We start from the raw sequence: 144,179 nt of genomic DNA on the forward strand, positions 1-144,179 counted from the left end.
TAATGTTAAATAATAAATTAATGGTGTAAAATAATGTTAAATAATTATGGCCCAGAAACCTATTTAAATCAATTAATAGAAAAGATGTATCTGATTACATTCAGGTTAATTATGCCTTGCAAACAAAGAGTGGCATTATCATTATCAAGCATAAACTGAAATGAAGGTAAAATGCTGACAGGGCAATCCATCCTAAGAAAGCTGACCTAGTGATTGTTACTTATCATTGCTGCTGATTGCTGTGGCAGTTTTTATGACTGTGCCTTTTTAAAACACAGAACAACAAACAACTCTCAAACCCAAAGAAACCCCAAACACAAACAAACCCAACCCAAAACATTTACCCAAAACATTTTAGTACTATAGTATGTAATATTATACTATGTTAGCCACTTTTAAAATAATATTTTTAACTGTTAATATAGTCTAATCACACTCTAATACCTTTTCTGTGAAATTCATCAACAGTTTGTGGGGGTTTGTTTTTGGATTTGGCTTGGTTTTTTATTTTAATTTGGGAAAATTAGTGTGTGGGTGTTGAGGTTTTGGTTTGGTTTTTTTAGAGGTGGAATGAACAAATGCCCTCTGCATTGGCTATCATATTTGGGTTGATAGCTGACTGGCCGAATGATTAGGCCAACACATGAGCAGTGATTTTGTGTACTCGTACTTCTTGAAAGGACCTGTGTTCCAGAGGTCATTATATGCAGCTTTTGAAATTCAGTCTTTTTTAAAGTTTTCTGAAGATCTAAATGTACTGATATTTAAAATCTTTGTCTTTTGATTAAAATGAGCTCTAAAAATATTAATATATCTGTGAATAATTTCATAATATTCAAACTATTTTGTTCAATGAACTGAAGAATCTTAGAAGATATTACTTGAAAAAACCCTCAAACTAGTGAAAAATGAACAAAATATTCAAAGTGAAAGAAAGGTGGGCCTTAATTTGCCATGTGAGTTTCAGTTGTGCAATTTTTTTGATATATTGCTGTAGAAAATCTTGGGAAATATATCGCTTGACTTATGTCACTAAGGACTGCAGTACACTATAGTTTTGCGATTATTTTAAAATGGCCATTATGTCCTACTGTTGCTATTTAGTTTTCAGTGTCGTGTTTAGAACTGGGATGGAGTTTGCAGGCACTAGTTTTTCCATACTTTAGGGATGCATCAATGAGAGAGGAAGAACTATTATTGAAAGGGAATTTTATCAGGAGCTGCTTTTTAAACATCCCACTCCCTCAAATCCTTAAATAAACCAATTAGCATTATATTATCCCTCTACTATAATTGCATGGAAGTCCTTTCCATTTGAGCAAGGCTCTGCTATATAAGGTTTGGAGGGGTGCATATTGATAGGGTGAGGAACAATTGATGAGGAATCATTTGGGAAAAGGCATTTTAAGAATATCTTAGAGACTGAAAATGTAAGAGGGGGATGTGAAGAAACTAAACGTAAGCAGAATACACTATAATGCGACCTTTTTTATTATTTTTATTTAATACAAGCAGATGTAAGATGTATCTATTATTCTAAAAGATCTAAATTAGAACTTGGAACACAGGAGGTTTAAATACCTTTTATTTTTTGCAAAATTTGAGAATGGAGGCTTAACGCCGTTGCTGTTAATTATTTTAATTCCTTCATAGTTGTAAAAGCAGAATGAGAATTAACTTTCAGTCAAGAATTAGAATAGGAATATGTTTGTATAGTTGAAATTGTAGATTTGAACAGATTTTCAGATATTTTTAGCCTACCTGACAAGAGCTGATAATAACATTTATGTTAGAATAATGTCTTGTAAAACAATAGTCCTCATGAAGGGTAAGCTATCTATGGAAAAATAATATGAACCACAGAACTAAGTGTGTGTTAAGCATTTAGCCACTACTATTTCTTCAAATAAATTTTCTTGAATGTCTAATTTGCGTTAATATAAAACTGTAATTTATACCTGCTTCAGCTAGTAATAGAGTGGTAAATTTTAAGGTGGTAAAAGGAGTTCCTGAAAGCTTTTGCTCTGCCATTATACAGTTTAGGTGCCATTCACTATGGTATTTTGACCTTTAACATCAGATTTTGAATGCAGCTCAGGAACTTTCTTTGGCCTCTTCATTTTAATGCAACCCAAATGCTTCCTGAGCAAGTCATTAGGCAGCAGCCAAATTTTGTTTTAATCAAATGGACTCATAGATGGGTGGTTTTCTGTGTCTGGCCAGGATTCTGATTTGCAAACATAAAAGGGGACTTAGAACTTCAGGATGCTGTTAGAAAAGTAGTACTGAAACAATTCAAGAAATCATGTAGAGCCACTGTGTTTTAAAAAAAAATAAATAAATTGTGTACATGAGAGTGTTCATACTGTATACTCTCATGTAGCAATCAATACAAAATTAAATTGATGTCTTGCTGGAGTATGTCACTCCACTTCCACTGGTTGATATGCTGTGACACGATCATAGTCCTGCAATAAAGGTCAGTGCAAAAAACTCTGTGCTTTTCAGTATACGATAACATTTGGTATACAGTGATTTGTGTTACAGTTCATAAAATCTGTGTTTAATAGGTGTAGTCTGTGTCGCAGATTTATTGGCCATACAGCAAATGAACATCCATTATTTTTCCTTTGAGTTGAATATGCAAGCAGCACAGCAGAAAGCAGCTACATTGGGAACTCTGTCTCGGCCTGTATAAAAACATGTATCGCACCTAGAAGTTTTCTCTTTATTGAAAGCTGGTGGAAGCATCACTCTGTCTCAAAGGGCTGACTAGCTCAGCTGTAGGAGAGGGACACTATGCTCTGTTCCTTGTTCAAGGCTCTTGTCAAACCCAAGTCTGTGCTGGTAAACTCTTAATAAGCTTAAAGAGACTTGAAGTAGAAATAAACTGGCAATTGAAAAGCCATTTAACACAAGCATCTGAAATGTAATACTTATTACTAACACCGACCTGAAATTAGTTGCATTCATAGCTAACTGCTCCAAACCCTTACTGCTTCTTTTAAAAACAAACCTCAAAAGAAACCCTTTCCTGATTTAAAACCTTTCTTTCTGTTATGTATGTATATTATGGGGGGTGCGTGTGTGTGTGTTTATTATGTATGTAATGTTAGTAAAGAATTGAGGAAACTATCATACTTTCTGGAAAGATAAATGCACTTACAGATACAGACCCATATCTCCTTAGCCTCGGCTACTTTAATCATCCCAGCAGTCAATGTTTAAGATGCATAAATTCCTTTCAAACTGCAAACAACTAATCAAGTGCCATATTCTGGCCCTCTTCAGCAGAAAAGCCCATCTTGGAAATTTATCTCCTGAAAATGTTATCTTTAGGCCCCAAATCTGCAAAGTCTTTAAGAAATTAGTTTCAGGCAATAGATGTTGAATGTACTAAAAGGTTTGTAAATGATGCACTGGTCGAAAATTTCATAGTATTTAGCTGCAGCATGTTCTGTAACCAGTGAAAAGTTGAAAGGTTTTGATTATGGATACCTCTGCAGATCAAATGGTTTTCTTCCTCAGTATGCAATTTTCTACTCTTAAATTATATTTAATCTGAGTAACAGGTGGAAAAGCTGACTGCAAAACACAATGATACTCTCAAAAATTGTACATGTGTGAATACCAGAGCTCATGAAGACCTGTTATTTGTGTATATGTCACTCTGTCACTCATGCTCTTACACTTTAGAACATATTAGTCTGTTTGCCTTGACACCATCAGCAAAAACTTCCTTTTTCAGTGCGACAAGTAGAGAATGTGACATCTAGTAAGGAGACCTTAAGATGCTGGTGACAGTTTTAATTGGTATTCTTCCTGGTTTAGTTAACTAGACACTTGTAGTAATCAGGAAATGATGACTAGAACAATATTCAGAAAAAGTTCGACTTTTAAAAAATTGGGTTTTAAATTGATGCCTAGCATTCCTCAGCATAAGGAATTTTTCCTACAGAAAAAGAAAAATCAGTTTTTATTCTTACAGATATTGGGACAAATTAATTCAGGCCATAGTTTTACTGAAACTAACAGAATTACATTATAGTCCAGAATGAATTACAAACTAGCAAGACATCAGTCCTTTTTGTGTCAGATGAAATTCCATACGTTTAACCTTCTCAATATATATTAAGTATTTAAAATGTCCACTCATTTCCTGATTTTCTTACTCTCAAAGGTTTCCTGGATTTAATAAATCAGAATAATACTTTATTTCATTCTAACATTTACATTGCTCCCTCACTCCAGAAATCAATGAGCCATTATTCTCCATTTCAACAGCACAAAACATTTTCTGCAATGATCTGTTCAACATAGTTTTGAGTGTGTTCGTCACAGTATCACCTACTAGACAATGTCGTGCTAACAACTGTTACTCAAAAGATGTTGGGTGAAGCTTGCATATAGCTTCAGTGAGGATTCAACCCCTTTTATTAGATCAGGATTATATTTGTAATTCGGACACTTTGCTAATAATGATAGGTACTGTCATGCTTTTCTGAGCTTTCAGAGTATAAGAACTGCCATGAATAAAGGTCCCTTTGGCTCCATATTTTCAGTGACAATCAGTTTAGAGAAGAAGTTTAAGTAGTAGGATACTATTTTGGGGATTAGATTCCCCATGTTGTGCCTAAACTAGAGCATAATAGTGGGAGCACAGAATACCAACTGATTATTTCCTTCTGCTGATCAGTTCTACTACCACCTTTCTTATTACAGACTGCAAAGAGAAATGAGCCAAAATTCTCATTCTTCCTCCTGTTCTGAAGCCAGAACAACTACATGCCTCAGAATATGAAATGTCTCCTCTCTGCATGATATGTTGCCTATACCTTGTCTTATAAACACTAGGATGTTGAGGAAGTCAAACACAAGCCTTTGGCAAAAGCTATGCATAAAGTGACCTGCAAAATTTCTTCTCTCACGCATTTGGTTTTCTATAGATTAGGCTCAATGTTTCTGGTAGTATGATTATACCCTGTGCCAGACATTTGGAAAAGAATTTGAATCAAGTGTATTTTAAATTTCTATTTTCAATGTAGTCAAACACTGTAGGATCAGGTTCAGCTTTCCTGTAAATAGGATAGGAATAGAGGATGAGATGGAGTAGGAACTATTAGAAATATTCAGAATCATCTAAATAATACTCTTAACACCTCTGCTTTAGACATCATGTTAAAAATAACACTCTCATGACTTTCTTAAAAGTTTCTGGACTCCTAAGTTTCCCACTCCTAAGAATCCACCCATTTTGCCTTCTGTGCCTGAATTGTAACACCCAAATAGATGCCGTCCATTTCTGAAAGAGCACAGCAGCAATTCGTACACGTATTCCCTTGTCCTCCCTCCATACCCATTACCAGGCTTCTGAAATCTGTACCAGCAAGGTAGGAATCTACCTACTGTTCCTCTAGACACAGAGCTTTGTGCACATAAATGTGATGTATGCCTTCTTGCTGTAAGGTTCTTCCGTCATTGATTTCCTTTGCTCATTTTTAACAAGTCATTGGGGAAAATAATTGTCCAGCAGATATGAAATTATGTATAATCTGATACTCTTGTGTCTTCTCCATTTGCCTTTCCAGTGGATTAGATTAGAGTCTACATTAACAGCTACTCCCTCTTATAGCTGTGAAAGACAAAGAAGTCCATGCACCAGGACTGGGACATAGCTGTACTTTTTAGTAAGTGAATATCATAAAAGTTGAAAGTATTCTATATTTTGTCTCTTAAAACACTGAGATGTTGCTATTGCTGGGCATAGTGGGGTGCGGTTATACAACATTGTTTTTTTCTGGTCTACCAGCTAAGTTCCATTTTGGGCCTATCACAGAATATAAATCTACAGGTGTTGGCTTGATGACGATTAACAGCTGATTTTTCACAGCTGTAAAGAAAGTATTTTAGTAAGAGCAATTTCTGCAGTACTCAAGTACTGCAACATCTTTAGGGAAAAAAAAGCTTAACAAAAGGAATATATTTCTCATTAAAAATACAATGACAAAAAGCAAAGCAGTAAAAAATCTTTAGGTACTTTTCAGCAGTGCACAGAAATGCAACTTGGCTGAAACACTGCAGTATCACATCATCTGCTCTGCTGGAATCTTGTTGAAGGCAATTAATTGTTAATTAGCAATGTGCCAGCAGACAGCTCAAGAAAGGATTGTTTGCTGAGTTAGTCCAAGTTGTCATATGTAATTTATGTGATAGAGCAGAATAGTTGCAGTAGCATGGTCTCTGTATGAATATACTAGCTCTGCTTTAGAGAGCTTAACACATACTACTTTCTCTAAAACTCTAGACATTCTTGTGCTTAAATGCTTACAGTATTAAAATGTAAACAAATACTGAATATGATAGGGTGTGTTTGATAAGACCTGATCAAAATTTTTCAGGCAATTACTTTGTTTTATTAACATGCAGCTTCAGCTGAGAAGAATTCAACAAAGGAAAAGTTCTGGAAATTACACCTTTTTTTTTAATTTTTTCAAGCAATATATTGATGTTGCACTCCATTTTCAAAGATACAAAATACCAAAAATAGAACATGTATTGAGTTGAATAGAATTTTGGGGGTAACTGTCATCTGTATTTCTTATTATTTTGGATCATGGAGAAAAGGAAATTGTCTTCCTTATGGGTTGACCTGTCTTTTGGAGCTTTTCTCCTATTTCAGATCTGAAACTGAACCAAACCACTCCCTCATTCTCATCTTATGACTGCATGTCTTATGGTAACTTGCAGCTGTTCATCCTGATACAGTTTGAAACTACATTTGGCAGACTGTGTGCAGTGTTGCTGCCACCCTTCATTCAGCGTGAGTATTGCACAGGTTACCATGTTTGTAAGGGACAATTAGACACTTCACTGTGTGTTCAAGATTAAGCACTGGTCTTTTGATTCCAAGTAGGTGTTGTGTTTTAACCCCGGTAGGCAGCTAAGCACCACACAGCTGCTCCCTCTCTCCCCCCAAGAGAATTGGAAGGGTAAAAGTTAGAAAACTCCTGGGTTGAGATAGAGACAATTTCATAGGTGAAGCAAAGCTGCATGTGCAAGCGAAGCAAAATGAGGAATTAATTCACTATTTCCCATTAGTAGGTAGATGTTTAGCCATTTCCAGGAAAGCAAGGCTTCACTGTGTGTGACTCTTACTTGGGAAGACATACCATAACTCAAATCATCGCCCTCCCTTCCTACCTCTTCCCCTCAGCTTTTATTGCTGGGCATGACATCATATAGTCTAGCATATCCCTTTGGTTCATTGGGGTCAGCTGGCCTGGCTGTGTCCCCTCCCAACTTCCTGTGCACCACCAGCCCACCCACTGGTGGGGCAATGTGAGAAATAGAAAAGGCCTTGATGCTGTGTAAGCACTGTTCAGTAATAGCTAAAATATCAGTGTCTTATCAACACTGTTGTGGTCACAAATCCAAAACAAAGCTCCATACCAGGTACGCCTGAGTGGCGTTCCTCAGGGGTCAGTACTGGGACTAGCTCTGTTTAACATCTTTGTTGGCGACATGGACAGTGGGATCGAGTGCAACCTCAGCAAGTTTGTTGACAACAAACTGTGTGGTGTGGTCAACACGCTGGAGGGAAGGGATGCCATCAAGAGGGACCACGACAGGCTGGAGAGGTGGGACCGTGCAAACCACATGAAGTTCAGCAAGGCCAAGCACAAGGTCCTGCATGTGGGTTGGCGCAATCCCAAGCGCAACTATAGGCTGGGTGGAGGATGGATTGAAAGCAGCCCTGAGGAGAAGGACTTGGGGCTATTGTTTGATGAGAAGCTCAACATGAGCTGGCAGTGTGCACTTGCAGCCCAGAAAGCCAACCGTGTCCTGGGCCGCATCAAAAGAGGTGTGACCAGCAGGTCGAGGGAGGGGATCCTGCCCCTCTACTCTGCTCTTGTGAGACCCCACCTGGAGTACTGCGTCCAGCTCTGGGGGCCCCAGTACAGGAGAGATGTGGAGCTGTTGGAGCGAGTCCAGAGGAGGCCACGAAGCTGATCAGAGGGCTGGAGCACCTCTCCTGTGAGGACAGGCTGAGAGAGTTGGGATTGTTCAGCCTGGAGAAAAGGCAGCTCCGGGGAGATCTAATTGCAGCTTACCAGTACCTGAAGGGGCCTACAGGAAAGGTGGAGAGGGACTGTTTATCAGGGAGTGTAGTGACAGGACAAGGGGAAATGGGTTTCAGCTGAAGGAGGGTCGATTTAGATTAGATGTTAGAAAGAAATTCTTTACTGTGAGAGTGGTGAGGCCCTGGCACAGGTTGCCCAGAGAGGCTGTGGATGCCCCATCCCTGGAAGTGTTTAAGACCAGGTTGGATGGGGCTTTGGGCAACATGGTCTAGTGGAGGGTGTCCCTGCCCACAGCAGAGGGGTTGGAACTAGATGATCTGTGAGGTCCCTTCCAACCCAAACCATTCTATGATACTGTGAAGAAAATGAACTCTATCTCAGCCCAAACCAGCACAGTAGGGAAGTTATATGGATGAGTATACTAAGGTGTTGAATCAGAACAGGAGAAATTAATTTTCGTCAAGTAATGTTTCTGTTCCTTGACTTTTTTTTTAATTTACATGAAGACATATAATTGCAAGATATTTATATTTCCATGTTTATTTACTTTAACTATTGATGATTAGCTTCACTTATAAACTGGAAAATGTTTTTTGAACTACTGTTCTATAGACTTAGTCTCAAGCCTGAGAGCCAAGTTAAGTTGTGTAAAATTCATAGATTAACACAAAGCCTGGCTAGATGGGCTGTTCGTGCAAAAGTGCAACGGGACCGTGACCTGGGGGCTTGGGGGAGAAGCTTCTTCCTATCAGGTTTGCTCTTTCCCACCTGAGGTGTAGAGTTGTTAAATTCTTTGAACTTTGTAAATCCTAACAGTCTTCCTACATTAACCTGGAGTGTACAGTGCACAAAGCAACTCCTTACCCTACTTTCTTCTACAGCAAGAAAGAATGTCTGGGATGAGATAAAGGACTTCAGATGCTGGCAGAGACCATTTATAATCTGAATTCAATTCTGCCTTTATTTTAACATTCGCTGACTATTTTTAATAATACAAATTCTGAAATCTTCATATAGTTGAAAATATGTCCAGAGGATCTGAGCACTAACTTTCCTGAGAGTTCATTCCTTTTCCAGGTTGTAGCACCTCTCAGTAAGTATGAGTTTGGCATACTGATGATATGCATAGCTGCATGAAGACTGCAAGTTCAGTTTCTGATCTGGAAGAATGATTGACTAATAACTGCTAGTGGTAAGGCAGTTTGTGGTATTATGTCTCTGATTATTTTGAGGTCTCTATTTAGTATTTCTTTTATTTGGTCTCACTTCTAAGTTACATTGAAACATCATTCCATAGGTATCTTCTCTGTTAGTGCTGTCACTCATGTGGATAGGTATTTTCCTCTCTTCACAAAAAACTAGTGCATTTTACTCTTTATCTCTGTCTTGTTGGACAACTTTGGCTGCAAACACTTGCTAAACTACTGGAGGGTGGTTATTTTTTGTCAGTGTGTAGAAATATACTTCACATCATCTTATTCAGAAGTACAGTGCCTCAAGGTTTATAGCCAGAGGCATGAGGATGCTTTTTTCATAAAAATAACTACTACTTGTTTGTTTTCTTGCTGCTTTAAGTGCTAGCAAAAGTAAAAGTGTGCTTTTGTTAGCTGAGTCAGGAGGTAAGACTTTGACAAGCCATAGAAAGGGTCTTCGTTCAATTTGGATAGATGACCTCTAACTCTTGGAAGCTGTGTATAAGCCTCACTGTTGGAGGTTCCCTCCGAGTACCGTCTACCTGTAAAACTCATGTTTAGGGAGCTCAAGATGCTATTAGCGACATTAGCAGAGGAGTGTCTCCATAAAACGGAATGGCACTTATTTGTGTGTGGTAATGTGAGGAACACATGATGTGTACCACCTTTTTCATGAGACATTAGATCACCTTTGTCATACATTAAAATGCAAGCAGTCACCAAATAACTGTCAAAAAGTCTGTTTGACAAAAGGCACTGAGGAACCCTGTAGGGGAACTGAAGTTAACTGTTTCATAGCAAGATGCCTCAGAGGTGATCCAAAGATGAAGACATGTTAGCAGAAGTCTGTAGCAGAAAACCTGTATTATGGAATACATCACCCACTCCTGTTTAGAAGATAAGATAGTCTGGAAGATAAAATGCATGTAACAAAGAAAATATGGATCTCAGGCTGATAGCAAGGGACAAGAGAAGGCCCCCAAAGGGCAACATCAATAGATGAAAAACTGGTTTTCACAGCTCTCTTGAACTCTAAATTCAGCATCTCAACCATTGTGAGGCATGGGCAATAAATTTGAGACAGACAGATCTACAATGATAGTTGTTAAGCCTTTCTAAATAGAAGCCCAACAATCAGTTGTTGCTTAACTTAAAGTTATCTGCAACAAATAAATCTTTTTTCTTCCCATGGCAGAAAACTGATTAGGCACAAATCAGACAGCCTGCTGCTTTGTGACTTAAGTCCAGTCTGTAGTAGCATAGCTGAAGGTGTCTTTTTCATAAATTGCTTCATGATCTTAGGCTTTTGATCCAAAATATTGTGTCAGATCACTATCACTAATGAAATTCTTATTGCATTTCTTTGCTTTGTGTAGCTATTTACCCATGAAGAGTCTAACTTTGAAATCTTTACACAAGGCTTGTGCAGATTTTGCTTATATCAAATCTAAACTAAAGCTTTTAAATCTGGAAAGGATTGTTGTTCCCTCCTCCCTTCACTTATATTGACATAGGGTTCTATATTGTTGAAACAACACAGGAATCAACAGAGTTACAGTGGTTTAATAAGGAGAAGAAATGGAGCCAAGCCTAAGCCTTTTCATTTCCAAAGCTCTATAACGTGACTTTTGCTCACATTAAACACTTGCATAAGGGTTGCATTAATGTTTGCATTAGGAAATTAGCTCTGTTCATGGCAGTTTTAATGCTAATAAGAATTATCTTTTTAAACAGCTATTTATTGCCTCTTTTTTGTTCGTTTTGTTCAGGAAAAATGCAAACATCTAGAGGCACGTACGTGGGCCAAAAGATTACACAGTGTAGCAGAGACTTCACTCTTGTGCAACTGAGGCATCCTAACAAGGATCCAAAGTGCAGGGTAAGCAAAGCATCCTGATTTCCAAGAAAAGTCATGCATTCAAATCATGAGAAGCAAAATGTGCAACTGTATCATGTAGTTTTATTTATGTGCCTTCTGAATTGGGTAGGGGTTGGGCACTAAGGAGGAAAAAAGGCAAAAGAGTTAATTCTCCACATGTGTTGGTATGTCTTAACACTCTGTGTATTTGTGTCTTGAAAATATGGACCAGGTAGAAGTCCCAGAACAGACTAAGTGGGAGAATAGGCTGAATATGAGTTCTGGCAGTAACTAAAGAAGCTTGGGTACACTGCATATTCCTCGGTGCATCTGGGCCATGTATTTCAGCATCCTGGCAGAATCCTGTAGAAATGTGCCTTTTTCTTGGAGGTTCTTTTCTCAAGTTACTCTATATATCAATTCCTCATCTTTATTAATTTTATAAAACTAAAGAAATGTAGTCTTAGAACATTTGGTACTTCACAGCACCTTTCTTTGGCTGGCAGAAACATCTGGTTTCCATTCCCACCACTGTCTACTTTCTACACAGAGTTTTAATGGTTTCTTTGGGAGTGTGGAGAGAAATCTGAATACAGCAGAATTTGAATTGCTTTGTTAGGTCACATCATTTTAATGTGGGACTTGAGAGGAATGGCCGGGAAGCTTACTTCTGGCGAGTGGGTTGGAGGCAACAATTCTAAATGCTTCTGCAGAACTGGTGCTACGTTATCAGGAATGGAGTAGACAACGCAGAAGAAATCTACTTGGACATAACTAGATTACTCGATGTGTGATGCTGTGCTAGCCCTTCTACAGAATATGTACTAATGTTTTAGGTAGTTAACGTTTTAGTAGTAGATATTGGTTTTACTAGTAACAGCTTTCTGATATTGGTAACTGCCAGTCTCTTGTCCTACAGTACAGCCATGTTGCGAGGTTTGCTCTCATCTCAGTCACTGAGTTGAGCTCTGATTGCATGTCACATGCAGATCTCCCAACAGACTGACAGAAGCAGGCATGAATTCATGATGAGGAGTATGAGATACACTAGGTTAGTGCATGAAATGAGATGTAGTTTGTAATCCAAAGAATTTTTTTCATTGCAATAGAGGAGGCTCCATCAGATTAAAAAAACAGGCTTATCAACCTGTAAAATTTGGGAAGTTTTATGTTGCAAACACTGTGCCACATTTCAGTAAAGTATTCACAAAGATTAGCAGCTAGCAATTACTTCCATAAACCCTTCCATTGGTAAGAGATCGAATGGGAATCAGTGCAAGAATACAGCAATGGATAAAATATTTGTCACCAGGAATGAATAGTTTCATGTACTGAACAAATCAGCAATGATTAAACACCTTTTGCATCTTTGGAGCAGGCTCCTTCAATTTGGTATCATTAGTCTATATGAAGATGACTGGTCTCTCCCATGTATTGAATCATCAGTCAAATATTTACTGTCCCTTAGCTTCCCTTCATTTTTTAGAATTACTCTCAGGAATGAAATGAGAATTTACTTTCAGCTTTGATGTTTAAGTGTATCCTGTTGAGCCTGCTCAGCCTGGCTGGAATACAGAAAAACAATGTCTGTTTTGATCCCTGCTGAAAACTAAAGGAAGAAGGGGGGAGAATAAAACAACAAAAAATCCTCAAAGTTGAGTTTGGATTGTACAAAGCCAGGTTAGGAAAAATTGATCTATTCCATCCTCAGTTAATGGATACCAGCTGCATTAAAAATTAAAAAAAGTAAAACACAAAAAGACCACCCAAACCCAAACCCAGCTCTGGTAATGATATCTGTGCAGGATGACTTAAAAAAAAAAATTCCAATCAGAATTCTGCAGTTCTATCATAGTTCTATCGCTGCCAGTTTTTAATTTCACAATATAGGTTTGACTAATGCTATATATGTTGGTATCAATAAGAAAAGGGCCTCATCCTGTACCTGTTAGGTGCCGAGTGCTTATGTGATATATAGTTCACAGAGGATGTAGGGTAAGGCCCCAACACTCACTCTTGTGGCATGCATAATTGAAAAGCAAAATTTTAAAAACTTTAACCACAGTAGGAGCTTCAGTATGTAAACACACTGAGGCTATGGTATAAGCAGGGTATGATCAGGCTCTAGCTTCCAAAGTCAGCTAAAGTGAATATAAAAATCTATCCATGTGCATCTTTCCACTGTCTACAGTAAGCACTGGATAACAGTTTTCCTGGCAGTGTGAAAAGTTCATGGAGCTGGATGGTAAGAGGGAGAGAATTCACATGGAAGGGCACGCTGTCTCTGGGACAGCATCCTCCAGCACACTTCAATGTAATCTAGGATTTAAGAGACCTGTAGTTGCAGAGCAAACCATTGGTGCATAGCTGCAACTGAGAGTTTGGATCTGAGGGAAGATTTGAAGCTAAAACCTGAGTTGGGTTTTGCTGTTTGTGAAGGAGAAGCTGCAGAGATGAATAATGGAAGAGGTATTTAGTTTAGGTTGAGAAACATGGAGCAGAAATAACTGACCTACCAAAAAAAAAAAGGGGGGGGGAAGAAATTAAATGGAAAAAAAAATTTGTCTATTTCAAATATTTCATTCAACCTGAAACAAACCAGTTTGCGTTATTTTTTCGTATTCTTGCTTCTATGTTACACTTATTTCGCTTGAATTTTAAGCAAAACCCCGGTTAGAGATGCCCACGTGGGCTGTCTCTGCATTTTTCCAGTGTAACTAGAGAGCGCCCACATCGTTTCCACACTTTCCAAATGTTCCCCCCCACATTTTTTTATCCCATTCTCCCCCTCGCCCTTCCCAGCTGAAGTTAATGTCATTTGTTTTCGGCGGGTTCCTTTTTTTAACTTGCCAGGCCTAAACTTGAACCAAACCCCCCAAAGAACCAACCCCCGGCCGCCCCGTGAGCAGCAGGCGCGGGGGAGCCGGCGGCCGGGGCGGTGGCGGTGGCGGGGCCGGGCTCTCGCCGCCGCCGCCGCGGCGGGCACTGCAGCAAGGCGGCCGGCAGGTGCGCAGCGAGCCGCCACCGCCGCGGGCCGCATGCAGGTCGCTTCCCCCTCGCATGGTGGAGAGCCGAGGGGATGCAAGGAGCGGGGCTGCGTACCGCCCGGTGCTTGGCCCTGGTCGCTTTGCGCGGGGCGGGGGAGCGAGGGGCTGGAGATGCTCGGGTGGTGATGCTGGGAGGAGGAGGTAGAGGAGGAGGGGGGAGCTGGCGGGACAGCCTGAGGTGGGCGGAGGGGGGAGGCGGGTGTTATACCATCGCTCCGGGAAAGGCTAAGCATTTGCAAATTCCGGCTCCAGAGCGCGGGGAGCATCCTATCCCCGCTGGCTGGCCGGCCGAGCAGCAGCTGCAGAACAGGACGAGGCTTCCCGGTTCTTCGCTATCCTAACGCTGCCCGCGTTATCCCCGCCTCTGCCGCTGGGCGCCGGCGGCTGCCCTGCCCTGTCCCTCCAGTGCAACAGAGCGAAGAGCGGCAGCCCGCAGAGGTCCGCTCGGAGCCGAGCACTGGGCTAGAGACCCTGTTCCTCTCCTAGCCGCGCAGGCATAGGCAGAGCCCTGGGTGAGTAGTCTGGGAGCTCCCTTACTCCTCCGGGCAGGCCAGAACCATTCAGGCCCCCTTCTCAATCATCCTTTTCTTCTTCTGTTCTCAATTGTGTGCCTGGAAGGTGCAGGAGATCTCTCTTCTCTGGTAGGTTAGTCAAGCTGGGATCCTTGCTTGGGGAGGGATTTTTGAAAGGCTTTACTGTCAGTGCCTTAAAATGATGTCGTGCTACTAAGTTGTCTGTCTCAACTTGGAAATCTTTTCCTTCCCTTGTACATAAGCTTCTGTCTTTTTTTTTCTTCTTTTTTTCCTTCTTTACAACTTTTCCAGCCTTATGGAGTTACCTCCTTCACTTTCACCTGTAAATTTATGTAGGTAGTAAGAAGCCAATGATATGCTGAGGAACTTATTTAGTCATTGAAGGTTATTACTAACAAGTGACTTAAAACATCTGTATGCTTTTCTTTTGTTCTCCCCTAGGCTGAACAGTCATGACAGCTGAAAAGACTATTCCTATAATTAACGGCAAGCCAGAAGATGCTTTGGACCCAGAAGCTTCAAGTACCAACCTCGTCCACAGCAATGATAAGAAAGTTCATGAAAGAGGTCACTGGAACAATAAGGTTGAATTTGTGCTTTCTGTGGCAGGGGAGATTATTGGGTTGGGAAATGTATGGAGATTCCCATATCTTTGCTACAAGAATGGAGGAGGTAAGATGGCATCATATGTTGATTTACAGCTCACCATAAGCATGTGGGAAATAAACAGTTAAGAATGCTTTACAGCATTTTCTTGCACTATTAAGAGATAGGTATTCAGGATTTCAGTGTACATGCGGATAGGGAAGTATTAAGCATCTGGCAACTAAGAAAAAAGTCATTGGGTTTCTCTTACCTTCTCCTCCACAAGTATTGTGTGGCTTACTTTCACAATTTTCATTTGTTTTAGTAAATTGACATATTTTTTTCTGTAAGGTTTTTAATGTGGAAGAATCCAGTGTTCTGTTATAGCACTGTGTGTTTTCTTCTGCGTGTGCATACAGACCCAAGCATACTTAAATAAGTTTGTCTGATGTAGAAAGGAATGTAGCAGTTTATTTTTTACAACAGTGTACTGTGGAGAGGATGATTATTGGTTTTGATAATGCTATAAAGATTATGTTTTTTTCTGTGTCATATGAAAATTTCTTCCCAAATCACTACAGTAGGGTAGGGGAAGATGTAAAAGCTGCCTGTTACTCAAAGAAGAGAGTAAACCCTATAAAATTTAGAATAAGAATGTTATTTGAGAGAGAACAGACTTCTACCAAAGTATAACATGTGGCACGTATTGGTTATAGTTAAGTAAAAACTATGTAAGATATGTAAGATATGCGACAGTAAGCACGTCAGCTGTGACTTGCAAAGCAATGAGGAAAGAAAAGTAAATTAAAAATTTAGTTTAGAATTCCGTGGACTGGATTCAACATTCTCCCCACTTAAGGCCTGAATAAGTATTAGTGTAAACTTATAGGCTGGAAGAAAAATAATATGTTCAGTGGCTGATATACAAAGATCTCTTCTTCAGTGGGTTTGTTTGCTAACAATGCTGTGCCAAATTTCTTTCCCTTGCCCCTCCAAAACTAGGCACTCAGGAATGGTTTTGGCCCATTTTGTCTGCTCTTTTTATAAGGCTAATGCTACTGTTGAAGATGTGTTTATGGTTTGCAGCTCCTTTCTTTATCTGTACTTCGGAAAAACTAAGATAACAAGAATTCACCTGTTTTCAGAATGATGCTACCAAGTATTGCTGTTAGTACATAAATAATAATATGCTGGATACGATATGCAGAACAGTTTCTTGTTGGTTGTCAAAGTTTTCCCAGAGAAATTTTGGCAGAGGAAAAGGTAGAAATATTTTTTTCAGTATATAATGAAGATTTCCTTGTTAATACAGTAACCTTTATATGCACATATGCTAGCTTGTCAAAATATGATGTTATAATTTTTAAGGCTATAATATTAGGTAGAAAAATTCTAACCATGTTTTTGGGTGATTTCATGAAAAAGTACTTACTTAAATATCATACATAATCACCACTATTTAAGAAAAGAATTAATGTGTGTGGTGTAATTGGTCGTGTCCTGGCACCACAGGAAATTTGCCATTGACTTCAATTTTATTCAATGAGGACTTGGTCTGTGACCTGTGTTTTTGTAACTCTCTGGAATGCCCTGCTGGAATTAGACCAGAGTTGGACTTGTTTCATGCATCAGATGTAAATACTGAAAACTACTTTGTGAGTGGTGAAGACAATGGTAAGATATATGAGCTAGTTATGAAATAACTTGCTGGATACAGAACGAATCTAGAAGCAGTTGTATGGAACTTCTGAGGTCTGAGCTCTCTCTGGTACTTACTCTGAGTCATAACGGGTAATGTAGGCATAAGCTGCTACAATTTTAATTTGTTCTTATGGATATTTAGTGGGGGTTTTAGGAAAATTAATTTCTTTGCATGTTTAGAATTAGATATTTCTTGAAATATGGGAAACCCGATGTCCTCTAATTTTCATGATGTATACCTGTTGCAGAACAGTGTTAGAAAAATAGAGTCAAAGTTAATACTTTCAACAAGTTCCCAGGTTAACCTTGTTATGATTTGCACATATGAGTAGGCTGAGTTGAATTTGATACTGGCCAGCAGTTTGCCCAGCCTATAAGGATTTTGTTCAAACCATTTGTACAGTACATCATACAGGGAAACCATGATTTATATGTAAGGATTTAGGATTTCATTCTTTGTGAAATCCTCATGTATTGCTTGAGATGCAGCCGAGATTCAACTCTAGGCAGATTGCCTGCTTGAGGGAAGAGACTACTCATGAAGAGATCTCTCTTGATGTGCTGGGGCTGAAGAAATAAACTGTGAGTGAAAGCAGCTATATTTATTTGCCTCAACTTTCTGATCAAAGTGACTAAAGTGTAACAGTTGTTGCAGGTTGTGGGTGTGTTGTGGTGTTTGTGTTTTGGTGTGGTTTGTTTTTTTAAGATCGCGAACAGGATACCTATTTGCCTTGTAGTTGTAGAAATTTTCCTGAAGTATATTGAGAAACATTTTATTCATAGTTAATATTCTGACAGAGATTTAGGCTTAGAGAGGTAGGAATTAAGGTGCTGTTCATTAATGCTCAAACCGATCTTCAGGACTCCCATTGAAGGAAGGAAATGCTGCTATTGCTAGTGCTCTAAAGAACCGATCAATGTCTGCAATGATGGACAGCACTGTAAAACACATCTTCCTAGGAAAAACTGCATCCATGAAACTTTTGTGCGTTTAGCATATCTTGTGTTGATTTGAAATGGAATGAATGGTGGGATGCTTACATCATTTAATGGGACATTTAAATGAAGTAAATTAGTGTCGTGGGACTATTTGTATGGGAGCGAGTAGGTTGAGGCCTGGATACAACACATCATGTATGTTGTACTAACCTTTATTTTCATAACTTAGTTAAAGCTTTGTAATTTTCCTACAACTTTAGATAAATTATTCTGTGCAGTACTTTGCTGTGCTAGCATGTCTGGTTAAACCAGTAAAACTCGGCGTAAGTAAAAATGGCAGAATTGGTTATTTTCTGCTTTCTTCTCTGTGTTTATTTCCTTCTTTCCTTGTTCTAGTCTAAACCAATATAGTCGCTTCTTTCCACCTCATCCTTTGACTCATCAGAAAGTCTGAATACTTGAGGAATAAGGAAAAAAATTCTTTATGCCTTATATGTTAACTGATTCTCCACATAGACAAAAGGCTGTATTTTATTCAGTATTATTTAGGTTCAGTTCTAAATGGAATACCCAAAATCCACATTATTAGCAAGTGACATTATGCCTAACATAAGTATCTTCTCCCGTTTCTTTGCTTTAACATACTTCACAGCCATGTTCTTCGGGTGCCATACCTAACAGCATCATCAATCATTAAATAATACAATACTTCTGCTATGTGTTAATTGCTGAGATGTTGTTGTTCTATACAATGCTTCAGCACTGAATTGTACTATTCATTTTCTCTGCTGGAGTTTACTATCAGCATCTAACAAAAATACTGATGCTTTGTTATTTTCCTGCATTTTCACATTAATATTTCTAGCTGATAAGGCCAAGCCCTGCTTTCCTGTTCTTGTAAGTTGTTCTAAAGTTTATTTCATCATTCCCTTTTCATGATCCTTATTATCAGGCTTATCCAAATAATACATAAAGGACTTCTTGGATTTAATTTCCATAATGCTTCTTCATCCTTGCTTTCCTGAGAAAAGCAAGGAAGAGAAGATAGTGTAGACTGACTTGGTGATGATCAGAGCAGAACTGTTGGGCTGAGCAAGACTGTGGTCCTTTCTGTGTTGGAGGGACACATGAGCAGAATTTAGTCTGTACTGAGGAACTTTGGTCTGGTCTTTTTTAGTCCATGACAGTGGCTTACATGTTAACTTTTGATATTTGAGGCCAGGAGTAAACACTTTCTGCACTTTCAGCATGATGCCTGAGAGGTGGCTAATAGGTGATCCTTCCTTTATTAGGAGAATATATTTCTCACTATGCTGTCAAGGAACTGTGTTTGTTATAGCTAATACCCCCTCAATGTTTCCTGTAGGTGCTTTCCTCATCCCATATGTGGTTTTTTTTATTTGCTGTGGAATACCAGTATTTTTCTTGGAGACGGCCTTGGGACAGTTTACTAGTGAAGGAGGCATTACATGCTGGAGGAAAGTTTGCCCTCTATTTGAAGGTAACAAACAGTTCTGTGTTGTACTGCAAAAGAATGCATTAAAATTGAAGTAAAATAAATTAAATTGTATCAAAATTGAAGTTAAAATATACTTAAAGTAGTAAGCATTTGTTTTTAAATTACCTAAAAAATAAGCATTTTCTATTGTCTCACGTTTTTTTTCCTCTAGGCATTGGATATGCTACCCAAGTTATAGAGGCACATCTAAATGTGTATTACATCATCATTTTAGCATGGGCTATCTTCTATTTGTTTAACTGCTTTACTACAGAGCTTCCTTGGGCTACCTGTGGGCATGAATGGAATACAGGTATGACCTCAGTAGAGGTTATTGCTATACAGATGCTTTTGAGTAATTGATTAATACATTAAAATGTCAGAACAAAATTATTCTGGTAGAAAAGTCTGTGGAAACGGGCCAATCACCTCACACTACACCATGATAAAGGAATCCTGGAGTGAAGACTTATTCATAACTTTTTGGTTTAGGTCGTTGTGTAAGCATATTTTTTTCTGCAGAATATGATGTCAGATAGCAGAAGACGACTGTGGATTTTGTTAATTCTGTAAGACAGTCTGGCTAAATCCCAAGACTCTCATTTGCAATCATGTCTATTCTCCCTGAATACAGTAAGTGAATTCTGCTGAAGAGCTGATGACCTGGTGACAGGTTACAATCTTGTTCTTTCACTCTAATGAAATCAGGAGGACTTTAAATGGAAAGGAAAATACTAAATGTGGATCTTTGGATTCACTCTTTTTAATGCCAGATGTTGAGGAATAACATTCATCAAACTACTTCTGAAAATTTAGTCACATAAATAATCCTTACTGCATGCAAAGTAGCCTCTTACATGAAAGATGAGGTGTGTATTCGTAAGGGTTTGCACCATACGGCTCTGCGTCTGTCCTCTCATTGTTATATTTATTTGTAATGCTCTGCTTACTGTATTTGAAGATCACAAATATCTATGGGGAGGAATACATACCAATGCCCTTATTTCCATGTTCCTGAAGTTTTCACATTTATTCCTTATATTGCTGTCCGATTTCAAATTGTGTACCAATTGTACTGTCTTTCATGGTTTTTATTAATTGGTCATTATCTTGTTCTTTGAGGACACCTAAAGCTATCTGAAATCTTGCCTTTTAGGTTGTGTGAGGGAACTAGTCTTGGGCCCAATAGATGTAGAAGGCTTCAGGATCAATTTTGGCAACCCTGCAAAGGAGCTTAGCTGATGTTGATTGCTGTTCAGATACTAAGTATCAACTCAACAATGCTGAGCTGCTTTGATCTCCTTTCTCTGTATTAGAGATAATAATAATAATAAGCCAGAGTGACTTTTCACTTGCCATAATAAGACAAAGTGGAAACTTGTTGCTGGCAGTGTTTCATATGCCAATTGTTACCATTGGCCATTGAACCAGCAGTTGGAGTACGAGTATGTTGTAATTCTCAATCAACTGCCTCAGTTTCTCAAAGCGTCTTTCTTCCATCTCAGGTGTTTTATTGGCCCTTGCCATTGCAACTGTGCCTTTGGAAAGTGTGTTATAGGAGAACGTAGTATACTGCATGGATATTTTTCTGGGATAGGCCTGTGATCTGGTGATCAAAATGTGGTGTTGCAGAAGTAGCAGCTGTGGCATTAATCCTTTAACCAGATAGAGAAAATGTATTATAGAATGGTGGCTTTACAAGATGCATTAACTTGAAGATGCACAGGAAGAAATGTACTCTTTTTTCTTTTCTAGAAAACTGTGTGGAATTTCAAAAACTTAATATGAGCAACTGCAGTCAAATCTCTTTACAAAATGCCACTTCTCCAGTGATGGAATTCTGGGAGTAAGTACAATAAATTTTATGTTCGATCAGACTATTCGTTAACTTCCAATATTTTGACCATTTGTACATGCAACCCTATATCACTTAGTGATGTGAGTTCAGCTGGAAATTTTTTCTCATACAGCCAAAGAGAGTCAGGAGGAGAGTTTTAACTCTTTTTTTAAGAGGATACAAGGAAAGGAATTCCATATCCTGAAAGAACATAGAACAAAGTGTGCCACTCGCTCAGGAGCTTGGCTCTTGCTGCTAGAGGAAAGAGCCTCCAACCCATACTAATGAGGAGGCAGAGGTGAAAGAATGATTTTAAATATTTCGTGGGTTTTTTTCCAGGATGTTTCTTTTCTTAAGAGTCTCAGAGTTGCATCTTCATCCTTGTTTGAGCTAATACTTTGGCTTCTGTATCTCATTATTTTTGAAAGGACTATCTAAGTGTTAGTTATTCAGCTATAATAACAGGGGAGTTTAACACTCTCGTGTCTCCTTGATTCTGATTTCGAGTTAGAGTAATAGAAGAGAATTATATCTTTACAAAATATGGTTTGCTTTTGTGGTGACACATATTTTTCTCTTAATATAAATATTTAATCAGTGCATGTGTAGTTGCACATTTGTTCCTTGCAGGGTGCAGTGTTTGTTAAGACAGTCCTAGAAATTGAACGCTACTTTGAATTGTGAGATGACTTAGTATTAAAAGTGTGTAACAAATTTCCAGGTTACTAAAATTTCTTGAGGGCCCATTCTAATCTCATTAATTTTATTATTAAGATAAAGCCTTATTCTTAGGCTATGTGTTCAGAGCCCTGTTTTATGTTCAGGACAGCAGTAGCTACACTTTCAAAGGACCATAAATTAAGACTATCCTTCAAGGGAGAAGAGAAGGTAAACGAAATAATTTTATTTATTTGAAACTTCTTTTTTGTTGTGTTGCAGACAAACTTTTTGTTCACTGGCCAAAATAGCTTAATATATTAAACTTGCCTACTTTCTCTGTCCAAGCAAAACTGAAGTTGCATAGCTTTTCACTCTTGGAAAATGAATGTATGCTCTTCCTGCTGAGGGAGGTATTTGTATTGTTAAAATTTAAGTAGGTATGACGTTGCATGGCTTCAAAATTTAAAATAGACATGACAAACTAGTTTAGAAGTGGAATAATGAACTTTAAATATCAGGACTGATTTTGCATTAAAATAACTAATTGGAGTGAACAGAAGATTATAATTAAGTTCTGTCTGATATATTTAAGACGTATAAATGAACAATAGAGGTCTTTGTGTATAGATGTGCAGTGCAGATCACAGAGCAGTTAATATGAAGTAAACATATTACTGGAGTAGTTAATTTGTCCAGCAGTCATCTTACAGTCTGTAGATAAGTGTTACCAGAAACATTATTTCACTTAGCCAGCGGTCTCGTTCACATGATATTGCTTTGCTCCTTTATAAATTCTGGTGTCAGGAACCATAAATTTACTGAAAGACTCTTTTTGAAACTAATAGTAAAAGGAAAGTTGATGGGGTAGACTACACAGAGCAGATGCTCGTTGCTATTTTCAGAACTTGTGTGGATAGTGTGTGAGAATCTTCATTGCTGCAATAACCAATCACAGGACTGAATTCATTTGCATAACGACCAGGTTCCTTACAATTAATTAAGCTGATGCCTGTGAAGGGAAGGGGGATGCTCTAGGTTTCTTCTGAACAACCACACCATTCAAAACCTTTACACTTGCTTTCTGCAATGTTAAGTCTGCAATTGAAATTCCTCTAAGTTGTGGCCATGTACAGCCAATTTATTGTGTAAAGGGTCAGCTGGGGGGGGAAGTTTTGGGGTTTGTGGTTTTTGAGGGGGAGGGAGGTTTGTGTTGGTTTTTTTGGTCTGTTACTATCTACTCTTGAGACAATCTGTGAATTAGAGTGGTAATTATTGTGAACAGTGATCCTATTTGCTTACTGTATGTGATCTCATTCACATGTAGAACTGAATACTGCGTTTGTAAACTGTCAGGCTGTTACATCTTTCCTTTGATAATCATATCACATTACCACAGTCTTCTAGAGTATTCACAATCTCTTCAGATTTTTTTAATTAAACAAATACCACCAAAACCCAACAAAAATGCTTGGGGAAGACTCAATATTTACACAAATGTGTGTTTCTGCAGTTTCTTTTAAGCCCAGTGCTCTCAGTCTAAGAGTTAATAATACCAAGGGATATACAGGTTGCTATGTATCACACAGCAGACTAGACTGGCATTCTGTAAATGCCAGGAGAGGTTAGTAGCAGGGGCACAAGTTGGATTTAGTGTTGTGTGTATGCGTGCGTAAATGAATATGCCAGGCCCAAAAGGATGTCTTTACTTCTGGCTCTGAAAAGGAGTCTCTTTCTTTCTCTGTTTCTCCCCCATTTAACTAGTACTACTAGGTCTTTTCTATCATCTAGGCTAGAAGGCTGAGCCCTTATTTATTTGTGACTGGAAGCAAATCCAACTCCTCAGTTGGTTTGAGGATTGCAAATAAAGACTTCAGCCTCTATGCTGAACTATTTCTAGCTTTTATTGCTTCTGTGGCCTTGGCTACTCCTAAAGCTGTTGCTGAAGTCAAACAGCAACTCACCCAAGTGCAGTGATGACTGAGAGGATACTTTGCGGTAGTATGAAGCTTTACTGACATGCAGACTAGTAGTTACCCTTTCTCAGGTCTGTACAGAGGATACCGTTTCTTTGCTACCCTAGTAGGTATAGACTCACTTCCTCTGATAATTCAACATTCTCTAGCAGCTTTGATGCCTGGGTCCACAAAGTGTGAAGGCCTATTTATTGTCTTGGAAGGGTTGGCATTTGTTGTGGTTTTTTGTTTTGGGGTTTTTTTGTTTTGTTTTAAACAGAAGCAGAGACTTTAGAAAGAAGTACTGCGTAGGTCCTAGATGCTATTTTCCTTTTGGTACACTCAGAAGAATTTCATTGTACATGCAAGGACCTCAAAAGTTAATTTGTGACCCTGTAATTGATAACTACTTATCTGTAGCTATAAAGTGAAAATAGTCTGATCCTGTTGGAGGAGCAGTAAGCAAAGTCTGGGAGTTTGGACTCCCTTCACTTGTTTTCCTGCTTAGAAATGTCTATCCCTGTTAACGTTTTAAGACTTCATTTGAGTTAGTAGACTTGTCACTGACTACAGGTATCAGTGTGGACAACTCTGGGAAAAACTAGGAGATTAAAGGATTTCTTACCTTACTTAAAACAACCTTGCAAAGCCATAGCCTTGAGAAGTTTCACATTCCATTACTGTATACAGTTTTCTAAGATAAGCAGCTGAATCAATCAAAAGTCACTTTTTATTCTTCAAACTCTGATGCTATGTTCCAAAGAAGGACAGGAAAGACTCTGAAACTTCACTTTTCATTTCATAATGGTGCCCAGCATTCAAAGACTGTCTAGTTAGCTGCTACTTAATGGTGTTTCTCTCATCCTAATCATATGGCTTGATTAAGGGTTTTCTAAGAAAAAAATAACCATACTTTCAAGGTATGGCACATGGAATTTTTAGTGTCAAAGCTTTAAACAGTTAATAGTGGCAGCTGCAGTAATAATAGAGGTGTTGATAATTTTGGGTATGTTAAAGCAGTGCTGTGAAAGAGAGCTGTGGCCATGGATGAGTCTATACGTATGGCCTGGGAAATAGGAGAAGATACCCTACTCCATTGTTCTGTATGCTTTCCTGGGAGAGGAAATTGTCTGGCAGGTATAGGGGGCAGCAACCAGTTTGTGTGCTTTTTTGGCTGCTACTACCAGTCTGTCACCATGGTCAGGAATTTGAGGTTTCTAGTGCCTGGGAAGGGAGCTGGACAGACAGAGGACCCATGGTTTTGTGGTTGATTCCACCTCAATAGTTTTTTTTATTGGCTGTATAACAACAACTTGGTCCTCTGTTAAAGAAGGTCTAGTTGTTGGCCTGTCATTCTCTGGAGGGGGTGATACATCCTTAGCATTTCCAAGTAAAGCCTAGTGAGAAAAAAACCATTTTTTTTGTCTAGAGAAAAGAAAAGGGGCTGTTCTCAGCAAAAAGGAAAAGGCACAAACCCTTTCCTTGCAAAGTCAAAAAGAGTTTTTCCTGTTTCATTCAGGCTGCAAATGACTGCAGGAGTCGCATTGTGGTTAATCCCCACTACCCTATGAAAAGTCATTAGCAAGTTGAGCCTGATCCTGCAGTGCTCAGTACCCAGAGACCTTCAGCACCTCTCAGAACTAGTCCCTTTGTGCATGTCTTGTAGAACATTGAGTTGTGCCAGGCTTGCCTGTTTCTGTTCAGTTCATAAGAGGCCGTGTGAAAATTGCTTTTTGTTAGGAGTCATGTGAGCTCTTCATCTGGTTTTGCCTCAAAACCACTGATTTTGCCTGGTTTCAGTTGAAAGGAGTAAATGGGATAGGTGTCAAAATTGAGGGATAAAAGTCACCCTAAACAGGCAGATGAACTTCCATGGTTTTTGATTTTTATCTTGAACATTGTATGTAACGTTTTTACTATGGAGAAAAAATTACCTTAAAAGTTGCGAAGTGAAGTATTTGGGTATTAGGAAACACTAGAAATAAGGCCGTGCAATTTTAAGTTCACATGTTTTATGAGTATGATCATCTTTAGTTGAAGAACTGCCTAATATTTTTTTTAATCGATCTGTTTTGATCTTGCCAGAGGATGGATAGGGAAAAAACACTGTGCAGGTATTCAATATTTTGTCATTCTTTTATTCATTTTGTTATGTTTTATAGTCTCATTATTATTAGGTTCCTGCTCTGCTGACAAAGTTATTAATTTAATCAAAGCTTCCTAGGGTGCTCATGGTGTAAATGGCTTTGCAATCATAGTTTTCTTGATTATTTTCATGTTCGCTTATCTTCACAAAATCTCGATAAGGTCAAATTAGTCCCATTTTACAGAAGGGGATCTGAGCTACAGAGAGAGTAAAAGTTCTAAGTATGAGGCCCAAGACCTTTTGTCATACTATTTAGCATTAAGGTTGCACAAATTTTATTTCAGTTAAGAAACAAAAGTATGTAAGTCAGCTTTGTCCAAAGGTTAAAAAAAAGTTACCTAATTGAAGACACTGTAACATTTGTTTGAAATTGCTATTTCATTCCAAACAAAATATTTTATTTTGTGCACTTGCATGAAAATTTAAGGGAATTTTTTTAAAAAAAAAAAAACCAAACAACTTAACTTTTTGTCATCTTTGCTCTGATGACTCAGTATTTAGAAGGCGCTCTCCATTGTATTTTGCTTGCAAGAAATTGGATACATTTGTTCCACTGTCTTGAATGTGTTTGTATGGGGTGGGAATTTCATCTTCTCTCGAACTTGCTCTCCTTTGTGTAAAAGTTAAATAATCATGGAGTATAGACTGGGATGCTAACATCTTCCTTCTCAGGTGGTTGCCTTGGCCAAAAGTTTACGGGATCATTTTTCCACTGTCTCAGTACTTGTTTAGATCGAAGGGGATACTTGAGGGCAAGAAGGATTGAGGGAGACTATTCTGATACTTTATAGGTTAATAGTTAGACCATCCAGTTCCAGTCTTTATGCCAATAAATATTTAATTGTTTATACACAGTAATAACAGGAGAGTGAAAGCTTTTTCAGAATCTACCTACTGCAGAATAGCATGCAGCTTGATAGCTGGGGAGTTCTCTTGGTAGAAAACTTTATCGTCTTTAGTGAAAAGGAGAGCTATGAATATGAGTTTCCAGCATGATGGGTGAGCTTTTTGATTGTTCGTTCCCTATCCTAGCCTCTTCTCTCTGTTTATGCAAATCAGCTCTTCATTCTCCGTGTTTCTAATCTTAGTTCTGGACACTTTGAAAGGTCTATTCAGAGGCAATCTAAATGTTAGCATGCTTTGTATTGTAATTCATCCTAGTCTCTTGGGCAGTTGAAATTGTCCTCTGACTCGTCAGGTATAGTGCTGCTTCCCGCTTACAGCCACATAGTCCCAGTCATTTTATCCAGCTAGTTGTCCACTCCCCAAACTTGCATCTAGCCTGAAGGTGGCTGTTCACTGGTCTCCAGTTTTAACTCCCTGAAGATTTTTCATCTGCTCCCGAAATTCATCGGTCAGCTAATCACAGTCTGTTCTTCTTTCTGCTCATTGCTTCTCTTCCTCTCCCCATGCCTATCTGCTAGCGTGAGAAAGACTGACCTCCTTGTCCAGACAGCCTCAGTCCAATTTATCAAGTCTCCCTAACTCCCAGTCCTCCAGGTGTTTTTTCCTTCCTGATATTCTGCAAATTGTGCAAAGTTAGTAAGTATGCAGCATTAGAGCATTTTGACGGAAGACTTTAGCTGTATCCTGATGAAGTCTGTTGACAATGTATGTTTGTAGGTTTTTTTCTTCAATGATAAGGCTGTCAGGTTATTGCGATAAGTATTTTTCCCTATGCCTGCATTTTGGGTGCAGCCAAAAATTACCATTAACATTTTTGAAGCTAATTATCATAAAACCCTTTGTTCAAACAGTCGGAGTCTGAATAAATATATTTGTATCTGAAAACAGGATTTTATAATGGAAGGTTTTAAATAATAAAAATTTGGTGTTAGGAGGTGCACCTTTATGTTTTGGAAAGGTAACTTTACAATGTTACAAAATCCTCTTTAGTAGTTATAGGTACTTAAGGTAATAATAAACTTTTCTTTGTGAAGGTACCATGAACAAATTTTGTCTTTTATTTTCCTAGTTATTTGGAATGATACTGTTATTTCAGATATAGTTCATAAAACATTTATTTCACTATCTACTACTTAGAATTTCTTTTGGGAATTTGTAGCATTCGGTTGGTTCCTACAATAAAATATGGGAAAGTTTTGGCCTGCGGTGTTGGCAAAAATAGAAATTACGTTTTTGTAGCAAACATCATACATGAGCTATTTAAAATATCCCTTGATTACGCAATTGTAAAAGTTCTAGCAATAATATTATTATCTGCTTACAGTTGGAACACATGCACAGGGAGCTGAGTGACGTGCTTATAAACCTGTGACCTTTAGAAGCTGCTGGCTCAGATATCCAGTTTTGCTGAAGAATGCTGAATGCTAAATCTTTTTTTAAAGAATCGGTAACATTAGGGGCATTTTCATTATTGTTGTTAATGTAGGAGCATGTGTTTCAAGACACGTATATATGCACTTTTTGATATTGTAGGGAAAGAAATATTTGAGGGAAGCACAGCTTGCCCGCAGGAAAACTTTTTTTTAAGTTTTTTAAGATAAATATGTGAAAGGTCTAAAATAGCAAAAACTTAGTTGTGCCGTGACATGCTTGGCCAAATCAGTCAATTGCAGAACGTGCCAAAATAACCAGGCATGTTTCTTCTGGCTTTTTTAGGGTTTTAATTGGTTTCTTATAGATTTTTTTCTTTTTTTTTTTTTTCCTGTTACTTATGTGAGAGAAGACCTCTACTGAAAGGCCTCCTTTCAGTTATGTCTGGTTTTGTGCAAATACAAAAGTGAGCTGATCTCCTTATTTAAGAGTTGTTATGTATAGCCTCCTACACTTGGATCTAAGGAAACTTTTAAATCTTCTAGAAAACTAAAAGCAAGATATGCTGGTTGGTGGCAGTTGCTGCCTGAAACCACTTAGTCCACTTCAGTAGCTCCCCTAAAGAAGACAGGTGTCTTGTACGGGACAGGCTGAAAAGTTACATTCATGTTTTACGAGGCTGCCCCTTCCAATAAGTATTTTCACCACTGTACCATAGGAATTGGATTTGCAAGACTAGATGTGCAAATACCATGGAACTCTTCCAAGACATATTTTTCAATACCTCTGGAATCCTTTAAATATGCATGTGACTCTGTAAATAATACTGTCATTTTCAACTGTCCAAGTATGTGTCCATTACATTTGCTCACTTCTTGACATTGAGAATCTTAAGGACCTTGGTGCAAGGGATTTTAGAGATGCTCACATAACTCTGAAAACAATGTTCGCCAGCAGTCACCTTCATCTACTTCTTGGCTATCTCAGCATGGGTACTGTGTAAAGCAAATAGTTCCATGCAATTAAGCAAGCCTATCCCTATTTTTGGCTCTTGAAAAAGTTTCATCACAAGAAAAAGAAAAAAAAAAATTTTGACACTTTTAAAGAATATTTCCACGTATTGCTTTGTAGATTCAGAGCATTAACAGGAAGGGTGGTTGCTTGGTTGTTTTAGTCAAATTAAATTAGAGAGATGTTCTTGCTGTGCAAAAAAGTATAGTGAACACAGACTGGAAAAAAAAACCCCACAAAAATCAACCCAATCTTTTTTTTGCTAAATGTTCCACAGTTTTCCAGTATATTCTTTTATGGCAGCAAAGAAATTGATTTGCAGTGTCAGGAGGACTTCCTGAGGAAGACTCAGTAAATATTGCTATGGAATTTCTATAAAGGTTACAGAATATCAGTCATGCAGGCCTGGAAACAATGATGTAGGCGTAGTGGTCCTCTGTGTGAAAAGGAGAGTGACTGATATCTTCCCAAAGTCTCTTCAACAGCTATTTTGTAATTATTTCAACTCTGCTGACTATTGGTTTTAATTTACAAATGAAAAATTGAGCTAGTGGGTTTTATTTGAATTTATTTAACTAAGTATCATACTCTAAGTTGCATGTGCTACAGGAGAGTGGTATTTTATGGAGACCCAGAAGCTGTAAATGTGGACAAAGGACTTGGGACCTCCCCAAATAGCTCCTGTATAATTGCAGTTTTCTTTTTTCTCTTTTAACCTATCAGCTATTCTTTACAGCCTTGTGCCTCTGCTCCTTTGCAGTTTCACTTTTTTTTTTTTTGGTAACTACAATTTAGTACAGAGCCAGTGAGTATGAGAAATATGTTGACAGAGTAATTAAATTTTTTAATTTTATTTTTAACCAGTCAGGTAGTGGTTTTATATTGGCCTGTTCTGTGTGGAAGAGATAAGAGCTTACCGTCATTCATTTGTTACACGAGTTTGTAGCCAAGAACTCACTATGAAGGACTATTTTACAAAATCATAGAACAGTTCTCAGTTTTTTTTGTGGTCTGTAGTTGTCATTTTATGAACATTTAATTGAGTGAACAACAGAGTACAAATCTACAGACTGTCTAAAAGGCTCAACACAAATTTTGAGAGCCATCAGGTTGACTTACGTTTCTTCTAGGTGCTTTCAGTTCACAGCTGCTGCTGTGTGCTGAACTAATTTATGTCACTCTGAAGGAGAATAAAAAGGAGATTTTTGTCACTGCATCATTTCTTCAGAGAGGAATAGGGGGAAAACTGAAAGAAGACTGAAGGAGTCATTGGAAATATTGAGAGAGTACCAAGAAACTATAGAGCAGAGATGAGTGGAACAGTACAAAAATGTTATTTGACAGGATTAAACGCCCAGACTTGTTAAGAGAAGAAGTTGCCATGACTTCAGTGAAAGAGGTTGAAGGAAAATAGGTCAGGAATGGCTAAAGTGGGGAGTTCTGTGTTTATCCATCACTGTCTCTGCCTCTTGCTGTAGTTATACACAAACACATGCCTATACATATACAAATAAAAACAGTATATGGATATACACAGTAGCTGCTAAGTAGTGTCACATTACATTCAGATAAGAAATACATGTCATTATTTGCAAGCATTACTAGAAATTTTAGAGAAAAGACTGCTGAGGACTTAATTTGATAAGTGTAAAAAGATAATGAATGGAGCAACATTCAACCCTGTCAGGACTTTAAGAAAAAAGAACTAGGCTAAAAAGCAGCAAATGTGGCTCACCTAGGAATAGTTCATTCTCATATGTGGAGGTCACAGAAAATACGCTGTAAGAGGCAAGTATTTCAGAGCTATGCATAATGCTCTAGGAAGAATCCCTCAGCTAATGTGACCACTGGGAGTTGTCTGTCTGCTGCTTTTAAAAAAAAAAGCCAAATATGGAATCAAGTGGATTTCCAGACAAGAATTCTTACAGTTTGAGAGAATTTTATTACAGATTCTTTAACCTGTAATCTGTAGATTATCTTCTAGAAGCTGAAATACATCTTTCTAATTGTTGAGGACTGATGGTTGGAGACCACAAGTGGGTATCCAGCAATATCTGTCAAGGATTATTTGCAGCACTTTTAGAAACCTGTGGATATGTTCTCTTTCCTATTTTAGGAAAGGTTTACAGGAAACCTTAAAAAGAGAGGTTTGTACAGTACATAGATTCTGTATCCTTTGTCAGTTCTGGACATATAGCTTTCAGAAAAGTAAAAGTGTCAGCTCACATTGACTTCCAGTGAGAGTTCAGCACCTGTACTTTCTCAGTTCATTTCAAAGAACATATACTTTTAGTCACTAAATCTGCTACAAATTCACTGGAAGATTACCTTTGTTCAACTTTATAGTTGTATCCATGCTTGTTCTGGAGGTGTTTCAGTGATTAAGACCCTGCTGCACTGGAAAAAACCTGACACAACCAACCAATTTTTAATTTCCTAAATGTTAGAATCTAGAGGGGAAAAAAGATAGTCTGAAAAGAATCCCTTCTTTTTAAGGCATTCTCTTTCTCTAAGATATATGCCTACTATATGGTATTAACATCATCAACATGTCATTCTTTCCCATGTCGTCATCATGTAACCAGAGCTCCGCAGGTTAGCAAGCCAAAGGAGGGTTCATGCACTAGCCAATCATGCAGTGCGTCTTCTGAACGCTTGTCTCCTTTACTCTTAAGGTTCAAGATTGTGTAATATGGATACAAGTAAGATCAGAACCAATTTAATATGCACTGAGTCATATGTGTTGCTAAATTTTGACATTCGTTTAGGCAATGCAGTATATGTTATAGGCAGTATAGGAGTAGTATGCAGTATATATTATACACTGGGGCTTACAATTTTAGGGTTATCCCTGTTAAAATATATGTTCCCTTCCTGTAAAAGGAAGAGGTCTCCCACACATTTTTGTCAAAATCCTGCATCAAGTAGGTTCTCTTCTAATGAGAATTTTTCTTCATTCTGTTGATTGTTGGTCACTTGGTGAAGCTCAGAAAGCTCTCCTTTACTTTATTTGGCAGCTACGTTTTAATATATAGTCCTGTGCAGTACAGAACAGGATGTTTGATTTATGTTTTAAAACTGAAAAATGTTTCACAACTTTGATATTGCTAGTACAGAGAATGTTGCTATAACTGCTGCCTAAAACAACGTGTTACTATTTTGTACATTTTCTTGTGTCAAGAGATAACGAACCACTCCAGAGAAGAGAAACCTTGGAAAACAGTATGAGTAATAAATTGACTAGGGAAGTAACAAAAAGGCTCTTTTAAGGCTCATTTTATTGAAGGATAATTTTTCTTTTTACCTTGTCCTATATAAAATATGTATATATTTTTCTAAAAAGTCTTGAGAAGTTTACAAAGTAAACTGCTAGCCTTTTGGTTTCGTAGGTTTATATCCTTTAGCATTCAACATAGATTTTTGGAAGCTTATCATATGAGTACCATTATCAAAAGTTATCATATGAGTATGTAAGGCAGTGGAGAATACTATCTCAAATCTTTAGCATCTTGTATACTCTGTTTTTCTTTTACTCTCTGTGAGACAAAACCATTCTATATTCAAAGAAAGGTGGGAAGCATGTCATTTTGGTGAACTCACCTTCTCTTACTGTTATTCCTTACTTTATAAGAGTTTTAGTGTGTCTAGTCAGTAAACTGGAGACTACTGACTCAAGCAACAGAGCCTTCTCTGAAATATCACTGTTTATATGTTTCTGTATTATTAAAATAGGCATTCTTTCAAAAGTTTTTGCTCCTCCTAAGCTGTACTTTTTCCACCTTTGAGTTATGCAGTCCATGGATCAGCCTCTCTTCCAAATTAGACAACAATTAGTGCAGATTAGACAGCCACAGGGAAACGTCACAACTCCCTGAAAGATATTTCAGTACAGGAAAGCTTATGGGCTGTTCAGCAGAGCTTAGTGTTTTAATAGAATGAAAGGAGCAATTTCAGTACCTGAGAGATCCTCTGGAGCTGCTTGCAATCACAAGAGTTGAGGAAGCACTGACTTGAGCGAGAACTCACAGCACTTCTGCCTAGGAAGGGTGCAGGATCAAGTGAGCCTCAGCTTTCAATTTTTAAGATTCTCTATCAGATAGTGGGAAAGGTCCAGTGATTCAGACAAGAGAGAACAAATGCTGCTGGTGGTGAAACAACTCAGAATAGCTGTTTCTAACCCATTCTTATAGTTGTATGGTTGGCCACACTTATCAATAAGTAAGGTGTCACAAACACATTAGATAAGCAGCTGCTTCTGAGCTGTGACAAAAAGAATGTCACTTTTTACTTCTCTGTATGTCCCTGGCAAACATCTCAGCCTTTCAGTGTGTCTGGAAGTACTGCAATCGTTATGGTCACACAAAGGAGGCTGATTTTTATGACTGCTAACTAGTTGAATAAGCATCTGACAGTGCAACAATCCGCAGTGTGACTGTCTTCGTGCAGATGTTTACCAGAACCTAGTTGCTAGTAGCTCTCTGGCCTAGCAGTTCAAGCATCCACAGAGGGTTCTGGTACATGGACTCTGAATCCCACCATTTTCAGAATTCAGTTAATATCTGCTCAAGTTTCTGCATGTGAGAAACTGTGTACTTGCATGATACTTGAATACATTTGAGTATGAAATACTCAAACCAATAAATTTTCACAAAAATTGAAGAATATTACCTGCATAAAGTGCAATTAGAGAAAGAAAGATGAAAGTTTAGAAAACATGTCTTTGGATAGAAACCTAAAGTCACTTTAACACAGGTATAGAGGATGTCTGAAAGATATTGGTAGTTTTCTGCTAAACTAATCGGAAATCTGCACAGCACTGGCACTCATATGTTATGCTTTTTGTAGAAGGAGCTCAGTAACAAAGTTCACAAGGTCAACATGGATGGGGCCTGAAAAATCTGCAGTGATAAAAGAAGCATAGCAAAACATATAATAAGAAAGGCCACTGTACAGTAGCACTACTGCTGCTTAGTGGCTTCATTTTGTTTTCCTTTCATTCCCCACAGAATGCTCTGAGGATAGAGTCTGGCCCAGAGTAAAAAGGAACATTGCCACCTATGTTCCTGGCCGAATAGATACAGATGGAGAAATGACCTGAAGAGGCTGCTGCCTCTGTTCTGGTGGTTTTTGTTGTATTTTAATTATTTTATTTTTTTAAAAGAAAAATGACTTGGAAACTGCTCCAAATCAGAGAGGGAACATGAAGGTACCTTCCTCAAGTAGATTGAATCTGTTCTTCAGCTTTCCAAATAATGAAATAATGCAGTAAGTACCCCAGTACATTCCGTTCAACAATGTGTTGGCAGCAGTTAATCCTCTTTCTATTCAAGAGCCTGGTACAACTCTGCACATTGGAACACTTTAATAAAGACAGTCTTTCCCAGGAAAATGCAGTGTTCTTCCAGCCAATAACGTAGTGTCATATGCTTTCAAAATGTTAGTTTTCAAATTTGGATGGAAAGGTTACTTTTCAGCTATGAGTAGTCAGAAGTAGCCATTATAATATGCCCCATTACAGCAATTCCAACAACAGAGAGGCCCTTCTTCCTGTCAGATGTACTGCACTACTAAATTGAAAGGTGTTGTAGTACATTCTCAAATTGAAAACACTTTCAGTAAGTATATAATACTTTTTGAAATAATTTCCTCATAGGATTTTATCTTTCTAAATTTTGCTAGGGCATATACGTACAATGATGTTAATGGGAAGAACAGGGATAACCATTTACAACAGTATGTTCCTGATATGTAGGTAGCAAAAGGTTGTTGTATGCTGTCTGGTTTCTTGCTAAGTGTATTATTTTTTGTGTACCTGAAGTATGATGAAATTTTTCTATGGCTCTGTTATCTCTTCCTGACTCTGTCCACGTTTGTTTGTTTTTATCCACACACATTTTGATTCAAGTTAAACTGTAAGCATAAAATAGGCTTACAATATTTGGTACTATAAGCTATAACCAGAATAAATCAACACTGTAGTAATAATATCATGATTTTGTTCAGTCTAGTTGTAAATACCCTTGTGACCAAACATCAGCGTTTCTGACAGCTAACGGGAAACACAGTGCCACCATTCAGGTATATGTCCTGTTATGCCACTTAAATTTATCTTTTATTCATTAGATTCTTGTAATTTTTATCACCTTTTTTTGTGTTATATATAGGAAGAAGAGTAAAAATCTTCAATAACATTTAGTCAAGCTATATATATGTGACTAGAGGCAGTGAAACCTTCAAATGTAGTGTGTCTTGGGTGTGAGACACATTACAAATCCACTCTGGCTTAAATTCAATTTTCTATTTACAAGCAAAATGTCCTATGTAGAATTAATAGTTTGCTACTACTGCATTACAAACCTTACTCTGGTGTGAGTTAACCTTTGCATTCCAAATTAGCCCTAATACCAATGGAGCTTATTTTCCTCAATATTCTGGTCAAGATGCTCAAATGCCACCAGTCCCCTGACTTCTTTCCCAGGCTATTGGTTGGGTCAAAAAACTGAAGTGCTGCATATTTTTAAACAACAAAACAACACACATCCCCAACCAACTACAACAACAAAACCCAAACTCAATGCCTACAATAAATATTTTCAAACTCTCATCAATTTCCATTATCAGCGAGATCCAAAAATAGTTAATGATTTGTATCTTCAGGTCTCTGTGCAAGACAGATCTTTTTTTACAGCAAAGTTTTATGTGGTCTTAAGTTGTTGCCAGCAAACTCAGTGTACTCAAAGTTACTCTGCTCAAAATGGCTTGTACTAACCAGTGATCTTACATTCTGTAGTAATTCAAATGGTTACCTATGGCTACCTTTGGTTCATTGTACTGGCAGCTACAGTGGTCCCCAGGTTCTTGGGCTTTTTTCTCTCACAATTGTTGATTTTTTTTTTTTAAATTTCTTTAAATGTGTGAGGATTTATGGAAATTTTCATTTATCAAGAGAGTATTAGATAACCTTCCTGAACCCGGTATCTTTTCCCCTAAATGCCCTGCAAGGTAGATGAATTTGCAATACTTTTTTGAAGGTAAGTACATTCAGGTCTTATGTCAGTGGCAGCAGTGAATTCTAGCGGTAAAGTTTCAAGACGTTCCAAGGAAATGTTTCTTAGATATTTCTTCTCATTTAATTTTGGGGGATTTTACTTAAAGATCCTCAGCTTTGATGAATCTTTTTATATATATATATATATATATATAAGGAAAAAGATTTATTACTATTTTTTTTTCTTCATGCAAGTATGAACCAAACCAGCTGAAGTGAAAATGAACTCTCCAGATTCTGTCTGGTTTTTTTAATAGTGCTGTAAAGGATAGACGTGTGATTTCTTTGGGAGAGCATATAGAATTCAAGAAGCAAAATCTAGGAGGCCATTACTGGACATGTCTGCTGTTTTATAGTATGTCTGGCATGCAGTGTCACCTTTGCTAAGTCATATGGCCACTGGCATTCTAATCCCTCCTGGGATATTCAGATTTGACGATTGAAAAGTTTTATCACAAAGAAATGTCTTGAACTCATCCCTTAACTTAGGTTTCTGATTCTTGATAATTCAGTTATATAAATTAGCTTTGTCAGTTATCTCCAGTGACTCCCCTGAGACTGTCAGGCTTATGTAGTTATCTAACTAGAGCGCCTCAGAAAATCACTATTTTTCATTTTTACTTTTAATATCACCTGATATTTGGAATATAAAACAACCATGAGTTTCGTAGTTTGTTTCAGAATCCCATTGTCTTATTTTACAAAATCATGCAGTTTATACCAGGGGATGCTTAGGGTGAGACTGAGACCTTCTGTTCAACAATAATTTCACTTACAATGACCATGAGGCACTTACAACCTCTTCCCATTGCAATCTGCATAAATTATGCAATATGCATAAATTACTCCCTTCTGCTCTGCTTTAATATGTGTGGACACAAGTGATGAAACATGGTTGCAAACAACCTTCACAGCTTTGGCTATTCCTGAGCATCTGGCTATAGGACTTCTCTTTTTCAAACGCTTGTTATTTCAAAACAGAGAGTATCACTTTCAATGCTGATTTTACTGCTCTTGTTCTTTCTCTGTCATTCCCTGCATTAAGAGACGAGGAGAACAAGGTAGTGTAGGGGACTTGCAGTGGTCAGAGAAGAAGAGGAAAACATAGTGAAAGATAAACTATCGATTGTGTGATTTATGCAAGGTCATGGCAGCTTTTAGGTAGAAGCTGAACTGCTAAGGAGCAAGAAGCTGTGATCAATTCTGTCATCTGACCTCTGAATACATCAACCTCGCTTCCTGGATGCAAGGGAGAATAGTGTATTTTTAAAATGCACACCCCCCCCCCCCTTTTGTTTTATTTAAGTTGAATAATGAAAAAATAAGAGTGGATATGAGGGTATCTGCAGTCAGACTGAACTGAGGCTTTGCGAGAAGAATTTCATGTTCTGAATGCCGCCTCCTTTCAAAACCTGCATCTGCTGCTGCTGTTTCAGATAGTTTCAGCAGGAATGTTCGGGCCATGGCGTTAGGGAGAGCATTGTGCCTGCTGAGGAAATCACTGCTTGCCTCTGAGCCAGACTTTCTCTTCCCTGGATCTATTCTTTGTATGCATTGTATGTTATAGTTTAATTATGTGTTCTGGACTTGTTGCTGCTTACTTTCTAAGGGAAACACTAAACCTTTGTTCTGTTTGAACAAAGAAAATACAAAACAATTTATGGCACTTCATATATTTAAATACTCATTATGGTGCTAACAGTTCAAGTTGATTGGCACCATGTGTCTCTCTTAAATGGGAGCAGCAGGAATAATTGTGTTGAGGCCATTAATTTGCCTTTTACTTTCTATGACACTCTTTACAAAAGAATCAGGCCAAGATTTTTGGATGGGTAAGGTAGGTGTCTCTGCTATTTGAGACTTCTCATGGAGCGTTTAGAAAAGACTGTGTTGACATTCTGCAGATGGCTTCCAGAAAATGGTTGCTTTTAAAAATCCTCATATTGAATCTTCACTGAGACTTGTGTTCTCAAGGCAAAGTTGCCTTTTGGTATGTGACACATTCCGACCGAGAGAGAGAGTAATAACATTTATTAAGAAGTTGTTATGCAGTTAGGGAAGAACAGTGTAGTAATTCAAGTGACTGGCTGCTGAAATGCATTACTTTGACAGCTGGATGTGGATTATGGTGTGAGTCTAAGTAATTCTGCAAGCTCTGTTTGAACCCCAAGTATGCCAATGTATCAGTCGTATACTTCCATCATGCTCACTATTCTGCAATGTGGTGGCAGCACTGTGGAATTATTATTGAAAGCTTTCCATGTCTTTTTGTCACAGCATGCAGTTCTGCAACCACACTACAAGACAGATGAATAAAAATTGATATCTCAGTTGACACGTTCATGGATCTGGAAGTTGAGGAATGATTGTAGCTATGTGTAGCTGTTGGCAGGACATGAGTAGAGAGAGGTACCATGAGACTGGGCAGGTGGCATTCATGGGAATTAGTGACTGGTGTGATGCAGTTCATCATCCATACAGATATGCACAAATCTTCAAGTGAGGAATTTACCAGCCTCTCTTAAATAAATTTACCAATCCTCCAGGAGCCATTCCTGTTGCTGGGGGTTCGTCTGTGTACTGAAGTACCAAAGCACCACAACTATATCCATGGCATATGCGTTACAGGCAAGTAGCTACTTGTAATATTTAGCCCAGGCAGAGTGCTGTCTTAGCATGGCTCTGTGGCATCCAGTAGCTGAATAAGTTTACAAATTTCTCCATAGCATTGATTTGTGTTACTGCAGTCATCTTACAGGTGTTGACACCTCCCCATTTTGGAAAAGAAATGCTACTTATGTTTAGATGCATAGGTACATAATTATCATCCAAATAGCAAGAAAAATAAAATTGGTTTGAAACCTAAGGAAATTTGTTCATTATTACTTTTTCAGTGAAAATAAAGCTGAACAAAAAAAGTTTCTGTTTCAGAATTATTGTGGCCCAAACACATTTTGGGGTTTTTTTATTGTATACTCTCTTGTTTTCTTAAAAATACTATTAATTTTAAAATGTAGTATGCCACTTGAAAATAAAAATTAGAACATTTCTAAGCAAAACAACAATCAAAATTCTTGAATTTTAAGAATCTATTTCATCACTTTCTGTATAGTTATGGCTCAGTGAAGTTATTTTCAGTTCTAGACTGTAGATATAAAATATGTGCTTCCCCTTCTTGATTAAAATATATCCTTCATTAAAAGCTACCTCTCTTCATTTTCAAGTGAATTTTGATGATGGTTCTTAAGGTTGTTTGCAGGTCTTAGCTAGCTGAGGGTGTTCCATGCTAGATCACTTCTCTCCTTAACTAGATCATGGCAGAAGCTTTGCACAATAAAGCTATTTACCGGATGAGGGGAGAATGTGGATGAGGTGGCAGTAATTTTACATTTAAGCACATAACACTTTCTATTGCAAAAAGTTGGTGTAACTGCCCCTCCCCTCCTTTTCCCGCCCCTCCCCTCCTCTCCTTTTTTTTTTTTTTTTTTTTTTTAAATGGAAAGATCTACCTCTATATTCATTGGAAAATAAGACAACAAACCACAGGCTTTAGGGTTTTGGGTTGTTTGGGGTTTTTTGGTGATTTTTCTTTAACCTGTTAAATTTTGTCCTGCCTTAGCTAAGCAGTAAACTTTTAGCACATACATTGTAAATGGCTGCACCCCAGGGCTGGAGCAGGAACAGCAGCTGCAGCTCTTGAAATGTGTGAATAGGTTCTGCAGCATCTGTATGGCCATCTGAAAGACTTGGTGAAAATTAGATCTTTGCATTTGCCCACTGTATCACCAGCTGTTGATGTCTCCATCCTCCCACTCCATCATTAGAGGCAGGTGAAGGGACTTCCCTTCATCTTCAACCTACTGCTGGTTAAAGCAGAATGAGTCAGATCAGATTCCTTCTCAGGTAGCCCAAACGTTTATTTATTTTAGACATGGCCTTGAATTCAGTGATCATACTTTATATTCTCTGAATTGATCGCCCAAGCCAATGACTGAATCAAATGCAAAAGGAAGAATAATTTCATATGGGTAACTGTAGGTTGGACTTTTTTTAACTTAATACTCAATTCTTAACCTAAATATATTTTATTGTAATTAATTACATTATATGTATAACTTCATGCACATTAATTATATATTTAATACAGTGATTATTATTACAGGGCTTTTAACTATATCGGAGTACCTGTGAAATTCAGTTCATTTATTTTCATTCACAATGTCTTGGGGAGGGAGGGTAGTATAAATCTAGGGTCTCCTAGGTGTTATAGAAAACATGTAATAGAGATTTCAGAGGAAAACTTTGCTCAGGATAATTTATGTAAGGTTGAATGTTGGAAATTTTTCTGTGAATGTGTATATGTGTGTATACAGGTGTGCAAATATATCTATGGAAACACACATGGAATGAGCCATGACCTGTCCCTATAGAGATTTGATTAAGATGATAAAAGGTGTGAATGACTGAAATTAAGTATTCTGTGTGTATAATTAGTAAATGACTAATATCTTACTTTAAGTTGTTTAAAAATGATGAGGTGTTTCCAAATCTCTGAATGTATGGAATTTAAACTCATATCAACTTCTGACATCATATACCAGTTAAATCATACTTTTATTGTTCTGGAAAATTGAGATTCCTGAAAAAAAAATAAGAGTCTTTTAATCATCTATAGGTTTTCTTTTAGGCTTAAGAGCAATTGAAAAATCTAAAGAGAATTCATGAAATCGAGTGTTATAGGAATAAATTTTTGCTCTTTTTTTAACCTCTTCATCCGTACAACCAGAAGTAGCCATGTTTTATTTATGAGCTGATAAATAATTTACATTTTGTTTAATCTGAGTGTTTACTTAAAGTAAAAATAAAAGGACATAAAAGGACCATGCATCTCCCAGATTACAACATCATTCTTATATTAAAAAAAAAATCATTGTCATGAATAAAAGGCTAACCCAGTTTTCTGGAAACTGGTCCTGCAGGTTTCCTATGTGAGTACTAGCAATTAACTTGATTTTTCTGTTCCCAAATTCTTGGTTTAAAAAAAAAAAAAAAAAACCAAAACCACAAAAAACACACAACCAAAAAAACCCATTTCACTCTCTTTATCTTTTTTACTAAGTTAGTAAATACTTTGGCCCTGGGCTGAGTGGGGTGTTCCTAAAATATATGAGGACTTATGTTTTCAGAACTGAGTGGCTAGTATTTCAAATACACTATTTTCAAATAGTAAATGCAATACATATTTTTGCTGACCGCTTTTCACAAAAAAATTGCTTTTAAAAATTCATGTTTTAATGTTAACATTTTCTAAATAAAATCCATCTGGAAAATTTTTGGTGTTTGACAGTTTTGAAAATAAAGGTTTTATAGTTTCAATTACAAAAGCAAATTTATGAAAATAAATGTTATAAGGTAAAAATAGAGGATAGAATTTTTTCTTGAAAAAACAGTAAAATTAAAAAACTGTTATTATTGAAGTGTTTTCTTTTGGGCTTATATTTGTCATATATTAATTCAAAGAAATTTGGGGTTTTTTTCTTTGACTTTTATTTTATACAAAAGCTATTTTAAGATATTTTGTCACTGACCTGGAAAAATTAAACATTTGTTCGTTTTTAACCAGATGTAAAATCCACTGAGAATATTCTATTTTTTTCTTCTCTCTCTTCTAGTTTAGCATGGTGCATTTTCAGTAGTCAGTAACTAGGAGTCTCCTTAGTTGAAGTTGATTTGGTTTTAGTCCAGTGTTTTATGTGTAGTGCAGTTTTGCTTCAATTTTTTTTTTTTCCCCCTCCTTTGAAGACGAAGAGTGCTAGCTATATCTGGTGGAATTGAACATATTGGGAATCTTCGCTGGGAACTTGCACTGTGCCTCCTTGCTGCTTGGACTATCTGCTATTTTTGCATTTGGAAAGGAACAAAGTCTACTGGAAAGGTGAGGTTAAAATTCTGTGCATTGGCTGTATTATGACCCTCTTGTGCTCCAAACCTGTATCGTCATTTATATCTATTTAAATCAGGATGGTAGAATTTCACATGCATCTGGCATTGCCATAATTTTGTTTGCTATAAGTAACTATACTATAAATTGTAATACTAGGTAATTAAGAATCAGTCATACTTTGCATTGCTTTGTTCCTCTTTGTTTTCATGGTTTGTTTTTTCCCTAATTCCGTTAGATGAGGCTGGTTGGTTTTATTTTGGTTTGGTCTTGTTAATTTAGCAGTCTACACTACTGGCCACTCCTTGAACCCTGAAATCACTACTGAGTTGTGTTGGTTTCTGTGCGTGGGGTATCCAAAATTTGAATTTTGTCCCAAACTGACAGGAGTTGAAACTCTCAGTGACACAAGTAAATTATATGCATAAACAGACTGAATTTAGAAATACAACCTACAACAAATGCAAATGGAATACCAAAAGCACAAGTAATGAAAAACCTCAGAGAGATAAAGGTGGGCACATTAGGGGAAAAAAAGAAAAATATCTTGTAGCTTTTTGAGTGAATACCATTCCATACTGAACACCCAACAGAGACACACTACTTCACAGCCTGAGTCATGGGATGATGGAGAGGTTGCCCCTGGAGTAAAAGCAGGTGTAGTTCTGAGTAGTATATATATGATCAATGAGCAGAGAGAGGAAAAGAGACAGAGTTCTGGAGGGGGGAGTGGTGTCTAAAAAAACCCATTGCTTTCACACGTTGGAACCAAAGAATACAAGGAAAAAAATTGGTGGATTGAAACATTTTGTGCATTTAATTTTCAATGGTTCATTATTTAGTTTGGAAGCGTGGTTGGATTTTTTTGGTTTGTTTCTGGTTTAGTAGCCTACACTTATAAATGAAATGCTTGAAATGTGGAGTGGTTTTTTTTCTTTTAATTTAGAAAATGTTAGAGTGAAATTTTTCAGCTTTCTCAACCACACACATCCTTCTTCCTATCAAAATTTTGGCTGAAACTATTTGCTGAATTCTGCCTGTATTTGCCAACTGTGTCAGTCAATCTGGTACTGCATTTTTCATCTAAGTAGTTGCACACACAGATTTATGCAGCCCTACTTTTATCAGGTCACTGCAGGAAAAATGCTGAGAAAGACTGTCTAGGGATACATGTAAGCATGAATAGTTTAGAGGAAAGAGAGAGAAAAAACCTGAAGAGAAAAATACAGAGTGGCAAAGGTGATATAAGGGAATGACAAGATAAGTGTCCATATGTCTTTGAAGCACGCACTCCAGGGAGGTATAAAAGTAGTTTAGAGTTGTCTGAGGAGCTACAGCTGGCAGTGAAGAAATGAAACTGAGCAAAACTAATTTTCTTTTTTCCATCAGAAAGAATGTCTGAAGATGGAGATCTATTCTACCGTAGCATAATCTGACCCAAGGGTGGGGGAAAAAACATGTACTGTGAATGCACATGTATGCATGCATGCAAGGTTCTGCAGAACTGCATTGTACTTAAGAAAAATAGCAATGGTTGAAATAATTTCCTGATAGGTGGAAGATCTCGTGATTTTGGAAAGGATATATTTTACATTTCTGCATTTCTGTGGTTTACGTTCAGATTTTTATTGTTCTTCATATACGTATCACACGAGAATCCTTCAGCTTATACCATTTCCCCAGAAACATCTTGCATTTTGGAAGTAACTACAACAAAATTGATCTGTTTGACATTTTTTGTTTGTGAATTTTTATTTGTTTGTGAGTGATTGTTTGTTTTTTCCTGATAGCTTAGCTAAAACCTCAACTTACTGGTAGGTAGACTAAATTTTATTTGAATTTATTTCAGTATGATTTTGATAACTACCTTTCTGATGAGGCTAGGTGAAACAGCCTGAGAAAGAGACATGTCTTGCCCACTTGAAATGAGATAAGTTTTTCAACTCAGCAGAAATAACTAGCAGTCTTGCAATAGCAGTGCAAAGAAAATTGAATTAATACTCAGTGTTCAGCTTTATAGGTCTCAAGCTTAAAAAAAGTAGATCAGGGTCCTGTAAGAAGTAGACTCAACATACATTTACTCTATTTAGATTTGTTTGCCACAAACAGCAGGTCTGTTTCCAAAATCATGAGGAGGCAAACTGGTAGATCCCCACGTTCCTCAGGAGACACTGTGGTATTCAGCAGTCTGCCTATGCAGAAGATCCATTGCTTCTCGAGAAACATGCAGTAAGGACCTTTCATAGCCAATATTGATAATTTCTTTTTCCACTTCTGTTCCTGTAATTAGTAAGGAAAGCTTTTCACTAGATGAATGCGTGACATTGCATTTCGTTTCCAGTGATACGTTTTTTCCTGGACATAAGTTCACTTTTTAGATGTATTTAAGTATTTTAATATTCTAACACTTGCCACTTATTACAGCCAAAGTCACTGGAAATCAGGTGTTGTGGATGCTACAAAGGAATTAAATGCTCTGAAATACAGTTGACAGAGCAGTCTTCTGGGATGCAGTTTCCATTTCTGATATATTGGCATTTTGAAAGTTCATATTTAAGCTCATCCAATCATAGTCCTTCACACTAGATTGAATTGATTATATACTCATTTCCAGTAAACATTTAAAATTGACTTCTAGATTTTTATCATAATATTAAAAGGGTTTTTTTAGGCTAGCCTGTTAAATTTGCTATATACTTTAATTGGATTGAATAATTTCAATGAAAAACCATATTTATTCAAAGCAGAAAACATCTTTAAAGTTTTATCACCTTCGGAAACATTTTCAAAGGAAGGTGTCTGTGGGACAGAATAGCTAGAGAGAAAGAGGACAGGGGAAACACTGACAAAATGGAGAAAGGGAGAGAGAGACTTACCATCTTCATACAGCTGTGTTCTGTGAAATATTCAAGAGGTTGGTTTACTCGTTTCCTCTTTTTACTCTGCATCCTAATGTGTGGTGGAAAAAAAAATCCAAGCCTTAAAAGCTGTCACGAAATAAAATCATCATTCTCCAACTAGCACTACTACAGAACTCCTCTACTCAGATTATGAATATTTAATATGTTAAGATATTAAATATATTAAATCTAACATAAATTTTAACTCCCAATGAAGTACTTGTGACTCTGTTAAAGAGATGTTTCAAACTTTTCCATTACTGTTCTTGAAAGTCATCACTTTCTTACAAAACATTTTAGTTTTCCATTCCAAAAGATGTATAATATCAAAATAATTTCAGGTGGTTCTGGTGGCTTTCAGGAGAAAGATATCTGTGCCTTTTCTGAGGTTCTTGCCATTAGTTATTCAGTCTTAGATCTGAAGTTATTTGTATAATAGCTTTAATATTGTAAATTATTATACTTTTTTTTTGCTTACCTTGTTATATCTCTGTCATCCACTCCTGATTAAAACACATTTTTGTATAATCTGTGTTACTATGTAGCATGGGTTTGAGTGCCTGCAATTATTCATGCACACAAAATGACTTGAAAATACTTCTATATTAATAACCTAAGTTAATAGGTGGATTTTTTTTTCTTGAGTCTCTCTTTCCTAGTCAGCATCACTGACATATTAATGAATGGGAGTGGCAGTTAATTAGCATATAGTATGTCACGCAGTCATGGGACAACTGATCAAACTTGCTCATGTCTTTTTAATATCATTGCATTATGTTCTTGTGTTCTGTGTGCTGTATAAAAGAGTACTAATCCTCCCCACTCTGTACACGAGGAAGGGTTGAATCAAAAGTGTTAAAAAGCAACTCCGCAATCTTGCTATTATTTTCAAGTGTGGATATTAGAACATTTTACCACACCCTCAGCTTTGTATTTTTTAAGTGTGATATCTTATGTTTGAAAGCAAGTCACAAAGAGAAAAGCAAAACTCCTTGTAAAAGGGATATTAATATAATAATGAGTAAATAGATTTGGATCCAAAGGCTGGTTTAGGCAGTGAGTAATTTGACATCTAATAAATACCATAAACTACCCTTGTCCATATGCAATATCTTTTACATTTCTCAGAAAATCAAGCTAAGACCCTTTCAGTCGTATTGCAAAGAGTTGGGCCTAATGAACAAAGAATGCAGAGTCTGCTGAAGACTTCAACAGGTCTGCCAAAGGATATTATAGATAAACATTGCCAAAAAGACAGCTTCCATCTTACAGAATATTCCTAACATATAACATTGCCATATAAATTTGTACCCCAAATGATTTTCTTTGTTTTGCTGTGTATTCTATGGCAATAGAATACATTATTAAATAATGGTTTGGTTACAAAAATCAGACAACAAAAAAAGCTTATGTTCCTTATAAAATAGTAAACTGTGGTCAGATTTACAGTGTGTTCCAATTTGTTCTCTGAAACCTTTCCATAAAGGAAGTTGGGTAATGCCAATAAGCGTAATTATTTCTGATATAATTTGTCTGGGTAACATCAATTTGAAAAAAATCTGGATAGCTGGAGGAAAATTACTTTTGGTCTGGGGAACATTTAGTAAACAAAAAACCCCCCAGTGTTGTAAAACTGTAGGTCAGGTTTTGTCATTTTGTGACTCAACACAAAGTCAGCATTTTCTGATATATGAAGCGTTAAAAGAGTATTGTTGTGTACCTTCAAGATTTTCTTGTTACTTAGTATTAGAATATCACACTGCTTGTATGACGACTAAGACCAAGACTCATATATTTTTTGGGTGTTTTTGAATGAGTTCTTATTAGTATCATAAAGACTATACTTCTGTTCTTTTGCCAGATCCAAGCCCAAATAGTTCTTCCGCACTGTTTTGCACTTCTCCATTGACCACTGGCCAGTATGTGATGAGAAATCCTTCTCACCTTCTCACATTGTTTCAGGATCATGTGAAAGAGGGACAAATCTCCTAAGAGTCTGTTCCTCACGTTTTCCTGGAACTACGTTATGTATCACAGAGACAGGCTTCAGTAATGAGTGAACATTATTCTATCTGATTCTGGCATCTGAATCTTTTGATCCTTTCCTACTCTTTGTGTTGAGTTCCCTGAAGTTCAACATCATTCTCGTCTTAGAGTGTGTTAACCTTATGCTGTCTCTCCACTTGTCGTATTTTAAAGCTACAACAGAAGGAGAGGCTAATAAAAATAGATGGGAATGCTGAAAGGGAAGGTCAGGAGTGTTGTCCTGACTTGACACAAGAACACGCAGAAAGCATCAATGCTTTCACAGGTATCCAGCACCTACAAAACAATATAGAGGAGTAGATGCAGAGCTAAGAGGCTATGTCCCCTGTAAAAAGCTGTAGATGTTGCTCTAAAATAAATTTGCTTGGTTTTTCAAATAATATCAACTTTGAAAATGTCTTGCGCACTGTCTTATCAAGCTTTGTCTTGAAAACATGCTAGAAAATGATAATGTGGTTCTGTTTATCACCTGCTACCCCTTTTTACTTTCTAGGTGCACTCTTAGCCATAGCACAGAATGCATTGCTGAAAGGTATTGCTGTGCTCACATCTGTTGAAGTGCTACATAAGAAAATGCACTGATATAGCTACTCTGTCTACATAAACATGAGTTCTCTAAGATGCTTGATTAAATAGTCCTGCAAGTCAAAAGCTAAAATAATGGATTAATGATTACACAGTATCTCTTCATGAAACATTTATGACTTTCCTCCTCATTTATCATTGGATAGCCTCATATTATCCATTGCATCTCTAAAAAGGATTCTGTTTGGTTAAAAAAATAATTTGCAGTTCATCATTGTAAACTACTAGAAATGACCTTGCAAGCTTTCTTGGTGATGTAGTTATCACATATAAACATAAAAGTATGAGACACTGATTTTTTTACTTATCACTTTAATTATTCAGTCAAGAATTTCACTTTCTACCATGACATCATTGGAAAAGTTATAAACACCTTAGCAAAGCAGAGAACTTTCTTTTCTTAAAGGAGCAGCAGTATTGTTTTACACAGCACATGCAAGCAGGATATTGGGTTGAATATGTGTAAATAATGCCATAATTTGTTATTTTACTCTTATGCTATTTAATTTTTTCTTTTTCCTGTGTATGTGCATAGTGTCTTAACCTTTAATGTTCTCCATTCTTCTTTTCTGCTTCGTGGTTCTGATGGGAGCCTTTCTCATTCTAAATGGCAAACTTATAGAATCATAGAATGGGTTGGGTTGGAAGGGACCTCACAGATCATCTAGTTCCAACCCCCCTGCTGCGGGCAGGGACACCCTCCACTAGACCATGTTGCCCAAAGCCCCATCCAACCTGGTCTTAAACACTTCCAGGGATGGGGCATCCACAGCCTCTCTGGGCAACCTGTGCCAGGGCCTCACCACTCTCACAGTAAAGAATTTCTTTCTAACATCTAATCTAAATCGACCCTCCTTCAGCTGAAACCCATTCCCCCTTGTCCTGTCACTGCACTCCCTGATAAACAGTCCCTCTCCATCTTTCCTGTAGGCCCCCTTCAGGTACTGGTAAGCCGCAATTAGATCTCCCCGGAGCTGCCTTTTCTCCAGGCTGAACAATCCCAACTCTCTCAGCCTGTCCTCATAGGAGAGGTGCTCCAGCCCTCTGATCAGCTTCGTGGCCTCCTCTGGACTCGCTCCAACAGTTCCACGTCTCTCCTGTACTGGGGCCCCCAGAGCTGGACGCAGTACTCCAGGTGGGGTCTCACAAGAGTGGAGTAGAGGGGCAGGATCCCCTCCCTCGACCTGCTGGTCACACCTCTTTTGATGCGGCCCAGGACACGGTTGGCTTTCTGGGCTGCAAGTGCACACTGCCAGCTCATGTTGAGCTTCTCATCAAACAATAGCCCCAAGTCCTTCTCCTCAGGGCTGCTTTCAATCCATTCCTCGCCCAGCCTATAGTTGTGCTTGGGATTGCACCGACCCACGTGCAGGACCTTGCACTTGGCCTTGTTGAACTTCATGTGGTTTGCACGGTCCCACCTCTCCAGCCTGTCGAGGTCCCTCTTGATGGCATCCCTTCCCTCCAGCATGTCGACCACACCACACAGCTTGGTGTCGTCGGCAAACTTGCTGAGGGTGCACTCGATCCCATTGTCCATGTCACTGACAAAGATGTTAAACAGAGCTGCTCCCAGAACCAAGCCCTGAGGAACACCACTCGTCACTGTTCTCCACGTGGACATTGAGCCGTTGATCACAACTCTTTGAGTGCGACCATCCAGCCAGTTCCTTATCCACTGAGTGGTCCATCCATCGAATTCATGTCTCTCCAATTTAGAGGCAAGGATGTCATGCAGGACGGTGTCAAATGCCTTGCACAAGTCCAGGTAGATGACGTCAGTTGCCCTTCCCTTATCCACCAATGCTGTAACCCCATCATAGAAGGCCACCAAATTTGTCAGGCACGATTTGCCCTTAGTGAAGCCGTGTTGGCTGTCACCAGTCACCTCCTTATTTTCCATGTGCCTGAGCATAGTCTCCAGGAGAGTCTGTTCCATAATCTTGCCAGGCACGGAGGTGAGACTGACTGGCCTGTAGTTCCCTGGGTCTTCCTTTTTACCCTTCTTAAAAATGGGGGTTATGTTTCCCCTTTTCCAGTTGGAAACTAATCTAACTTGGTTAGATTCCATACGGATTCCCAGATTTTTACTGGTTTAAATGTTTTATTTAAGCTTTACATGTAAAACTTAGACAAGTGTCTTGTAAAGGCTGCTAAGTGCATTTTCTAGCTGTGGTCAATATGAGGATCTTAAGCTGGACATTGTGAAATTCATTTTGTAACTGCATGGCTGTTGTCCTTCCCAATGCTGCGCTGTTCCTTACTTCTCAATTAGTTCCAGAGATCAGTTTGATTTGCTGAGCTGAATGCAGTGAAGGGCCATTTAAGTGTAAATCGACAAGAAATTTTATGGAAGTCTATATTAATTCTATGTGTTAAAAGACCAGAGGTAAAACAGTAAGGTACGGCCTGCCTGACTAGGGCATGTTAACATAGTCCTATTAACAATAATAGGAAAATGGCTTGGTAAATTGTTTTGATGTTATGGTTAATCTGTGAATGTGATGGGCAGGAAACAGTCACTGAAAACTGTAAGACCATTTTTAATTCATAAATAAGATGTCAAATGAAATGTACTAAAATACACTTAATTAGCATCCCTGTTTTAGCGAGGTTTAACTAAAGGTGTAGGGCCCTGTTTTTTTTCACTCTCTATTGCTTCTGAAGACCTTTGGTCCCAGGTTGCACTTCTGATAGGCCTGAACAGTTCAATACAAAATAGACATCTGAGTTATTGAGAATTTATTCCAACAAATCAAACTCCTCTTTATGTGTTACTGGGGGAAAAAAAAGGATGCAACTGTACTTAACTATTGGTTACATTTTATTTTTCATTTTTCTTTTGAGGAAAACCTCTTAATCTGTGTGAACAGTTTAAAATGCGAGATGTAGGCTGTCAGGCTCTGGCTGGGTGAGTGTAGTGTCATCTCTTGCTATTGGACTCTACACATTTGCCCCTTATCTCTCTTTCTATAGTCATGATCCGTCCTCCACCTGCATTTGCAGTGCTGGGGAGTGCAGGTCGATTTATGGGTGTTTCACTGTCCACCGCCCCAGATAACTTCATTATCCAGACTGGAGACAATAGAGGGCACACTGATAGTAAGTTGTTTCACCCTTTTTTTTTTTTTCCCCCAACTCATTGGTTTATATTTTGTGAATGATTTCTGTGGTTCTCAGATAGTTGAGATGGTTTCAGTTTTATGTAGCAGCTATTCAGAACTTCAAGATTTTAAGGCTTTTCCCCTTCGTTCCAAGCCTTAGATTTTGCAAATCATCTGCCAAGGCTGTCACTGTTAGAATGTATCCCCATGGCAAAAGACTGACCCCGCGGAGCTTCTCACCCCAAGAAAGGCAGGCAGGGCCAGCAGCTTCTATGCCAGCCTGCATACACCTGCAAAGCTGGCCTTTTGTGTGCAGACCCCTTTTCTTATGCTAGATAGGGCCATGGGTTGATTTTCTTTCTCTGTCCTGACAGGTCTCTGCTTGGCCCCTCTGTAGGTCCCTTGCTTCACTTGCATTGTGCACCTGTATAAAACCTCATTTATCACCCCAGCGTGATAGGTTCTTCAGCCTGCATGCAGGTCTGTTCTGGTGCTGGAGTAAACTGCAGTGCACTCAGTTTAAATCTGGCTTTTAGTGCCTTTGAAATAGTTTATCACACTGTTGGCAGACCTGAATAGTGCTTATATTTCTGACTGGATAATTTTGTATTAATTGAGAGAGGACCCAATTTTACATCTCTTTCATAGCAGCACATCTCTGTTGATGTCAGAGTGCCTTCTAATTTACAACTGTGAAAAAAGAACTGGCATATGGACCTAAACTAAGGAAAATAATTGGAAAGAGTATAGTAATTTGGTTGAAAATATGAGCAGAAAGATAACTCAGTGTATCAAGGCTAAGGCATTAAAGAAGTGGAAAAACTGCTAGGATGAGGATGTTCCTTTTCCTTGAGCTGATTACCAGCAAGACACTGCAAGGTATCCGGTGTGCTCAAAGACCCCAAATTCAGAGATGGACTTTTCATACCTCTTACCCATCATTTTCTCTGCCCTCCCATCAGGAGTTAAGCCTTGCTTGCCAGCAGTTAAGACTCAGTCACTAGACCCAAAGAAAATTTATTTCTCAATAGCAGGCTATATAAAGGCCTTAATGGATTCAATGAGGCAGAAAGAAAGAGTAAAAGGACAGAAGAAAAAAATAAGAGAAAGATGTGTGGAAGGAGGAAAAAAACGAAAAAAAAAGAAAAAAAAAGAAAAAAAAAAAGAACTGGGGCCCATTGTAGGAGCCCAGGAAAAGGAACTAGGCAGCAATGATTGTATCTCCTGAAGTGTCTTTTGTTTTAGCCTAAAGTAATAGCAAAGAATAGCCCTTCATGGCGAGGCTTTAACACTCTGTCCAAGATTGATCTCTGTATTCAAAGGGGGAAAGTAGAACATTCATGAGATGCATGCAGAGTTCCTGCTATCCGCCTCCTCTGTGTGAGGTTTTAAAACAGCTACTGCAACATTTTTTTCACTTTCCTGTGCACTGAGCATTTAAGGACACCTCGGATTTGTTAAAAAAGGAGATTTTTGTGCCCCCCTCAGTGATTTTCCCAAACTTGTGGTTGGCAGCTGGGGGAAGTATCAAATCGTAAAATTACATCAGAATTGTATCTTCATGATTTCATTTTCATTCCTTCCCAGCTGCACCTTAACAGCAGAGATCCACTTTTATATGAATACTTACTTAGACTGGATCTAAGCCCTGGTCCACAGCCCAAGCAAGTTAAAAGTGTGTTTCAGTGCACTGAAAGGCAGCTCAGGGCACATGCAGATGTGAGAGTTTTTGAGCAGAGAAATCACCTGATCTGTCAACCTAATGTATGAAAAGGGGGGCAGAGGGTGGAAGGCTGCAGTAATACAGTGAAATTTGCTGAAAAATTAAAGGTTGAGCCAAAAGGGACAAATTAACATTGAGGCATCTCTGTAGGAGAAATGCATTGAATGGCTAAAAATCACACATACTGGGTTTATTTTTTCCATTGAAGTTACCAGGCACTTTTAGCCCATTATCAAAAATAAATACATTAACCCAATAAAAAAGACTTTAGAAATGCAATAGTTTCAGTCATTTGTTCCTATACAACCTCTTCATGTTTTATTTCTCCTTTCACAGAACCTGCCCTCCCTTACCCTCACCCCCCACCCCAAAAAAATAAAATCTGTGAACAATGCCATACAGAAGAACATTAAACAGAAGCCAAAATACAAGTTGTTCTGTTTACTGTGATCATTGTTGATGCATGTGTCAGGGCTGAAACATTATTCCTTCAGGTGCATGACCCACTGCTTGTATCTGTGATCTATAACTGCTGAGGTTTTATGAAGCTATGTTTTACAACAATGTTTGTGTGGTTGCCTGTGTCCTAGTTTCTTTATGTGTGTACAGAAATCACTATAGATATTGCTTTTGTTCTGTCTTAGTTTATGTATTTGGAATATTACTTGCAATATTACTTTTCTTCAGCAAGAGCATACACAGTATCTCCTTGCTCCCTCAACTCGAGTACAGAAACGTGAGAGTTGGTATCTGTTTATAGCATTGACTCTCTTAGTGATGCTTCAGTGTCATATTTCTCCAGCTGAAGTAGAATAGCTAGAATCCCCTATTCTCACACAGGTAGTTTGCCCGCAGCTAGTGCTAATCTATGTAGCTTCAAGGTTGGCTCATTCTTCACAATTTACAAAGCGGTTTATAGGTATGCTTTCCCATGGCGCTCTATGCAAAGGTTAGTATTACATCAAATTCCTGCCAGTGGGAAGGCGGTCTCTTCAGTTTTTGCAGTCAGTATAGGCCAGATTTTTGGCTTTATCTACAATGTAAAGATGTCTTTGTAGTAGAAGTTTTGTTTACAAGGCTGTTCTTGTGAGATTTACAAACTTTAATTCTGTATACTGCCCCAGTGTCAACTAACATGGATTGTATCCAAACCCAGTCTTAAGAATGGGAAAGCTTAATGAAATAAATTGCTACATGAGCAACAAAGGCAGCTTCAGGCAGCTGCTGGTGCTATGTTAGTAACTAAAACACATCCCTGAGAAGTGAGTTGGCTGCCATGAAGTTAGCATGCCAAAATAGTTCAAATAGTTCAGAAAATAGTTCAAAACATCCTGTATGAGCTTGATTGTCATGTAAAAAGCTAAGGCACTGCTATAACAGTCTGACACAAAGAATTAAGTGTAATAAAACCTACTTTGGGTTATTTCCTGTGACTATAAAATGTGTTCATTGCTATCTGAGATAACTAATGGTAGTTCAGGTTAGTAAGTATTTTTGTGGTTTAGTTTGTATGTCACTTGTTCCTGGAGTGCCTTACTGAGGTTAGAATCTCGGTGTACCAAGTCTTGGATGAACACAGTGAGATGCCTCTATTCCCCGAAGAGCTTGCCTTTACATCCACATCACAGACAGCCAGAGATCTCTGCTGAACTGAAGGGATGAAGGGAGAGCAGAGAGATCAAAGCATTTGCCTAAGATAGAAAAATAAATCTGTGGCAGCAACATATTCTTAAGTCATGCTGTCTTCCAGCCCGATGTCTTTATTGTGTGATTCCTCTCATTTTTCCTATGCATCACATCATCTTCTCAGACTGAAACTCGGCTCAAAACCAGAATTAAATTGCAGCACACTGTCAGATCAGTGTCCTACAAGTCAGCCTTGGGGTGATGTAGGGGCTAGATTTAGAGGCTGTTTAGTAGGGAAGTTACAGTGCAATAAACCTTTAAGTATAAAATGAAGATGTGACTAACTGCATTATAATAGATGTAGTAGCCACAGGGAATGAAAATGTGTAGAATTAGGGTCTGGATGATAAGAATACTTGTTAGTTTAGATGGCAAGGCTATTTATTACATGTCTGTTATAATGATTATACTTAATAGACAAGTAGTAGTGCAAATGCTTTATGGTGAATACATCTCTCAGCTGTCACCATGGTGATAAGGGCCTATATTTGTCAGTGAACGATAGAAATTTGTCTGTCATCCTGTGGGTAGACAAACACACACCTTTTCCAATAATGAACGATAAGCTCTTTATTATCCTATGAAGTTCCTGAACTTCCCAATAGAATCATAGAATGGTTTTACTTGGAAGGGACCTCTAAAGGTCATGTAATCCAATTCACAAGACAGTTTCATGATCACAAAAAATATCAAAAGAAAGAAGAGGTATGAGTGTGCTATAGGAGTGTCTTTTTTGCCTACTTGTTTACAAATCACTTTTTTCCCCAGCATTTACTGTACAAGGTTAAATAATGCTGTGGTACTCTCAGAAAACTTCAAAATTGACTAATAAATCTTTCAGAGACGGCCGCTAACATATCTGCTTGAGTGCCTGGAAGACTGATAGACTGCATATCAAAAAGAGGCTCATGTGTGACTAGTTTTGGTGCAAAGTTCTAGGGAAATTCCTAATTCCTATTGTATTGATGTTTCATGGTTTTAATATTTGCAATTATTTAAAATTTCTAATGTGGTCATGCATTTATTTGATGACTTCTCATATGCTGGCTACAGTGCCTGATTCTCTTCTTACCTCCTTCCCAGTCAAGGCTTTTGTGCAGAGAGTGTACCCTGATTGCTCTATTGATCTTTGCTGACTGGCATCTTTTACCTTTTGTGGCTACCTGAAGAAGGAGGAGCACTAGCCAGGAAACCTCACCTACTAATCGTGTTGGTAGATAGCATTGTATCCACTTTCCAGACTGCATACAGTTGTCTTTTTTTTTTTTTTTTTTTTTAGTGGTGGTGTTTGTTTGGGAGTGGGGGGGGTGTTGTGGGGTTTTTTTAAAGACAAGTGGGGAGGAAAATCAAGCAGGACAAGAAAGCAATCTAAGCTGGCGTTGATAAGGAATGTTCTGGTAAAGCTCCATTTCACTGGAAAATGTTGATTCACTGAAACTAGTCATTCTTCAGAGCAGCTAGTAATTACATGAGGACAACACTCATCTGGAAAACCCAGCTTCGTGTTCTCCAGCAAGCAGTCAGAGGGCAAACAAACCTTTACTGTCTTTTGGATTGGAGGAATGAGTTGGACAAAAATTTTGATTTCATTCCAGTGCAGATTTAAGATCGTACAAATTTTTGTGTGACAGAAAAATCATCTCCTGTCCTGTTCTGACCCTTGCATCTTTATCTACTTTACAGGTTAAACATTTCTAGAATATGTCAGAACCTGACTGGTGCCTTCAGTGAGAGCTGGAAGGCATGTCTAGAGTAGCTAAGAAATCAAATTCATCTAGTGCATTATCAGTTCCCCATTTCTGCCAGTGTAAACTCAGTAACAAAACTGGAAATTCAGGTGCTAGTATGGGATAATTCTGACCCGCTGTAAATTATTTTCATAGAAATTGGATTGCCCTATATCAGGAATAGTCATCCCATATTAAATATTTTTTAAGCAAAGTTCAGGTTTCTGTGCATGTTTTTCAACTACTATCAGTATCTGGCTTGTTGTGTATAAAGGCAAACTAGATGGCATTCAGAAGTCTGAACATCCTGGAAGGATCTAAAAAGGAACAGCTTTGATTTATAAAAGCTTGAACTTTTTAAAGACCTTTTCAAAATGGAAAAAAAAAACCAACCAAAAAACAACCTTCAGTTGATTAATTAGTCCTAATTTATATTTAAAATTCTTCCTGATTGATTTTTAAAGTTGACTTTTACTTGATTAAATAGCAGTCTTTGATTTTGAGATATTTGTGGCTCTGCAAATTCCCTACTTGATGGGAGCTCTACATAAACACTTTTGCTTGCAGTAATGAGCTTAGCTAAGATGCTGAAGTTTGCTTCCTCCCAATCAGTTGTCTTCTCCCTGCCCACAACTGCAGGGCAGGCCTTCCTCTTTGTGCACTTGAATGTTAACCAACACAATAAATTAACCTTATTCTTTTAGATTTTCGTAGTTATAGGATACCATTGTTTCATTTGCCATTCTAGTTTGAGGCTAGCCCATTTATGGCGCAGATAAAATAAAGAATTTAAATCAATAGCCTCTTCAGGGTAAAAAAACCCCACCCAAAACAAAACAACCACCCCAAACAAAACAAAAAAACCTACAACAGCCTGTAGGTACTAGGGACAGTAATACCCTGATTTTACCATCGGATTGCTTCTCTTGTATTTACACTGGTAGAACTGTATTTGCTTGCCAGATCGTAGTGCTCATTTTGGTTTTCTGCAACTTTCTGCATTTTAAAATTACACTACAGACCTCCCCTTATTTCACAGAATTATTTTGGATGTAATGTTTTTACAACTGTTGGAATTTTTTCATTGGCAGTGTATTAACAATATATTAACAATATGACAAGCACATTTCCTAACAAATGGATAGCACACTCAGGTATGTTGGCGTTTAGAATTGTTGCATCCTTTACTTTTTTTATCAACATAACTCCTCTGAGGACACTCAGGCAACCTACTCAGTTGGTAAGTGTAGGATGAATAATGAGTTTTGACACAAATTCTGGAGACTGAGGAACAGCAGCACTGGGAGGATGCATGTCATTGCACTCAGTTCCTGAAATTTCTCTGGGTTGTACTTACTATAGGTATTTAGGAAGTAAGTCTGCCTGCTCTCCTCCTTTGGCACTTAACGACAGAAAAAAATGTTGTAGCATTGATAAACAGTATGACTAACAGTCTCACCGTTTCTTACTTCAGGCTGTGTCCCTGTTCAGGCCATCAAGGTTAGCGTTGCGTGGATTCCCTAGTGAATCTTTCTGTACACTTCAGAGCAGGGTCTCCAAAAACTGCTATAGACCTATGCATTAATTTGTAGACTGTCTAAATTTAGGGTAACCATGCAAATAGTTTCCTGTGAGCCTTAACCTAGATAATGTGAGTCTCTTCTCCTGATGCTCTGAATCAAATTTTACTATGAATTTGACCAAGGCCTATTCAGACTTGAAATATATGGAACTGTGATTTAAAGACATTCTTTCAGGATTCAGCCCATCTACTATGATCAGTCCCACTTTTTTAGAAGCTGTTGGCACATTCTTTGGAAGCGATTAGGTCATTATTAAGCTGTGCATGCATATGGTCAGTTCAAGAAAGAATCTGGTTATCTGCATTTACTATTATTTAGCGCTTAAATGCAGGTGCTCACGTAATTGATTTAAGTAATGTAATAAAATTAACTGCTTCTACATGTTATACAGTCACTTTTGTGTGGTCCAGTCCCCATGACTGGGCTTTACTGATTATGTCTGCACAGAGGGGAAACTCTGTTCCAACAAGCACTTCTTGATCTGTGTTTTCCGCACAGTTGTATGGATTGGGCAGTCTCTGCAGAATCACTGAAGCTCCCCTCTACTCACGTAGCAAGGTTTCTTTCTGAAGGAGATGTGGGGAGTTTTGCCCCCTCTCATTGTATTCAAACGCTGAGTTAAGAAGTAGGGATAACCAATGAACTGGGATGTTGCTGGGAGTGTGGTGTGAAGTGCACCAGTTTTGCAGTGTAGATACAGTTATGTTCCAAGATAATTGTCTTGAAATCTCTCCAGCTATATTTGTGACCATTTCTGTTTGTTTTCTATTGGTAGTTTAACAAATGAATGTTTTGGGGCAGCAGTATCTGTTAGATTAGGGATTTCTTACCCAAACACATGGAAATCTAGCTTTGTGTTTGAGCTACGCAGTATTTTTTTAAAAATTATTATTAAATATGAGGCCTGTAGACCCCATCAAAATAACTGACCATCTTCAAGAGCAATTTTAGCAGAAATAAGACAGATCTTTATTTCAGTGGTCCTGGGCAATCTGGAAACAAAGCCAGCTGTGGTAATTACATGGGAAATAATTTGAAGTAACACGCATTTAGAAAACTGGATGCTGCTTAAGGAATATTTATGGGGAGAAACAGCTCATCTTCTAAGTGAATTGTTTGCTCACTTCAGCCAGGAACGTGAGCTGCTGCAGTGCACTGATATTGTCTGCCTTTGGTACTTTTTCATTGCTTTCCAATTTTAGCTGTATTCCTGGGTTGGCCTGGTAGGCTATTGGAGCACCAGGGTCCTCAGCACTGACTCAAAGCTTCCTCCATAGTTTTCCTCCCCTTCTTTTGGAACTCTTGACTACAGGTAGGCAGTTTTTTGAACACAGAAGATGATGTTGAAATGGAATTTGAGAAGTGCTGACAGGTCCATAAAGTCAGACCCAATGTGACGAATAATTCTTGTGAAAAAAAAAGGAAACAAACATTTTTAAACCATTTTTTTAATTTTGAAATGAAGCTTATAAATAATGCCTTTGGGTTGTTAAAGCATTTTTTGGTCAAGAGAGATCTCCCTTCCACCCATTCAGTAAAAAGAATGCCAAACCAAAATTGAACGAAATGCAATTTTTTTTTATTGACTCAAAATGAATTTTGGAGTTGAGCTTTCATTTCATTGTTAAGGAAACTGTTTCAGCTTGACTCAGACTTTTGTTTACTTATTTATTGCCTTTACCACCACATGGATAAAAATAAGGACTTGCACCTCTCTGAGAGATAGAGATTTTTCTGTGTCCCAGTCAATGAACTCAGTGTGACGTGGTATTAGAAGTGTTTTTTCCTTTCTGCTATTATGTCATGTAGAACCTTCTGCTTCCTATGATCACTGTGCATTTAATCTTACATACTTTCATTAAGTGTCCTCTCCTGGCCCCTATTTTCTAGCTCATCTTTCATTCCCAGTGGATCTTTCCTCTTTGATACTTATTTCTGAGCTCTCAAATCTTATTAAATTTTCTTACCTGTTGGTTTTTTAACTTCTTTCTACTCCAAGTGAAACTTTCTGCACTCACACATGATTCATTAGTAGCTTAGAAGAAATTCTGCAGTTTGTAAGCAACCTGGTTAAGGACCGTTCATGAGATTATTCTGGAGCAAGTTTCCCTCTGTGGATAAACAAACAAGACAAACAGAAGATGATGCTGAATAAGTCTGTAAAACACAGAAAAAACAGAAAAATCAGCCATTTTGCTGATTCTCTCTCCCCGCCCGCCACCATCCCAATCATACATCATACAAATCCACTCATCTGGTATTCTGTTGGGTTTTTGGTTTAGTTTCTTTTTCTGCATATGAAATTTTAGCTTTAAAATATAGGTAGATGTAAAATTTTGTTTCCCCCTTTTGACACACATTTTTAAAAAGTTGTGAATTAGCAGTCATTCCTTTATACTGTCTTATACCATTTTTCTTGTAAATCCAATTAATGTTGAAAATATCTCTTCTCAGTTGTCATTTCTATGTCTGTAGATGCTATAGTGTCATATCAGCAAAAGACTTTTTCAAACAATGCTGTATGGAATATTTCACAGTATACCATGGTGGTTGAAAAAGAAAATCTTTTGTAGCATTATCTGCTGTTAACATCTAGGAAGTTAGAATTTGTGAAACTGGAAAAATATTAGTGGAACCAAGATGTTTGGGTTAATCATGGCATGTAGAACTCTTTTTTAAATTTTCATGGAAATCATGCCCAAATTGGTAATATCAATTATGTATGTGTATCTACAAAGACACAGAGCTGCCAGACAGTGGTAAGATAATTATATTTCTGTAGTTGTACTAATATGCTCTTCTGCATCAACACTGTAAAGAAGGATAAAAATTACTCTTTTCCCTGTCACATTACTCAGGTAGTGAAATTTTGGTTCCCAAGCTGTTTCTCCACACGGGAGTGTACTGTAGTCTGGGCATAATTTTCTTTTATTTGTCCTGTGCAGACAAACCTTGTATGTCACCAAGATCTGAAGACTGCTCATCAGTCTCCTCTTAACAAAGGAAGTTGGTCAGTGTCAACTAAATGAATAGGCTAAATGGCTAGTCAATATGCTGAAAACACTAAATGAAAGATAAGGATGAGCAGGGCATGGAGTCAGGTCTTACTTTCCATATAACTTTTCTAATATTGAGTTTTGGCAAATTTCTGCCAATTCTTGCATTGATACTACTTGTGTTTATAGCCTAATGGAGCAAGAGGGGACTTTATGGGAAGGGGATTAGCAAGCCAGTAATTTTCTGAAGCATCAGGTGAAACAAAACACTTTTATTCCATTTATAAAATGCAATTGGGTCATTATAGTGCAAACAAACTTGAACATCGCAGCTTGCAGGAAGGAATTCCCTCAACTTCCTAGCCTCAGAATGTTATGTTTTGTTCACTGAATTCTAGTTCAGTTATGTTCTCAGCAAGAGCCAAGCAAAGGGTTAAAGTTCACTACTTCCTATTCATGACTCACCCTGCTACGAAGCTGCTGTGAGGAAGGGTGTGAACATCAGGCTGGTGTGTTCTGTAGTAGCTGTAGCCAGAGAAATCTGTTTTTAGGCTTCTAGATTTCTGTGGGTGCATGGCTCAATTCGTTGCATGCAGGGCTTCTTCCTTATTCTCCACAGATTTATTGTGTATTTCTTCTACATTTTCTCACAAGCCAAGTCACCTTCACTTGAACCTCTGTGGCATCGTCTGGCCAGAATGTTCAGAAAAGCATCTTTTCATTTAGGATAAGAAGTTCAACAGTCCCAGTAGCCAAATTTGAAGCTATGTACCCTTATTTGCGCTTTAAAGATACTTAGGTAGGAAAAGATGCAAACTGGCAGCTAGTTCAGTTCTCAAGACCTTTATGGTGCCTTACTCATGAAATCATTGCATAGATATCTAGATATCTTTATAACTAGCCTTGAGTGATACAGACATCTAAGTCTCTTAAAGTTTTGGTGTGTAAAGTTCCAGTGCTTGGTACTTGAAGTTCATTGCAGTCTATTCTCAGGATCTTCGGTCCTAAGGTACTTTCAGTTAAGCACCTAAGTATGCTTAAGAGCTGTTAGGCGTCCCAGTAGGTGCCTTTCCACAAACTTGTATGTCTAAATATCTCTGTAAATTTGTCTTTCAATTCTATTGTAATAGGAGAACTTGGTGCAAAAACTAGCCTGCCAGAAATTTTTATTTTGTTTCCAACTGCTTAAACACTGGCATTGGTCTGACTAGGATTTAAAAAAAGCATTTTGAGCATTGGAATGCAAATTAACATACCAAGCAATTAAAGTCAATTAAAACAGGATGCAGTGTAATTAGAAACAGTTGTGTTCACATTTACATTCAGAGAGGTTTGATGTGTTGAAAGAAAAGAAAACAATTCAGGAAACTTTTAATGCCTACAGATGTGATGACGAAACTAATAATGGCGTTTGATTTCTAAAATGCCCCATCCTCCCTCACCTCACGAGCTCTAGCAAAGCATGATAAAGTGAGCAACTGCTGTACTGGATGCCATGGAATTAAGTGGCTCAACATACTGGGAGACTCGAACACCACCTACGAGCAGTGGCCTTCTCTCCCCTCTCTGAACACAATGCACGTCCCTGTTGCAGTACAAGAGAAGCTTGCAGTTTTAGCAGCCTCATTAGCTGTATGAGCACTAACACTGAAAATTGTCAACAAATGTCAGTTGGCTCAGGAAGGGTGTATCTTTCCCACACATGGTTCCTTGGCATCTCTTTCATTGTTGTTCTGGAGATCTGCATTAGTATTTATTGCCAGAAGTACTGAGCCAATTGCGCTCTATTTATATCCTCTTTCTGCATGGTAACCAGAAAGGAAGAAGAGTCCTCATTGCTCTAAAGCTGAGGCACAACTACCCTTGTGATAAAAAATTATGCTAGCGGTTGTGGTTCTAGTACTTGCAACAGTGGTAATACGTGTGGATGGGCTGTGGAAAGCATTGGAAAAGTGAGCAGAAAACCGTGAAGTTTAACTCTACAAGCCTGGATTGCAGGCTGCTGTATGAGGGTACCTTTACCTGACCTCTCTTGGGCATAGGGATGAGTGGTTTCAGCTCTTCCTTGATGGAGCCCAGTGAGGAAATACACCCAAAGGAACCTGGGAAGAAGTCTGCTTGTACAAAATTGCCATCTGTTTACTGGTGTACAATGTTTCAAGGCTGTGGCAGGCTGAGTGAGATAGCAGGCTGCAAACCAGTGTAGTTAATGAATCATGATGCAGTGAAATGTTATGCTTTAATGTTATAACAGATATTCAGGTGCAATACCTTCCATGTCATCAAATGTTTATGTCCGCCGACTATACCCTATTAAAAGAAACTATTGATTTAAAAGAAGTAGAGAAAAATAGCTGGTAAAGGATTAAATATAAAAACATAAAAACCAGCTGCTGGCTATTTTGTCCTTTCCACCCAGTATAAGAGTCAGAGCAGGACCATGTCCATTCCATGTGTTCCTTTTTTACTTCTCATTAACTGAAGATCCATTTTTATACGAAGCCTAAATGTGGAGAGCAGTCTCTTTGAGACAAGGTCCATTTGAACTCAGTCATATCACTTTGCATTTCTACTAATAGTCTATTATAATAAATGTAAGCACTGGGATTCCATTTTGCATTTTATGGACCTCTGAATTCATCAGTTCAGGCTTCTGAGACCTATAGGAATACAATGTTTGTCTCCATTTCCTGGGAAAATCATGGCTTGTATTTTCAAAAGGGATAAGACACCTGAAAGATACATAGATGCTTATCTCCTGTTAAGGTCAGTGAGAGTGAAGTGTCTAAATATGTCTTGGGCAGCTGGACATGCACGAGGATCTGTCACGTGATTTCCGAGTGTAGCAGCTGAGGCACACGTGAGATGATTGCATGTCTGGGGTTGAATATTCAAGATGGTCTGAAAATCAAGATTCAGTTAATTGGTCATGAAAATGTGTTTGAGAAACCTTTCATGGATGCATTCTCTGATGTATCTCTTTCATTTACATAGCCATGAGACAGGTAATGAACTTTTGAATTTAAAATGCATATTTTTGAGGGCTATAGTATATTTTTCACCAATGATTTTCCCCATTCTCGCAGCTTAAGTAATTTTGAATTGCGCAAGGTAGATGCACCCCCCCTCCCTGGAAGTGTTCAAGGCCAGGTTGGATGGGGCTTTCGGCAACCTCGTCTAGTGGAGGGTGTCCCTGCCCGCAGCAGGGGGGTTGGAACTAGGTGGTCTCTCTCTAAGGTCCCTTCCAACCCAAATCGTTCTATGATTTTATGTATAAGAGTAATATTGCATATTAGGATATTTTATACCTACTTTGCACAGGTGAGAATGGCTATAGAGAATTATGGACAGTTAAGTTTAAGGTATGTCATTATTTAAAGGAAATCTTCATAGTGACTTGGAATTTATCATTTCATCCATCTCCAAGTTTGAATAGCTATATACTGCTCTCAGGATTATAAAATGGCATCAGTTCTGCTCAATTTTTCCTTTGAAAAACATGACTTCTTGCAGGTTTCCAGAAAAGCTTAGTAGATCCCCATGCACAGCGCAAACTGATTTCTGAAAAAGATATGGCCATATATGTGAAAACAGAAATTGCTGGGCTTGAGTGCTTCAGAAATCTTGCCTGAAGGTACTTTGCACCATAAGGGTATTATAGCAATTTACAAGGAGATATACATAGCATTTAACCTTTAGGCTTGATGAAATGTTTATTCCTCAGAGATATGCAGGCAAAGCAGTCTTATGAGATGACAGTTTAGTAATTACTAGGTTTCTCAGAATTCATTGCGTATGGTTTTATATAATACATATCATATAATGCAATTAACTACTTGCTATTATGAGTCAATTTCCTTGTATCTGTGTTTGGAATAGTATGTGGAATAGTGCACAGGTACACTATAGTATGGTGTCTGGTCCACTCTCACAAAGAGAGAGTAAATAATATACTTAAAGAGTGCTTCCCAATCTCTTTATAAAAAAGGGTTGAGCTTTCCTGCAAGTCATATATGGTTGAGAAGGGAATATGTTTAGAGGACAAAATTCACCTGCATGAACAAGGGCATCACAAGCACTTTTCCTCCAGAAAAGGATTTGGTTTTTGTCTAACAGCAAAATGGATGTTGGAAATGAGATGGTTTTCTTGCAGTTGGAAGAAAATATTTTTCTGATGTTTTCTTCTTCTTGCTAGGTTGTATATGTAACAGCCACGTTCCCCTATATCATGTTGATGATTCTTCTGATTCGTGGAGTAACGTTACCAGGTGCTTCCGAGGGGATAAAATTCTACTTGTACCCTGACCTTTCTCGACTGTCAGACCCACAGGTAGGACCATGGTCCATGTATTTATTTTCCTCTCTGACTGGGAAAAACTGCAAGAGTTTCTTGATTTTAAAGTTTGAATACAGGTGATTGCTGGATAGTTGTTCATTGTTAGAGGTTTAGAATTGTGGAATTGTGGCTTTAAAGCCATCACTGCTAACATGTGTTGGAATATATTATTCTTTTAGCAGAAAAATACCTCGGTTGACAAATCAGAATTTTCAGAAGTATTCAGTTGCCACGGAGGGGCAAGAGCATTGCCACTGGTTTGAATGGGAACAACTTTAACTAAGACTTGTCCATTTTACAGTTCTTTGCTCGTTCCAAAGCTAAATCTCAGTCAAGATTAATAGAGAAATTAATCATTCAGATGATTGTTGTCTTTGAAGCAAAAGTCTCTATATGCAATCAAGGAGGAAATGCAGTATTCAAACCAGGAACTGTGTCTTTTTTTCTTGCTTCCAGAGTAGAGTTGAACATGGAAATGCTGGATTAAGTTGATTTTTTTCAGTGACAGACTAGTACAATAAAACAGTTATTATATATCATTTATCTGATATCAAAGAGGGAAAATGACACAAGCTCTACAAAACCCGACACGTTGCAGACAGCATTTTACTTATCTGGTTTGGCAATGTAAAAGACATTATACAGTGCTACTCCTAAGGCTATTACACTGTTTAAGTGAATCCTGAGATGGAGATAGAAAGGAAGTTTGGGAATATTTGTCAAAATTAATTTTTAAAATCTGCTTACTGAAGATACGTCAGCATAATTTTTTTTAACCTCTGCTTACTGAAAAAGAATTTTTTTTTTTTTTTTTTTTCAAGAGACAATAGAGGGGACCCTTCAGGTACTTCCTTCAAGTGTCTGAAATGACTGACTCATGTAAAGTTCACTTTAAACAAGTATTTTTTTCTACAGAAAAAAACAGCTAGGAAGAAGGATTCATTTAAATTATTGACAATTTTAGATGAAAGTTTAATGATGTTGCCACTTTTGGACTTAACAATGTTTCCATCGTTCTATGTTGGATTAGATGGGAAGTGAAAACAGAGTTGCGGAAGTGGTGTTAGAACATCAGTGATGTGCTGTGCCTTTCCAACAGCTAGTTCCCTTAGAGGTGGCCTCGGTTCACCTGAGAAATTAGCACAGTAATAGAAAAACAGCAGGATTCCCTGACACCCTCCCAGTTATTTGTTTGCAACTTATAATAGAATCAGACTGTAGTAAATATAGCTAGCCAGTCCAATTTCAAGTGGACCCCATGTGTCTTAACTCATTGTCACAGAGACAAGAAATTTGACTGTTGTATGCTTATCCGAGAACATGGATGGCATCTGTTCATGTTGTCCAATTTTAGCTAGTGTTTCACCCCGCTGTGGGGTTCTGCCTTCACAAAAAGTGTTTGCTGAGTACTTTCTCCTTGTACTCCACCGTGATGATTCCTCCACCTGTGAAGCCTACCGGCCTAGTGTGAATAGGAGGTAGGCCTGCTCCTTCCACGTTGATTCCTTCACTTGTCCAGCAGCGTGAGCTGCCTGTTAACAGGATTTTGCCCCGCGTGTGGATTTTTCACGTGCCAATGACACCCTTGCTTCTGTTTGTTATTGAAGGAGGGCATGCAAGCTTAAGCAACATTATTGTCAGGCTACAAGGGGGTTTTATATGCCTATTTACTGTACCGTTTCCATTTGTAAGGAAATACGTTGTTGCCATGACAATTTCCAAAGCACATAGTATTAGTCTAAGTAGTCTGTGAAGTACAAAGCACTTAAGACATGTGTGCATGTATCTGTTTGTCCCATACATATCGCTCAGCTGATACTGGAATGTCTTTTGGGAAGGCTTAACGGATTCCTTCAACAAGCCAACTTTCTTCTCCGTTTCAATGAGACTTGTGCTTGCCTTAGTATTTTAAGCACCTTTTTGTAGGAAAGAAGCTGAAGTAGAGCAGACCATAACAGAGATTGTGAGGTAATTTAACTCTGGTATGCGTGATGAAATGGTTTGAGAGAATTATTTTTGTTTTGAAAAACTGCTGTTTCATTGAAATGGAAATATTTTGTTGAGCCTAATCAATTCAATATTTGAAGAAAGATTTCTGAGTTATGGGTGGGATCCCTGGTCAATTTTCAAGAAATAAAGGAAGTTTGGCTTCTCAATCCTAAAATGGACTTTGGCACGACTCATTATATTGGGGGGAAAAAAAAAAAAGATGGGATTATTTCAGCTTTGTTGCAAGTTTTAGTGGTAACAAGATAGATACATAAACTTTTACATTACATGGAAATGCAGAACTTAATAATGTTCAAACCCCCTGATTTTCACATCAAAAAACCCCATTCCATAAGCCTCTTCTCAATTTGTTCTAGAGGTTTTTGCCAAGAAGCAAATATAACTGAACTAACCTTGACATTTGTGCTTCTAGTTTTCATCTTTACTCTTGTTTGTTTGGATTTACTCTACAATATTGAAGCATAATGCATGTGTACTAGCAGAAGTTGTTTTCCTCTTCAGTTGGAGGTTTGTTTAAATAATGTTCCAGGGAGACTACTGTGTCTGTATTAGGAGAGCGGTATTTGAACCACAGTGCCAACTATGTTTACTGTGGATTAAATAAATTAAGTTTCTCTTCAAGGCTCACTTTAGTTTGAAGTTCTTGAATCTTTTGTCTTTGTGCAATTTGCATTCCATGGTTCGTTATAGCTTTCTAAGCAGCTATTCATCTGTCTTTTCAGTTCCTCTTAGCTTTCAAGTGCTGTGTTCTCTATTTCATTTTTATATTCTATCTTTTCAGCAGACTGAATCCTCTTGGTCTGAAAATGCTGTCTTTTGTCCTGTGTATCTGTAGAGCTCATACCAATCGCTTTTCATTGTAATAGTGGAGTACTATATTTAAGCTTCAGAAATGCTTCATTTCATCAACAATAAGGTCTGTATAGCCTTCATGCTCAAATTGGCTTGAAATAGGTCCCTCTGCCCCAATCTGGAAGATACAGATGCTGGTTATAGCTTAAATATGGAGTCTTTCCTGAGTTATAACTCACATAAAAGAAGTATTTTTACAAAGTTAATAGGATTGTTATGGTTTTTGTGTGCAAATTTGACTCAGAGTATGGTTCTGGTTGTCCCTCAACAGATTTAAGTAATTTAAAATGTAATTGTGCTTGCGTGTGGCGCTCACTGCTCCTTCTTGGGGAAAACATTTTATTCTTCATAATGGGATTTTCTAAACATTTGTGCATGGAAGAGGTTAAATCGGTTAGGGACTAGCAGACATACCAGTTTGATGGATCAAGGAGTATCAAGGAGTAATATTATGGTTAATGATATGGAAAACACATGCATGTAAATTTAAACCCTGCTGTAGCAGTGGAGTCTTAAAATGAGAAGGAAAATAAAAATAAAGCTGCCTTGTTTATTGTGTGCTTGTATGCTAATAACTGGCCAAGGTACTTTTTTTTTAAAATTAAAAAATATATATTGTTTTAATGAAGGTATTCATTATAGCATCTGTAGTGCTGAACATTTCAACATAGTCAGAATTGCACTCTCCTCTGAACATTTGGTGCTTACCAAAATCTTAAACAAATTTAATCTGGGTTTTGTGACTGAATTGTACGTGAGAATACATTTCTATGTTGAAAGAATACAGGTTGTACTTTATCTCTGACGTACTCTTATGCGAATGTTAAGCATGATAAATGAATGGCAAGGCAAATTACATATAAGGCACAGGAAAATCTGAGCCATGACAAGATTGATTCTAAATTTCTCTGATCTTTATTTGTAGTGAGAAAGTGTTAAATTTGCAATAAAACTTCTGATGGCCAAAACATTTCTATGATTCACCTCTAGCAGCTCAGCTATGAATTCAACTATTAGGTGGCCATCACTGTGCAGAGCTTCCAGATGTTTCTGTGGGTACTCTTGCAATGGGTAGTCCGCCCAGTTTGAAAATGTCTACCAGAAGGACTTTTTCCATAAATTTCCCTGTCACTGAAATTCAGTTGACTGGCTTGTAGCTTACTGTATCTTCCTTCTTACCCTTCCTGAAAATAAGTACCAAAAATATGAATGCACAGCAATGAGCATCAACTTAACCTGAAAAAACCCTTACACTAGATAAGTCTTCTAGTACACAGATGACTATTTCCTTACATTGCCCCCATCTCAAAAATTTTCTTCCTGCATTTTTCTGTGTGGCACTTAGGCTAAGTTTTCATGATCTGTGTGTTTACAGAGAGCAAGAATATTTTAGTACATCAGATATTTGTTTTAGGGAAAACAAATTTTTTTTTTTTTTGGTAGAAAATCACTTAGAATAAATACACTTTTTTTTTTCCTGAAAATTGTAGCTTTCGTTAAAAGCTCCTTAATTTTCAGGTTAGCATGAGTTTATTTTTGCTAGTTATTCACTCCTTCCTGAACATCATCTTAGTATGTTTGAGCATATGCATTGAATTATACTTTTAAAAAAGATGCTATTCACCGAAGCTGTAAACAATTGCTATCCAATGAGGCTAATTATAATATACATATGTATGAGAGACATTTGGGAATACTTATAGGTGTAGAGATAATATTTTCTTAAATCCTGTTCTGAAGATCTAAACAGGAAAAGTATTTGAGGATTTACCTTCCCTTAATTTTTTTATTTCCAATGTGTGATAATACAGAGTTGTTTGATTCTTTACCAAGAACTCTTCTCTTAGCAGTAGAGTGATTCGATTTTAGTACAAGCAGCCTTGGAAGCCAGCAACTATCGCACTTGTATCGCCACCTTGAGGCCGAATGAAACCTGTGTTTTCAAAGGCAGAAGAAAATAAACATTCTTTCCTAGCTTTGTAAGTGGAGGAAACCGTTGCATTTTAACAGAAGTGTTAGGGCTCCGTTTTCTTTATTAAAAAAAAAAACCAAACCACAAAAAACAAAAAACAAAACCAAACTGTGATTTCATTTTTGGGTGGTTTCATCCTCAGAAAATCAAAGGAACTGTATGGGTTCCTAAGTTGTGTATTTTAGACCTGTACTGTATCTATCTAAGCATACTAATCCTTAAAATTGAAACCTAGGGATTTTCATTTGTTGGCAATGAAATTATATCTAATTGCTGGAGAATATTTTGATGCTTTTATTTGTTTGGAATGTGACAAGTGAGAAACTTGTAATCTAATGAGAAACTTACTTCACAGAATGTGTTCAATACTGGATGGTAAGCGTAGATTTTAAGTATAGTACTTGAAGAAAGGGTTCAGAGTCAAGTCACATGTCCTAAATCTTACCAGCCTTTTGATACCACTAAGTCTACTAATACCTTCAGAAATTTACTGCATTTTTGACCATTATGAGAGTTTGTGCAGCCATTAACTGGGAAAAAATAGTAGTAATGAAAGGAGGAAGATATCCAGTTCCAGTCACACTCATGCAGTTCTGTTAATAGCTGTGGAATTTACTCTTCTTCCTACCAATTTCTTCCCATTCTCTGTATTGTTTGCTTCATCGGGTATTCACTTTCTGAACCAGGCAGTTGCGATACACACGAATGCAACTCGCAGTAAATTTATGAGCGAAATGCCAGAAATTCATACAAGGGTCATAGGTATGAAAATCCTTAGCTGAATTTACTATCTATATAACTACAACTCCCACTTTACACATGTATCTTTGAACAAACAGTCTGTCTTCATTTGATATGGAAACCAAATTTCAAACTATTCTTTCTATGAAACAAAAAAAAGTGTTGCTGCTGATGGTGAGGCTCTCATGTTGTTGTTAAATAGTAATCCCCTCCTCAAACTTTTTAAATTTAAACTTGAAAAAGAATTAATTCTTCTCAAAGTCTGTCATTTGCACCATCGTTACAAATTACTGAGATTTTAAATTGTAAGGTAAGCACAGAATGTAGACTGGTATGATGTTTAGATATATTTTGCCCTGCAATGCAGTTTATAATCTCCACAGTGAGGAAGTATTTAATTTTACTATGTACTATGGCTTTCACATTACAAATTGTTTATGTGGTTTTAAAGAATAGGAAGACCAGCAAATTGCTGTAATGCAGTATTCTTGCTGAAAGGGCAGAGGTTGTTTAACAAGGCCATAAATCACTCCTGGGACAGACACTATTCCCAAAGAAAGCCTGAAGGCAAGCCTAGTAGCACATTTCATTTGCCGTGCTCAAAGGAACATGCATACTACTGTCTTGCAGTGAATCTGTACTACAGTGACTGGGCACATACATTTCAAAAGGCATGGGCTCAAGACATTCAAGGTCATCTCCTATGACAAAAAATTACTCTCTGCAATGCATGGAACAGCTTAGTGTTTGTTCACTGCACAAGTCATTACATTGTGCAAAGACTTTAGGTATATTTAAGCATGCTGTGGAAAAGGCACAATCTAAATTTCATGTGTCATTGCTAAACTGTTGGTTTATATGAGTGAATATGGCATACCTTTATGCCTTAATATACAACTGGTTTTTTCAACAGCATAATAGTGGGACTATTAATTTTTATGTCACAAATATGGTTTCAGAAGTCCAGTTATTGGCCTGGAGAGTTATTTCAAGCCCTGAACAAATAGTTTGCTGCCTTCTCCCCATGGTTTTTCCTTGTGTTTCTTGCTATTGCTACACAAGCAACAGCAAGCTGAGCAGGCAACAGCAGATTTTGGCAGTTAGGAGAGACTTGTTGAAAGAATGGGGTCATTTCGTAATTTCCTTGGGGCTTCTAGGCCACATGAAATCTCTTCCAGCTATCCCTGCAACCCCTTAGCAACCTTGGCAATGGAGAGACATCATCTGAGTGTCAGGGAAACTCTAATTACGCTTTAATATTAGACTTCATGGCTAGTGTGAGATGCCACTGGAGGGAGACAGGATCCACACATTAGCTCAGTATATTGGCATAACAGGGAGAGATTTTTCAGTTTTTACAATGATGGCACCTGAAAAGAAGCACTAGATACATTTGAAGAGTCATTTTGTGTGTAAATTAGTTAACATTCTCAGAAACATTTAAAGAATTGTGAATACTGCCAATGATTCCAGCCTGTCAGCTGCTCTAGAAGTCAAGTCTCCCAGCAAGAGAAGAGCTGTTGTTAAAAATCCATTTGTTTCAGATGACATTAAAAATTGGTGCAAAACATACTAAGTGATATATGGATATTAATGAGGGAATAATAATAAGGGACCTTGTGCACAGTGAGGGTAGTCAGCAGGTGAACCAAATAAATATTCCACGCTATTTCTGGGACAGTCACAAGTGGATATATGATGCCATATAGAGGTCCTGAAAATATATAGTTATTTTAAGAATTGCTAACAGGATTCATGTTAATCCTGTTATTCCAGAGGAATGAGAGATAAAATAAAAAGAGAAGATTACTACACTAGTGGAATGATGCGCAGCTTGTAGAAAATCTGTTATTTACTGTTGAAAAAATTGAGTGCTTCTAAAGATTGTTCTTCGGGGACCTGCACAAAAAATGCTTTCTAATCCCCCAGACATTTCTAAGACACTTTTCAATTCCATCCTAGAACTGGAATAACAGTTGAATTCTCAAAACAATCCAACAAAAAGAAGGCTGGGCAAACATCTGCAGAGCTGAAAAATAGTAATGGCTGAAGTGTATTGTGTACACCCCCCAAACTATCACCAGAGACATGCCATGCTGTAGGGGCTGACTGTCAGCCTAGAAAGATCTCTGATTAAGTTCTTACAGTAAATGGATTGGGGTTCACACACATTTTTTCCTCAGAAGTAGCCTAGAGGAGATTGGTACTGAAGTTCTCCCCGAAGGTATTCTCTGAACTAATGGAAATACAAAATGAGGAGGCAGAAAGGAACAGAAAGGATGCCCTCCTCCAGGGTGATATAAGAAAGCTGGGGAGTGCATTGAGCTTTGGGCTATCTAAGCATCTCACAACTCTACATGCCTTACTGCTGCTCTTCCCTCTTCCTGCCGTGCTTTTTGTTTCTGCTAGCATATAGTTTGTATGACACTTGTGCATACATATGTGATTTATTTGCAAGGGCAGTGTGGGGAAGGGAGAAAAAAGTGATAGAAAGCAAGGAGAGGGAAACTGGGAGGAGAAGGTGGGAGGTGACTGATGACAGTTGCTGGCAAACTGCCCTAATGTATGTGGAAAACAAGCTGTCTCTCCCATCATGAACTGTCACCAGCTGCCAGGCAGCTCGCAGCAAGGAGAGCAAATTGGAGGGATGAGGAGATGTGTGTATTGGCAGCTGTGACTTTCTGATGCTCCCTACTCTGGATGTCTCTGCTAAATTGTTGACTATTCCTTCCTTACAGATAAAGTAACTCCATTGTATTAGTATAGTTCTGGTCTAGGCTCTTGAAACTGGATTGTTTGTCGACTGCTTTACCTAGTATTGCATAATTGTTCCTTCCTTATGCTTTATAAAATGTTTATGTGCACACACACATATATACACACTAAAGTTATATCATCAAAATTGCCCATGAAGATCAATGACAGGATGGGATAGTCAACATGTTTTCTTAACTTCAGATTCCGCTGTGGTGCAGCACATGACTTGGGGATACAGTTCATATTCTTTTCTCTGAAATAGGAATCTTTTAAGAAAGAAATTTATTCCCGTTTTAATGTTAAATTCCAGAAAATTTTGTAATACAGGAATTCCTGCAAAGGTCATTAATATTTTTAAAGATGTCTTCCTTAACTGTGTTCACAGTCTTAGATTTCCATATGTTACCATATTTTCCCATATGGATGTTTATAGACAGCTACTTTAAACACTGAAGCTCAAATAAACTGAGCATTCTGTGACCATTTGCACCAGAATCCTGGCTGCAAGCATATCTTTTTATGCCATCAGAGAACAGAGGCAATAACGTGTTTTGTCACACCAGTGCCAACCAAACGCTACTACTTCAATTTAGGCCTGTAAATAAGGATAAGGAAAGAAAGCATCTGACTGTCACAAAGAGAGAGGCAATAAAATGCATTGAGTAAATTTGTTACAAACTTGGCAGGAAATGATCAGATGTTGATGCAGTTTGGGATACGGGTTCACCGATCTTCCATTTGTTTATTGTCAACCCACGTGAACTTTTCAGAGAACATTTGAATCGAGAAAGCGCAGCTGAATTTGTGAAGAATGGGAGGCAGAAACTGGTTCCTGGTGGTTTTGCACTTAAGTTCGGTGTTCACACATTGGTATTTTAGCAGAACAAGCACAAAACATTTCACACAGACCAGAGCTTTAAAAAGTGTTTTTATTTTAAGGACATGTTTTCCTTTATTCCTTTTACTATTGTTATTAATTTTGAAACAAAATCTTGTTTAGGAATTAAAAATCAAATGCTTAATTTAAAAATAGAGAAATAACATTTGACTTCAGTTCAACCTTTCACTTTTTGACTAAATGCTTTTACTGTGACACAAATTTACAAAAATGTAAATTAAACTGAATCTTCATTCTTCCATGAAATTAAATGTTTGATCGATGTCAGTTCTTTCAGTAGCCCCCTTAGTGTCAAGAAGTGCAGGTCTTGAATACAATTCCTAAATGGCATTTTTTATTCTAGTGCTTTTTTTTGTCTTGAACTTGGTTTTACTTTAAGTTTCTGCCAGCTCTGTGGCATAAAGGAAAGGTTTTTCATTGCCCAGCTCTCCTTAAAAAGGACTAGGCTCACAGCAGAATTTTAGTGAATGTTGAGTGGCTTGTTTACTAAAATTTGCCGGTTGGGTATACAGTTCCTGTCACTCTAAAAACAACTCATGCTTTTGAAATACTTCAAATCCCTCTGTGTAAAACAATAAAACAACATGGTGACTCTGAGGGATGTTCACAAAAAGGTATAGTGAGAGCTGGTACTTTGCCAGCCTGGAGGTCTAAATGAACTTGTTTATCCATCCATGAAGGTGAGCAGAACATAGGTGGGAAATGATTGCAGCAGTTAAAGCACTGAAAAAGGTATAGTTGGGGCACTAGCTTTCAGTGAGTTACAGTCTTATGGTGAAGGCAGAAAATGTGGCGTGTGATTAGGGATTACAATCTAAAATTGTATGTTTTGTATCATGATCTTCACAACAAAGTAGATAAGGTGGTCCAGAGACGTCATATTTGACATCACATATATAACTGGCATGTGTAAGCAAGGTTCCAACTTTGTAGATGGCTGCCTCTTTCATCAGTGGAGAGGGAAAGGTGTCTTGGAAGTGTAGTTCAGTCACCCAACAATTGCATCAGTCTTATAAATTCCTTTTTGCACTAATTCTGTAGAGCGCTTGGAATGACCACCGTCTTACAGCCAGAGCAGAGACAGGTACCTGAGCTGGAGTGAATGAGGCAGAGGCTAAATAACATAGGGGTTAATCTTCTCCCAGATATTTTGAGACTGGACAGGCAATGATTTTCAGAACTGGTATATCACTGAGAACTGTGTTTTTGTATTTATATAACTCCACTTACCTGCAGATTTTTAGGGAGTTTAGGTCACAAGAAGGTAATATGTATAGTCACTGAATAAGTCAGTTGTTAAAGAACCCAGTCAGTCAAACACAACTCCAAACAGTAAAATATGAATATTGTGCTCCCTTTAGGTCCAAAAGAAGGGTTTTTCTTTTTTCTTTTTCTATACACTGGCTTAAATTTTTACTTTAGTTGCATAGTCATACAGGTGCAAGTAGAAGTTAGAACTGAGTGTGTATTACTAAAATATAGGGTTGAAGAATGCAAGACTAAATGAGTTGGCAGCAAGTGGGAAAGGGGAATGAATAAACAAACACATGGTCCCTTTTTGTCTTCTTTCCATCCTATTGCACTAAACAAATTGTAGTACTAAACCAAATTTGCTTTATTACTTTGCCTTTCTCCACCCCTCCTTGCACTGATTTATGAAAATTATCTTGGCAACTCATTCTGATTTTTATGTCTGCTGAGCCCCTTATGGAGCTGGATGTTGTTAGTAGCTCCTTACCTAGTGATGTAAGGTAGGTGGAGTCAGCTGTCAGGTGGAGTCTCAGTGACCTGTAACTGAGAATAACCAGAAACCCCAAAATACCCCTTTAAAAAACAATAAAAATCTGAAGATCTGAGATTAATTGGGTAAGTTGTTGCTCTAAGCTTGCTAGAGGAATCTCAGAGATTCTTGGCACATAACCCTGGGTGGGTGCCAGGCTCTTGGTTTGGTTCCAAGCAAATTCCAGCTACCATTCACCAGTAATTAACTCTGAGACTCATAGTCAGGTGGTACATGCCAACTTATCATCTTTGCATCGATGCAATGGTGCCCTGCCTGTTGCAGAGCCATGCTCATTTATCCACAGAATCGAGTTTGTCCAAGTGCACAGAACAAGGCAATGGCTGGTCTGCATACCCTTATGTACCAGACCAAATTCCTTCCTGGGAGTCTTGGTCGCTCACCCTTGATAGCAGTGCTTGCTGTCTATCGCAGATGCTACAAGACTACCCACTTTCAGCTGGCTGTTACATTTAGAATTGGAGGCTTCTGACTTGCCTGCAAGTTAAGAGTATGGGGAGGGATGAATTTAAAACTTTAGTTATTCTATGATTCTGTAAAATGCCTGAGTTAATGACTATCGCTTGCTCAGTACTTAATGACTGATGAAATTCAAGGAGGAAGAGGCTACAGGACAAAGAAGTAGAATTTCTGTTTGTGAATATGGAGTCTTTGAGACTGCAGTGAATAAATATGTATGGTTTTGTGGCATACACTCACTGAGGACGTAACTGTAATGCTCAGTATACTGAAACCATTTACTCCTGGGCAGTGCTGCCACAGAATTGATATTCTGAAGGTTTAGCTGTGAGGTGACCTTAATGGATTCTTAATTTTGCTTCCTAGAATTGCTGCTTTGTTTTGACTGAGAAAGATAAGTAATATGTAGCCTTTTGTTTTAACTCATTTGGGTTTGCTGTAGACAGTGGGGGCACATCCATTTACCTTTAATTGTTCCTTAAAGACATTTATTGGCTTTTCATTTCTATGCGCTTCCTTGGGCTGTCATGCAGGCAGTTCTGTGTATCCTTGACTCATTTCTGTTACTTGCCTTCTACATTCAAACAACTGCATGAAAATACTTGTTTGTAGTTTGAACGCGATTGTACAAAACGGCAGAAAGTAGGGAACCAAACACCAAAGCTGTAGCAAAGACAAGGGCCGAGATGCTCTGGCCCTGAGAGTTTCTCTGAGAACTCCTGGGGCAGAGCGATACAGTTTAAAGCCTGTTGGTTACCCGTGACCCGCAGCCAGAAGGTATGTGGCAGGGGTAAGAGAGGTGGTGGGACTCCCAGGCTTCCTCTGCAGACAATGGAAAGAGAAAGCCACCCTTGGAGAGCATTTCCATTGTGTTGTGCTCAAGCCATTTGAACATATAGTGATATATAACATTTTGGTACAGTTTAACTAGAATAAAATTGGAATTTATTGGCTTGGTAAATGTTTGCTGTAGTCTTTTCCTGAGCATCTAGTTGTGGCAACAATTAAAAGAGGACAGTGGGCTACCTTTGCACTGATCGAATGTAGCCATACCTGAATATAAATATATGACAAAGGTTTGTATCCTTTGTACATCGGTAGCTAAAGTGAAAAAATGTTTGCGTTTGTCTTGATAGTACTTTGAATCCTTTCCATTCTATTGTCTTAAGTCATATTAAACAGAAAATGACAGCTCTCAAATGAAAAGAGGATTTAAGATATTTTAGTAAAGTGGTTAATGCTCTGGATTAATTACATAGTTTTTCTTAGTTTTCTGGGGCAATTTTTGCTGAGTTAGGATGGGATTATCCACATCCGTCATTTCGTTGAAGGCTGAGTCACTAAAATGTGATTAAATTATAATAAAATTGTATACTTTCTTGTTTGGCATTTTGGCTTGTTGACCTGTATTGCCAGTACCAATATTTGAAGGAGTATGTTGCACAAGATTTCAGTTCTCTATGTTTTGAGATTACTATTTTTAAAAGATAATTAACTTTTAATTGAGGGGTTTTTTATATTTATTCTGCCTAAGCATTCAGGTTTTATTATGCTTGTGAAGGGCAATGTTTAGATTATTATGTGGGCAGTGTGAAATCAATGCTGTCTTTAAGCATTTATTTGTGTAAAAGAGTGAAAGGTAGTAAGTTGTCACTTCACAACTTTAATTGGTTTATTAAATACTGGGTTTAGTTGAGGGATTTTTCTAGAGATATTCCTGTTAAATTTTAAAAGTATTTTTCACTTTTCCTTTTTGGTCTTTAGGCAATGAATATTTTTTTAAATAAATAAACTATAGTAGAGGTACTCAGTGGATATTAGCTGGAAGCTGGACCACAGTTTTGGTGGTATCGTAGACAATGAAGTAGTTAGACTGGCTTTTCAGAGAACTGTATCATGCTTGTGATGCTCCTTAGAAGACTGATCTGCTCATTAAACAGCAATGGTAGCTCTATAGGGCAGTATATAGCCAATAGTCACCGGTGGGGTTTTTGTGAAAAAGCAAAACAAAACAAAGCTTTTACACACAGTCAGACCTGAAACTGGAGCACAGCCCGCCTGGTTCTGCAGCCAAGGCACCATTCCTTGTTTGTGTGGCAGTCAGCCAGTAACTAGGAGGTCCTACTGGAACCCTGCCTTGGATTTGGCAGAAGTCTATAAAAATGGAGATGTAGTGGATTTAGAAAAATACAAAAGAATGTGCTATTTCACACAATGAATAACTAAATGGTGGCACTCACTGCTAGAGGATGTGGGAGGCCGAAAGTATAAATTCATTCAATTAATTACGGATAGGTCAATTGTGAACTGTTAAACACAAGAGTCCACATATAACCTATGGTTCCAGCTTGCTTCTGCTTGAGAATTTCTGTCCAGCTTCTACTGGCAAGTTCCCTGTCCTAGGGTGTCCACCCTGCAGGTGCAGTCTCCTGTCCCTACTATAAAATAAGATGAAGTATATGCCAGCTAGTCAGAACATGCTTATTTGAGTAGAAATAACACTTTAGTGGCTGACTGCTGTAGATTCATAGTTTAACTGGTATCTTTAATCCTTTAAAAGCAATTGTTCATCATTTTCAATATCCTCTGCATGCATTGGTGGGCAAAATTGTGCAGGTGTGGAAACATAATAGCCCTTGTTTGGGTACTGGCATTATCAGGTGAGAGATGAAGAGAATTATAGAAATGAGTGTGCAAAACCAACTAGATAATGCTGGTTAGTGGAGTGGACAGTTGACTCAACATCATAATTTCTTCTGCAGAACAGAGAGTGTTAAAGTAAGCGTCAAACAATATATTATTTGCTTGAAAGTATATAAGATGATGCTTTACATAAAAACTTACCTAGAACAAAGATAATGTAACCCAGCATGCTGTCTCCAGGAGTGGACCTAAGAGGATTCCTGGGGGATTATATATTTGTCCCTTGAACTCTTTGGACAGCCAGGTATTTTCAGCACAGGTAATTTCCTGAGTTCCGTCTGGTTTTTTTGTGTTCAGAAATCCTCAATGGATTACCCTTCCACGTAGTCTTCTGATCTCCCCTAGAGCCCATGAAGACCTTTAGTATCCCCAACATCTCTTGGCAACAAGTTCCATATATCTGCTATTTGTATCAGGAAGAGCTAGCTCATTTCATTCCTTTCGAACTGGATACCTAGAAACTTTATCTGATGATTCAAAAGTTCTTGCACTAGAAGTAACAGTGAACATAGTATCCCTACTCTTTCTTTCCTTCTCATTCATGATGTGTTAATCTGCACTGACATCCCACCTCAGTTGAAGAAGTCCTAGCTCAATTCATTCTCATACAGAATCACAGAATAGTTGAGGCTGGGAAGCACCTTAGGAGATCTTCTAGTCCAACCTCCCTTCCCAAAAAAAGGTTTGACTAGAGCAGGTTGCTCAGGACTATATCCAGTTGGGTTCTGAGTATCTGCAAGGATGGTGACTCCACAAGCTCTCTGTGGGCAACCTGTGCCAGTGTTTGACCACTGTCAAAATATACGTTTTTTCTTATGTTTAAATGGACTTTCCTGTATTTCAGTTTATGCCCATTGCTTCTTGTCCTTCCATCAGGCACCACTGAAAAGACGCTGGTTCCCTCTTGTTTACTCCCTCCCATCAGGTATTTATACATTGCTATGGTCCCCTGAGTCTTTTCCAGCCTGAACAGCCCCAGCTTTCACAACCTCTCCTTGCATGTTAGATGCAAAGCTACCTTAATCATGTTTGTGGCCCTTCATTGGACTTACTCCTGCAAGTCCACATCTCATAAACTGGGACCCCAGCACAACCTATACATGTCTCAACAGTGCTTGGCAGAGAAAAAGGATCACCCACCTCCCTTAATGTGCTGGTAATGTTCTTCCTTATGCTTGGGTCATCTTTGCCCCAAGGGCACACTCTTGACTCATGGTCAGCTTGTGCCCTAGGACCTTCCAGAAGGTTGCCCCCTAGGCTGTATGGATGCATGGGGTTGTTCATACCACAAAATACAAAATTATTTTTGGTTACCTGTTTCATCTTTTTCTTAGCCCTTTCAACTTCTATTGTAAGTTTTTTATGTGAGGAGACCATAGTGAGAACTGCATGGAGTATCCACGATGTGGACAAATGATGGATTTAGTGGTATAATGCTGTGCTCTTCCTTAGTATTCCTTGTATTTATTCTTTAATAATGCCTAGCACTTAATTTGCTTTCTTGACCACTGCTGAGCACTGTTGTAACTATCTGACATAACTACAAGATGATGCTTTCAAATCAAAATTATCAGCTAAGAGCCCATCATTTCATGGGTCAAATCCCAGTTGCTTTTTCTTGTATATATTACTTTAAATGTAAGTTAAATTTTATCTGCCATATTAAAAATTTTTTATTTTCCAGTTATGCCAGCTCATAAGATCCATCACCATAATTACCTGTCCTTTTTGCTAGTCTGGGTAACTTAGTGTCACTTCTGTTTTAAATATCATCTTTGCTAGCCTAACTTTGTGTCACCCCTTTTTTCTCAGTGAGTTGTGAAGAACCTGAACAGCAGAGGCACAGGTCATTGTAGTATTCTATTGGTGGCCTCCCTCCACTATAAAAATTATGCCTTTACTCTTTTCTGATGTTTCCTGTCTTACTGGTTTCGTGTTTGGTGTGGTTTTTTTTTTCCCAGCAATGACATTCTTTCTTAAACGACAGATGCTTAGTTTCCTAAAGAGCTTTTGGTGACAGATTTTTCCAAAATGCTTTTGAAAATCAAAATAGGCTTACATCACCTTCACCCACATGGTTGCTGACCACTTCCAAAAACGTTAGGAGCAATAACCTCTCTTGGTTGGGGTTTACCTTTTCTGCAGTTTATAAGCTTTATCAGCAGCTTCTGTCATGTTTCCAATGTCAAGTATAGAAGGAACAGAAGGAACAGGCTCTGGAAATAGACACATATGAATCCTGCACTGGTAATGCTCTAGAAGCTTGATTGGCTGCTTAATTTTTGAAAGGCAGCTGCCGGTGGCACAATTCCAGCAGCTGGGCCAGGATCCAATGGTGATGTGCCCACCCGTGGCACTATGCCAGTGTAGTTGAGAAGGGGAAATATGTTCTTCACCTCTGGGCAGCTCAACACTGCAGACTTTTACTTATTTTGCCTTTGGGCTTTTATGGTTTTGGCAGTGTCTGGAGAAAGGCAATGCTGTGGGTTAGGAAGCTATGCTCTTATGACTGCTACTGTCTGCTTTCCATGAAGAGTCAATTGAGGCAGATCATTTTCTTACAATCACTTGCTGACTGCAGTCATTGAAAAAAAGAGGTTGTATGAGTAGAAACTACAGCCAGAAAAAAAGATTACGGAGACCTAATGCCATCTTCCCCAACACAATTAGAGAAAAGCAGTAATCTAATCTGATCTAATCTGAGAAAGTGTGAATCAAATGTTTAGTGCATTGACTACCCCAAACAGCCTTTAATGCTGGTGCTGCTACTGTAGAAAATGCAAAAACAAACAAGACAAAAATATGTAAAAACGAAGAGCACATTTTAAGAGAGCTGTTTCCACTCTGCTCTTTCCCTGTATTGACAGTGTCTGTCAATCCCTGCACACCCTACTCTAAGGAAGAAAGGAGAGTTGTTAGATCTCATTGCAGACTGCAACCTGGGCAGAAAATCATAGTATTGGTACATAGAGCCAAATCACTTTCATATCTCCCTTGACACAAACTCTCCAGTCAAAGACAGTTCTTTTTATCAGGAGTTAAGGAGATCTTTGTGTGCATATGCAAAGACAGAATTAAGACCTTGGGTATGCATTACATAGTAAGTCTTGATCTCTCAGATCTGCAAATCAACAGTATCTTCAGATTGACTTGACCAGATAGTGCAGTGACCTAAACAGGGAACTTCTCTGTCTTTGCAACAGTGTGTATACAAGGGTAGAATCTCTGTATGTGCTTATTTTACCATGTTTACTATGACTGTCCTTATAACTAAATGCCACCCTTAGGGTCCCTTCTGCAAGATATTTGCAGTCAGGAAAATCTTTTGTGTCATGAAAGGGATTTCTGAAGTGAACAAAGATATAATGAACACAGACAAGCTTTTGTGAGATGAACTTTTATTTACTGCTTAGAAAATTTGAATAAGTTCCTGAGGGGTATGTTTTATTTAGATGAGAATTTATATCATAAACTTGATTATTCCAACCCAGATCAATTTTAAAGTCATTATAATGTAAGGGATGAGTTTTGTTTGTTTTTGTTTTTTTTTACTCTGCATATGGTCCTTAAGCCCATAACGCCTCATTAGAGTAGTAGAATATATATTAACTCTACATTAGAGTAGCAGAATATATATTAACTCTTCATGTATTTCAGACTTTAGCTTGATAAATATTTCTGCAAGCAAAAAAAGCAAACAAGCAAGTCTTTTAGTTGCATGTCTTGTTTCCACAAATTCCCATTCTATAAAAACTAGCAAGGTAAAATCTTGGACCCTGGAAATCTATAGGAAAATTTCCGTTAAATTTTGTGCCCTAATATTGCAGAAGCTTTACCTGTAAAATTTTAAAGCATTCAGTAGTGAGGTAGCACATTCTTTTTCTTCTGTTTTGAGTTTCCTTTCATTGCTTTTTTTTAACACTGTATAGCGCTAAATGTAAGTTTTCCTTAAATGGAGAAATTTTCACATTGCAAAGTAGTCATTAAAATATGGTAGAGGTGAAATATGCAACTCGAGTAGAACCTTCAGAACTCAGAGTGGTCTGGGACCTTCCGTTCCCACAGGTCTCACTGAAAATCCCCGCGGACTCCTGAAGATCAGTGTTTGTGCCATTTGCTATAAGGTACCCTGCTGAAGAACCTTTATATAGTGTTTTTAATTCCCCGTATAAGCAACAGCGAGAAAATAGGCTCCTCTAGAGGGTAACTTATCCCACTTAATGATTGAGTAACTTTCAAGGAGAGGCCAATCTCACTCCTTTGGCTACTGGGGAACTCAGCAGAGTAGATTCTTAATTTAAGCACCCTCATTAAATTCTAACCTAGGTGGCAGACAGACTTTGGCATCATAGCTATATTATAATCACTTGTTGGAAGGACAGGACCCTTGACTGACACAACAGTCCTGAAAGAGCTCCCAATATAGTGATAGCTTTTCTGGGAAAACGGTGCTTTTGATGTGATACCTTCTTTGATGGTGCAAATGGTTTATTCCACAGGCTGAAGTTCTTTTTTCCTAACATAAACCAGGAGGATCTTTTGGGCAGATTTGCTGAGCAGGGAGAGGGACTGTAAGCCTCCTTTTTACCTGCTGCTGTAGCAGCGTTTGGTTTTTGTTCCAATTCAGGCATGCCTGCACAGCATAGCTCGAGTCAGCCCTGTAGTATAGCATCCTTCTTGCATGGATGGAATAGTTGTGGCCTGCTTATGGCCACAGTGTTGTTTAAATTTTACTTTGTGAGGCGCTTAACAAACTAGTACAGACTTGACTATATTATGCAGCCATATTGCATGACCTTGCTGTGGAACTGTCTAGCATATAAACATTAAACTTATAAACACTGAAAATGGAACAGGTCACAAGTATGCTACTGCCATGTTCTCAGTACCATGAGAGTCCCTCTTCTGCCTAAATGAAAAATAGCATTATTTGAAAAATAATCTTTAAGGTGTGATTTTACAGTCTGTCTGTCTTTGAGTTGCAGGTTTACACAAACCAAAAGGCTTTTTGTTGGTTAATATAAGATATAAGATGAGGAAATACTTCTTTCAAGAAATCTAGCCTCTATTTTAAGAGTGGTTCATATGCGGTTCAATATGATTGTGTCAGTTATTTTTAGTAATATTTGGTATGTGTGCTAGTTATTACTGGGTATGAATAATACATGTCACTAAATTACTTCATCAATACATCTGAAACCTTTGGATCAATAACTGTTTAAGTAATACCGCATATACAATACACATTTTACTTCTCAAACTTTGCTTCAGTCAGGGTTTATGTATCATTTTAGCATTCATCATTTGGTTCTTGGACAGTGTCTAAATTGCAGAAATGAATGGAAATCCCCTTGTGGAAAACTTAGTTTAGTATGAGGCTTAGGCTGTTTTCAAGAAAAGGAAGAATTCAAGATCAAATAATTCTCATGCTTCTATACCTGTGTATTTTCTTCTGTTTCAGACTCTGTTTAGATACTGTGTTAAAAGTGCAGTTTCTAGGATAAGTATTCTTAAGAAGATTGCTTAAAAAGAATTCTTTAGAATTATTAAAGAAGGTAGACTAAATAACATTTAACCTAATGTTATGCAACTGAAATATAGTTTCCTCTTAATTTCTGAGTGAAGTGAATTCTTTGAATAATGATTCATGACCAAAGCATTTACCCTTTTAAAAAGTATTTGCAATCAGGGCTGACTACTGTGTTTAATATCTTCAGTGTTCCCCAGGCTTCAAGGATGCTGAGCAAGAATCTTTAGAAAGTAACAGGACTAAAGAAAAAAGCTATTGGAGAAGGATCTGTTTTGTCATTGTGATATTACAGTCAAGCAGCTCTGTAAAAGCAATTAGGTATCTTGAAATGATCAATTACCTGAGCAGATATGGAACCCCTACTACATTTGCTAAAACCCCTGCCTCACCCTCCCCCCAAAAACCTAAAACCCAAACTAACCCCAGAGCCCTACTTTCTGGCAAATGTTATGCAAATGGAATATTTGAAGAAAAAAAGACTTTAAAAACATTTTGGTCTGGATTCAGAATACTCCAGAAATCAGTCAGGATGACCTCTCTCATCAATCCCTCAATGCAACTGAGTGTAAATATTTTGCAACTCCTCTGCCTGTCCCTAGGCATTAGAGTGTATGTGGGAGCAGCCATATATCTCATTCTGAGAGCATTTGGGGATAGTGTCTTAGTAAAGAGGAACACTAATCAACACCCTCATTTTAGAAATTAGTTAACTGCGCTTCCTGCATTTATTTAAAAATATCGAGCATCTTTATTTATCATTTATAGGAAATGACATTAAGCATGCCTCAACCCCCAAACATGCCCTCCCAAAAGACCTTGTAAAGTCTGGTGTCTCTAGGACACTGAAAATATGCTCTCTATTGAACAGAGAAAGAAAGGCAATGGCTATTTCTGTGCTTTTTCATATCATGCACAGAATTAAAAAAAATTACCTTCTTTTACTTCCAAGTGTCTGAAGCTTTATCTAGTGCAAGTGTATGAGAAGGCAAAACTTTTGATGCTTTTAAGGCATGCTACAAGAGAGCTGTACAGCATAACTGGAACATATGGATGCTCTAGCAGTCAATGACTTTACCTTTCCAAAACGCTGGACAATTTTCAGTAACCAAGAATTGTCAATACAAGCAGCTTCATCACAGGGAATGATGCAGACCATCCTGCTGATCTGAACTCTATGTACGTTTGGTATGCAGTTACAAGAAATGAGTCAGTGAAAAAACAGATGCTGGTCCCAAGAGATACTGGGATTTAATGATATTTTTGCCTCTTATCAATACCTTTTTGAAAAGGTTTCCAGCTTGCAAGATTCCCAAATTTAAGCTACCAGTCTACTGAAGACAATTTTCATTTCTTATCGCTTAGGCACAAAGTAACTGTTCCAGCTACTCGGTGACTTTTTTTTCCTCAGAAATCATGTTTATCATAGGGACATAAATGTGTTTATACAAGTAATATCTCTTCTATACGTCTGTGTATCTTATACTGTCAGCCATCTCTTTACATTATGCTCCAGAACTAAAGTAATGGAAAACTGGTATATAATTCAAAGGAAAATTCTGTATTATGAGATAACTCTCCTTACATGTATTCTAGGCAACTGTTATAACTATTGGCTGTAAATGAAAACATGTAAGTTTTATCATAAAAATAGTTTAGAGACATTCCTGGACTCATAACTACCATGGCAGATGGGATTATTCCTGTGGGCAAAGTTGGAATGCTAGGATTGACTTTCAGGAAAAGATAGGCCTGGCCAATATTTGTTCTTTTCTTGGATTTTTTTTCAGCTGTCCTGGTTTTAGCGGAGATAGAGTTCATTTTCTTTCTAGTAGCTGGTATAGTGCTGTGGCTTGGATTTAGTATGAGAATAATGTCGATAACACACTGATGTTTTCAGTTGTTGCTGGGTAGTTGTAGTGTCTACACAAAGTCAAGGACTTTTCAGCTTCTAACGCCCTGCCAGGTGTACAAGAAGCTGGGCGAGCCCAGCTAGGACAGCTGACCCAGACTGGCCAAAGGGATATTCCATACCATATAGCATCATGCTCCATATGTAACTGGGGAAGCTAGCTGGGAGGTGGGATTGCTGCTTGGAAACAGACTGGGCATCGGGTTGTTTTATTTTCCTTTTGCATGCAGTGAGTAATTGCATTTGTGCATTACTTGTGGTGGTGGTGTTATTGTTATTACTCTCTTTCTTTGTTATCCTATTAAACTGTCCCTATCTCAACCTACAAGATTTTTTTTCCCATTCTCCTCCCCATCCCCTTGGGGGGAAGGGGGTGAGCGAGCAGCTGCGTGGTGCTCAGTTACCAGCTGGGGTTAAACCACAACACTAAATATGGGAAAAGTCCTATGAAAATTATTCCTGGGATTTTGTATATCTGCATAGAAGAAATCAAACAAGGCATTAAATAGGTTGTGCTATTAAATCCAAGTAAATTCTTTAACAAGGAACATGAGATAGCCATCTATTGTTTCTTTCACACCATTAAATTTCTTGGATGGTCGGGACAAGATAACTAATAGCCATAGAAATACAGTTGGAGAGAGCAGCTCCAAAGGGTTATGCCTTAACAATGCTATTTTACACACCTTCAATAGGTCTTTGGGATGTAACTTTGTGACAGACTAAATCTCTGAACATGGTAACCTGAAAAGGGGCTTTCATGGCCAGAGTAGTCTCCTTTTACATCACTTGCAGGTAAGACTGCCCTTAGGCATTGCTGTTTCTGAGTGAAGTTGGGGATGTGAAGGCACTGGGGCCAACCCAGAGGTTAGAGCATGCTCTCAGCTGCGTGGCCACTCCTGTAGTGGCCCAGGCATTCTTCTGAGCCTCCAGGTCTCCAGAGTGTCATTGTGGTGACAACACCATGCAGAATCAACAGGCTTTCAGGTCTACCACTGTGGAAAACTGAAGTCACCTGAGTATCCAATGTCTTGGAATTCAGAGCCCTCTTGAGGTCCGAGATGCCAATTAGAAATGGAGATAATAAAGAGGTTAGAAATGGAAGTAGACATACAAGCATCCCAACATTAAACGCGTCTGAGCCTTATACCTTTCGGAGTGTGGGTGAAGCAGGAGGCAGAGATTGCTCTTTCAATAAATTAGTTCACTGTACTGCAATTTAATAACAGATTTAGAGCTGGGAGTTGTTACCTTCTGTTGTTTCTGTAATGATGTTAAATTTGGAAGCAAAGTTGTGTAGATGCGTGGGGCACATGGAGTGCGTGTGTCCTCAGCAATTAGCCAAGCTAAGGAGACAGTTGGTAAGAAACTAGTGAAGTAATGATGCAAAATGAAGTATGTTTAGCACCTTAGTTCTTGCCAGGTTGGGATTTCTCATAATTGGGTGCTAGTTTGTGTATTTGAATTTGTATTTGCTGATGGGGAAGTGAATCCAAAGCCTCTGGTCTCTTTCCTGTCTCCTGTTGTACCATGCTGAGTGAGCGAACTTTGAGGATATCAGCTGCCAAGTCCGTAATCAAAGTGAATTGCAGGCTCAGAAGACTGAAATCAGAGTATGGAAATCGAAGACACGTCTTAAAAACCCACAAAGCTTTGCATGTGGCTCACTGCCTTTCCCACAACCGTGCGCACAGACCTGCTATCTGGAATGAGCATTCAAGCCCCTCATTATCTCAGCTAGGACTCTGCAGAGAAGAGTGATTTTTGGATAACATATATTTCTTTTTTCATGAACATACACCCTAACCTATATGAGTGCGCTCATGGTTGTACAAATGGGGAAGTACAACAGTACCTTGTGGCTGCTAGTTTTGGCATCATGCCAAGGCAATCAAGGTATCTCCTAAGTTTTGCGTTTAGGAGTTCAGGAAAGTAAACCAGTCTCATAACAAACATTATTTCAGTCATGAAAAGCAGTCAGAGGGAGTGAAAGCATTCATCTTCTAAATCCCAGAAGGAGCCTCTGTACACTTTGCTCCAGCACCTGACTTTCAACATTGGCTGGCAACACAGAAACATACTACTAGTGTGGCTCCTGTATTGAGGAAGGTCCTGTTCCATTTTAACAGGGTGGTACTTGGCTAACAATTATGCCTCGGAAAATTAGCATTTAAATATGTGTAAAGTAATCTGAGCTATAGTGTTGGTCTCCAAAGGCAGCAATGAATAAACAAAACTTCAAGTATTTAGGTCCTTCTCCCCCTCGGCTTACCATTCTCATAATGAATATACTGTATTCATCCCGTCTGTAAGTAACATTAGCAGAAGGTAGGAGAGAGACTGCCTAGCAACCCACAGAGAGGTGGAAAGGAAGTGATTTTCATGTAATTATTCACTTCTACAAAAGCTGTTGTCAGGTAGACACTAGAAACATAGCTGTTTTATTATTCGCCTAACCTACTTTTAATCTTTTGAGAATCACTACCAATAAAGAGAGGGAAAAAAGAGCTTAATTCAGCCATTTTCTGCCTGGCCGTTTAAGTTGTGTTTTCCTGCTCTAATGAAGGCTCTCCTTTCAGAAGCTGTGTTGTTTAAAAACCCCTGGGTAGTAAACTTCAGAAACAAACTAAGTCCTGTATCCAAAACTCAACATTTTTTTTTTTTTTGCTGCTTCTCTGCAATACACAGTTCATATTTTGTTTTGGTTTAGTTTCCTGTTTAATGACAATTCCCATTGAGTTTAGAGAGTAACAAGATAATTTTTTTTTTTTTTCTTTCTTCTTTTTTTCCCAAGAAGGCATTTGGGGACAGGGGGCAGGGGCTAAAGAGCTTATTTACTTTAGGTAACACAGCTGGTGCCAGCATGCTTGGATCCAGCAGGTTTTTTTTACTTTACTTTTCTGAACGTGGGGACCCCAGCTTTGCCCTCAGCCACGATTCCTTGGAGTTGACAGAGGCTGCATGGACATAACCGAGGGATATTTTAGTACTATTCTTGCCATCTTGATAAGCCTGGAGGAGTTGGACTTTGCTTGTAAAACATCACACTAAACTCTTTTACGTGGATGACTGTCTGAACAAACAGTTGCCACTTCCAAGTAGCCTGAGGACAGGCACATTTTCAGTGAATAGTCTGATTTATATCTTTATTTTTAGATTAAAATAAATGTAGATTTGATAAATTTAGACATTGAAAGTTTTCTTTTAAAGGAGTATGTTTAATGGAAAATATATATATCAGTATATCAAAAAAGTATATCAAAAGTATGTTGAACTACTATTGCAAGTGTATTTGTTGAGGCAGTGACTTTCAGAATGGTTTATCATGAAGGTTGCCTTATAAGTTCTCAGATTTAACCGGTGCCTTTAGTTATAGTAATATTCTACTCAGAAAAGTTACTTTAAAATTGCATTGTAACAGTCTGTTTTGCTCACTGGTGGTTCCAAGATTTCAGTTTCAAGGGGGAAGCAAAAACCTTTTCATTGTGACCCCTGGGATTAACTAGATTAATTTTATGAAATATCTTTTTGTCTGATTTCTACATAAATGTGTCTTTTTTAATTAACTCTGTTGAAAAGAGAGTAGATTTTTTTAAAAAACTATACATGTACCAAGATCAGAACATTGGTCTTTTCTGCTATTTTATAGTCAGACATGGAAAACTGTGCAGTTACAAGAACTGTGTTGATTATGTGGGAAAATGAAAATAATAAAGTTTATTCTTCCCTGTTTGATTTGCTCTGCAGGATTCATAGGAATAAGATACATTATCAGTGTAGTGCTAGGCAGGAAAAGAGCGGAATGCATGGAAGGGATGGATTCATTCACCTTGAATGTCTGCATCTTCTAGGTGCTTGGGTTGGGTTTGAGCGTAGAACAGTACTTTGAACTGAAAGTATGTATTTTGCGCAGTTGCATAACACAGACGTTCAGCTGATTTTTTTGTTAGGTGCTATTGAAGAAAAAAAATCAGTTGATTAAGAGAAAGCAACTAGAGGATAAATGAAAACTGGTTAATTTTGGGGTTTTTGCCTTTGAACAGAGATTTCAGTTGATGGCAGTGAATTGGCCAGAGTATAACCTTGCGCACTTTTTGCAACAGGATGTAAAGACACTGCACGTTCCTGGTCAGATGTAGGTGCTTTGGCCTCTTCTCCGTCCATTTGACAAAGCATTCTGTGTTGAAACTGAAACTATCCAAAATGAATCTCTGTCTGTCTTTACTGGTGGGATGTTATGTGAATATATAACCTTCTTCATCTTGCTTAGCGTATGAGGAACATAGGAAGTGACAAAACCCCCCCAACAAACAAAAGCCACACGTATACCTGTTGCTCTCCTTCCATTGTATATATATTCATCCGTCATACAGCAGTCTACTTATCATCCTGGTGCTCTCTCCTGCTATTGTCAACTATACTACACCATGCCAAACGTAATATTTTGTGATGTAGTTCAATGTTCTTCATAATGAGAAAGCTGGAGAAAAATTACTTTAATTGGAATAAGATCAGAGGTAAAATGCTCAGTCCTCCACTACTGCCAAAATATTTTATCATTTTTGTTAGAAGAAGATACATTCATATATACATAAAAATGTAACTTGTAGCAGAGGAATGTAATAAATGGCAATTTAAGAAATGTTGTTCTGGGAATGCTTCTTATAGTTGTACATTAACCTGCACTGTGTAGGCACTCTTCAATCAGTAGAACAGTTTCTTAGTTTCCTAGTGGCTTCAAAAGTTCCTCTTAGTGATAATATTGTAATTTGTTTAAGAGACATGGGATCTAAGACTGGGAAAAATAGTCTTGTGAATAAAAGCCGGTAGAGCTCACAGCCTAGGAAACTTCAGGCTATGCGGTACATTCCTGTGGCAGTAGAGAATGTGTGCTCTCTGTGGCCTTAATATGAAAATATTATTTTGAGTAGCAGAGGCCAGTGGCCCGGGAGTCCTGCAGTTTGCTACACCAGAGCAGTTACGATCAGGATGAGCACGTGCAGGATTTGTGCATTAGCAAGTATGTCTGCAGGAAAACATACCCATATGTATGAACATGATTTGTTTAGTTTAATATAGCTGAGTTATTCATCTTTGTTTCATATGCTCTTTTTAACGGTGTCAATGTAAAATGAAGGCCTACTAATCATGAGAGGAAAGAAAAGTTCCAGTCTGACCTTGAAACAAGGTCAGAATATCTTGGTAGCATCTGTCTGTCCATCTGATTGTCCTCTGAATTGTATGTGTAGGCTCAGAGCACGAGCACCTGCCGGTTTTCTGTGGGGCTACAGCAGAAAGGTCAGCTTGGTTTTCAAGTTCAGCTCCTTTCAGTCAGACACGTTAGCTAGTAACTGAAAGCAGTCTTTCATGATGAGCTGGTAGAACAGAAAGACCCAGGCTATCTGAGATGAAAAGACAGGGTGAAACAGGGACTCTGGCTTTTTCCCAGTCATTAGAAACTGCATCTTTTTCATCATATTTTGCTCAGCATATATTTGGGGTTTTTCTACAATTTTACGTCGGAAATTGTTAGACCTGTTGTGACCTGTTGTAGCAGTGCTTGGAGCTGTAGGTGGCATCGCCAAAGGCAGTCCCTTAAACACTCTTCTCTAATTCAGGTGGCAGGAGGAGAGGAAGGAAGCCTAAGTTAGGGCCACAGCTGGCAGATTCTTTTGACATGGTTTTATTCTCTGAAAGCTTCTATTAGTGCTCATGCTTAAACATGTTGTTAATTCCCTCATGTCTGACAGGGGTACACTTTAAGTGCTGGTGCTACTTCAAGATTGAGACCTAACATTTTTATAGTTTCTTACAGTCCTGTTACATCTAAACCTGTATGATAATGAAAAAAAGTACAGTACTTTTTCCCAAAAGATGAAGCTAAGATCTTGATCCTGGCCCCCCTGTGTGAGTTCCATGACTGGTTTTCAGTGTCTGCTATCTTCTTTTTTCTACACAGCATATGGATTTTGTTTTTATTTTTTTTTTCAGATCTTGGTTTAGTCCTCTCATTGTGGCCTCCTCCACTCATTTCTTGAATTTGCCGAGCTTTTCCATTATGTGAAATATCCAGATAGCTTAAGTGACTCCCAGGTGGCTCAGATGTAAACCATGATTTGCGACCACAGACTCACAAAGCATGTGCTTTAGAAGCCAACTTGAAAATGCTAAACCTTGCAGTCTAGTACAAGTAGAGGAGTTCCATTGCTGACCTGAATTTTTGACATTTTCCGCACACTCCCCACATATTGTGAGAGACACTGGCACATGAACATTAAACCTGTCATGATGTGTCAGACTTGAACTCTAGTAATGCTCCTATTTAAGTCTATTTGGCAATAGGTTGTTTTATTCAGGCATTCTTACTGTTAAAAAACCCCTGCAACTCTTCTATGCCTTTACCTTGAAATTTCATTTATTATATCCTGACAGCAAAGGATTTATTTTTAAAATTCTTATTTGAAATCAAAGGGAAACACTGTGGAGATTCATCAGAAAGTAATGAATAATTTAAATTAAAAGAAAACTCTAAAGTGATTGCTCATTCTCTGATAACAAAATGGGAAATAAATTACTATCAACATTTGGAACATCGTGTTTTGAAGAGTGAGTGCAGCATTTACTGGCCTATGAGATCTGCCGTATTCTCAGACTGAGTGCTTCATTATGGAATTGTCATTAACCACTCTGTAGTTAAGGATGCTTTGAGCTTTGCAGCTGAAGTGGGTGTTCAATCTCACTGTTAAGAATGAAAAAAAATGTGCATATTTGTGAAGCTACCACTAGGATGCATATTGCAGCCAGTACTCAGACACCAATGTGGAATTAATCCGCTTGATTTTGACAGAAATACTCAAGGAAGCAAACTTAAGTGAGTGGGTACAAATATTAAGCAGCCCTTACGTGTTTATCATTTCTAACAGATCTGTTAACTGTAGACTATAGGAAAGGTCATGGAAAAACAGATAAACAATATATATGTTTTGTTTAGTGGAAGAATCCTCATAGTGCTTGATTGTTGTTCTAGTTAGGTATGGAGAAACATGGATGTTGCAGCTCTTTTATGTCAGCCATTACATTGAAAACTCTCTAAACTGTCCCTGAACCAAAGTATCACAATGATTTGGTACCATGTGAACCATAATTTAGAAGACTGCAAATAGAGAATGGGTGATGTGTGGGGTTTACGTACACAAATCTCTCTGAAACCATAATACACAGGCACCTAAAGTGTAAGTCCAGACTAGTATGAAGAACCCACAGCTAATACCTCAACGTCCTTGTGGATTCTGTGAGTTCGGATTCTGTGAGTTTGGAGAGCAGTACCACTGGGAGGAAATCCTGACATCTCTCCTGCGACAGGTCAGACACAGGTCTTAGGCCTGAGCCAGTTGTAATGACGTTGACAATGCTGTTTTCCTGTTTGGTATAAAGCCAGGAGCCTTGCTCTGTAGCAGCTCTATTCATTCCTGCTACTTTTCTTTGCGTGTAATTAGGCATGTACTTCATCCTCTAGATACTGCCTGCTCTTCAGAGCTTTTCCGGGTGTTTTGGTGTAAATTCCATCATATCTTTCAGGCCAAGATACCGTCTTTCCTACGTAATGCCAGTGACAATAGCACTAGTGTTACGCAGTTGTTCTCCTCTGTTGACCTAAAGTAGAGGGAAAAAATCACCTTGCAATCACAATAGATCTGTGAATCAACAGTTAGAAGGCTGCTGTTACACCATGTGCAGGGTGCTTGTGAGAATGTACAGGTGCACACACAACTGAACGTAGAGACAGGCAGTTGAGTAAGGAGTAAGTATAGGGAATACTTGAGGCAATTTAGTGCTGCAGTATTTTGCTCTATCCTTTTTACTCATTGCTTGGCCCTGTGATACTGCATATCCCTCAGACCTTGATCATCACAAAAAATGGCTCAGCCTTTCAACGTGACTTCTTTCTGCACTATGTGTTTCATAAACCTCAGTTATTTTGTTTGCGGTCTATGGCATGACCCCATCTTACTGATGTAAAGAGATACATAATGAGACTAAAATGAGAGGCTGTCAGTCATTTGGGGATTTTCAATCTGAAGTTGGTAGACTTGGCTTTTTATACTGTGGGTTTTTAACCTGGCTTTCATTTTCCTTGGTCGCAACAGAAAAAGCTTGGTAATTTTGTACTTCACCTTGGACACCCGTTGAATGAGGAGTACCCAGTTAATGAACATTTGAGAAAGGGTTGGTTCATGTGATTTATGGACATAATGTCACATAGAAACTTTATAGCAGAGACATGGAACTAATTCTCCAGAGCGGTATTCTGCTGTCTTCACTACAGCACATCCCCCTTCTTCCGTCTTTCTTCCTTCATTACATGCACTACAATTATGGCAACAAAGGAGGCAAGGGATCCTCCAGACAATAGGATCCTCTGTTTGACCAGCTCCATTCATCTCCCTGGGCAGAAAGATGAATAGTCATGTAAATGAAGATTGTGTCCTAGACCTACACACAAGAAGGCCAAATTAAGATTACCCAGGCAGACTTACTAACTGTGTATTGCCAGCTGGACTTTGCAAAACAGTGCTTTCCATTTTTAGTAACAAATGTTCTTGTTTAGTCTGTTTTGTGGAATTGTGTTTGTACCATAAGTTAGTTAGCAGCAGGACAGAGCAGAGACCACTGCTTGCGAGCTAATGGTGTGAATCAGGAAAGCTGTAAAGTGAAGTGTGGGAAAGCCTCAAAATGGGGATCAGGGCGCAGGCAGCTCTGCTGTGCCCCTTCCCACTCAGAAATGTCATGCCTCGCTTCTACTTGGAGAAAGCAGGCAGTGGCATAGAGTTGAGGCTTGTTTAATTTGCCTTCTTCCTTTGGGAACAGAGCTTCATCGCATGGGCTCATCGAACAGCCCCTTTTCTTCCTAGTCAGCAAGCGCTTTCTGTACAGGAGTCAGAGCAATAGCTGTGCTGCTCTATTCTGAGCTGGTGTTTGCATTCTTCTAGTTTGCTCATACTGTCACTAATGTAGCACTGGGCCTAGTGTGTCTAGAAAATGGCTGTAGCGTGGGTGCAAAAATGTAAGCACAGTAGATATAAAGGTTCTGTCCTTTGGCATTTGGAATTTTTAAATATTAAGGTATAATATACAAAGGTTTTGTGCTTTAATTTCAATCTCATTTTGGCAGGGAAATGTTTTAAATATGAGACAAAAAAAGTAAGAAGAAACAGCTAGTTCCGTCTTTTAAAGTAGGGGCTAATAGAAGACTATAAAACACTTCCAATCCCCAAATTTATGAATGTATATTCCTGAATTGACTTAATTATCGCTAACCAAAGGATTTTCAAGGTACGAAGTTTATAAAGCATGAACAGGATGTTCTCTGGTACAGGTCCTTCCCTCTGGAATTTACTCATGCCAGAAACGTGTCAAGCCCCATCTCATTTCAGAAAAACCGTACTCCTTTTGTCCCAGCCTTTCACCAGCTGCTGGCTCCAGAGCCCTTGGTTTGCAGCTTACTGGCAGTGTTTTCTTTGTCTCTGTCCTTCAGAATTTCATTGTTCTGCAGAATTGTGCTACATTCATTCCATGTACTTGGAAAATGTTGCAACTTCTAGTCTCAGCCAGACATTGTAAATTCAACGCGCTCAGAAATAATTTATGATGCTTTTGTTGCCGTGAGCCAGAGGGATGACACCTGGATTTGAGAGCGGTTTCTACAAGAGCCCATCTGTATCCATGAGAAGTTTTAATAAGAACAACTTCCCCTGCGGTACAGTTTATGAATGACTAAGACTGGGTGTCACTTAGATTAATAAACAATTTGTGTACCTCAACAAATTCTCCAGCCACAAATGTTTAAACATGAGCCGTAAGTGCTGATGGAATTTCTAGATTGATGTCAAATAGTTCAACAAAAACAAAAGGCTCGTCAATCTGATTCAACTTTTATAGAATATGTGAACATTTGCTTACAGAATATGTTTTTCATAAAGTATTTGCCACTTTTTATGTTGAAGCACTGCCAGATGTCACGGTTTTTAGAGGAGACTTGTTTTCTTTGAAGGAAATAATATCACTTCTGGCCAGAATTTTATCTGGTTTTCCAAGGAGGTACACAGGGCCTCCAGAAGGATGTGCTCTCTGCTCCTCTTCAAGCAGCTCTGGAGGTTCTCACTTCAGAGTGCAATTCTTCCTTGCCCTCGTTTCCACTAGGGCTTGCTGTCCAAGGAATAATCGGACTTCTGTGGAGCTGGCGTATGCCAACGGGAAAGGCTATTGCTCATCTAAGTGCTATACAATGCGCTGCAACAATACATTGTGCAAAAACTGAAATGGAAGGAAACAGCAGATTCTACATGTGCCGATCCAGTTTCCCAGCTTTTGTTTATGCTTAAGAAGACCGTGCATTTTCAGTTGACCTATGCTACTCACAGCTTTTCGGGAGCTTCCAATCTTGTTAAATAGCCTGTCTGTCAAAAGGCTTTCTCTGTGCAGTTTTTTCCTTACCAAGTGGTGAAACTTTGAGATGTAACCAGCTGTATCTTATTCAGTATGACAGCAATGAAACCATTTAAGCTGCTAATGCAAATCAAATGTGATCTTAATGTTATTCCTAAACAGAAACATTCTGAACAGCTCCAGAGATCGAGGTCTCACTTGATCACATGTAAAATAAATACATCCCTTTCATATATTTATGAGTATTTGATTACTATTATTAGTATTACTATTATTAGTCGTGAAATCATTACCTGCATTACCTGTTTCCTGTCTCAAACTTAGAGTGGCTACACAGCTATTGCCTCTGGTCATCAGTCAGTGTTTTGTTACTTCTCTGAAAAGCACTTTGGTTGCTCTGCTTTAGGAGAAAACCCAAACCTCACAGAGCTCATTTATCCCAGGAGACCATGAGTCAGAATTTATTGGATTAGAAATAGTAGTGCAGCCGTGTAGATGTGGGTTCTTGACATTGCTCTCATGGCAAAATGAGGAGTTAAAAGAGTATATTGACCTCCAGTAATAACACACCCACACTCTAGTTGAATGAAATGAACTGTTTTGTTGGAGTATTTTTAAAGTCAAAAAAATTGCATGTTATATTAATGGTCTGAGATTGCTGTGAGGAGACTAATCTCACTGTGTCAGCTCATGCTTCCTTTTTTTTTTTCTTTTCTCTGATTTAGAATTTAGTATTTGCACCACTTTAGGATATAAATGTTACCATAATGATGTTATAAAGTTATTTGCTAAGCTCTACAGAACTTTTATTTGTTAATTGTACAATGACCAGAACAACCATGTCCTGGTGCCTAATTTGGGGTCATTAACTATTGCTAAAAAAATCTACCTCTCCCTGGATAAGTTGTCTCTTCTCTTTCCCCAGCCTAATTTGTATATTATCTGTGAATGGCATATTTTGTCTTTAGAGTATTTTTTCCACACTAAATTTTTAAATTTGAAGAAATAATTATCAAGTGAGAATGAGATAAATGCAGATGATTCTATTTCGGTTGCAATTACCAACACCTTACAGTGTTAATAAAACCATTAAAGAATTTATACTGGGTGAGGTTCTTCTCCAGAAATTCCATCTCCCTATTTAGATTAGGTTGAACCTGTGAAGACCAGCCAAGTTACTCCTTGTTTATACCACTGGGAAGGAGAGGGAAATTTAACTCACAGCATACTTTTTTTCTGAAGGTTGTGACTTATAAAAGGTTGGCCAGCCATGATGACCCTGTGCAGCCATCTCTGCAAATCTGCAGTCAATATATGCATAAAGGTGATTCCTTCTTGTTCTTTTTTTAACCACTCTGTTTTGTTTGCCTCCAGGTGTGGGTGGATGCCGGCACACAGATATTCTTCTCTTATGCGATCTGCTTGGGGTGCTTGACAGCCCTGGGAAGTTACAACAACTATAATAATAACTGCTACAGGTAATATCTTCCACACTTTATTTACACATTTAGTTTTGGTGATGGAAGTGCCCACACTTAGCTTCACTCAGAAGTACTTCCCTTTTCCTTTAGCTATTTCCATGAGTAATCATAAGCACGTGGACATGTTTTTGTAGAACAGAGATCTATAATGTTTCTTACAATCGTTTCAGAGGAACTCTTTTCCAAAATTTGGTGTTTTCATCCCTTATGATCTTATCTGACCCTTGCACAGCGATAAGCTACTTAGTACACACAGGTATACACAAGTGCATGTACAATATGCATAATTTGATACATGTATAATTGCGTGTGTGTGCACAATATTTGATTGTATAATGTATATCTGCTTTAAAAAAAATCTTACAAAAAACTGTTATTAAAACTCACCTAAGTTTGGTCTATGCTCCGAATGTCACTTTTTCCCACAGTTTATTGTCTCTTAGCTAAAGCACAGTAGAAGTGGATAGCATTGCATTGCTTATCTTTATAGAAATCACTAACGAAATCGTGAATGACTTCAGCAGGTTTTAATCTTTCTTGAATCAATGTCAAAAGGATATGACTCACACAAATCCTCATTCTATTTTACTGGCATGGGCAGGAATATGAGCACTACTTTTTTCTTCTGGCATCAGTAAGCAATGCTTTAACAAAGGCGCTACTCCTTTTCTCTCTTATTTAATTTTATTTTTATTTCTTTCCAGTTGCAGCCCATCTAGAAACTACTCTGTCACTGCCTCAAGGACTGCAGTAATCTTTTTACTATGGTTTTGTAGCTCATTACAAAAAGCAGGAGTTTTGACTTGTGATTGGAGAGCTTATATGTAATTTTCCTTCTTTTCCTCTGACCCTAGCTTGTAAAACACATCAGCTGCTCTAAAGCTCCTGAGCAAGATGCTGCAATAGAATACTTTTTACTGAATTCAAGCTTCACAATTCCTCTAACAAAATATTTTCACAAATTTCCTGAATAGGAAAATTTATTGCGTCCCAAAGTATGATTCTTAAGCAATCTGAGGGAACAAGTAGGACAGAAGTTACCTGCAGAAAGCAGCTGAGTTAAACAGGGTTGTTAACAGAGCAAGACGTACAAAGCAGCTATGCAGTAGAAAGCAGAATTAAATTTGTATTCTAACTAGCACTTAAAAAAATTAAAATCAAGCCATGCATTTACCTCTTGCAATACCTGCAGTGTGCTGTTTGACTGTAACATCTACTTCCACTCTTTTTTACACTCTGTTTTACTAAGGTGTTTTTTTCTAAGGGACAGTTGCAGTGGAAAATAATGACATGAGGTATTTTAGTGGGAAATTGGACAACCTAAACTGCACGAGGGTTTTTCTTATTAGAAATTATTAACATTGTAAATGAATTGCAAACAAGTCACTTCACATCTTTGAATAGGAAATGAATTTTTATTACCCTTACTTATCTTTCGTTGCGATATGGTTTCACAGCACTGCTCCTTTGTACTGCAGGCTGCACCTCAGCAGGATGATTTTTGTGTATGAGCCCCATGTACAAATGGGGGTTTGCTGCCATGTTGCCACTGTGGTGCCGAAGATAAATGAGTGATTTCACACGCTGTCAACAAATGGACAAAACTTTTAAGAAATGAAGATGTGTCCTTTCTCATCAAGCTTCTAGTCTAAGATGAAAAGAGGGATGTGAATTGGTCTCCAGGGGATCTGTAAAGGCCAGGAAGTAACTGGAGGGATGCAAAAGGCTCTGGGGGCTCTTCTCTCTACTCAAAGAAGCTCCTTAAGGAAGGCAGAATGAATTTTCAGCAGTATACTGCCTGTTGGGCAGGGAGAGGATAAGGGATGCATGTCTTGAATTATTCAGGTGATTGGCAAGACATTAGTTTGGAAGAATGTGAAGTTTTCATAAAAATTTGACGTTTTCCTTTCATTTGAAATCAGTTTGGGCTTCAGTCAGGCTCTGATGCCTTCCTACCGAGGACGCTTATAAAAAATTGATGAAAAATTAGAAAGACTTCATGTTCTCCTTCCAATGATTCTTGGGCATTTGTATTATAAAAGTCATTGTTTTCACAATCAATGGATCCAGATCCCCCTCTCAGTTTTCCTTTCTGTAGCAGGAAAAAAAGACTGAACTACAGGTTACACACTTTTATCTGAGGGGAAAAAACAGAAGGAGTTGAGGAGTTAGAATTCTTGCAGAGATAAAGGAAGCGTGGAAATTAAAATCGGACATTAGGTTTTATTAGGACAGAAAACGCTGCTAGGTCCCCAGAGAACCAAGTGTTCAGCCTGTGACTGTGTAACTGGGGAAGAAAATGATGGAGCTGTGGCTGTGTTATGTGAAAAGAATAGGTACCTCACTAACTGGAGATGATGAAAACCCCCTTAGGTTCACTTTTGTCCATTTCCTTGGAGAAATGCATACCTACCCCATAACTATTTAGTACCACGGCACTGTGGTTTGTGGATCTTCCCTGTGAGAGGAGAAATGGCTGTGCTCCTCTTGTTCTCTCACAGATGATCTTACACCACTTGGTCCCTGCCCTAGGACCTTCCTTCAAAAGGAAGCAGCAGAAACTGTCAGGGGCTCAGAAGGTGCACAGGGAGCCACGTGTCTCCACCTCAAGCCTTTTTCTCATGGTTGGGAACCAGCAGCTCGCAAATGTCCTGTGCCACCCCATTCATCAGAAAAAATATCTTGTTGTTTGAACTGCATTTGAAGCCTGGGAAAGATCTAAAATAAATCTTATCTACAGAAAACAGGCTGTTCCAAATGGAGGCATCATATGACTGGTGAGAAGCCAGATCCATCCCACTGAAGTAGTATCTCCTTTTTTTTTCCCCAAAGGATTAAAAAAATACATCTTTCTGACATCTCTTGCTGACAGACTTAGTTATAATTTCTCAGCATTGAACTCACCAGTTTCTTTGGTGAGAGAGGCTGGGGTGAGAATCTCTCCAGCGCTACTTCAGTGCTGCAACACACTGAGAAGAATAATTAGGAAGATGATCTTTTTGTTGTATTTCTCTGCAAAGCACAAAGAACTCCATGCTTCTGGTTGCTTTCTGTCAGATTGCTCTTTTGCTTTAAAACATCCAAAGCCTGACTGTGTATAACTATGGGAAGCAATTCCGTATGAAAAGCAAATAAATAACAGGTTAGAATTCCGACCATTTTCAGAATTTTCAGAAAGTACTTTAGAAGACCTATTTACCCCTGCTAATGAACAAACAGTTGTAGAGAGAGAGTCCATGCATGAAAGAAGTGTGAACATCACTGGACTTTTCCATGTCTGAGTCTTGATCTACAGATGGGACTATTAATTCTTTTTTATTTCTGGTCAAACTTTGGCAATTTATAGATTATGTGCCATATAGAAATGTTTTACTATGAAATGGCTATGAAAGCATAAAAAGCATTCTCAAAATAATGGTTAAAATTAACTGTGGACAAGGCAATCAGAGGAATCGAAAGCCTCCCATGGCCCAATGGCCAGAGTTGAGCTGCTCACTCACTTTGCAGTATTGAAAGGTATTCCTGCTTCCTGCCAGCTAGAACATACGTGCCTGATGCTAAGGTGAGTCCATCAGTAACAGGAAGAACTTTGACCAGAGGTGGGAGGCAGTGCAGGGCTCGTTAGTGAAGAAATAAGATGCTGGAGGTGGTCACCTCACTTTCAACTTAATAAACTGATGAGCTAAAGTTACAGGATAAAAATACCAAACGAAACAAGCTACAGGACAGAGAGATTGCCAAAGAAGTTTTGCCGGAATATATGCCAGGACTTCAAAAATATGAATTGTCTCTGATTCTCAAAAAAATCACTACAAATCTGCAACAAAGATGGGAATCGTTATTCAAGATGTGGATTCAGAACCTGTTAGATTTTACAGCATCATTTCTTCTCATAGAGAGCTTGCACAAAAATTTGCTTCAGAGCTGTAGTAGGATGGGGATAAACCAGACTAAGGTATAGGCTTGACAGAGCTACAGGCTTGCCTTGTGTTCCAGTGGTTTAGAATGCCAATTTACTTTCAGGCATCTAGGTTAGATTATTACTTTCTCAAGTACACGGCTGTCTCTCGTAGCAAACAGTCTTAAAAGACTGACTGCCATGATAAATCATTCCTACCTCATCATCTGTTAAGCCCAAAGTACTGTCTGAAAGCAGGATGAACGATGATATTTCACTGAGCTCTGGGGAAAGATCACCCCTTTCTGCAAGAGTATTTCCCATTTTCTTAAAGTGATTTACTATTGTGACATTTCCAATCTGGGAAAAGAAATATTTCTTCACCTTGGCCTTGTAATTGTCATTGTTTGATGTGTAGGATACATCGGTCTGAGAGATCACTCTCCCTGCACTGTCTTTGCCTACTTGATAGGCACTTCTTTAGGCATGTACACCCTTCTTAGATTATGTATGGTGCTTTTCATTACCACAGCTTCTTAAAAAGAGTTTATAAACCAAACTGGAGTTGTATTTTGTATGGATATATATTTCCAATATACTGTAACTGGAATAGAATTAGCTTAACTGAACATAGGACTTTTTTCCAGGAAACAAATTACTGCTGTTTTTATATAGGTTATAAATGAGTTCATCTTTTCTGGAATACATTATTACAACTACTGTAGAAAAATTGTTCTTAACACCATTCTTACAGTATTTTTACATGGGTTTTTTTAAAAGTTTATATTGAAAAACAGTAAGTGAGTAGCCACAGGTTTGCAGTTCAACCAGTTAAAACACAAGCAAGGGTATTATGATGGTATCTGCCTGTAAATGCTTATGCCTGACTGATTTCTCTCAGGTATAGTATCAGTTGGGAGCTTACTCTTAATGAACAACTTAATGTCCATTCCTGCAGCTTGGGGTTCTATTAGTCCTATGACTCAGTATATGAAAGAAACCCAGACTCTGGAGATCAACTGCAGTGTTTTTTATTTATATTTTCAGAGACTGCATCATGCTCTGCTGCTTGAACAGTGGCACAAGCTTTGTTGCTGGTTTTGCTATCTTTTCAGTTCTTGGATTTATGGCTTATGAACAAGGCGTGCCCATTGCAGAAGTTGCAGAATCAGGTAAGTTCCAAAAGCAGTTTTCTGAGTTAACAAAAAATGCACAGAGGCTGCTGTCAGAATACTTAGTCTGTGCCATGTCTTATGGATAAATTGACTGTTTTGCAGATAGTTTTCCAAAACTCCTCTTGAAAACCTGTTGCCTGATTCACTAGAATAACTGCTATAAGAAAAGTCCTTAACTATTTTTACGGTCATACGTTTTATGTGTGAAAAATATTAATGTTACTGCGCACAGCACTGAATTCATAAAGTCAAGGAGCTATTGTAACACAAACTTACTCTGGCTGAGCATCCAGAAGATTGTTTAGCAGAGATATATTGCTCAGTTATGCCCCTTGAGTGTTATATCCTCCTGAAAAGAGCATTCGGTTTTCTTTAAATGAGACAGACCGAAATCCACACAAATGTTTGTTCCTTCTGGAAAAGAAAAAAAAAAGAGAAAAAAGAAAAAAGATACAGGTATTAAAGTCATGAGAAACCAGCTGTTTAGGAGAAATCTTTGGAAGTCCTCTCGCTTAATGTATACTATCCAAATACAGATTTCTAACAGTCAGACGGGTAATGCCGTCTCCTAATGCCAGTTAGTTCTTCTCCCAGGGGCATACACTGAGATGCTCTTGTTGATTAAAGATAAAAGTTCTTGTTTTGAGTTTGGAAAGGCAGAAAGGCCCAGCTCTGTGAGAAATTAACCATCTAACAGTCATTACCAGCACTTAGACTTAGGCATCCAATGAAAGTTAATTGCTCTTTAACACCTTTGTGGATGTAACATCTTTAAGCATGACTTAAAACTCAACAGAACAAAAAGAACAGGAGCGCTGCCCAGAAAGAAAAGCAGTATAATGCTGAACTGTTGAGAAGGAGAAATGACTCTTATGATGTTAGTCAAGTTTAGCAGGAAAACTGCAAAGCAAGTAGGGCTTCACTGATACTGTCATGGAAAATATTTCTCTTTTTCTAAAGCCCTCAAGACAACTGGCTTATACTATTGTAGAAACTATACAGAAAAAGGTTAAAAGACTAGAGCAACTCTGGAAATTATAGTAGCTTGTAAATACTGTGTTAAATGAAAAAGCAGTAGTGTTGACAGGTCTTCACTGAAGTTACTGCAGCAGGAGCACAGAGGTACCCCTTTATCAGCCTTCTGATACTCCTGCCTTTGTATCCCTGCTTTAAAGGCTGGCTAACTTCAGTAAAAGCTGGTATAGCATGAGAGTTTGCAGCAGCTGAAAAACAGGCACAGGTACATAAGAACAGGAAAATATGAGCTAGGTGAGATGGTAGTTTAGCAGATCTGAGAAGCTACCAGTGCTCTTGCAGAAATGTTCTATTTTAAAGGTTTCTGTAAATACGCAGCCAATGAATTAATGTTATGTACCAGCAGCAGCACTCAAGAACACAGAGCAGATTCTGAACAAACCAGTAGAGATTTGGTTTGCACCACGTATGGCTTCCAAGACACAGCTCTGACCGTTGACTGCGTTCCTGCACTAATTGTCAGATACAGTGCTGTCTTAAGGGCAAAAAAAGATTCCAGAATATGTTAATAATTTATATAAGGCAATCACAAGACCACATGCTGTTATTTATTCAGGTACGTGAGTCTTGCTGTACAATCACATAAAGAAGGAGGAGAACATAAAGTATGGTGATCTCCTAACAGAAGTCTTCACCTTCAAACGTGTGGACAGGACGTAGGCAGAGTTGATGTGCCAAGCAAGTCATCATTAGTGATTAGCCTCATCACCAAATGTTTAGACTATTAGAGGTGTAGAGTTTGTCAAAGTTTTCAATCTTGTCTTTAGCTCCTCTTGTCTGCCATAAAAGAACAGTTAAGTTGTGGTGGGTTGACCCTTGCCAGCAGCTAAGCATCCACACTGCTCTTCACTCACTCGCCCACCCCAGTGGGATGGGGAAGAGAAAAAGTGAGAAAACTGTGAGACCAGATCGAGACAGTTTAATAAGCGATGCTGTGCAATCACTGTTTGGCATTAGCCACGGGAGCTAATGGTGTTAGCAATGCTGTTCTATCCACAAATCCAAACCACAGCACCGGACAGGCTGTTACGAAGAAAGTTAACTCCAGCCAGAGCCAGCACCCAAGGATAAACTATTCCCTTTCTTTTCTTCCTTTCCAGGACCAGGACTTGCATTCATTGCTTACCCTAAAGCCGTTACCATGATGCCTCTTTCTCCTCTGTGGGCAACTCTGTTCTTCATGATGCTTATATTCCTTGGATTAGATAGTCAGGTATGAAACAAACGCTATTTAAATATTTTGTCAGATTCCCTGCCATGTGTATATCAGCATCCGCGATGTAAACAGCAGCTAACCCAATGAAAGAATGAACCCTAGCTTAATTCCTTGCTTAAAAACACTGATTCCAGTTCCTTATTTTAAATCTTAGTTGTGTGATAGTGAAGATGCCTTTATGATTTACTGGGAACACAGATACAGCCTGACTATAGCTTTCATTATTAACACGGAAATCAGTTTGAACTTAAATATAGGTGATTAAAATTCACAGTTCAGTAAAATACCAGTGTGTCATCTTTTCTGTTTTTAAGCACTTTGCAATAAATTTTGAAACTGAATATCAGATAATGATAATGTAAATTCCTATGGTGTATTTATATTTCAAGATACCATAGCAAGAAATGTGTAGTCATACTCTGCAGCAAAGTGACAGCATAGAAGATGTCCTTCTTACGTGCCCATAAAAATTGTGAAAGCTGGTGAAAAACGTAAAGTAGCTGGCATTTTTAGCATGCAGCTCAGCTCTCAGCATGATTTGGTTCAGAAGGTTTATGATTGTATACTGTAGAATAAAGCTCTTCAGTGCTTATTGTGCATGACACTTCCAATCATTAAACTTAACATTTTAATAATTGCTCTTTTTCCTGATCTAACATATTTTAAAAAATCTTTTTTCAAATAAGCAATTCCTGAATTCTACTCCTGACTGTTCCAATGAAATAGGCTTTATATTGTCTACTTTGGGGCAGTAATTTTGGTGCCTATTTTAGAAACTTTGCTCCAGAGCCCTGAGTGATATAGTGAATATCTGTGAATATTAGATTCAACTATTTGAATTTGGTGGTGGACTGGAAATCCACGGCTTCAGACTTTTTAATGCTGAATTGACGTTCCTCTCAGGTTGAGCTTCTGCTTACAGAGTGTCCTCAGGGATCATTCAGTCTCTGTGATGAGATCATAGAAGGATGTTTGAAGTGTTTAGCAGCAAATCCAAATCCCAACAGCAGATGCGACACATATTTCATGTGTACTTTCCTATCATTTGTTCTAGTTCGTGTGTGTTGAAAGCCTTGTGACAGCTGTTGTAGATATGTACCCAAAGATTTTCCGAAGGGGCTACAGAAGAGAACTGTTGATTCTCGGCCTTTCCGTTGTGTCATACTTCATTGGCCTAATAATGTTAACTGAGGTAAGATGTGCTTTGTTGTACTACTGCAGAAAAAAGGAAATGGATTTCTGTTTATAATCATAACAGCTAAAATGCAGGAACATTTGCCATAGACCAACTACACTGTCAGGAGCACGACTACAAAACACTTGAGAGACTGTTCTCAACTAGTGTGTAACTTTTGAAATGTGAAATGTATCCTCAGGTTTTCAGTTGAGCTTAGGAAATATTTTAATCAAAGTTACGTAGCAAAGGAAATTCCATCTGCTGTGCACCAGCCAAGCAGATATACCGATTGTGGTTTCTGCTTACTTACTCTGGGAGACCTGACTGAAAACAACTACGTTTTTGATGAATAGATCAGTAAAGAAGATGAAGTAAAGTGAAAATAGAAAACTAAAACATCTTTGATTGTTATATCACTAGGGCAGGTCAATCAATACAGCCAATCTCTGAACAGAAGTTGCTTCAGTAAGAGGGGAAAAAAAAAATTTATTTTTTTTTTTTTCTTCCAAACAAACCAGGGTGTTTGCTTTGGGATGTTCCAAACCAAAAATTCTGAGGGTGTCAATCCATCCCATCAGTTCATGATATGTCTGCACCACTGTGTTTGGTATCCAGGGTAGGGAGGGACTCTGGGATCCTTTGGTACGTGGCAGGAGTTCAGTCTTGCTGCTCAGTGCTTGCTTTGCAGAGTGAGTTCTGTCAACAGTTGTCTTCTCCTTCGCGTTACCCTCTCAAAATAGGAAGAAGATGGGCAGAGTCCACGCTCTCCTCTGCCCGCTTCTTCTGCTTGTTGGGCCATTAGAGCCTCCCTGTGCCAGGGAGCGAGGCAAAGAAAAAGGTTTGACGTCTGAGGAGCTGTGTAGAAATAAATGTCTGAGGAGCGTGTGTCCGAGGAAGCCTGGCTGTATTAACTGTGAAGGGCCACAACGTGTCTCTGTTGTGCAGGGATCTCAGGCAGGGTTTCGCTTAATTTCCCTCTAGAGATCCACAGTCCTTAGCCTATGTGCTTTTCAAATTGCTTTGTTACTAAAAATGAGCAAATTTCACCCAAAAAAGGTGTTAGGCAATTGTAAGCATGTTAGTTTATTGTCCTCAGTATGCAAATTTTTACAACAAATAGAATAAATCAACTAATTAGAATCTTTAGATACACTTTTAAGGAAAGAATAACTAAAGATGGGGAGGAAAGTGGAGACTAGGACAAAATGAAACTTCTATTATTTTTTTTAGTGACAGTTTGTGCCAGACTAATCAGGTATCTTTCTCTGGTAAGAGACATGACACTCTGTATGAAGCAAATGCAGTTCAGCAGGAGTTTGATATACTTCAGTGAAGGAATTGAAAATTCACCACAAGAAAAATGATTAATTTCATTCAAAAGAAAAGGACTGGTACCAGTAACGGACAAAGAGATGATGACTGTTGGTGTTAAAAGTGGCTGAAATGAGATTCTTAGTGAAGTTACAGAGACAGCGATAGGCAGCAATTTTATCTAGTACCTGTAGTTGACTTGCTATGGAAACAAGTCACACAGAGTCACTGGCTACGTGCGACTAGCGCTCTGGTGATGTATTCCTTCTTCATTTTAAATTTTGAACCTATTGGCAGATTTCAGACAATTTAACAGAAGTTTCAAAGATAAATCCTTTTTCATGAAAGTTCAACGTTCACAAAAGTTGGCCGCCAGGTAGAGAAGTCCTAGAAGTGTCCTTATTGTTCAAAAGAACAAAGCATGAGTTCAGTCTTTAGTAAAAACCAGAGAATTCACAAAGAAGCTGTAGCCTAATGAGTGCATGAAGGGTAAGGGCCCAGAGTCATCTATAAAATTTAGTTCAAATCAGGCTTTATTAACACTGATGTTCCTGAGCTTAATGATAGGGAAGGACTAGGTGACTGGAGTATTGAAGATGGGGTAAACTATAGTAGCACAAGGTATAAACTCACCCATATCATAGTAAACATTTCTACTAGGCATTGAAAACAATTAGGAAAGAGAAGTATCTGGATGTGACACTAAGCACTAAGAAAGTATTTCCAGTTGAGAGGTGGGAATAGTCCCATGACTGGACAAGGTAATAGTACCGCTGAAATATTATGTGTGACTCTGGATCCTTGTATTCAGACTGGAGCAGCACACAAAGCAAGAGTAAGTGAGAGTGATCCTAGGAGTACAGAGCCCATTTTATCAGAAACTAGCAAAAGGATGATAATATTAGCAAGGGTCTATGACTGCTTTCTGTAAGGACATCATGGATGTAACAGTGAGTATCAACATGAACTATTTCAGCAAAAAGAATGGCTCCTTTTCCCTCATTCCCAACCCAGGGGGTATAAGCTAGCCATGATTAATTAGGCTAAAAATTAAGAAAGATTTCTATCCATCAGAACAGTGAGGTTCTAGGAGTTTTTCCCAGAACAATAGCTCTGGCTTTAAACTGGAATTTGGATTGTTGGTTTATGAAAGGTATTATGTGACTCAGTTCCCTGAGAGAGCAGGGGAATTCAGTGGTTGATGACGAATTCCTTCCAGATGTGTGTCCCTATGAGATGAGCATTGGAGCAGAGCAACTGCACAGGCACCAATTTGCCTGTAGTCATTATTTCCCTCAGTAAGATAAATTGTCTTTGCTATGTAAAGTGGGGAAATTTTGGAATAATTCCTCCCACAGTGCAAGTGTTAAGCAGAGCACTGAGAGATACATTATGGAGATCTACAGGCTAAAAGAAATGTAAGCGTGAAGAGGAAGCAAGTTCTCCAAAATGACAGGAATATTCTTGCAGGAGTTTTGCTGAATTGTTTTCTGTACCTTGGATGGTCTTAGTTGGTTGATCTCTAAGTTTCCAATTTGCTCAGATATTTGCTGAACCTGACAGTGAGCTCTTTGCAGCAAAGATGTTCACTTGTGAGATTTTGGGAAGCAGGCAGCTGGCAGAGCTGACTAAAAGCAATGCAGCTAATAATCAAAAAAGCATCTGCATTAAGAGGAAAAAAATGTCATGTAATTAAAAAAAAAATCCTTGCTTCTACTATAACTTTTTGCTTAACAGAAACCTTAAGGGAAGAAACACTTTTTTCTCAGTATTGCTAGAGACCTAAGTTATTAGTGAGATGTGACTAGGCAATCCTAGTAGCTGGGATCCCGTGCAGAACGCTCCATTCCACGGCACTTCAGTGAGGCATCAAAGCGTTATTCATGGGTGAGATTTCCAAGGGAAAACAAATCCAATCCTCTCTTGCACTTCTAAACACACATTCCTGGATTTTTGTTCAGGCTTTGGATTACTCATAAAAGATATTTTACCTTACAGGGAAAGCTTTCTCATTCAGGGCATTTCCTAACTATACAGCACTAGTTCTGCCAAATGCCTGCTTGGACTGGACATCAATGCAGTTTTATATACAGTAACTTTAGAACTTTCTTATGTTCTGTAAGATTTAGACAGGATTTCAAGTTTATAGAGTCTATCTTAACTGACCTTCACTAAGTTAATGCAGAGGAAAAAAAGGGGAAAGTACTAGGTATTGGTTTTGATGTAGTTTTCTTTATGTTTTTAGGGTTCTCTTCCATTTCAGAAAATGGTCCGAGATGTAACGGATCATGTGTACTACCCAAATAGCATTACATTTCAACCAAAGAGCTGATCTCAAGCCCCTCTTTCCTTCACGTAGCTTTCTGCAAAGAGGGAAGTCCTAGGATTCCTTTCTATTGAAATGATCTTTTGTGACTCTCCTCCTCATTATTATTTCAATATTGAATGCATATGTGCTAAAAGATTAAGTATCTTGCAGAGAAGGTAGTGTAATATTATTCATAATGCTATTAATTGGGCTTCATAGGTTTTCTTCTCATCTTGCCTTGAGGCAAAGGCTCTAGAAAGCCAGCCAGTTCTCTGAACAGTTCTGGCTGTTGTAAGCAAGTGAGAAAATACGGGAAAGGAAGAAAAGAGTTATATCTTTGATAGATGTGAAAATTGATAGAGTTGAGTCCTAGTCAAACAGTAAGTAAGTGAGGATATCTTAGTTAAAAGCACTTTCACCTTTTTCACAGTGGTTGGTATTGTGGCACCCCTGAAAGCAGAGAATTGCCAGTCCTTGAAGGCATAGTGCGCGCTGTGCACGGATGCCACGCTCGCTTAGCACACTGCTTGGTTTTGGTTGCTCTCCTTTCTTGAAGCGCAGATGTTTCTATTTTAAAGCCATCTGGAGAACAATTTTTAACTTGTTAGGAAAACATTTTTAAAAAGCTTGCTTGGAGTCCGGGTGATTCTTATTTCAATTTTTTTTGGTCAAGTAATAATGACTCATTTAAGTAATGTGGCTGAAAGGCTGTGAGCTACATTCAAACTTTACAGGTCAGTTTACTCATTTTACAGTCCCTATGCCGTTGGAGAGCGATTCTAGTAGCTACAGATTTTGCCTTCTTTCCCCACATTTTAACTAATTCTTTTACATGTTAATAGCACAGACACAAACCCAAGCCCCTGCATCTTCATGTGCAGTGATCTGGAGATCAAAAGCACCTGTAGTTATCTGCAGCTTGATGTGATAACAAATGAAGTTGATACAAAGCATGGAAGTGGGAGAGCGTTTTGGGAACAAGTCAAATGTAGTTCTCTCCGCTCCAGGATTGACTACCTTCAAGCAAATGCATTGTATTCAACAGGCACAGGGAATAATCTTAAGTGCTATGGAAGAAAAAAATCTTTCACAATAACAAATCACTGAAAAATGAATATTCTTTGTTCAAGAAGGAACCAACTTTAGTAGGAAGATTGCCAGGGAACCAACAGATTGACTGTGTAATTAAAGCCATGTTTGCTGTGAAATATTCCTACTGGTGCCAACACAGTATTTTTTTTCCTTTTTCTGTTTTTGTCTTTCAGGGTGGGATGTACGTCTTTCAGTTATTTGACTCTTATGCAGCTAGTGGCATGTGCCTTCTTTTTGTTGCCATATTTGAATGTGTCTGCATAGGCTGGGTTTATGGTGAGTTGCTGAAAATTGCTGTGGTTTTGAGTTGTTATGAAAGTTTTCTATTTGCATAAAAGCAATGTGAAAGTCTTGTACCCTTATGGAGTGGGGCCTTCCACACTCCCATGCCCTACCAAAAAAAATCAGGAATGCCTTTTTTCCACTCTGAATAACAAAGATAGTGGAACAGATTTATTTTTCTTTTCCCCTTGGTCCTTGTCAGGACTGACCTCCACCCTCCTCCACCAACGAAGTCTGTTACTGTTTTAAATACTGACCTACACAACCTCTTACATGCACGTTCTACATCTGATTTTTTTGGGGTTCTTTTGGGCAGGCAGCAATCGCTTTTATGATAACATTGAAGATATGATTGGGTACAAACCACTGTCACTGATTAAATGGTGCTGGATGGTCTTAACTCCAGGTATTTGCGCAGTAAGTACAGAATATCCAAATAACTTGTTTTAGACGTAAAGAGGGTTCTCTGTGCATATTTTTAGAATTTTGCTGCTGCTAATAGTTCACAACGATTGAGAAAAACGCCTGTTGGTTTGCAGCATATGTTTTAATTAAAAACCACTCTGTAGGAGCTGTAAAAATTGTTAAATACTCTGTGAATTGTGAGAAATCTTAGTATACACAATAATAGGAGAAGAATAAACTCTGGGCCCTAGATGAACATTTGCCAATACAACGGAGGCGTTTTTTCACTGGCACTGCTAGTATACCTTCTGTCTACCCAGCATAACTCAAGCTCCTCCAGACTTGTGCTGGTTTCCTTGCTGCTCCAGCCTTCTATTTCCTTCCCTCCCTTTGGGCGAGCAGACATTTTTCAAAGAGGACAGGACGTTTTTTCTTCTAGCAAAAGTAGCAGAAGAGGCCAAAAGCATATCTCATATGCATGAAGAAGGGGAAGGAATCTGCATTACCAGAAGCTAGCAGTAGTGGTGCCAACGCTGGCAAAATTACAAAAGGAGCATAACCAGATTGCCCATAAATTTGATGCACAAGTGCTTGAGGATTAGATACAAAAACCTTCCAGTTGTCCAGTACGTACCGGATAGGAACTGCAAAACCACAGCTGGTGGGGCACCTGGAGATCCAGGTTCCCTTCAGCTCTGCCAGTTCATTTGCAAACATGGGAAAATTTCTGAGTCATTTTCACCAACTCTGAAATTAACTTACTATTGCTTGCTCTTGTACACTCTTTTCATCTCTTTGGAGAAAAGTATGTAATAACTTTTCTGTATTTCATAAATTTAAATGGTCCAAACTGCTTGATTAGACACCTGTCGAATTCAGATAGATATATTTGAGCTTTTGTGAGGATGAAAGAGTTGGCCTGCAGAACTGCAGATACAGACAGTGGATTAAGGCAATTTTGAAAATTTTGGCTTTCCTTTTTCATCATGACAGGTTGGAGAGAACGCAGCTTGTGTTACTTAATCACAGCTGGTTCACGGTAGCAAAACTTAATCTTTCCTGCCCAGGTACTGTTTGCCATCAAAGTGCAGGTTTTATTGTCATTGAGAGGTAAATAGGATTTCAACTTGAAAGGTTGTTCATTTCTGTGGAAGCTACTGAGACATGTTATTTCAGCTGTACATAAAAGAAGTTATTGCTGAGTTTTTTCTCTGACTGAAAAGCTTACCTCTGCTTTCCATCTTAGGGAGACTGGCCTTGCCTGAGCAGTCAATCCTTTTCTTGTTACAGTGTTTTTTTAAATACTGCTAATACGTTTCTCTGCTTATTTCAGGGAATCTTCATCTTTTTCCTGGTGAAATACAAGCCTTTGAAATACAACAATGTATATATATACCCTGACTGGGGCTATGGCATAGGGTGGATGATGGCGCTCTCTTCCATGATCTGTATCCCCTTGTGGATGTGCATTAAGCTGTGGAAGACAGAAGGCACTTTCATAGAGGTAAGATATATTTTCAGATTAATGATACTGAAAGAAGAAGTGGGAAGGGAGTGTGAATCCTCACCTGCACGAGACTAAGCACAGTTTAATCAAAAAAGCAATGCCGCGTACCTGTCCCACTGGCAGCTTGGGGTTAGGCCTCTCAGTCATTCGTGGAAAGAGGCATCTGAATTGTCTTTATTTTCTTCTGAATTTCCTTTTAATTTTTTTTTCCTTCACTGACTTCAGCTTGTGCTAAATAGCCAATACTATAGCTTTAAGGTGCTCTGTTCCTTCTCAGTTTGTAACTTAAAATGTCTGCAATGTCAGCTAAATCCCTCAAGAAGGTTTGTGCCAGCCATTCATTCAGGTCAGCTGCCGCCTTTCCATGGTTTTGGTAACTCATGTTTGTGCTGCCAGGATCTTCCTCCAGGAGCCGAGTAGCAAGCACTCACATATGTCTTCTGGACAGTTTTCCTGATTGTGGTTCTCTAAGTGAGAAATAGAGGCAAAAAGAAATATTCAGAGCAATTTATTAACATTTGGTATCAGGTTATCTCAGGTCTAGGCTGAGGTTAAGATTATTAAATATAAGACCTTTTCTCCAAAGAAACACAGTGAAGATGGTTATAATGGAAGAAACAAGAATGTAACTCTTATTTGGCCATTTGGGATTTCTCATATTCCAGAGAAGCGTGGTTCTGTCAGCGGGAACTCCTTTGATAATAGCCAGTAAAAGGGCATCCCAGCATTGTCACCTTCTGTCTCAGTACACACATGGAAGGGACTTTATTCACTCCCTTTCATGCGTTCTCAGCCTTTCTGATATTCGCTAGGATAACGCCAACGTGAAGAGCAAGGAATTTCTGTGCCCAGGATGTCTGGTGCTCATTAACTTATCTAGCACGTTTGAAAGATCTGTCTCACATTGTATACCCACTCTTTCAAAATTATCCTCCACTCAGAACCAAAGTGTATGACCTCTGAATATACCTGAGTATATCTCAATGTAACAGCTACTGCGTTCTTGAACGGAGAAGCTAACATGCAAGTTATTGGGCTGGCTGATGGCAGTCCATATTGAAATGACTTCATTAAGCTGATTATATATGGCCTGGAGACTACTCAGGAAATCTTTATTGTGGGTATATAAGCAAAAAATGAATCGTCCATAATATAGTTTTCTTAGCATGTCAAAAAAGGAAGTTTTGCACAAATCTTAACATTAAATATTTCCTTAATGCATCAACCTTACCCGGTCTTTGCAAGTAAATAGACTTTGTTTACAGAACCTTGTTTTGCATTGCCTTGTACTCTGAGGCACTGCAGACAGGTCATCTTTCCCAAACATGAACAATGAGAGGGAGTTTTAATTACAGTTGGGAGCTTCTCAGGAAGCCAACATCCTGCAGCAGCAGCATTGCTACTGATGTTATTGCTGTAAAAGAGAAAGTTCTCAGCTGAACATACATATTTTTCTTTTGTTCTTTATTAATACACTTTGGCAGTCTCTTATTTTTTTTCAGCATATATGCTTTGACTATAGCATGAGAAACAAAATGTACCCATATAACAGGCCTTACCCAGAGCATTGTGCTGCGTTTCTTCATGGAAGGGAATGTTGCTCTAAATCAGCATGAAAATTCCCTTTGACTTTGTCTTCACCTTCCTTCTCTTCCCGTTGGTCTGGTGTGATTTGTAAAGAACTGTGCGGCGTGCAGGTTTATGGGTGCGCCTGTAACGGGGAAATGAGAAGCAGACATGCAAGAGAAAAGGGTTTTATAGTCAATCTGTTTAAGAAATGTGTCTGTGACCAAGAAAAAGATTATGATTTCCATTTTCTCAAATTTTCTAGAAATTCAGGAAGTTGATTACACCCAGCTCAGATCTGAAAATGAGAGGGAAACTTGGAGGAGGAGCCTACAGTGCAGCAATAAATGACTGCGATGCCAAACTGAAAGGAGATGGCACCATTTCAACCATTACAGAAAAGGAGACACATTTCTGAAAGAACTATCTCTCTTTTTTTTTTTTTTTGTATAAATGAAATAAATAAATAAATAAATTCACCTAATTATAGAGGCTGGCTTGTTTTGCACAAAACTTTATTAACCAGTTAATTTTAAAGTGAAAATTGTATACTTGTTTAAAAGTGATTTTTTAAAATTACTATATAAGTAATGATTATGTAAAAGAAAAAGAAATAGTATTATATGCTATGTTAGTGATGACTTCTTGTAATATGGTGATTTCAGTAAATGTTTTTTTAGAAGTTAGAGGGACCTGTATAATGTGCTGTAAAACTTTTCTACTTTGATTTCTGTCAGACGTAATGTTGTATAGATATATGCACTCTAATCTGTAAGCATTTCAGACCATTGCAGCTTTTAATGTATGTATATAAAGGGGACCAGAATGTCCTTTCGTTTATATCGGAAGAAACTGTGAGGAGATGGGGGGTGGCTTGTAGCTGCTGTTGCGTATTACTCTCTAAATGCGGGCTGGATCCAAAGGCCAGGGGACCCAGAGGAGCCTTTCCAGCTGAGGCACCAGGCTCTGTGGGATTCAGCCCCTCCCTAGCCAGGGCAGCTGCACGACCGAGCTCTGCACCTAACCAAGCTCTTCTTTCAGGGCAAGTTTTGGGAAGCCGACAGGAAGCACCACCTCAGCCGCTCTTACCGCCTTCTCTCCACCCTCCATTTGCTTCAACAGGTCTAAAAATGTGGTGGAATGGGCCCACTTCTGAGTCACGGTTTTTCTGGAGATTGGATAGAGAATATTTCTTAAGAGCTCTGAATTTTGCTGCTCTTGTAAGTCCATGGTCTCCAAGATGACGTGTACTACTTCAGGGGACATCTGAAGCTTTTTCATTTTCTTCAGTGTCTAGGTGGCCGGTACTTCATTTTGGTTGACACTTCCCATCCCCTGAAGTGAAATGTGTCTATGCTTGTACAACGGGAGATCAAGGTTACAACTGGAGATGTTCTGAGGGAAAAAAAAAAAAAAAAAAAAGCAGGTTTAGAGCTCTGCATACCTTGGCCTCTCTGTCTCCTTGTCTGCTTGCCAGTCTGTCTGTCTGTGCATCTATTCACTCCCGTCAAAAGAAGTGAAGGATCCTGTAATGACGATATGTAGCACTATATAGCTTTTCTCATCTTCAGGGTACTTTCTAGATACTCTCGGATTAGGTCCTGATTGTTCTACCCTGAAAGGTATCGAGGCTTGCGCTGAAGTCAGAATAGGAGCTCATTTGGTGGAAGGCTAGAGTAATTGGTCCTGAACGTAATTTATATATGGTGCAGGAACAAAGACAGGGATGCTGTGAGTTGCAGGGGAGCAGTATGGGGTTTGTGATATCAGGCCTTTTGATTCTATCAGTTGTATGAACTGAGTCCCTCAGATTTAAAACAGATTTTGTATGTGAATCCAGCTGACGGACGGTTGTTGCCGTGAGGTATGCAAATGCTAGTGCCAGTATCAAAATCTCTAGACTATCTCTTGGGAGTTTTTTGGGGGTTGGGTTTTTTTTTTTTTCTTCTGCCAATATTCCAAACACTCTCATTTGTTCTGGACAATTATTCTTTTTTTCTTGTCCTGTTTTTTTATTTAATGGTTGTATGAGAAACCTGTGAAGAATACTGTACTACACTGCGGAGTATTTGATGGGGAGAAACAAGCAGCAGCCTAAGACAGCTCAGAAGAAATGTCATAACATCTGCTGTCTTCTCTGCAATTCAAAATCACCAAAGCTCAGATCCCAGCACCTGGAGCTGTAAGAAGCAGAAGTGGCTGCTGGCCTTCTACAGAGGAAAGCATTTCACTAGAAGTCTCTAAGTATATCTTAATATTACGTAGAACTGTACAGGTAGTCAGCATTTCTTTGAGATTTTACAGTTACCTCTTAAAAAGCATTTCCATACGCTCAAGTCTCAAGTCACATCATCGAATATAATCTATTTAATTTTCCTTCATCTTATTTGTATTTTTTGTGTGGTAAGGTAGAAGCCTAAGAGAGAACTTCTCTACCACAATTCTACTTCAAATATTTTAAGTCCTTTGCACGTCTCCATCATTAGTTGCTTAGAAAGGACATTTTGAAGGAGCCTGCCTTCATGAAGGCACAGAACCATCATCCTGTGAATGCTGGCCTCCCTCAGAGGGAGTCTTCAGCTTGGCATCCAGAACTGGAGGTTACCAATGAAAATCATGGTCCCACTGGAACATGATACTTCTGGAAGAGAAATGCTCCCAGAATTGACACCACAGAGTGAGTTATAAAACTACAGAAAAGACAACGAAGCAACTGAAAGCTACAAATTGATATTGAAAAAATGCCCACTCCAAACCCTAGAATTTAACATTTTTGGAAGTGCTAATGAATCGTAAGCATTTCTAATCTCGTGTTCCTTTCTGGTCCTTCTCTCCACCCACCAGAGCTGCAGAAGTAAGGCCCCGAAGGCACAGATGGGCCTTGGGATGGGTTATGTTCCCTCCCAGAGTAAATGTCAACACATTTTCATATCAGTGAAGGATGTAGATGCACTCTTGGGTTACACTTGGCCCTTAGCCCTTGCTTTCAATGGAGTTATCTTCAGCAATTGGGACTCCTCGTGAATGTTCACAGTAAAGTGTGCCAAGAGGAGGAACCCACACCACTCAACTGGCCATGCATTAGACACAAAACGAAAATCCCAGCCAAGTCAAGGTTGCCCTTTGAATCATAACACGCATTGCTGTAGCAGGAAAAATTGACTTGCGGATTTTAGCTTCTCGGTGTACTTTGAACTGTTGTACTCATCCAAATATCTCCACAGGAACTATGTACTTGGTATGGAACGTGCTTCCTATTCTGCTGCTATGAACCATTTCACCCGTAGCTTTATACACATACATGTGGTTTGGCATGGTCTAAATTATTATTCAGTATTACTAATGTGCTGTGCTTGTACATGTGTGCATTTAATATCTGACTTCTTTAACACTACTGATTTTTAAAAAATATTTTTCTTTTGTGGGGAGGGATCTGGGAGGGCGAATTTCTTAATAGTATTTGTGTTGTGGGGTTTTTTGGGGTTTGGGGGGGGTTTTTTTTGAAACAATATGAAGGGGAAAATGCAGAAAACAACTCTATCGTGATGATTTTTTTATGCAGTAGAAACAATATTGCCCTTTTCTGAAATATCTGCAGTATTATTAAAAGTAATACAATAAAAATGAACAACCACTAAGGTTTATGTAACATTTTACACAAAGAAAGATTGTTTGGTTTTGAAGGGCACAAGGTTTCGTCTACTTACTTGTTTTAAAAATTAAAGGAAATGGGCAAAACCCATTCTGTCTATTTTAGTTTATATCAATGTATTTTTTATGACCCTCACTTAACAAATTAAATAATCACAACTACCCTGTTAGGGCAGACCTATGTCCCTTGATTTTAAATGGGGAACTTAGAAACAAGAGAAGATTTAGCAACTTCTTTGACCTCATCCAGTAAACCTATGGCTGAAACAAACGGAAGTCTCCTGATGTCGTAACTTTATGTTACTGTTATGTAATATAAATCCATGTTGCCATGGGAAAGTGCAGACCTACCACCGCTTTCCTCCCTGTACCCCATCCCTCCCCACTCCTGGCTGTGTTTCACCATGGCCTGCTTTGTGTCGCTGGCAGGGTTAGCGGAGCCACAGAGAGCTGTGCCAGGAACCAAACTGGCTGAAACCTCACCCCACAAAAGCTCTCGGTAACTCCAGCCTATTGCCTGGCCATAGAAATGCTACTGCTGAGGGGAGACACCACAGGACAGTGAATTACATCTTCCAGCTGCTGTAGACATGATGCTGGATAAAACAACCTTCCAACCATGGCCTCAGTCACAGGCCAGCGCTCCGTCCCTTTGATGATCTTTTGTACTATGATGTTATGCTCTTACGCTGTTCTTTCTTATGTCAGTGGCCCATGTAGAGGGAAAAATGCTTGCTTTAGTACATGACGCACTGATGAAAAATTGTGATGTTCTACCCTGAGGCACCCTATTATGTAGTAGCCTGCCACACAGGAAATGAAGCTCTTTTCTTAAAGGCTGTTTCTCATCTTGATTAATGAAGCATGGCTATAATAAAGAAAACGTGCTATGGATTTTGACAAAGCCTTTTAATTCCTCTCTGACTATACCGCCTGCTCTACCCAGCAGCACAGATACCGCAGGAAGGACGTGCACCCTTTTCCCAGGGCTGATGGCCTCCCACCTGCAGCAGCAGCCTGTGGCAGACCCAGGCGCCAGCCAGCCAGCACTACCAGGTTCTTGGCCCCGTCTTGCAACTAAATATTAAGTAAATCTGAACGTGCTGGGAAATTTGGCCTCAGATGTTGATGACTCCCCATTCAGAGGAATACCTGAACTTGGTCATCCACAGTGCAGCAGTGAGTCTAGCGAAGACTTAAAAATACCGATTTCTGTCTAGATGTCAGAAATGTCCTGGCGGAGTATATACTTGGACATTTGGCTGGAAGAAGATGTGAAAATTTGCACAAAGACAGACATAAAAAGGAGAAAATTGGCTGGGATTCTCTTCAAAAAGGTTTGGAGAAGCCTTGGAAAAACTTGAGAATGCATAACGCACAACTGCTCAGACTCCCCAGATCTGTATGAACACTAAGGGGTGAGCGCTAACAGCGCAAGACAGTTTCCGGCTCTTCTTTCTAAAGCTACTCTTAAAACATAAACTATTCATTACAACATAACAGAGCAGAAGGGACCAAGATTTGGGTGCTGATTTGAAGTGAGAATTTGAGGGGACAATTGCATACCTCTTTTCTTACATATTTTAATTTTAAAAGCATCAGCTCCTTCACCTTTTTTAACAGTTGTTCTCTGAGAGCTGCAACCCACCTCAGCTGTGTCCTGCACTCCCTCAAGTTGCTCTGAATTCCAGTCACATCCACCTCCTCGTTGGCTGGCTATGCTCACATTGATTGCAGAAGGCTGCTCTTGGGCTTTCAAGCTAATTTTCTGCATCTGCCCTCCTCAGTTGCCTTGATCATCACCTGTGCTTGCCCATCCTGCAAACAGAATAGCCTTGAGCTCTATTGTTGGTTAAAGAAGAAGAGAAGCATAAAGATAGCCAAGAGTTCCTTGCTATAAATGGTTAGTGACAGAACAGTGGGGTATGCTTTCTATTTCTATCAGCTTGCTGTTAATAGAGCCAGCCAGCCAGCCAACTCCACTAGCCATTCCCAGCACTTACTACAGCACTAGGTAAGAGGCACAGCAGCTTTTCTTAAATGTCATTGTAAAACATCTTAACAGAAACACTGAGAGCTCTGGCTGATCTCTTTTTAAATGAAAACACCCCCTTATTTATTATACTATACACAGATGAATCATTCCTCTCCTCTTCCCAAAGAGCTAAAAAATGTCTGCGGTTAAGGCATGCCGTGCTCAAAAGAGCAAACTACAGCTACTCAGGCAGATGCCTCCAGGGCCAGTTCTAAGTTTGGTTGCCGCTGGTGACGTGGAGTTGAGCTGTGCTCTGATCAGCACTGGCATCAGGAATCCCTGACACACACACAGCGAGAGGTAGAACTGATTGAGACAACACCAAGCACGGTGGCGGGACACGGTCAAGGAATTGTACCACTTGTGCCTTCACAGGCCTTATGCGTTTGGACCAGGTATTGTGTGCTTTATTCATATGTGAGAGGAGATGTCAGGGTTGTTTCTGTGTTTACATCCCTCCATCTGTGAATCAGCACAGCTGGGCTTGTCAGCAGGAGGGAGCTCAGCTGCACAGTGGTGGATCAGAAGGTGCTGCAGAGCACCACCTTGCTTTGAGCTGTTCTGGACTAGACATGCCAAAACACTGTGGTTCTTTCTAATCAAGCCCTACTCTTAGCTTGCTCCCAAATTAATCTGGAAGAACAAACATAAACTTCAACAGAAACATGTCCTGGAATTATTTTGGGCTTTATCAGGTTACTTGGTTTTGGTTTTTTTTCCCTTTTCCAGCAAAATTAGTTTTGTTGTCAATGTTGAAATGCAGGCAAAAATTACAAGCCCAGTAATGCAGTAGCAGGTCAGTAAATGGAAATCAAGAGAAGGATAGGCTATTAAGAAAGCAAAGGACAACTAATCTCTGTGTTGTCTGCAGGAACAAAAGCATGATGTGTTACAAGTGACATATAAATCACCTTTTAACTTTTACTGCTTATTTCTAGATATTCTTTCCAGAAAACTAGCCCTGGTTATCTTTAAAAGTCTCTGTTTCCCAAATTTTTGCCTCATTCACAGAAAACTCATTGGGTTTTTGTGGCACAAGCTTCTCTTCATCCTCCTCCCCAAGCTTTAGGGCCTGCTGCTTCTGCTGGTATTGCTTTTCTCCTTCCCCTTCCATACATCTGGGCTTTCTCTTCAATGCAATGCAGAATGCAGCCTCTGCTCCTGCAGTAGGAGCAAGAAGAAGCGGTGCTGGAGACTATTAGCTGATTGGACTAATTAAAGGTAATGGACAGCACATGGAACCCTGGTTGGGGGAGGGAAGAAAGTGATACAAGAGGTGGTAGGGAGAAGCTGGTTTTGGGGATGAGTGTTATGGAGTGTTGTTTGTGGTGAAACTTTTGGAGCTGATGTTTTGAGGGTGGTGACTGTGGCCCCTTCCTCAAGGACACAACAGGTAGGGACTGGGAAGTGTGGGGTGGGTGACAGTTTCCTCTCAGTTAGTTTGTAAGTTCTGGAATCAGTCTGTAGTTTTTCATGTTTTTCTGGATTGTATTGGAAGCTTTTCTGTGCTATGATCTGAACTAGCAATGTTGTCGCAGGCTTTAGACTAACAGAATGTGCAGTTTGTTCTTCAGTTATTCCTACTCTTGCTAAATTCAACCTTCACAAATTCCTGTATTAGCCATCCCATCCATGTGCAGTTTGAATTGTAAGCCTGCTCCTTGTATTACAGTGCTGTTGCTAGTTAAAAAAAATCCTAATTGCTTAGATCTTTCAAGTGAAATGGATTAATATCCTTTGGAGTTAAAAGATTGTTTTCAGGAAATGTTCTCAAAGCCTTGTATGTTCTTGCTGGGAACTGTAACACCCTGTCTGGTGTAGTCCTATGGCTCATTCCTGGCCTGTGTGAGCTTAGATGTCCTTTGAGTTGCTATAGCAAGGTTGGTAAACACAAGCTTTTACCTATTCAGCTGAAGGAGTTTACTTTCTACTTTTGCAGAATTTGGTGGTTTTGCATTAAAATATCAAATGCTGTAACAGGCAGTTCTGTACTGGAAACTGCATTGTTAGTTCTCTTTTGGGAGATACTATGCAGGTGGGATGAAGATACAGCATTGAGGGCAGTAAATTTGCTACTGCATCTCTGGATTGGCTATTAAATAAAAGCCTCTGTGATAACTTCATGGACTAATAGAATTGTCTGAGGAATACTTTAAACTCAGCGAAGCTCATGTTCTTTGCACACTGGAATGTTGCTTTCTTGCGGCAGTTGCCGTGCTTTGTTTACATGCAATTAGTTGAAACAGGCAGGCTACTTCTTCCTATTAAGATGGAAATAATGTATGAAATCTCTAACTTAAAAATTGGATTTCCCCCAGCTGACACCTCCATGTCAGAACTGGAATCAGGGAAAACAGCTCATGCTGTCTGCAGCCTCTCCACTGCGCTATGCGATGATGTAGAGGAGTCCCCTGGGAAAGGTCTCCGGTCTGGGTGGGGAGGAGAGTTGAGGTACAGGCTAAGAGCAGCCTCCTTGCTGTTAGGTGCTCCACCAAGATACCTTGGCACAGCGTTTCTGTGGTGCAGCGGGGACACCTTTTGGTTAGAATCGGTCTAAACCTGATCAGCTTCGGGGTTTGTGTATAAAATCCACCGGCACGCCAGCTGTTTGCAGCAGGCAAGTGTAGGTCAATTCTGTCATCAGCTTTTCCGAGTTGTTTACGTGTACTTGACGGGCACGTTTTGGGTAATTAGATTTGCAAGTCCTTTCTGCAGTTGCAGCTCTTTATTGATGCGGTTCTGATTCCTTTCATTACAAGACTTGGTTTCCGTATCATTAGGTGGCAGCATGTGCCAACATAAAATGAGTTTGTCCCCGTAGCTCAGTAACCAGACTGGGAGACGTGGAGTCAAGAGAGGTTTCCTTAGACCCTAACCATCATGTGAAGAATGCATTTATAGTCTTTACAGAGAAGCTGTAATAAAATTTCTTTTTTTTATTAAATATCCCCAGAGGTTCATGCTAAAGCTGCAATTGTGGTGTTAGAGTTGTCAGTGAGACTGCAATGGTATAGATGTTTAAAATAATGAGAAATAATAGAAAAGAGAAGGTAGATGTGCACAGTAGTATTTTTTTCTCAGTGATTGAGAGGCATTACTACCATATCCAAATTATTATTATCTTAAACAGTTGTACTGTTCTCAAGGGAAAAAAATCTTTCATGCCATTTTCTTTGGAGGATAATTAAATTGTAATTTAATATGAAAATAGAGAAGACAAAGAAAATAAGGGTGTTGTACTCTGTATCAAACAGACACATATCAAGCAAGGAATCAACCTGCCAGAAGATAGGCAGTGATGCAGCTTTTTGAAAATACATGATGGAATATATTATATTCCTAAATGTAATAAAGTAAGAGTTGCTTCAGACCTTTGGGAAGACTTGCAGAAAACTTTTCTGGATTGGTGGATCTGAGATGAACCATGTTTTATTTAAAAACAAATAAAACCAACAAAAAACCCCAAACCACACTTATACCACCCCACCCCCTCCCCCCCCCAAAAACGCACCCACCCCCAAACAGTTCACCCAGTAAAACCAGTTTCATTCCAGGGTCACTCTTTCACATAAATTAGATGTATGGATCTGTTGCTCAAGTCTAGTTACTTGAACCTTGAATGTCAAATTCAAATTTGACTTTTTTTTAGTCCTCACATTATTCTTGCTCTGTCAAATATTTCTGAAGAACATCTCGGAACATACAGTCTACACAACTAAAGTGTCCCCACTGTCAGCCAATCCTCAACTGTGACTATGGTTCCTAGATGCTTCGAGTGGCTGGGAATCAGAGAATTAATAGTTGAAGCAAACCTCCTACCTCCTATTAAATTAGAAGGTATAATTAGTATCTGCAGACACAGTTTTGTACACAGATGTGAGGTGATGAGAGGTACTTGATAAGCAGCAGGCAAAGGAAAATGTGGAGAAAGTGCAGAAACGTATTTAATTGTGTGTGCGTGTGTGTGCATCTAAAGCAAAGCCTTCAGTATCTCTGCATATTCCTTGTGAACGGACCTGAAAAATAGCTGTCTGAGAGGAAAAAAGCCACCTGAGATTGGGCAAGACATTGCCAAAAAAATGTCAAGGAGGAACCATTCACATTGAGACTTCAACTAAGAGACCATAGAAGTTAGTGGGAGGCTTCCCATTAAAGCAGCTGTGCAACTGGACCTTTGGTGGTCTATCAAGGTCCTTCAGCTCTAATTTGTGAGAGTTCTTTGAAAGACCTGTTTAAAAATTCAGCTTGGACCCTCAGGGTTTGCCCTACAGATTCTGTGATTCTTCAAAGTAGCTGCACTGTTGAGTTCCTGTCGATACCAGTTGAAACTGTTCTGCTTGCTTTGTTCCCCTCCTTCCTCCAAACCTTGTTAATGCTTCCAAGTTTAATCTTGGGTTGAAGCCCTGAGCATCTTCAAATAATCTGAATTGTTTTGTCACCTCTCACTAAGATTTTTCTCTTTCAGACATAAATAAATATGTATTTCTTACAAATTTCACATGAAAAGGTAATTACAGTGCAGTTCTGAATAAAGAGCCTGATTTGCAATCATAAGGCGGCCTTCCTTCCGTTACTGTTAATAAACAACTGTAAAAGATGGTGCCTATTTAAAGCTTCAAATTTACCCTGCCTTTCTCCTGACAAGCTTGCACATTGATTCTGACATGCAGACTGACAGCTTCATGGCGTTTTGGAATGTTGCAACTGCACTAAGTATGTGGTACTACTTATTTTAGTACCCCCATTCCCACAGCAGCCACTGACTCACAAGAAAAAGCTAAGAGCAATATTTGGCATTTGTTTCCTGTGCGGTACAATTTGCCTGGTTCATTAACCTTCTTTATGTAGATGTAAATTCTGAGTCTGACGTGGTTATTTTTGGGGCACATGTCAAAACTAGATTTGTCTGTATGAGCAACATTTGCTTCTGAAGATATTTAAAATTGCTTCAACAATTTTGCCTTTTAAAGCAGACTCTGTATTGTATGTTAAGCTATGTTTACATTGTACGTTCAAATCTCTAGCACCATTAAACTTGCGGAAGAAAAGCAGGAGACAAAGGAGACTGTATAAAGCACCAGCTGTGTGACATTATCCTGTACCTGTTATAACAGAAATAGCTTCTGCTTAGGCAACACAGCATTCCTGCAGATTGATGGAGGCTGAACATAAATTCTGCTTCACTTGTAAAGGGACCGGATTGATTGTATACATGCAAGCATATATAAAGAAAGGGAGAGGTTTATGTTTTTCTAATCATATGCGAAAAAGCTCCAATATGTCTATACTTTGGCGTATATAATGTAAAATACAGCAACAACTAAATTAAGTCCCGTTTCTGCTGTAGATTCCTTGTGTGATGTTGGTATACACGGTAGTGCTTTTCCTGCTGCAGTAGAACTTTGCAGAGGAAACTCTTAACTATGACGAAACTCCTGCATGCTGCGCAGTACTTCACGTAGGATATACCAAGGCCTCTTTTCTCACAGAAGAAGATTTATTTTTTTTAGGCCTGCATGCTGAAGGCAGGACGCAGCTTATGTATGTGCTGAAAGTCAGGGTGTTTGCTACTAAGTTAGTGGTATTGTAGGGGTCTGCACATTAGCACAAAAGCTTGACTTGCACTGGGTTGATGAGTTTTTGATAAGAAGATATTGCCCTACAGCTAGAGTCTGTTTGCAACTGATCCCCCATCACATGGGTAAGGTTATGTATCAAATGTTATGAATAAAATGCATGCCAAGAAGAATGAGATGTGAATAAGTCGGGAATAGTAAATTAACCAAACAACTATCAGCAATGAGCTTATTCCTTGAAAGCATTTTGCTTTGTAACATGTTAATAAACATAACTTTTCTGTCTTCTAAAGCACTCCTTCCAGCTCCTCTCCTCTGTTAGCCATGTTTACCAGGAGAAAGGAAACACTGCACTCCAGGACTTAACGTCTGTAAAACTGTCAGCGCTGAGAGCTTACTCTTCACTGGGTAAAAAACTGGCTGGATGCCTGAGCCCAAAGGGTTGTGGTGAACGGAGTTACATCCAGTTGGTGGCCAGTAACAAGTGGTGTTCCCCAGGGCTTGGTACTGGGGCCGGTTCTCTTTAGTATCTTAATGATCTGGATGAGGGGATCGAGTGCACCCTCAGTAGGTTTGCACCTCAAACGCTGTGTTCAGTTTTGGGCCTCTCACTACAGGAGGGAGATTGGGGTGCTGGAGGGTGTCCAAAGAGCAATGAAGCTGGTGAAGGGTCTAGAGCACAGGTCTTATGAGAGGTTGTAGCCAGGTGGGTGTTGGTATCTTGTCCCAAGTAACATCTCATAGGATGAGAGGGAAATTGCACCAGGGCAGGTTTAGTTTGGATATTAGGAAAAATTTCTTCACCCAAAGTGTTGTCAAGCACTGGAACAGGCTGCCCAGGGAAGTGGTTGAGTCACCATTCCTGGAGGTATTTACAAGATGTGTAGACGTGGCGCTCAGGGACGTGGTTTTGTGGTGGACTTGGCAGTGGACTCAATGATCTTAAAGGTCTTTTCCAACCTAAATAGTTCTATGATAGTTCTATCGGCCCCCAATACTTTTTCTACATTTTTTACCCTCATTGTGCCAAGAACAGTGTGGGAAAGGAGGGAGGAAGAGAGAGAAATACATTGGCCTGGTTTGCTGCTACTTTTCAGAGTTTCGTCTCACCAGTTGTTCTGATACAAACTCTGGCTCTCCACTTCGGTGGCTTCTTTCTTGGAAAAGTTGATGCTGAAAACATGCAACTTTCTTCCTGCCTGATGTATGCTTGTTTGGCCTAGGGCTCACCTCTTATGCAGGCTTTTCCTCTTGTCCCCGCAAAAGAAATTGCATTAAGAATTAGATCCTCAGTGACCTCACTCTCAGTAGCACCATACAGTTCAACAGATGGATCAGTCCTCTGCTATGGTAGACTGAGTCTCCAGCTGCTGCCAAGGTGCAATTGGATTTGTTTCATCTCATTTTCTATCATGACCTTAAAACTGGCCCCTTGCTCAAATTATAGGACTCATTTTGGTTTCTCTAGCTGCCTGGCAAAAATGTTTTCAGATTATTTGGAGGCCAAGCTAGGAGGAAAATGTCCCCCATATGCCTAGGAAAGATGTAGTTTCCTCTGTGATTTAATACCTTCTCAATGGGAGAAGTTAGTCACAAAGATCAGAAAAGCTGGCAACGTATGAAATACAAACATGGGATCACCGCTGCCAGTCTTGCATACTGAGCCAGATTCTCCCTTTCTGTCCCTTTTCTGTTGTTCTTTGGATCACCAGTTTACACTGAGGGTCTGATCTCAGAAATATATTCTCCATATAAATGCAAAATTTGCTTCAAATAAAAAAATATTTGCTGGAAAGAGCATGGTTTTGCCATCCTGCTGTACAGAAGGATGTTCAAACTATGATCTAATATTGAAATTGGTTGAGAGATCAGGCATGACCATATATGCCAAATAAAACAATTAATACATCGCAAGTGTTCAGAAGTAGGCAGTAGTACAGGCTATAATTCTTCTTGGAATGGCAAAACATGTCCAAGTTGGACTAATGCCTCCTTTCTGGCATATGACTTCTACCCTCAAATTTAAGCCTTTCGTATTTTTAGTGTGCCCTGTGTGGAGAAGGGCAAAGATGCCTTTGAACTGTTTTTGTGCCTCCCTGTTGGTTTTCTGGCCAGTGAAGTATTAAGTGGCCTTTCTGTACTGCTCAAAACATGGCGGCTGTCTTCTACTGATAAATATTCATTTGGCCTGTAATCGCCCGCATTTTTTCCTGTGACATTGAACCCTCCTTCAAGGCTACCCCAACTTGCACTGTTAGGTTCCTTTTTTGTAGAACTTGGGGAAAAGATGTGTACAGGGATCTATTTTTGAGGTTCTAATGCCTTTTATGTCAGAACAGTTGGATTAAAAAGCTGTGCCAGAAGAGATAATGTTTTCTCAGGTTTTAATTCTGCAATTCCCAGCAGAGTATCTAGTTATTTCATAAATGCATACATTTAGGAATTTTGAGATGACTGTCTTAAAGTGGTCTTTGAAACCAAGCAGCTGGGATTTTTCAGAAGTGGGTACTAGGTTCATGCTCCTCAGAAGTTTCAGGTGTCCACAAATTCCATAACAGTGGACCGTTCTGCTTTTTTCAATACCAGCAGGTCATTTGTGGAGATATGTTAAAAATCAATTTACATACCCTACTTCAGGCAACCCAGTCTGAAGACTTCAGCTGATGCATTTCCTTCTAATGTCTCAGTTACGTGATCATGAGAAGAAATGTTTTCAAAGCTCACAGTATGCAAATAGAGATTCATCGGCTACATGCTGCCACAAGCAAGAAAATTTTATACGCCACTGGATGTCACTCTAACAAAGCTCAAACTACTTTGGCAGTACAAATCTTTACACTTCCGTTATAAAACAGTGTGCAGCCTGTTAAACTCTGGATTCCTCAGCAAAAGGAGGCAAAATAATATAGAAGTTGCCATATTAGCTGTTCCATGAAGAAGCCATTGACATCTCGAGTGTTACATAGGGCAAAAGACAACTAGGTTTCATTTTTTTTCAGTAAACCATTAGGGATGACAAATCAACACTGAATTTATCATCCTGAATTTTTCAGGATTTCTTTTCTAGAACCTTTGTTGGATGAGTTGTTTTGGGCTTAGAAGCAAGGTGAATGTCAACTCTGACTATTTATCTGTCCCATGTCCATACATATTTGAGAATTTCAGCAGAGAGCATGGAAGCGGAGTGTTCAAGTCCAGTTAAAAGTCAATAGAATCTATCCCTCTCCTCAACTTTCTGTTTTCAAAGCGTGACAAGAAGTTGTAGGTCAGTAAACTGCCACAGGATAATTTAGCTCAGGGACCAAGAATGCTGCCCTTATGAGCTTCACATATAAAATCTCTCAGTAGAGAAGGGACTCATCTGAGGACAGAACACTAAGTAATAGTGTTAAGTTGCTGCATGGAGAACTGGAGTCACAAATCAGCAAAACCAATAAATTGAGGGTGAGCGCTCTTAATAGAGATAGATAGCATCCTCTCAAGATGCTAGGGAGGGTAGAGAAGCAGTGAAGTATACCAGTAGAGGATCTTCACTGCTGCAAGACTATAAGAATAACTTGGATAATATGTTTTAAATTATACAGGTACTGCTGACCCTTCCTTGAGGCACAGTGACATCTTGATCGTTGCTGAACACATTTGTTACAATTCTCCCACCCTTTACATTGTCACTAGGCAGCATAAAACACCAACCGTGCTCGCTTTCACAGATTGGACTAGTTCTTCCTACCTCTTTCACCTTAACAGGGGCAAAGTAGCTATCTTCCACCATCCTTTTAGTCTTGGTGTGAAAAGAGAGTCCTGAAACGTTTGCACATAGGCTGCAGCCACTGCTTAAAATTTAAATAGACTTACTAATTTTTCCTGAAATATACCTCATACCAAATACAGATAGCTGGAAAATCCAGCAAGTACTACTAGAATATGTACTTGCTATAGCAAGCTGGATAATGTAACGCCATACAATAGAACAGAATGTCAGGGCACTGTACAAAATTTTAATTACATAATTAGTTGACTGAGTTATACAACTTTTTCCCCTTTAACTTGAGCCCTACTATAGATGGGTTTGGCATGTAGCAAACTATTTTGTGGTATAGATTTATTTGTGTGGTTGTTCCTCATGAATTTTGATACCAGTAGAAATCTCAGAGGGACCATCCTAGAAACTGTGGGGCTCTTTTTGAAGAGGTGATACAAAATGAGGTCATGGTGAGATTTGCATTAGTGATGTAAGCTAGCTTCACATATACTGCCGAAGTGCGATGGGATGATTCCTTTTTTGTCATTAATGACCTGCAGTTGACTTAGTGGTTACAACTGAAAAGCTCTGAATTCCATTACCCAGCTCATCTCTGAAATCAATGAATGTTTCCCTGATGATACATAAATAGCTCAAGCCTTTTAATAAGTGTCAGGAAGGGGCCTTCATTTTCCCCATGTGCCTCTTTGTCATTCATTTAAATGGGCAGAAAAGTAGAGTCCTCTTAGACATTTCCATGTTTCCCAAACCTCAACAATACAAAATGCAAGACGCAGATAGACCTCTCTCCCCAGGCAAAGCCCCCAGCTCGTAACTCTCCCCATTGCATGGGTGATGGTTGCCGTTGAAGATGGGACTTGCATGCTATTCTGAAAATATTCCCACTGAGATTTAGTATTATTTCTTATAACTAAGATTCTGTCAGCTCACGGCTGTGAGATGCCCCTTAAAGAAGCTGTCTGGATTGATGCGGTAGTCTCTACAAAAACACCATTTATACCCATTTAGGAGGCCTGGATACGTTAAGCTCAATTTCAAATTTAGGTTTGTGAGTGAATGTGATAAGAAGGGAATGCTAGGAACAGAACAAGATCTGCATGTCGCAGTCTTGTGAATCAGAGCAGAAGCATGCTTTGTGACTTTTATGTGGTAGTACCTTCTGCCCCAGGTGTGGAGAAATTCAACTATTTAACCTGGAAAGAATGAAAGGCTGCTGGCAAACTCCTCTGAAAGGAGTCAAATATCACAGAACCCCGAAAAAACATCACTGATACTCTCTTCCAAACACTTAACTGCTGGGGCGTTGGGGGGTGGGGTGGTGGTGGTAAATACAAGTTCTTGTGAAACAGTAGTGACACCGCGCATGCCCTTCTTGCGGTGGATCCCTGATTGTTTCAGCACCACAGAGTTGTCCTGTTTTATTCACTAAATAACGTTGGCCTCAGTTAGTCATACACGTATTAATAGCTTGCCTCACTTTGGCAACTTCCTCCCTAGGGCATTAAAAAGGTTCTATTCTAGCTGCCTTTTATTGCGCCTCACCATAGTTTGATTAAAACAGTAGCAAAAATAAAATTTAATTTGTAACAGGTAGTTGTGGTCTATTTCAAGGTATTTTGGTTACTTTCCTGATTAGAACTTGATTATATTGGCTGATGATTGGTGCATTTAACTGCAAGTATTACAAACCACAGCTGGCTCAAACTAACAAATGTCATTACCAGGTTACCTGCCTGAAGCAGTGATGAAAGTCCTTACTAGCAGTCCTCTTAGGTAAGGGATCAACGGCTTGCATTGTCATCCTTGACATACAAAATTTTAAAGGTTATGTGTTGTTCTTTGCGGGACATAGCTCTGGTTGAACTCTAATGATGCAGGAGAAATACAAGAGAGACTGCTTGTTTGAAGTTTAGTCTCCTCGGGTCTAGTCTATGCATGTGACACAATCTGCTACATCCATTAGGTTGGAAAATTGCTCCATCTCTAGTGTAAATACAAACCTTAGCTCTACAGAACAGAAAGTCTATGCTAATGTTCAACCTGACTTATTCCTTAAAATGGTACTTGCCAGTTTATGAGATTTTTTTTTTGTGCCTTCTCCAGCTCACATTCACTCCAGAAGGCCTTATTTAAAGGGCTTTATGCAACTGGGGGCAGGGATTGTCACTGATCTTCTCTCAAGGGAGGTAACTCGGTTGTGAATTCTAGGGTTTGTATTGTACAAGCCAAGATTTTTATCTAGCGTCTTGTATCAGCTTGGTAATAACAGAGCTTGGGCCTGTGCAAGTAGCTTAAAGCCACCTCAGCTCCATCTAAACAGGGTTCTAGTGTGTATAAACATCCCCTGAGCTGGGATTACAAATCAAGCCAGGAAGGAACCGAGGTTCCTACCAAGATGAGGCTACTTTCTGCTTTAAGTGATGGATTTGCTAGCTCTGCCAGCAATACCTGTCCTCATGCATATGTGTATTTTCATAACTCTCAAATCCGGATGAACGAATCTTCTAAAAAGAAATTTGCAGGGTGAGTAGTCTAGAAAGGCTTTCCATGAAAAGTTTCTGGTGACTTCATGAAAATCTGCTTAAGAGATTTCATTAAAATCTTCTTGCTTAATCTAGCAGAGTTCTTAAAGCAAAATGGTGAGATTGTGCTTCGGGGCTAAGTTTATTTTTGTAACTGCAGTGGATTGTGAAATGTTTGCAAGTGAGAGCTCCCCTGAATACGGGTGAAGATACAAACTCAGCCCGCAGCCCAATGTAGTTGAAAGGTTATCAATTTCTTCTGCAAATTTAAGTTTATGCAGACTGAGATTATTATGGTTATTAAACTTGCATTGTAATGTCTGAAGTCCAGTCAGATCCATAGACCAAAAACCTATTGTGCACGATGAATCATAGGATTATAGAATAGTTTGGGTTGGAAGGGACCTTTAAAGGTCATCTAGTCCAACCCCCCTGCAATGAGCAGGGATATCTTCAACTAGATCAAGTTGCTCAAGGTCAGGTTGGACAGGGCTTTAAATGTTTCCAGGGATGGAGCATCTACCACCTTACCACCTCTCTTGGCAACCTGTTCCAGTGTTTCACCCTTACTGTGTAAGAAAAAAAAAAAGTCTTCCTTATATCTAGCCTGAATCTTCCCCTCTTGTAGTTCAAAACCATTACTCCTTGTCTTATCGCAACAGGCCCTACTAAAAATTCTGTCCCCATCTTTCTTATAAGCCCTCTTTAATTACTGAAAGGCTGCTATAAAGTCTCCACAGAGCTTTCTCTTCTCCAGGCTGAACAACCCCAACTCCCTCAGCCTGTCTTCATAGGAGAGGTGCTCCAGATCATCTTTGTGGCCTCCTCTGGACTTGCTCCAACAGCTCCATGTCTGTCTTGACCTCACGAGATTCACACGGTCCCACTTCTTGAGCTTGTCCAGGTCACTCTGGATGACATCCTGTCCCTCAGCTGTGTTAACCACACCACTCAGCTCAGTGTCATCTGCAAACTTGCTGAGGGTGCACGCAATCCCAATGTCTATGTCACTGATGAAGATATTAAACAGTACTGGTCCCAATATGGACCCCTGAAGGATACCACTTGTCACTAGTCTCCATCCAGACATTGAGCTGTTGACCAGGCTTTGAGTGTGACCATCCAGCCAATTCCTTATCCCCTGAATAGTCCATCCATCAAATCCGTATCTCTCCAATGTAGAGAAGGATGTTGGGGGGGGGGTGGGGGGAGGGGACACACCACATCAAAGGCCTTACTGAAGTCCAGATAGATGACATCCATAGCTTTTCCCTTGTCTACTGATTTAGTCACTCTATCTTAGAAGGCCACTAGGTTGATCTGGCAAGACTTGCCCTTGGTGAAGCCATGCTGGCTGTCTCAAATCACCTCCCTGTCCTCCATGTGCCTTAACATAGTTTTTAGGAGGACCTGTTGCATGATCTTCCCAGGCTCAGAGGTGAGGCTGACAGGTTGATAGTTTCACAATGCTGTACAAACAGAACAAAACTTTTCCATGGAGGACTAGGTTTGCAAATGGTTTGCAGACTTTCACTGCTTGGACCAGGGCTGTAGAAAAGGTGGGAGACCGAGCTGCAGTTTCTGTAGTTCATAAGGAGATTACATATATTTATATATTATACGCGCATATGTATAGGGGGGTGTGTGTATGTATATGTGCTGCATGGAAATGTAGTAATTTCCTATCCATGCTTGTTTCTTTCTCTTTAATGGTGTCAGGACTGAAACATCTCCTACTCTAATTTTCTCTGGTTTATTTTTCTTTAAAAAAAAATTAAAAGCTTAATACTTGCTGCTTCAGGGCTTGATACTGATGATTCCATTTGGATGAGATCTGCTCTATATCCAGAGTGACGTCTGAGCACGCTCTAGAGTATCCCAGGGTCAGTGGGCCCAGAAGTCACAAGCACTTTAAGAACTCACTGGAACTTTTCTGAGTTGCTTCAGATCTGACATTGGACAGCCCTGGTTTCTTGTTTTGCTGAAATGGTTTGCTCATATCTAATTGTCCTGTCACTCTGCAGTAAAATGGGAAATGTGCTGGGACACAGCACAGTAAACGTGAGGCTATGCAGCATGAAGTCTAAACTGAAAACCATGCAATTCTAGGCCTTGAATGCCTGATACCAGTTCAGAGAGCAAGCACTTAGCCTGATTTTATTCATTATTACAAGTTTCTAGTTATTTGTGGATTTAGATAAAGATTTCATGCAGCTCTTATCAGTGAGGGGCTGGAAATCATAGATAGCACACTGTGCTCTTCCAGAGCACAAATATTGGTTTTGGTAAAACATTTTGTATTGTTTGCATCATAACACTTCAAATTAGAGCTGCTTCTCTTGATATAAGGGAACAGATTGTAGCGACCTTTTCTCCTTTTCTAAAACTTCTTTAGTGAAAACCTACAAAAGAAACTTGATTGACTGTGCATCATGGTAAAATTTAGATCCTCAGTTTACTTCTGCTTGCTGTCTGAAGCCCATACCAGACTGTAACTTTACATTTTACTGCTGAAGATAATAGTCCTCTAGGCTATTCACACTGTCTGAGAACCAAGCCTTTAAGCTCATCATGTTGACCTATTTAGATGTCTTCATGTCTCAGCCACTAAACTGTTGAAAATGAAATGATTACAAAGGAGGCTTGCTAAGCATTTTTTGATAGATGACATGCGAGATGCACATTTTGCTTAGGTAAAAGCATACTTGATCAATGAAAGCTCACTTGTCTAATGACCCCAAGTAACTTTGTTTTTTCACTTGGTTTGACCAGGATATTGACCACAGTACCATCAGTTCTCTGACATCTTCCTGTTCATGTTGGTGCTTAAATTACAGCTATTTGCAGAAACTTTGGGGGTCTCAACCTGGGATAGTGTCTGTACTGCTGTGCTGTGTAAGCAGTTACGTGCAGTTTTCCCTGGCAATACTTGAGGGGTTTCATCCCTTTTTATAGTAAATCTTCCAGTAGCTTCCCATAAAATGACAGTTGCAATCATCTGGCCTCTGCCTACCACAAACCACATGTCATACAATGACTGCTGCAGTAAGTCTGATAACTTCTAATGCATGCTTTAGTAAGATGGTGAGGCTGACTTAAAGGCCCCAGTGATCATGTGTTTATTACTTCCCTTGCTAAGCTATTCTAACAGTTGATTACTCTCTTATAATCTTAGAGTGTAAAGTAATATGGTTGTGGCTACATCTCACAATCTAATTATAGGAAGGAGCATTTACAGCTCTTCAAAGTCCTTCTCAAATAAGATTTCTTTAGTATTTGCAGTATTGATTTTTTTTTTTAAATAATTGAGATTTTAAATTGAAATTGACTTTAGATTAAATGACTTGCTTTGTGGCAGGTCTTACATAAAACTAACACTGATCTCTCTCCAGCAACAAATAGATTAATTTCATCAATACATCCCAGCTCTGTTACAGGAGCCATTCTGTATGTATAAATGTCACCACTGCAGTGTTCAGCCTACCTACCAGTATGGCACATGTGTGTCAGCATGGAGAAGAGAAGCAAAAATCCTAATTTAATATTTGAAAAGAAGCCAATAAATTAATTGCTACAGAAACCATAATTAGAAATCATTAACTGTTAATAATGTGTTTAGAAGACTCAAAGCATTACTGATGGTGCACTATCATCCACCCAATTCATTTACATGCTAGACAAGCTTTAAAGATTTATGCAAGAAAATTCAAGGTGACAGTGGAAAAACTAAGAGAAAATAATTTTCTAATCCTGCGTTTCCTTTCCTTTTTCCAGTTGTTAGCACTAGCTGACAACTAAAGATTCCTTTTCCAAAATTCAAGTGATTAATTTCTGAAGATTGAAGTAACAGAGCAAGCCTTCATTAAAGAATACTTGCTGCCTCTTTATTAGTACTTGCACTTCTTTCTGCATAGCGCATAGTTTTACTGATGCATCTCCACTGTAACCTATAGGTTAAACTTTTAAGCTACCACAATAGGAACAACCACTTGTACCACAGAAGCATTTAGGAGTTGTGTTAGATCTTCTATGAATTTTTAACAACATACAAGTTATTTTAGTAAACTGTGCTCCCTCAGCTGCAGAAGTCTTTCCTGGACAGAGCTGGAAGAAGACATAATCATTATCCTGACTATAGAGTGAGATAATACGTAGACTGCAAATGTAGAACATAAAAGCACGCCCATGTAGATGAATTCCTACACCTAAACTTAGTGCAGACAACGAACACCTCTTCTTCCCTCACACTAAACACATAAAGTACACACTTCAAATTCCCACATGAGTGGGATTGCAAATGTACTGTTTTATCTGTAATAGGAAGTTTCAGAAGTACTCTAAGCACCTGGGACCAAAGTCTGTTTGGAGGAAATACAACCTAGGACCGTACTTCTCAGTGGCAGCTAGGAAACACAGTCGAAGGCGGGTGTAAATACCAGACACAGTGACCATGAATGCTGGAAAAATGATGGGAGGTGTGTAGCAGCAGTCTTCAGGTGTCAGTGGCAAATATGGTCATCTACACATTACTTAAGCAGGAAATAATTTTGCATATTCTTATTCATTTCAAGCCAAAAGCGTGCTAGATTTAGTAGCCTACCTAATGCAAGTTGTAGTCAGAATAGCTTCACAGCAATAAAGTCAGAATAATAAAACCATGTAAGTCACTGGGGCTGGCTGCATGTTTCTTCAGTTCTTCTCTTTACAAGATGATAACCTATGTAGTAACTGTTTCTTCTGTATAATTGGTTGCTCTCCTGACTTGATGCACTGTTGTAATGCACTGATATCTCAAGGCTGTACGCGCATATTTTCAAAGTAGACTTGCCTGCTTGTATTAGCCTTCCATAGAATTAAAATGTGTTGCTAAATCTATTATTAATATTTCTGAAGTAGCTGAGCAGATGCTTCGGGGTTTTTTTTCCTACTCCTTACTGTCATTGCTTACTTCACTATACTTTTTTCTTCCATAGAAAGTGAACATAAATATCTTCTGACCCAAGTAGATGACGATATAGGGGGAAGAAGAGACTGAGTGTTTAAACCTGACTGTTCTTTTCCAAAAAGAAAGGTTAGGAATTGTCCTGACTATCAAGTCAACAATAAAATGTCTGAATGTGCCAAACTGTTAGTCACACAGGAAGCAGCTGTTAGTATGAGGAATCCTAGCACTCCTAGGAAACATGTTGCTTATTGATGATAAAGCAATTTGTTTAAAAAAAGGTTGTTATTTTAAAGAGCTTCATCTTGTAACATGTTCCATAGGTTTAAACTTCTCTGTATAAATGTTCTGCCTATGTCAATCATAGGAAAGCTTCAAAAATGCCATCTAAAAATGCCAAGCAAAATAAATATATTTTTGTTTTGGAGCCGTAACTGTCATGAAAACTAGAATAAAAGAAAGTATAAAACAAAAGTTATAGCTGATATCATGATCAAAAAAAGTCCACCTAAATGGCTTAATATTTATAGCACGGAAGAAAAACACATCAAAATGGCACAAAGTGAAGTAAATAGGCATGCCCTTTTTGCAATAGAACCACACCAGTTAGTCATGATTTTGATGGTAGGATCTTCAGTTGCAACTCTAAATCATTGCATAGAAATAATGAGTTGAGGAATGAGACATGCAATTCAAAATACATAAAACCAAGGATGAAGGAAACTAGCAACAAAGCACCAGAAGTAAATATAGAAATTAACACAAGATCATAACAATCTGTTGGGTCTGGAGAGAATGATGCAGAGTGAGCCCATCCTTAATTTAAATCTACCAGTATCTAACATGGAGATCCTACATAATGTGTGTATATGAATAACTTAAGGCTTCTGAGATTATTGGTGGTTTCTTGAACAGAACAAACTCATGCAGACATGTGGTCTACCTGAACTGTAAAAGCAAGCAGGCCTATTGTTGACCGAGAGATGAATTCACTTGTACTTTAAATGTTTTGCCTAAGCTGTGTCTCTGACCTAGAAACAGCTTTTTACTGATCAGTTGTTGCATTAAATATCCAGTGGTTGTGGAGAAAATTATATACTAAACATTCCCTAGCTATAGTTTAGAGAAGTGTTGAAGTAAAGTGTTATTTCTGGAAATGTATAATCTTCTTACATTAGCCTTCTGCCTTTGTGGGAAGGATTACTTGCACAGAGTTGCCGGGTCTGCGACAGGTTTGGAAGAGCAGCATGGCAAGGGTGGTGTGTGCTCCCCAATTGCCTCCCCAGTTGCTAAGTAACAGATGTTCAGCTCTCAAGCAACTGGAAACAGCTTGATTGTCTGGCTTAAGGAAACCACTGACTTCTGTGCAGCCTCCTTGGACAGCCTTTCTAAAGGGTGTAATAGTGAAGAAAGCCAAAATCTACTACTCTGAAAAAGAAGTTATATATAGACATCAATACAACATGCTTCGAGTGTGGTGTTAAAGATACTGTGTATAACACATCGTTGAGGTTGAAACTAAGCAACTACACCAGGAAAAACATGGTGTTGCCTTGCGTGTGAGGGAAGCAGTTCTTCTGCAGGGGGGGTTGGTGGCTGTGCACTATGTTCTCCATAGGCAAGTCTTAGATGCCAGGCAGAGCTGGCAGTGCTATGTTTATGAAGGTGGGGAATGTGAACCCTTTGCTTGCCAGCACTTCAGCTCTTGAACCCTGGTCTCGAATCCTATGAAGTATGAGAGTTCTTACTTGCCATGTTGACGGGTAGCTAAGCTGTTCACATTTATTCAGAAAAATATATATTGGGCCTTAGTTAAACAATGGTTACTACTTCAGCAAACTCTCCTATGATGAGTAAATCTACAAATAGCATTCTTTGGATGTCATTGATGCTTGATGCTCTTGATTAGCTTGGAGTAACTGTCACTTGTAATGTCTTTGGCCATATGAAAAAGAACCCATTTTTCTTACCATCATCCATAGCATATGATAGTATGGCCTTTTCCTGCATCAGTGTGATTGAGCTGGTATCTCTCCATCTTTGCAGGACACCTCTGCAATTGCTAGTCTTATCAAACATCCATTGAAAGCCACAGCAGTCATTCAGTGACTTTGGTGAGCATCAGGTCAGCTCTTCCTGCGGGTCCCCAATTACAAAAGGTAATAACAGTCTGTGGGCTTTAGCAGAAAACTTCTTGGGTTTGTGGTATATGAATGCAAAACTGTAACTTCTAAAGCTATTCCAGTAGGTAGCCACCTTATCAAAACCCAATATAATTTAGATCCCAAGTAGAACAGCAGCTCACTACCCAAGGTGATAAAAGCTTCTACTGTTGCACTGACTTTGCAGCAAAAGGGCATTAAAGACTATGGGGTTTTGTGAAAAGAAGTGAGATTCATCTAATCCTTTTATCTCGGATTGAAATCTCATCTTGCAATGCCACTCAGATGATTGAATTGGACACAGCTGTAAAAGGAGGAATGTAAGGAGCTTTAACTCTGTGCTGGGTAAAAAGAAACTCTAAGAGGTTTTCAAAGACATGCCATGAGTCCACCCCTAAGTGCATGTACACCAAATAAGCAATCAGCTACCTCCAACTCTAGAAGAAAAACAGAACTGAGCTTTGCAGACCTGTTGTCCTATTGCAAATCCCATGAAAACAAATACTTGGTATAAATACCATGTACATGGAACAGTACACACCCTTTTTGTGGTGCAGAGTCAGCCGTTTATTCCAGCTTAGTGAAACACTTCAGCCATTATCTCATCAGGTTTGATGTGTATGTGAGATAAAGGGCTTTGATGTGCTAGACTAGAAGAAAAGCTAACCTATCTACTACTGTAGCAAATTGACCCATGCTTAGAAATGAATCTATAGTAGTCTAAGATGCTACAGACATATCCTCCTTGCCTCATCTGTAAATCCCACTGGTGAATGCACTTTGATTTTCAAGGCATAATGTGAAGTACAATGAAATCAGTGTAAAGGAAGTATTTTCTTTGGGCTGTACTCATGCAAGTATACAATCAAACTGCGTGCTGTCAGCTACCTGAGAGTGAAGAGATGGACAAAAATATTTTCACATGAATCAACAAGAGAGAATTGTAAAAGATGGACATAACCAACTTGAGCAAGATGATTTCTCTGTTTCCATGCTCCAGAAGAAACATTTAGCATTGCTTAGTGCATGACCTGAACGTGAAAACAATTTCCAGTAAAGCAGTCATTCATTCTGGCTTGCTTTAGTTACAAATGCTATATATTTACCTGTGACAATAGGGATGCTTCCTATTCTTATGCCCTTGCTCTTCAAAAACCAGCGCTGACTGGTGTTTAGTTGCATCTTTTGTTTAATGGCTAAGCAGGAATGGCTGTCCGTATAGTGCTATTCAAACCCTGATATGCCCATTCAGACATTAGGCACGGAAGTGTAAATAACCTGTAAACTATAATTTGATGCATCTTTTGCTGTAAGGATGCTGTGGTCTATTCTCTAGTATACAATTGCCTTTTTTTTTTCTCTCTAGACATCTACTGAGAAATTGCTTGCAGGTCTTGGGTATGAAAAGGAAAGGAAGGGAATCCAAACACACCGAATAAACGAGTCTTTTGTGAGAACACTGGTGAATAAATTGATAGTAACAAAAAGTTCTGATCTAACATACACATTGTGTGAGATGAAACATGTTGTGGCCATTTTTCTATTGGGGAAAACAAGAACCAACGTTATTTCACATGCAAAGTATCTCTAGCTGAGCAAAACACTTGAGTATGTTCTTAATTTTAAGCATATGAATAGATCCATACCCTTCAATTGCTGTTCTTTATTACTATGTAAAATCCTGAGCTCCTTTCTCAGAGCTTTTGCTTCTTATTTCTTCTAATCAGGCAAAACTCCCAATAATTCCATAACACACTTGAGATGTTATGCAAGCTATTTATAGATGCTTTCAACAGAAATAACTTGGACAAATCTATCATGCAGAGACTTCCAAGCAGGAGCAGCAGGGTGCAAAGTTCCCTCTGCATCTTTTCTCTGAATCCACACTAGAAACTGGAGGGGTAAGTCAGGCAACTTAAAACCTCTTAAGTATCTTGTGTGCAGCTGACAGTAGCATGCTGATGAATAGAGTCAGGTTTGCTGGTCTCTGCCTGAATTGCAAATTTTATTTGCAAAATACAGCCTGGCTTAGAATGAAAAGAGAAGATTCACCCACATATAACATCTTCAGAAGATGATGGATGTATTTAGCTAGAACAACCTAGTATAAAAATAGATTTCTGGTTCTTTTATTTCGGTACAGAAACAATGAGATGTGGGAAGAGGAGAAAGAGCCTGAGAAACTCTGCATCAGCTGCTCCCAGCTGAGCGCAGAGGCAAGCCTGCAAAGTTGTATTCTCCCAAGTTCTCCAACCAGAGGTTTATCTAAAAATGTTTGAAAACTTATTTATTTTTCATCTTAGGTTCCTAGGGAAATGCATCTTACGAGGTTTTGACACTCGCTTTCTCATCGTGCCCTCGGTAGCTTTTGTACTTGGTAAAGTTCAAGCAGATATGATAGAGGAACAAAAGGTTTAAGACATTAAATTCCTACTTCCTGAAAATAAGTAGCCAAGGAGAGAACAGCCAACCTATTAAAGATGCTATATTTACAGAATTTAATCTATTTTCTCACAGAGTGAAAAGCTGCACTGTCATGTTTTGACATAAGGAAACCAACATGGAAGAAAGCTGTTAAAACTTTGTCATGAGAAACTCTTGAATCCTTCTGTGGCATCAAAGAAGCCAACTCTGAAACAAACTCTTTGGAAATAGCATCCCTAGAATTGCTATCATTTTTGCAATAGATCTTTATGTTAATTTACCCCCAGTTTCAATCCATGCAATAGTATTAGTAGGAGAATGTGGATATCTCTTCCACTGAATAACCTTTTCTTCTTATTCTTTACATAAATAAATTACTTTGAGGCAAGGGGGTAAGCTTCTCAACATCTCTAGTTCAGTTCTAATACATAAGGGATACATAAAAACATGAACTGGGCAACAAATAGTCTGGTTTAGTTCAAATTATTTTACATTTTTTCAAATTCCTTTGTCATTAATGCAGTCATAACTAGCAATGAGATGTGATGGTGGTTTTGCATTTTCAAGCATTTTGTTTTTTCACTAGCAGGCTCCTTGGGCAGTATCTGAGGCTTTAGTCTGGTTGCTAGATTTATAGTCTCAGTCAGTGTGAACTGCATGCTCCGAGCACATTTAGACAACCAAGTAAGTCAAAGTTCACCCATGAAGAAGTTATCAAAGGTAAAGAATGTCTAAAGTTGATATAAAGAACAGCTCAAATCTGAATTAAAACCCAGTTGAATGCTAGAGTTTCTTTCATACTTCCGTCTCTGTCAAAACTAAAGGAAGGTGGTGGTACACTTGTCTTCTGCTGTAATGCTGGTCCTTGTCCATTTGATTGCAAAAGCTAGTAATGTTTTAGAAAAAGATGGAAAGACAGAAAATGTTTGCCAGATGTATCACTATAAAAACCAATGCTCTTGCTAGGGTGATTTCACTAAAAAGTAAAGAGGCGGAGAAAGATCTAGGTTGCTAACCTCAAAGGAAAACTTGAGTTCCTCCATAATAACGGAATCTCTGGACCCTGGCTCTTTGTTCAGCTGCCTCACTCCAGAGAAGACTACTGTTTATGATATTACATTTTGCACAGATGATCATCCAAAAGGTACTGAAAACTTCTGTTGTCATTCAGCTACTGCAGGCTGTGCATTCAAACTAGCTGTATGCATCACTGTAGGGCTGGCCATACTGGAGCAGAACAGCAATTCATCTAATGTAGTACCTTTTCAGGGCAAAGCAAAGTATAGGGAATTCCACAATAGACACCTACTGATGAGGATAGTAGAAAGCATTAATTATGAAATGAAAAGGATAATAACTAATTTTCTCCCATCATTACCCTTTGCTTATATGAACTGAGAATAATCACAAAAAAGGGTGGGAACAAGAACGTAGATGGGCTATGTATTGACACTGAGAGTGCAGTGCAAGTACAGCTTCTGCACTACAAAGGAGCTAACTAGTCATTGCCTGTACCTACAACTTTGCCTCTAGAAAAGGATCCCCAAGGAAATCTTTCCTTCTAGTCTTCCACTCTTACA

At 38.7% G+C, this 144,179-nt stretch overlaps 1 protein-coding gene across 5 annotated transcripts; it reads left to right on the top strand.

Annotated features, from left to right (window-relative positions):
- Positions 1-14,040: 14,040 nt before the first annotated feature.
- Positions 14,041-119,148, top strand: SLC6A11 (solute carrier family 6 member 11). 5 transcript variants are annotated; one of them, XM_054838103.1, is made up of 16 exons: positions 14,159-14,176; positions 14,432-14,691; positions 15,154-15,384; positions 19,304-19,438; positions 19,608-19,748; positions 21,191-21,281; positions 42,169-42,301; positions 64,853-64,987; positions 98,446-98,549; positions 103,498-103,622; positions 105,761-105,873; positions 106,931-107,068; positions 111,938-112,040; positions 112,363-112,463; positions 113,785-113,955; positions 115,790-116,005. In XM_054838103.1, exons 3-16 carry the CDS (start codon positions 15,165-15,167, stop codon positions 115,940-115,942), a joined length of 1,863 nt encoding a protein of 620 aa, XP_054694078.1. In that variant the 5' UTR covers positions 14,159-14,176; positions 14,432-14,691; positions 15,154-15,164; the 3' UTR covers positions 115,943-116,005. The 5 variants fall into 5 exon arrangements, with proteins under 5 accessions (XP_054694076.1, XP_054694078.1, XP_054694077.1 ...); XM_054838101.1 differs by lacking the exons at positions 14,159-14,176; positions 14,432-14,691 and adding an exon at positions 14,041-14,138; XM_054838102.1 differs by lacking the exon at positions 14,159-14,176 and having other exon boundaries at positions 14,395-14,691; positions 115,790-119,148.
- The last annotated feature ends 25,031 nt before the right edge of the window (positions 119,149-144,179 follow it).

The sequence above is a fragment of the Grus americana genome, chromosome 11 (genome assembly GCF_028858705.1).
Source record: "Grus americana isolate bGruAme1 chromosome 11, bGruAme1.mat, whole genome shotgun sequence".
Lineage (NCBI taxonomy): Eukaryota > Metazoa > Chordata > Aves > Gruiformes > Gruidae > Grus > Grus americana.

Coding starts and splice junctions, on each gene's coding strand:
- SLC6A11 (XM_054838101.1), top strand. CDS start 15,165: ATGACAGCTGAAAAGACTATTCCTATAATTAACGGCAAGCCAGAAGAT. Junction 42,302..64,852: donor GAACAAAGTCTACTGGAAAG/GTGAGGTTAAAA, acceptor TCTTCTTGCTAG/GTTGTATATGTAACAGCCAC. Junction 103,623..105,760: donor TGCAGAAGTTGCAGAATCAG/GTAAGTTCCAAA, acceptor CTTCCTTTCCAG/GACCAGGACTTGCATTCATT.